Genomic DNA, 144,179 nt, shown 5'->3' on the forward strand with positions numbered 1-144,179 from the left:
TGAGTTGTTTATTGTTTTTGGTGGAACATTTATATTCAAAGAAAATGTTTGCCTACCACGCTGCACCTTGGTCATCATTTAACGACGGACGTAACAGAAGATCCCACCACCAACGGACCAAGCAGCGTGGTCAGGAGGACTGGACCTGGGAGGAAATCCTGGAGGGAGCAGGACCCTGGACAAGGGCCAGGGAGTATCGCCGTCCGAAGGAGGAGATAGAGGCAGCGAAAGCGGAACGGCGACGATACGAGGAGATAGCTCAATGAAGCAAGCACGAGAGGCAGCCCCCAAACAATTGGGGGGGGGAACAGGGGGAGATTGGCTGAGTCAGGGTTCAGACCTGAGCCAACTCCCCGTGCTTACCGTGGGGAGCGAGTGACCGGTCAAGCACCGTGTTATCCGGTTCTGCGCACCATGCCTTCAGTGTGCATCCACAGCCCGGTGCGCTCTGTGCAAGCTCCCCGCAGTTACCGTGCTAGAGTGGGCATTCAGCCAGGACGGATTGTGCCGGCTCAGCGACTCCTGGCCTCCGGTGCGTCTCTTCGGTCCAGGATATCCTGCGCCAGCTCTACGCACGGTATCCCCAGTTCGCAAGCACAACCCAGTGCGGCCTGTTCCAGCTCCCCGCACTTGCCATGCTACAGGGGGGATTCAGCCAGGACGCGTTGTGCCAGCTCTACGCTCCAGACCTCCAGTGCGCCTCCACGGCCCAGCATATCCTGCGCCGGCTCTACGCATTATGCCTCCAGTGCGCCTTCATAGCCCAGTGCGTCCCGTGCCAGCTCTCCACACTCACTGAGCTAAAGTGGGTATCCAGCAAGGACGTGTTGTGGCAGCTCCCCGCACCAGGCTTCCAGTACGTCTCCTCAGTCCGGTGAGACCTGTTCCGGCTCCACGTACGAAGCTTCCAGTGATGACCCATGGCACGAAGCCTCCAGTGAAGATCCATGGCCCGGAGCCTGTAGTGGTAATACGTGGCACGAAGCATCTAGTGATGATCCGAGGCCCGGAGCCTGTAGCGACGATCCACGGTAAGGAGTCTGCAGCGACGGTCCCCGGTCCGGAGCCTGCAGCGACGGTCCCCAGTCCGGAGCCTGTAGCGACGGTCCCCAGTCCGGAGCCTGCAGCGACGGTCCCCAGTCCGGAGCCTGCAGCGACGGTCCCCAGTCCGGAGCCTCCAGCGACGGTCCCCAGTCCGGAGGCTCCAGCGACGGTCCCCAGTCCGGAGGCTCCAGCGACGGTCCCCAGTCCGGAGCCTCCAGCGACGGTCCGCAGGGGGTTCCCAGTCCGGAGCCTCCGGCGTCGATCTGCAGTCCGGAGCCTTCAGAGGTGGTTCCCAGTTCAGAGCCTCCGGCGATGATCCACGGTCCGGTTCCTCCGGCAACGATTCACGGTCCGGAGTCTCCGGCGACGATCCATGGTCCGGTTCCACAGAAGCGGAGGGATCAGCGTAGGGAGCAGGGGCTACGTCCCGAACCGGAGCCGCCACCGAGGGTAGATGCCCACCCGGACCCTCCCCTATAGGTTCAGGTTTGCTGCCGGGAGTCCGCACCTTTGGGGGGGGGGGGGGGGGTGGTACTCCTAGCTTTACGTTCATTAAGTTGTTTATTGTGTTTGGTGGAACATTTAAATTAAAAGAGAATGTACGCCTACAACGCTGCACCTTGGTCATCATTTAACGTCGGACGTAACAATCTGTATATGCTCTACAGACTATCAGTAACATTTCAACTAACTACAGTATCTATTAACCTTAACCCTTATTCTAACCCTAAACTTAACCTTTAACCTAGCCCTAACCCTAAACTTAACTCTTATAATATCGCTAACCGTAGCAAGCAGTTGCTTATCAACAGATAGTTTGTTGATGGTGTGACCATCGATAGAGCATCTACAGATGGACTATCCAAACAAAGTGTGACCGATATGTTTTCTCATTGAGTGGCTTGTTTAAGGAGTTGATATGCAACGAGCAAAATCTATTCATTCAACAAAGTGAACATCTCACACAACTTGGTTCTCTACTATATCTCCCTGGTCCAACCCTCCACCGGCAGGTAGATAGAAGAACCTCCCGAGAATGCCATGCGGTCCGGAGAAATTAAAGGAAAACCAGAGGGAAGGTTTTAAGTTTCAGACCCTTAGAAGATCTCAATTGAAAGAAGCAAAAACAGAGCTCTCAAACCCTTCATATCCATTCAGACTAAAAAGTATTAAGATTCAAATAGGTTGTACCGTGTCTAGTTTCGTACAATATGCCACTCAAACATCTTGTTGATTCCACAACATCTTTATTGAATTTGTCATAGAGATGACTAATAGTAATAATAACATCCTGTAGTGTACGTACAGGGTACAGTATGTTTCAAGTTTCAAGTACAGTGAAATGCCTTTCTTACAAGCTCTAAACCCAACAATGCAGTAATCAATATCAATGTAGTACTAAAAATAACACAAGGTAAAACAAAAACAAGAAATACAAAAAAAGCCAATAGAAAGTAAGAAGCTACGTATATACAGGGTCAGCTCCAATGCCATATTTGCAATGTGCAGGGATACTGGATGAAGGATACTGGATTAAGTACTGTATGTGCACTTAATACTGAGTGGGCAATCTGATTGTGTACCTCGCCTCCTCCCCTGTGATAACATCAAATCACATCAGGTCTTTACCTCACTAATAATCTGCTAAAGTGTTTGGAGATCATCCTATGGCCTCCTATTGATTGATCTTTAGCAGAGGCTCTATCTGTATTAGGACGTTGAGGTATGAAGCTGCAGGCTCATGTCGGATCAATACCTTACAGACAACTCTTCTCCACTATAAAGGCACTCAAATTATATGACTCAAATTGACACACAGCATTAGCACTATGACCTCATAATTTATTAGTGTAAACAAACAGATCTGGCATGTGTCTTCCCTTGGGGAGGCCTATTAGTTCTATTGGGGCTCCTGAGTGGCGCAGCCATCTAAGGCACTGCATCTCAGTGCTTGAGGCGTCACTACAGACACCCTGGTTTGATTCCAGGCTGTATCACAACTGCCTGTGATTGGGAGTCCCATAGGGTGGCGCACAATTGGCCCAGCGTCGTCCGGGCTTGCCGGTGTAGGCCGTCATTGTAAATAAGATTTTGTTCTCTACTGACTTGCCAAGTTAAATAAAGGTACAAAATATATACAGTGGGGCAAAAAAGTATTTAGTCAGCCACCAATTGTGCAAGTTCTCCCACTTAAAAAGTTGAGAGAGGCCTGTAATTTTCATCATAGGTACACTTCAACTATGACAGACAAAATGAGAAAAAAAAATCCAGAAAATCACATTGTAGGATTTTTAATGAATTTATTTGCAAATTATGGTGGAGAACGAGGCTCTGTTTCAGGGCCTGCCTATTCAACTGGCTTTTATTTATCGATATGTATGCACTTCATACGCCTTCCACTAGATGTCAACAGGCAGTGGAAGGTTGAATGGGGTGTCTAGCTTGATCTGAGGCCGAATAAGAGCTTTTGGAGTGGCAGGTCTGGTATTTTGTTTGTTTTCAACGGCGCGCGGGGAACCTCGACATTGTCTTCTGAAGAGCGTTCGGTATACACGGCGAATTGCTCCGGCTCTGATTTTATTTGATACATATGAGAAAAACATCATAAAGTAGGATTTGTCAACCGAGTTTGATCAGTTTATTCAACGTTTATTGGGAATTTTGGAATTTTTTCGTTCCATGCGTCAAGAGATGATGGACACGTGAGCTCGACATGGCTAGCCAAAGTTGCTAATTCGACAGAAGAAAAGGACATTCTAAAACCAAACAACAATTTATTCTGGACCTAGGACTCCTTGCACAACATTCTGATGGAAGAACAGCAAAAGTAAGACAACATTTATGATTTTATTTCGTATTTCTGTGTAATATGTTGACTCCTATTCTCCGCCGTGTTGGTGAGCGCTGTCTCACAATAATGCATGCTGTATGTTGTAGTAAAGTTATTTTAAAAAATCTAACACAGCGGTTGCATTAAGAACCAGTGTATCTTTCATTTGCCATACAACAAGTATTTTTATGTAAAGTTTATGATGAGTTCTTTGGTAAAATTAGGTGAGTGTCCAAAATATCTCCGGACATTCTGGTGAATCGTTGCTACGTATTCACAATGTATTACCACGATTTGCAGCTCTAAATATGCAAATTTTCGAACAAAACATAAATGGATTGTATAACATGATGTTATAAGACTGTCATCTGATGAAGTTGTTCAATGTTAGTGATTAAATGTATCTCTATTTTGTCGGTTTTGTGCAAGCTAGTAAATTGCGTTGCTAATAGAAAGCTAATAGAAATATATATTGTGTTTTCGCTGTAAAACACTTAAAAAATCTGAAATATTGGCTGGATTCACAAGATGTTTATCTTTCATTTGCTGTACACCATGTATTTTTCATAAATGTTTTATGATGAGTATTTAAGTATTTCACGTTGCTCTCTGTAATTATTCTGGCTGCTTTGGTGCTATTTGTGATGGTGGCTGCAATGTAAAACCAGGATTTGTAGCTATAAATATGCACATTTTCGAACAAAACATACATTTATTGTATAACATGATGTTATAAGACTGTCATCTGATGAACTTGTTCAAGGTTAGTGATTAATTTTATCTCTATTTGTGGGTTTTGTGAAGGCTACCTATGCGGTGGAAACATGGTGAAAATATGCCGTTGTGTGTTTGGCTATTGTGGTTAGCTAATATAAATACATATTGTGTTTTCGCTGTAAAACATTTTAAAAATCGGAAATGATGGCTGGATTCACAAGATGTTTATCTTTCATTTGCTGTATTGGACTTGTGATTTCATGAAATTATATGATATCCCTGTCCCGTTAGGCTAGGCTATGCTAGTCAGCTTTTTTGATGAGGATGCTCCCGGATCCGGGATGGGTATGAAGTAAAGTTAAAGAGCATTTAAAATAAACTCTTCATCTGGTTCTCTGGACCACATACTGTACATGTACATTTGTAGGCTCTTAATTTGATCACCTTGTTGCAGGAAAACTTTCCTGCAATGCAGGACTTTTTAAACTAAACTTTTAAACCGTAGTGTATTCGAGGTTTAAAAGGCTTCTGACGTTTGTAATTTTTACTTTGAAATGTATTTCCATACACCATATTCACCAATTGTTCACGTTTTTTCATCAGAAATTATTACTTATGGGTACTTTCGTGTGTGTAAAATATTTCTGTTCTCTGATTTTTTATTCATAGAATTTAGATGTGTTTGAATTTTTTACATTTTTTTGCAAAACGCAATATGTTCATTGTTTAGCTGGAATGGAATATTCGTATCCTGTATATTTGACTGTCATATGTGGTTGTCTCACCTAGCTATCTTAATATGAATGCCCTACTGTACTGTAAGTCACTCTGGATAAGAGTATCTGCTAAATTACAAAAATGTACATGTACATATTTTACAAACAGATGTCATACTACTGTATTGAATTATTTGTAAAAAAAAATAAAAAAAAAATATTGATTTAACAAAGATATAATTTGTACAGTTCTTTATAAAAAATGTAGTTATTTGTAACATTTGACTGTGTAAAACCAAGCAGTACTACTAATTTCTCTGAGAGTAAGGCGGATATATAACATTTAGCAAAAAAACTGGATTATTTGTCTATCTAGTGATCGATTTTAAACAAATACATGTCTCTCATTGAACAACCCCATGCCATGATTATATGGTGAGAAAAACCACACCAATTTCTTTCATAATTTCTTTAAACAATTAAAGCTCATTTACCAAAATTTAAAAAAATTCTAATATTGCATTTTGGAATTAAACTTTTCAATTTTAGGTTTGATTTTCCCTTACAAAAAATGTATCAACCCCTACAAAAATGTCCGTAAATTATAATCCACATTTCCTGTTGCTGCAGGATTGTTTTCCTGCTCTAGCAAACTGGCTCAAATTAAAGCCCCCGTGCAGTCTTAGTAATATATATTTTTTTCATCAATGTATTCCTAATAAATCACTATGTGTGTTTATTTAATGAAAATAACTCCAAAATGTATTTTGTATCATTTATTTCCCTGAGCCTCTTTTAATAACCCTTTATTTCCCAAGCCTACTTTGACCCCTGATCGTGTAGATGTTAGGAAACAAATGTGAAGATATTTACATACATAGCCCTGATTGGCTTATAGTCTCAGTCAGTATTAAATAGGCTGGCAGGGCCGTGACACTCTGTGGGGTTAAGGTAATGATTAAGGTTAAGGTTAGGGTCAGAAGTTAGGGTTATGGGGTTAGGGGAAGGCTAGTTAACATGCTAATAAAAATTGTAGCTGCAAAGTTGCTAATTAGCTAAAATGCTAAAGTTGTCTGTGATGTGATTCAAACACACGACCTTTGGATTGCTAGACGTTTGCATTATACACAATTATATTATACCCCAAACCGCCCTCCCCGACCAACATCCCTCCTTTCATTTTTGGTTTAATTAACCTTCTGTCTTAACTACGGACCCCCCATCCCGGATCCGGGATCATTCTCATCAGAAACGCTGACTAGAATAGCCTAGCCTAGCGCCACAGGGATATCATATAATATAATTTCATGAAATCACAAGTCCAATACAGCAAATGAAAGATAAACATCTTGTGAATCCAGCCAAAATGTCAGATTTTTAAAATGTTTTACAGCGAAAACACAACATATATTTATGTTAGCTCACGACCATATCCCAACAAACACAGCCATTTTTTCACCGCAAAGATAGCTTTCACAAAACCCACAAATAGAGATAAAATTAATCACTAACCTTTGAACAACTTCATCAGATGACAGTCTTATGACATCATGTTATACGATACATTTATGTTTTGTTCGAAAATGTGCATATTTATAGCCAGAAATCGTGGTTTTACACTGGCGCCATGTTCAGAAATGGCTCCAAAACAGCCAGAATAATTACAGAGAGCAACGTGAAATACAGAAATACTCATCATAAAACTTTGATGAAAAATACATGTTGTACACAAAATTAAAGATAAACATCTTGTGAATCCAGCCAACATGTCAGATTTTTAAATGTTTTACAGCGAAAACACAACATATATTTATGTTAGCTCACGACCATATCCCAACAAACACAGCCATTTTTTCACCGCAAAGATAGCTTTCACAAAACCCACAAATAGAGATACAATTTATCACTAACCTTTGAACAACTTCATCAGATGACAGTCTTATGACATCATGTTATACAATACATTTATGTTTTGTTCAAAAATGTGCATATTTATAGCCAGAAATCGTGGTTTTACATTGGCGCCATGTTCCGAAATGGCTCCAAAATAGCGAAAGTAATTACAGATAGCAACGTAAAATACAGAAATACTCATCATACACTTTGATGAAAGATACATGTTGTACATATAATTAAAGATACACTGGTTCTTAATGCAACCGCTGTGTTAGATTTAAAAAATAACTTTAGTAAAAAGCACAGCATGCAATTATCTGAGACAGCGCTCAGCCATTCTCCGCCATGTTGGAGTCAACAGAATCAACAGAAATACGAAATAACATCATAAATATTCCCTTACCTTTGATGAACTTTCATCAGAATGCAGTGCCAGGAATCCTAGTTCCACAATAAATCGTTGTTTTGTTTTAGAATGTCCATTTCTTCTGTAGAATTAGCAACTTTGGCTAGCATGTGTAGCTCACGTGTCCATACAGATTTGACGCAATGAACGAAAACTTCAAAAAGTGATAATAAAAGTCGAATAAACTGGTCAAACTCAGTTGAGAATCAATCTTCAGGATGTTTTTCTCATATATATCCAATAACGTCCCAGACGGAGAATTTCTTAATGTCTATCTAACGCAGTGCAGAAATAGACATGACATTCCCAATGTGCGCGGCCAAGTACTGGCAATCTGCCTGACCACGCACTCCAAAGACTCTCATTCGGTCCCACATCAGGCTAGACACTTCATTCCACGTTCTACTGCCTGTTGACATCTAGTGGAAGGCGTATGAAGTGCATACAGATCCATAAATACAAGGCAATTGAATAGGCGATGCCTTTCACAGAGACCCATTTCAGAATTTTCACTTCCTGTTTCGAAGTTTGCCTGCCATATGAGTTCTGTTTTACTCACAGATATAATTCAAACAGTTTTAGAAACTTCAGAGTGTTTTCTATCCAATAGTAATAATAATATGCATATCATATGATCTAGGACAGAGTATGAGGCCGTTTAATTTGGGCACAAATTCATCCAAAAGTGAAAATGTCGCCCCCTAGTTCTAATCATACCAAACATTACATCTCATACTATTTGAGTGTCACCAATTTATGTTTACGTTGTTACGTCTAGTCTTTGAGGCCAGGCTGCTATGTACCCTGGAGATTGAAATGTAATAAGCTCCATGCAGTAAATGCCTTAACTGAAACGTATCACACAGTTTGTACAATAGACAAGGGACACTTAATTGCCCATACATCACTTCATTACTTTGCATTATATTTTCATGTTTTTCTGTATGAGGTATCAATGTCAGCTATAGCAGACTATAGTATGTTTAAGCATGTAAGGTTGTCACTTTGGAAGCTGAAGCTGCTGTCACAGGGCAGTCTATTTAATCCTAATATTACATATTATGAGTGTCAATTATGAATATGACACAGTCTGTTGGAAGTGAAGAGTCTTGAAGACATGATGCAAGACAAAGTTAAAAGGGTAATATATTTATTATTTCTGAGCATTGCATTATTGCAAGTCATCACCAGTCCAACTCATTGGTAGCTAAAGATATTTGATTTCTAGAAAGTTTAGCAGCTAAAGTTCTCTTGTTTTGGTGTTGTTGCTTACTCAGAATTGGAATTAAAACATGTGTGGGATTTAATGTAAACATGACAATGATCATACACACATGGAGACACCAAACTGATAGTCCACAGGAGTCCATCACCCCCCCAACACCACCAACACCCACATAGCCCTGGTCTCAATGTCACTGAATGTCATTTTCCAAACATTTTCTCTACTGTCAAGTATCTTGCATCTCTCCAAGTGTGCAGTGTTGACAGAGTTCAATATTCATATGAACTTGATATAATAGGCCCCCGTCTGTCGGAGCTCCCTGGACAGCCACTGCTGACCTTTGCACTGCATCTTATTACAGACAGAGACTAGCTTCCTGGCTCCGGCTCATGTCAGCTCTGCATCACCCAGCAGACACCTTACAGGTATTTATAGACAGAAAGGTCGACCAATAATATTACCTCCATAAACAACAAGGTCTAAGAGTGGTGGAGGAATGCAATGGTTCTGGACCCCTCAGCATTTTCCAGCATTCCATCTCCAGATTGCAGCTAATTAATTCTGAAGGTCAGGTGTGCCACTGTACCAGTGAGAGTGCCCTTGGTCTGTATAGAGGTTGAATATGTAGCCAGCAATGCTACTTACTGATTTTCAAAATAGTAGTTCAGATAGAACTGCCAGTCAAGTCTAACTTGTTATTTAACCAACATAAGTCTTTTTTTCACCTACATTTTGGAAATATTCAACATATCCACAGTCGACTTTGTATTGTAAGCTATGTCCAGTACTGTACAGTATGTCTAGTGAAGAACTATTACTGTTCTCCTTAAAGAGAATCGTTTTGAATGTAGACCAGTACCTCTGACCCTGGTAAATCACAGCCACAGAAAACATTTGTATTGGTCAGGGACAAAGGATAGCTATTGAAGAACACAGAGCAAGGATAGCTGTTGAAAAGCACTGCACCTACTCAAGATCTGCCAGGCTGTTTCAATAAGAATTTTACTCTACACACATTAGTTTGGCTGCATTGAGACAAAAGAGGATCTCAGAATTTGCTTTGTATTTTTTTTTATAAACGCAAAATGTTGTACTGTACACTACACCCATCAACATGAATGTAGGCCTAGATTCAATCAGATCAAGCGTTAACAGGCGATAGCAGACATAGCTGATGTTTTGGCAGTGTCAGAGGTGGAACTGTTTTGGAGCCATCAAATTGCATCATTGTCACAAAGCCACACCCGCCCCACTCCCATTAGAAGTTTGGAACAAGAAAATGTAGGCTATATAGAAATCATGAAACTAAATGATGATGGTTTCTATCATCCTAATGGAGGTGTAGATTACATCTCACATTCCAGTGTTCCAACTTGTAAACAAGGCTGTATGGGATTTCTGTTAATGCTACTCCATGCAGCCAGTGGCAATGTCCGCTTTAGGTAGAATGCCGGGAGCTGTGGATTTGACAGCTCTAACACAGTTCCACCTCCTCCGCCAAAACAATTGCTATGCGGATGTTGGCTTAAGCGGATCTGCTTGAATACAGCCCAAAATATGTCTTTGATAAATACACGTTTTTGTTGTTGCTCCAGCTGCACTTCAGTAATTAGAACTCAGTGATGCATGTTGTTTTGCCATAGTTGGTTTTAGGAGGGGTTGTGAAATAAAGTTACAATTAACCAACCTGGTGTACTAGGAAAGATTATCTTCGACAGTAATCATCCACGAGATAAGCAGATATCAGACTATTCTCTTGATGATATGAAGTCAATTTCTTTGGAACTAAGAGTTCTCCCATTTCATTAGTAGATTTACTTCATGCATGGTGCTTTTCACAGGACGTCTCCCATTAAATGGAAGTTTCCCCTGACATTTCCTTGTTAATTGATGCTATACTCCAAAGACGGAAATCTACCCATTTGATACTGCAGCTCGTTTGTGGTTTATTATCTGTAATGTACTTTGTTCCGTTTTGAACACTGTTTATTACCTCAAGGTTGTGCTCTGTGCAGGAGAAGGAGGTCTCCCACATACCGGTTTTCTTATTTCATTTCTGGGTGATGTGAATGAAGATGTCATTTGACACTTTTTGTATGAAGTCGATAGTCTACCGCTGTGGGTTCTGATAGGAAGGGGAAGTACATTTCAATGGTGAAAACATGAGCTTTGCCAGGACAACAAAGGGCAGACAACAGAGAACAACACGTTTAGTCTGCTCATCCATCATAGAAATTTGGACAGTCTGCCAGCAACCACTCAACTTCATCATTATCTGTCTGGGCTGGGCTCAAACTTGGCTGAAAAGGAAAGTCCAACAATGCACAAAAAAAGCATTGTTTTGGCTTTCCAATCAGTGTAATATTTATACAGTTAGATTAGAATGAATTAGTAGTTCTAAAAGATAAAACATGTTCCGATTTTAACAGCATTGATGCAACACATTTTAGCCTGCAATTTGAACTGTCAGGCAGCTGTGACAAGATGTTGGACTGCCTGTGCACCCATTCTATCTTCATCTCTACTGAACTCTGGGTAGCACTTTATAATAAATCCACGTAATAAAGCATTTACAATAGATTATTAAATAGTTTATTCTAAAATGTTTCATCATTAGGCCCACATTTGTATATGTTAGTAACCTAGTTATTCACACATTTCAAAAACTTTTAATTTGTAATAATAATTAATAAGATCATGCATAAGATGTTTAATATAGCTCCTTATAAACCATTTACTAATCATTAGTTTAGTATTTTTCCATGGCCTCATCTAAAGAGTGGGCTATTTATACTTTACATATACTTCATCAATGTTTTGAGCAACCAGTATAATTTCTCACAAAAAGACGGACATGCCATTGGTAGACATTCCAGCAGTACCTGATGCTCCTTAAGGTCTCAAAAATGCCTGTAGAACATATCAAGGGTTAAATAATAAGCACATAATATAGAGGATGTCCATAACAGTCACACTGTTGTAATACAGTATGAAAGTGGTATTTCCTGTTGTCTCAATTTGTAGGCTAAAAATGGGCTTCAAATATGCATTGTCAAAGTCATAAAAACATGGTCATATAAAATGTATACATGTTTGCGGTTTTCAATGCATTTGACGGCCAGTCAAGAAGAAGCATGAAGCCGAAAAAGTGAACGCAGTATCATTAGAACTACACACGTGAACTACAACTCCCACCAGCTGTATACTGTATGTCTCACTTTCGACACCTTGCTGGTCTACAAAAAATAAGATTTTTTTTTGCATTTTTTGTCAGGCCCTGACCTTTGAAAGCTTTTTTATGTCTCTATTTGGTTTGGTCAGGGTGTGATTTGGGGTGGGCATTCTATGTTCTTTATTTCTATGATTTGTGATTCTATGTTTTGGCCGGGTATGGTTCTCAATCAGGGACAGCTGTCTATCGTTGTCTCTGATTGGGAATCATACTTAGGCAGCCTGTTTTGCAACTTTAGGTTGTGGGATGTTGTTTTTGTTAGCTTTTTGTTAGATGTTAGACGTTTTTGTTAGACGTTACGATCGTTGTTCTTTTGTTGTTTTGTTTGGTGTTCGGTTCTTTTCATAAAGAAGCATGAACATGTACCACGCTGCACCTTGGTCTTCTTCCGACGAGCGTTACATTTTTTTAAAGTACTGGCTTTAAATACTGAACAAAAAATATAAACGCAACATGTAAATTGTTGGTCCCATGTTTCATGAGCTGAAATAAAATATCCCAGAAATGTTCCATACGCACAAAAGGTTATTTCTCCTAAATTGATTTACATCCCTAATAGTGAGCATTTCTCCGTTGCCAAAATAATCCATCCACCTGACAGTGGTGGCATTTCAAGAAGCTGATTAAACAGCAAGATCATTACACATTGTGCTGTGGACAATAAAAGGCGACTCTAAAATGTGAAGTTTTGTCACACAGCACAATGCTACAGATGTCTCAAGTTTTGAGGGAGCAGTCAGCATGCCTTTGGCAGGAAATTCCACAGCTGTTGCCAGAGAATTTAGTAGAAATTTCTCTACACTCTACACTACACTCCAATGCCGTTTTAGAGAATTTGGCAGTACATCCAACTGTCCTCACAACCGCAGGACACGTGCATGGTGTCATGTGGGCAAGTGGATTGCTGATGTCAACATTGTGAACAGAGTGCCCCATGGTGCTGGTGGGGTTATGTTATGGGCAGGCATAAGCTACAGACAATGAACAGAATTGCATTTTATCGATGGCAATTTGAATGCACAGAGATACTGTGACAAGATCCTGAGGCCCATTGTTGTGCCATTCATCCGCCGCCATCGCCTCATGTTTCAGCATGATAATGCCCATGTCGCAAGGATCTGTACACAATTCCTAGAAGCTGAAAATGGCCTGCATACTCCATGGCCTGCATACTCACCCATTGAGCATGTTTGGGATGCTCTGGATCGACGTGTACAACAGCATGTTCCAGTTCCCACCAATATCCATCAACTTCGCACAGCCATTGAAGAGGAGTGGGACGACATTCCACAGGCCACAATCAACAGCATGATCATTTCTATGGGAAGGAGATATATCGCGATTCTCGAGGCAAATGGTGGTCACACCAGATAGTGACTGGTTTTCTGATCCACACCCCTACCTTTTCTTTTAACATCCTGTGTTGTGTGATTATTGTTTTAGCATTGATATGTTCTAATCACCCGGGCAACCGAGTGCCGCAGCGGTCTAAGGCCCTGCATCTCAGTGCTAGAGGTGTAACTACAGACCCTGGTTAGATTCCAGGCTGTATCACAACCGGCCGGGATTGGGAGTCCCATAGGGCGGCGCACAATTGGCCCAGCGTTGTCCCGGTTAAGGGTTTGGCCGGGTTAGGCCGTCATTGTAAATAAGAATTTGTTCTTAACTGACTTGCCTAGTTAAATAAAGGTTAAATAAATAAATAATCTAGTCTATTTTAAAACCTTAAGGAGCATCAGGTACTGCTGCAATGTCTACCAATGGAATGTCCATCTTTTTGAAAGAAATTACACTGGTCACTCAAAACATTTATAAAGTATTTATTATAAATTATAAATAGCCCACACTTTAGATGAGGCAATGCAAAAAGATTTAACTAATGATTAGTGAGTGCCATGGTTTAACTTAATTTGAACTTACTGTAGTGCCTTCAGAAAGTATTAACACCGCTTTACTTTTTCCAAATGTTGTTTTTACAGCCTGAATTTAAAATTGATCAAATTGACATTTTGTCACTGATCTACACACAATACCCCATAATGTCAAAGTGGAATTTTGCCATAATGTCAAAGTGGAATTTTGCTGAACTGTCTTCAGACAATAAATATTCAACCCTTTTGTTATGGCAAGCCTAAATACGTCCAGGAGTAAAATTGTGCTTAACTTCTCTTGGGTAGGGGGCAGCTATTGGTAGATGTGTACGTTTGTTTTTTTAAAGCAGACCCTGAAAATCCCTTTGAGCTTTGGATGATGTATCAATAAACCCAGTCAATAGAAAGATACAGACGTCTTTCCTAACTCAGTTGCCGGAGAGGAGGGAAACTTCTCAGACATTTCACCATGAGGCCAATGCTGATCTTAAAACAGTTACAGAATTGAATGGTTGTGATATGAGTAAACTGAGGATGGATCAACAACATTGTAGTTACTCCACAATACTAACCTAAATGACAGAGTGAAAAGAAGGAAGCCTGTACAGAATAAAAAATATTCCAAAACATGCATCCTGTTTTTCTTTAACCCAGTTCTAATTTGCAAAATAGCTTAGCTGTACGGAAACTCTTTAGTTCAATGAATAGGTTATAATAACATGACACTGTGTCAGACCGTTGGTGTATACTGTAGTCAGTTTCCCTAGCAACAGAAAACACTTACTGCATTTGAATCTGCTTTCATAAACCTACAGGATGCCTTCAGTGCTTGAGTGTTCAGTGTCTAAATATCTTGTGTCCTTCTGTTTCCTAAATTACACCCACACACGCATTTATGTGAGAGCTTAGACTATTACCGAAGAGTATCGCAAGACAGTTTATTAATCTGTACAGTTTGATTTCCTGTGCCCTGAGAGTCAACTCTAGTTACCTCTGGGCACATTGGCACCAAAAACTGGGTGATAACACCAATGACACCTGCATTCAGAGCAGTGGCCTTGATGGGTCTCCATGGAAACGTGTTTCCATGACAACTTAAAAAACTTGTTGCGCTCGAAGAGTTTAGACAAACCATATTACTACCTGGCAAAAGTGTGGGTTTACTGCTCAAATGCCAAAATAATGTCCCAAAGGAATTTGATCCAGAATTGAAGCCCACGTGCAGTATTTGTAATTGGATGTTTAAATCATCACTGTATGTCTAATAAATCACTGTGTGTGTTGATTTAATGAAAATAACTCAAAAATAAAATATATTTAAAAAAATGTATTTCCCTGAGCCTCCTTTTGCCCTTGAATTGCCCAGTCTGATCATGTGAGCATTAGGAACAAATGTGAATATATTTACATACACAGCCCTGATTGGCTGAGATGATGGTCTAGAGCAGTGGTTCCCAACTTTTTATAGTCCCGTACCCCTTCAAACATTCAACCTCCAGCTGTACCCCCTCTAGCACCAGGGTCAGCGCACTCTCACAGCGCACTCTGTTTTTTGCCATCATTGTAAGCCTGCCAAACACACACTCTACGAAACATTTATTAAACATATGAATGACTATGTTTTTGTCACAACCCAGTTCGTGGGAAGTGGCAAAGAGTTCTTAAAGGACCAGGGCACAAATAAAAATATAATAATAATCAATAATTTTGCTCTTTATTTAGCCATCTTACATTAAAAATTGTTAATCGAAAATTGTGAATAACTCACCACAGGTTAATAAGAATGGTGTGCTTGAAAGGATGCACATAACTCTGCAATGCAGGGTTGTATTGGAGAGAGTCTCAGTCTTAAATACTTTTCCACACACAGTCTGTATGTGCCTGTATTTAGTTTTCATGCTAGTGAGGGCCGAGAATATACTCTCACATAGCTACGTGGTTGCAAAGGGCATCAGTGTATTAACAGCGTGATTTGCCAAGGCACGATACTCTGAGCACAGCCAAATCCCAAAATCTGGCAGTGGCTTCTGATTAATTTTCACAGAACCGCTTGTTGCAATTTCGATGAGGCTCTCTTGTTCAGATATCGGTAAGTGGACTGGAGGCAGGGGATAACGAATCCAGTTTTTTGTGTCATCCGTTTGGGGAAAGTACCTGTGTAATTGCGCACCCAGCTCACTCGGGTGCTTTTCTATATCACATTTGACATTGTCCGTAAGCTTGAGTTCATTTGCACACAAAAAATCATACAATTATGGAAAGACGTTGTTGTCCTTGTTAATGCAGACAGAGAAGAGCTCCAACTTCTTAATCCTATCCTCAATTTTGTCCTACACATTGAATATAGTTGCGGAGAGTCCCTGTAATCCTAGATTCAGATCATTTAGGCGAGAAAAAACATCACCCAGATAGGCCAGTCCTGTGAGAAACTCGTCATCATGCAAGCGGTCAAACAAGTGAAAATGATGGTCAGTAAAGAAAACTTTAAGCTCATCTCTCAATTAAAAAAACATGTCAATACTTTGCCCCTTGATAACCAGCGCACTTCTGTATGTTGTAAAAGCGTTACATGGCCGCTGCCCATATTATTGCATAGTGCAGAAAATACATGAGAGTTCAGGGGCCTTGCTTTAACAAAGTTAACCATTTTCACTGTTGTGTTCAAAACGTCTTTCAAGCTGTCAGGCCTTCCTTTGACAGCAAGAGTCTCTCGGTGGATGCTGCAGTGTACCCAAGTGGCGTCGGGAGCAACTGCTTGCACGCGCATTACCACTCCACTATGTCTCACTGTCATGGCTTTTGCGTCATCAGTACAGATACCAACACATCTTGACAACCAAAGTCCATTTGATGTCACAAAGCTGTCCAGTACTTTAAAAATATCCTCTTCTGTTGTCCTGGTTTCCAGTGGTTTGCAGAAGAGGATGTCTTTCTTAATTGACCCCCCATAAACATAACGGACATAAACCAGGAGCTGTCCTTGGCCCACCACTTCTGTTGACTCATCCAGCTGTAACGCATAGAATTCACTGGCTTGTATGCAAAGCAGTAATTGTTTCAAAACATCTCCTGCCATGTCACTGATGCGTCGTGAAACAGTGTTGTTTGATGAAGGCATTGTCTGTATATTTTTTGGGGCCTTTCCCCCCAGCATTGTCCTAGCCATATCCGTGGCAGCAGGAAGAATTAAGTCCTCCACAATAGTATGGGGCTTGCCTGTCCTAGCCACTCGGTAGCGCACCATATAAAATGCTTCTAGAGCTTCTTATTAATGGTATCTGTTGCTTTTATGCATGTCTTACTACATAAACTCGTCTTAATTCTCGCTCTAAAAAGTCCCGTGGCTTATTTTTCAAATTGGCATGTTTTGTTTCTAAATGTCTGCGCAAGAGTGAAGGTTTCATCGAGTTGTGAGACAGTACTTCTGCACATATAACACACTTCTCCCAATATAAGTGAACCCCAAATCAATGTAGTTCTAATCATATTTGCGCCTCTTCGATGGTCCAACGTCCCTGTCTATTGTTCGGTGCTTCCCCGGGTAAGGGGGCAGTAGCTCTTCGGCTGCATCAGATTCACAACTGTCAGTGCCCATGCTAGCTGGGCCAACAACAAATGTAGAATTACTGATGCTAGTATTGGATGTGCTCGTGGAAGCAGAACAACTTGTGTCGTCGACAGGTGCAGGTGTGGTACTGCTGGCAGTAGGTATGTGTCTCTTTGGACGCGGGTCTTACTTTTTTTAACCATTTATCCATTTTCATGCAAACGGAATGAGCAGCAGCTACATTTGGCTACATGTGGACCGTTAGTGGAATTAATTAATAATAATAATTAATAATTATTTGACTAGGCTACCTGTATTTGACATTTTGTTGATATTTCACTGAACACTAGATGGTTTATTTTATTTTTGGCAGTGAAACAAGGCTACTCAGGCGAGAGAAAAAAAAACAAATGTATAGCCCCGTTGGAAAATATAACTGGACTGTTTGAAAATATGAAGAAAAATTGTTTAAAAAAAAAACGAAATACATTTTATTTTTTTATTTTTATGTGAATCACATTTTTATTAGGCATACCCCCTACCGCATTGCGCGTACCCCTGGGGTTTGGGAATACCTGGTCTAGAGCACACCCCCTTACCCAGATGAACAGTCGTTGGTATATTATAATCAGATCACATTGTGATGTCATGATGTGGGCCAAAAGTTCCATCCCACCTGAACATGCTGAAAATCAATAAAAAAAATTCAAGGGAGTGGCTGAGGTTCCAGATTTTCTGGAACCCGACTTGCAGTGGCTTTTGATACGGAGATTTCTACACAAGTGCAGGATTTTTTTTTACGTAGCTGCTAACCACTCTGCTGACATGGAGGGGGAAACTAGTTCCAACTATGCATTCCATGCCTCAAGCACAATTTCATGTTCTTTTTTCATGTTCTTTTTTCATGTTGTAGCCTAGATAAAAGACATGATCGACATGTTCATACAAACTTTGTTTTATGGTGTAACAGTATATTTAGGCAAACATATCAAAGACACATACAGGTAGTCAAAATAGCTATTATTTTCTCATCATTGCAAACATGGCTAGTTCTTATTTCAGCAACTGTCTCTATGATGTGGCAGCATAACTATGAAGATTATCATCACAAATAGTAGGCAGTCTAAAGCGATAGTTAACAGATAACTTAAGGAATAATAGTGCGCCGGGCGATGCAAAACTCACTCACCCATTGTCCGGATACACATGCCTGAGCTGCCTAGAAAATGAGGCTTCCCAGAGGTGGAACAGCTAGGTAACATACTTGTGCGGTACTTGTATGATCATTGAGTGGTTAAAATGCAGATCGTTTTTTGCACCAATGCAAAACTCAAATGCAGTTACATATTTTTTTAAGGAACCCTGGCTATTGGCTACGATATGGCAGCAACTATAAAGATTAGCCTACATCGTCACACAAAACGCTGATTGTTTTTGCTCCAGTGCAATGTGTTGGGACTGCATCCTGCTTGTGCAACTGCAATATCCGTTACAACTGACAGAGGAGGTTGTACAACCTTCAATAAATATTTTTGTGAACGTTCATTCAAATTGCTGCAAGGTTTTTTATTTCAGCTGTTCAGAAATATGAGGCGGAGACATAGGCTACATCATCATGGTTCAGAACAGGGTGAGTAAAGAGAGAAATGTAAAGGGAGGTGACGTGTGAGCAGTAGCTACACAGTGTGCATAAAATAACACATGCACAGAATGTGATCCGGATCCTTAGCTTTGAGAAAGAGGTTTCCGTAGGGACGGGGTGGGGGAGAAAACTCTGTATTCGTTGCCAAGGCCTTTTTCAAACAGCTCCTACACAAAAAGGGCGTTATTCAAATTTTCACAATTTCAGTGTTATTTTGACTTCATAGTGTTTGCTCTGTTCCTTTTCTATTTTTATTAACACCTTGCACTTTCACTTTTTGTATTACTTTGAGCATAAAGAGGGCACTGGGCAATGGGATGGAAGCCCTGCCTCCTGTGGAGCCCTGAGCTCAGGCTGTGTGACAGACTCTCCTGTCCTTGGTTAGGGTTAGGGTCAAGGTTGAGCCAGGGGTGGACATGAAGCTAGGGTTAAGGTTGTGGCTATGGTTAGGGTTGAGCTGGAGTGTAGACATGAACCCAGGGTTAAGGTTAGTGATCTTCACCTCTGGTCAGCATTTGAGCACCCCTTTTTTTCCAGTGCTCCTACCTCCCTTCCTTCTCCTCCACTCCTCTCCTCTCAACACTCCTTACATCACGTTCTCTACACAGCACTGTGTGCTTCTCATGAGTATCTTCTTGCTGAGATTTTCCATCTCTGGGAAGAAAAATTAAGAGACACAAAACAGCAGAGTAAAAACTTATCTGAAGGGTTCATGCAGAGCATCCCCACAGTTGTTTTATTTTGTCTTCTAACTGTTGAAACTCTGTAACTGTGTTTGTTGTGTATAGATCAACAACCTTGGTCTGAGGTACGTTACTCACTCTTGTAATTCACATTTTGTATATTGTCTTTACAGAAGAGCTATTTTCTGAGATACTGTATGTCCTCATGTCAATCATTCCCATGTTTGAGAGCATTGTCCAATCTTTACCATTAGGTCAGGACCATGGAGAGTACTCTATCAGCTTTTGGGCAATGACCTACAAAGCAAATGTATTTACAACCATTACAAGTATACAAGTTGTCCAAATGTTGTTCCTGTACACACTTATGTCTCATAATTGTATTGGAAAATTCAATTTCTTTACCAAATGTAGTTTGCGTCCCTAACTCAACTGAGAGATAGAATTTACAATGATAATTAAAACTCATTGTCATTGCAGTCTATAATTCAGCTGGTATTTCAAATAAAGAACTTAAAGGGATTTGGAGGAGAAATGTCCAAGCTATTACCTTTAAAGCATTACTTTTAAGCGTGAGCTTTGTTAAAGGATTACATTAATTGCCTGTGAATGTTGAGAAATCAGTAAACAGAATTCCATTATAAATGCATTGTGTGCTAGTGGCTAGTCTATTATACCTAGGAAAGTTATAAGTAGACCTCATTGAATTGTTTCCTAAATACAAACCTCTGAGTGCCCAAAATGCGTCCTTCAAGTCAATGAGGGTACGTTTGAGACAAACAGCTGTGGAAGTTGCAGAATGAAAAAAACTGTTTGAGGACCAACATAAGTGATTCATACAGATGTAGAATCTTAATTTGACCTAAACTGTCACAGCAAAATCGTCCTGCTGCAACAGGATTTGAACGTTTAGTTCATAATGTTGCTTGATCGGTGGTTAGGCTACTAGCTCTCCAAAAATAGGCTACATGAAAAGTGCAATACTTGTCTTAGAGTGGGTTTTCAGTGAATTTATGTAAATCACAAAGCTCATCTGCATTTCCTGCAGTGCAGGGAAATTCTCAGCAACAAAAGAGTGACCAAATTAAAGATCCTACATCTTTAGATCATCAGAATAATGGTAGCACCCATTTCCCTCCATACAGATGTAAGATCTTACAGTTTTTTCCAACTGCTTACACACGTTTTCAAAACTGTCTCCTTTTTTCAAAACTCTACACACAATTCCCAAAACTGCACACACAAAATGCAAAATGCCTCACATCTCCTTCAAAATGTAACACTGCATTCAAAATGCCATAAACACATGTCAGAATGAAGCATTTGCATCAAATGGCAAACACTGCTTTCATAATAGTACATTTTTGGATATACCATGTAAACACTGTTGTTCTAAATCTAAAGCTCTTTCATAGGCTTATATCTACATTTCAATACCATGTTCTACAGTGAAAGTAATCTGCTGAGAGGGGTAACAAGTACACTGTAAACACCAATGCAATGTAGAAACAGAAAATATTTATTAGGCCAAACATTACTGTTGTATACAGTAGCATACAACAAAACCATAAACATATGTAAACCAAAAGTATATTCTTTAGAATACAGTAAAGAACACAATTGTGTGTGTGGGGTCCCGGGGGGGCAGTCCAGGAATTGGTAGGAGGGGGGGCAGTCACCAGTGCTAAGCTACGCTTCATCTCTTCTCCGGCCTGGGTCTGGCCACAATACTTCGTCCACATCACAAGATACGTTTTCTCTTGCCAAACATCAAGGGAAGTATCTCCTAGCATGGCGTATCCAACCTTGGACAGAGGCAACCTCTATGTCCCCACATGCGTCTTCCATTGCCTGGAGAAGCGGCATGCGGGCATAGGGTTGGGGATCATACACTTTCCAGCGCCAGGCTGAGAAGAATTCCTCTATGGGATTTAGAAAAGGTGAATATGGGGGTAGGTACAAAACTACAAATTGTGGATGGGTGGCAAACCAGTTTTGGACCAGAACAGCCCGGTGAAAACTAACATTGTCCCATAAAACCACAAACCTAGCAGGATCCTGATCTGGATCAGGGACAAGCATTGTGTAAATTGCATCCAGAAAAGTGAGCATATGGCCGGTGTTGTACGGACCCAGTGTGGCATTGTGATGGAGGACCCCGTTTTGAGTGATGGCAGCACACAGTTATATTACCCCCACGCTGTCCAGGGACTTTGGTAATTGCCCTCTGTCCTATTACATTTCTTCCGCGGCGCCTGGTTTTGGTGAGGTTGAAGCCAACCTCATCCACATGAATAAATTCATGGCGAATTACATGGGCATCCAGCTCCAATACTCTCTGTAACAGACAAAAGGATATACAGATGAGTAAATATGGTATGTCTGAAGTACTGGAAGTAGTGTTGCATACATACCTCTACAAAGTCATGTCGCATATTCTTGACTCTGTCAGAGTTTCTCTCAAATGGCACCTTGTAAAGTTGTTTCATCATCACTCGGTGCCGTTGGAGGATGCGTTGTATGGTCGACAGGCTTACAGCATTGATGTTGTTAAATATGGTGTCATTATTCAAGATATGCTCTCTTATCTCTCGAATCCTAATTGCATTGTTGGCCAAAACCATATCTATAATTGCAGTCTCTTGTACATCTGTAAACAAGCGTCCTTGTCCTCCATGATGTCTTTGCCTTTCCACTCTGTACAGAATTCAAACACAGTATGTGTTCAGCATAGGAACTGTAAACAATGTACAAAAAAATGTAGTACAGCATGATAATCAACCTCATTCATTCAATGCAGTGCAGTAAATGGATGGCTTAGAGTTACAAATGTTTATGCAATACTCTGCAGTCATACGTATTTTACAGTACATTACTGTAATGCTAAAATAGTCATTAGATAGTTGCATACCTGTTCTCATTTCTGAAGGTTCGAATTATGGACACCACTGTAAATCGACTCAAGGTCTCTCATGGTCAAACCGTGGTTGATCACATGATCAACAAGTGTTGCCCTAATCTCATCAGAGATGGCTCTCCTTCCTTCTCTTCTTTGCCCTCGTCCTCTTCTTCCTCTTCCTCTCCCTCCTACTCCTCTTGCTCTCTGTCCATTGTTGGCATCCATTGTTCAAAACAGGTAATCTGACCTTTGACCTATTTATAGGCCTATACTACAGTAAAGCAGTGATTGGTTAGTGATCAGTTAAGCTATTAGTGTTTGCACATGTGAGGAGTGTGTGTGTGTGTGTGTGTGTGTGTGTGTGTGTGTGTGTGTGTGTGTGTGTGTGTGACCTGGTGAATAAGTGTAGCATTTTGATTGGTTGTGTTTGGAAAAGGAAAGCAAGTCACTTCCTGTTAAATCTTTGTGTTTTAGGTAGAGAATTGTGTGTAGTGTTTTGAAAAAAGTGTTTTATGCAATTGACAACTGAGTCAAAGGCTGAGAAATAGCTTATGGTTTTGGATATTTGGTGTGTAGTTTTGCACTTTGAGTGAGAGGTTTCAAAAATCGTGTGACATGAAAAGATTTTGTGTGTAAGCAGTTGGAAAAAACTGTAATTTTTTTCTACAGCAGGAAAATATTCATGCAGAAACAGGAAATGTGAATTATTATGTGGATCAAGTTACAAGTTTTATTAGTCGTATGTACAGGATACGAATGATACATATCGTCCAATTAAATGCTTACTTGCAGGTTCCATCTTGGCAATGCAACAACAATGAAAAATAAAAGATAAGAATACAAACATAAATCAGATGGCTCAGTAGAATAGAATAAACATTTTAGCATAAGTATAATACATAAAGACACAATTATTTTGTCCAATATTTACACATATAAATAAGTGGGGGACAAGGGGCTAGTGAATAAATTGAGCAGTATAATAAGAGTCTGGTAGCAGCAGTTCTGATGCGTGTGTAGCATGAATGTATGTGTGTGTGTGTGTGTGTCTGTCTGTCTGTCTGTCTGTCTGTCTGTCTGTCTGTCTGTCTGTGTCTGTCTGTCTGTCTGTCTGTCTGTCTGTCTGTCTGTCTGTCTGTCTGTCTGTCTGTCTGTCTGTCTGTCTGTCTGTCTGTCTGTCTGTCTGTCTGTCTGTCTGTCTGTCTGTCTGTCTGTCTGTGTGTGTGTGTGTGTGTGTGTGTGTGTGTGTGTGTGTGTGTGTGTGTGTGTGTGTGTGTGTGTGTGTGTGTGTGTGTGTGTGTGTGTGTGTGTGTGTCTGTGTCTATGTGTGCTAAGGTACAGAGAGTCAGAGCAGTTGGTCAGTCTAGTTCAAGTGTTCAGCAGTCTGATGGCTTGTAAATAGAAACTGTCTCTGAGCCTGTTGGTATCAGACCTCATGCTCCGATACCGTCTGCCCAACGTTAAGGGAGAGAACAGCTCGTGGCTGGAGTGTGTGAGGTCTTTGATCATGTTCCGTGCCAGGCACCGTTTCAAGTAGATGTCCTGGATGGGTGGGAACACGGTCCCAGTGATGTACAGGGCCGTCTTCACCACCCGCTGGAGGGCCTTGCAGTCATGGACAGAGCAATACCCTCATCCAGCCGTGATGCAACTGGTCAGGACGATCTCGAAGGTGCAACGGTAGGTAGTATTTGGAGAGGTTCCAAGTGGCATGTCGAATTTCTTCAGCCGCTTTAGTAAGTAGAGATGCTGTTGTGCCCTCTTGACAAGAGTGGTGGTGTTGTTGGTCCATGTCAAGTCATTGGTGATGTGAACTCCAAGGAACTTAAAACTTGTGACTCTCTCTACTGCAGTCCCGTTGATATGGATCGGGCATGTTCCCTCCTCTGCTTCCTGAAGTCAACAATCAACTCCTTTGTTTTGCTGACGTTGAGGGAGAGATTGTTGTCATGACACAACAATGCCAGTTCACTTACCTCCTCCCTATAGGCTGACTCATCATTGTTGGTTATCAGGCCTACAACTGTGGTGTCGTCAGCAAACTTAATGATGAAGGTGGTGTTGTGCAAAGCCACTCAGTCGTGGGTTAACAGGGAGTACCTGTGTTAAGACTCAGCGTGGAGGAGGTGTTGTTGCCAATCCTCACAGCCTGTGGTCTGCCCGTCAGGAAGTCAAGGATCCAGTTGAAAGGGTAGTGTCCAGACCCAGGGCTCTGGTCTCTGAGTAATGGAAATGACATCTTCCGTGAATCTGTTGGAGTGGTAGGCAAATTGGAGTGGGTCCAGTGTGCCTGACCAGTGTGCCCTTGATGTGGGCGGTGACCTGCATCTCGAAGCACTTCATGATTACCGAGGTGAGTACAACAGAGCAATAGTCATTTGGGCATGTCACGTCAACTTGTTTTTCTAAGGCACTGGGACGATGGTGGTCTCCCTACAACAGGTGGGGACTACAGCCTGGGACAGGGACAGGTTCAAGAAGTCCGAGAAGATTATAATTAGTGGCCATTTTTGTAGGGGTTACTACATTTATCGTAAGGGAAAATTCAGTCTGAAATTTCAAAGTGGAAATTACAAACTTCAGAAGCCTTTTTACCTCAAATACACTACAAGTTTTAAAATAACCATGTTGCAGAAAGTTATTCTGCAACAGGGTGATCAAATTAAGATCCTACGTCTGTATGTGTTGAGCAGACTCTGATAGTCTGTGTAATGGAGCAGTGCTTCTGGAGAGAGACTAACAAAGTGAAATAATGAGGACATTTGTTTTCTTCTGCAGGAAAATCCAGAGCGACTGATTAAATATTGACTTGTGATTCTCTTAGTTCTCTTTTCGTCTGCCAGATGCATAATTAATATCAGCTAAATTAACTCTGATGCTGTTACATTATGTTTTCTGTTATTTATTTATTTATTTGTTGGTTTGTATTGCAGCTGTGTAATTGTATGGAAAAGCAAATGCCTAGAAATTTAGAGGGTAACCTAGTTGTTGTGAAGTGCATTGTTCATCTATGTAGCATACAGTTCAGAAGGCTATATTCAACTGAATCTGTTTCTATTGTTATCCTTTAGTAGTTCGCTGCTTGCTGCAGTGTCTTTGTCTGGTGAACTGCTGTATTATTGCAGGCTTGAAAGAAACTGTGTAAATGTTCATTGAACTGCTCAATCTTTTTTTGCAATCTTGAAAGGAACTGTAGAGATGGTCACAGTGATTATTTTTCTTCACATTAGAACTGGAAGTGTGTCATGCCAGTCCCCCTCTAGTCAGTAAAGTAGTACTCCAGTCTCCTTTTCACCTCATCAAGCACATAGATTCACTTAACAAAAGGCACATCTCAATAGGTGGCCCAGGCAAGTAATGACATACAGTAGCACAAGTGGGGGGGTGGGCCTTTCCTCTTTTGTTCTCTATTGTTCCTCTATTGTTCCTCAAGCAAGGGGGAGGCCGATGACATCACAGATTCCCATCAGACCAACTCCTTGAATGCCGTACTCCTTGAAGTCTGCAGTTGTCTAAAAACACGTTTGCTCCCCCTAAATTGTTCAATCCCTTAGTGTGTGTACTTCACTGTATTTATACTTGGAATATCGCTTTTCAACAGTAAAAGTTTTAAAACATTGCTGGAGGACATCTTTAATAGGCAACATACAGCTACTTAGCCTCAGATTTGTAGCACAGCCCCTTGAGCACATACTGTAATGGATGGTTGGTGTAAAACCTTTGCGGGAACACAATAGAGCTGATGATAAGGATCCTGTTCAGAAACCGTTTTGGCTGGTGTTATTCTGGGTTCCAGGGATAAAGCCAATCAGTTCCATTGTCAGTCAGTCCTTACGGCTGATGATCATCCATGTGAAAATAAGATGCAGGTAGCCTAGCGGTTAAGAGCATTGTAAGTGAAAGGTCGCTGTATTGAATCCCTGAGCTGTCAAGGTGGAATATAATCTGCCCTTCTGCTCTTGAGCAAGGCAGTTAACCCCCAACAACAGCTGCTCCATAGGTGCTTTGGACCTTGATTAAGGCAGCCCCCTGCACCTCTCTTATTCAGAGGGGTTGGGTTAAATGTAGAAGACATACAGTATTTCAGTTGAATGCATTCAGTTGTGTAATTGACTAGGTATCCCCATCCCTGTGTTACCAGTCCTCTGCAGCCCTCAGAGGTGAAAGAGAATGGTTTTCCATAAACATCGAAGCATCTCTGGGGCAGTGAAACTGTATTACTGAGTGGTGAGTAATACAGTAAGTCCTCTATTATCCCACAATAGAGAGTAGTGAGTAGAACAGTAATTCCTCTATTATGCTACGATGCATACTGTTTGTAAAATCATCCAAATCACTTTTAAAAAACAGTCTCTCTTGGGCTGCATTTACACAAGCAGCTCAATTCTGATATTTTTTCCAATTACTTTTGACCAATTATGTCAGATGTTTTTCAGAGCTGATGTGATTGGTCAAAAGACCAATTAGTGGAAAAAAAACATTGGAATTGGGCTGCCTGTCAAAAGCAGCCTCAGTGGCACAATTAACAAGATTTCCTAGCTTAACCTTTTGGTATGGGTTAGAGGCACTGTTCAGTGTTTGCCTGATAAATGTTTTAAATAAATGCAATCAGAATATAAAGCATTTGTTAGTCAACTATTTATGTTTTAGACTTAATTGCTGTTAGTTAAATAGGAGAAGTTAGAGGGTTGTGCAACCAGAGGGTGTGCCCTACCCTTAGCGAATTGTGGACATTTGAAGACTGGTAATTACCATGAATTCACTACAAAGCGTTGTTTTTCTGCATTTCTAAATTATGTTTATCGGAATATTAAGTTCATCTATCTACACATTTAGATAAACACTGCATGACATTAAAACGCATTGTTATAATGCACGGCTAGTTAACATAAGAAAAGTAACACACTGCACAACACTGACCATATGATTCTTAATCATTTTTATGAGAAGCTAAATCTTTCAGCTGAGAACAAAGTGTTTAACATATTATTGCAGAAAGATTGTCTCTGCCCATAATAGATGAGAGGAAAAGGGATTGCTTTTCAATAGGGATGGTGTTATTTATTGAGATTGTCTTGTCAGTGCGTTGGTGTCATAGGGTGGAAAGTGGGTGGAAAGTTCTGCCAGACAAATATTTGACCCAATTTATTACTCAGTTGGAGTCCTTGCCATCTTTGGGGAGAAATTTAATTAAAAAACGTTTTTTGTTTTTTTTCTCCTGCATTAGTTGCTATGTGATAATGTTTATCGAATGAAGAAATTAAATGTATTTTGTTATATGAAATACATTTTGCTGCCTTTTATCTTTCAGTAATGGCCAGATCATTGCTGAAAAACACCCTGATGCATAAATACTTCCACTGATAACTGTGGCCAATCCATCATTAAGTCCTTTGGTGTCCAAAAATTAATTAAGGGGATGCATGTGAGTGATTTATGGTTGCTGTGACAGTTAGGCTTATTATGCTTTTTTCCAGAGCTCATTCCATTGGAGGTAACTTTGTGCACTGGGAACATGTTACTGAAAGTCAACTCTTAAGCTAAACGTGTCATTTATTTCAGCTTTTGACACTGACTTATGTTACTGTTTAATGATCAAACCTGGGTCCTTGCTCATATGACCTTCCTGCAATAGGACACCAACCTCGACGAGATCATTGATAGCTGTACACCTGCTTGCACACCTACATTAGTGAACAACACACAAACCCTAATGATTGTTACATTGCAATCATTCATCTTCTAGTGGTTTCTCTGCAAATGAATGATGATTAACATGTGTATAATAGATTCCCACCCAATTATCTCTCACTCCAGCTTTCAGCTTTAAGGCCACGACTCTCCATCACTCTGACATTTACTACTTCATCCACTCTGGTCCTTCCGTCCATTAATAACCCTCTGCTTGACTTGGTGCCCAAAAAACACATTGGCTAAAGCACACATGGAAGACTGAAGCAGTAATCAGTTGTAACCCTTCATACCTAAAATAACAATGTACTAGGGAATTCTCTCCCTTTATAATGTTTTGCTTTTTATGTGGACTTTACAGACTGTCATGTAAGCTTATCTTGAGCCAATGTAACTGGTATTAAAAGTTGAGTGCCTACAACATTTTTATGATGGACTTCTTGGTTTTGGGATCTCTGAGGATTCATATTCACAGCTGAACAGCGACAAAGGAAATTCTGTAATATCAGTGCCTGACTGTAGACATTTGTTCCCCTGAAGATCTCCAGACTATTATTAGTCACTTGATTTAGGGAGCAACCAGATTTTTGGACAAACCATACATTATTATTGTACACTTACAGATACAATGTTATCATATAGCACATACTATCTTCTTTCCTGGGGTGGTGTTTTAATCTAAAAAGTAATTTCAGTGATTCAGCCACTGACTGAAGCCTCTGATTTGAATAGGACGATTTGCTCGCTCAATATAGTCCTGTGTGATAATTGTGCGGGTTTGTAGCCTATGGATCTATTCTCCTTGCATTGCAGACCTGGCTGTGCCCCATGCATGGTGGGGTGTCAGGCTCCATCCTGCCAAACGCTGGCACTAACAAGTCAGCCTCTGGCCAGGTTGAGGGAGGGGAGGGTAGGCCTGTTCCCCCTGGGCAGTGTGTACTCACTAACCACACAGCCTCTTCAACTCTAGAGCAACACAGAGCAGCTCAGGGAGGAAAATAAGCCTGGTGGGGGAGGCATGGTATGAGACAGATATCTCTGGCAGACACACAGTGCTGCCGAGCTGGCTGAGAATGAGGCCTTTACCAAGGCCCTGGAGTGCATTGTCAGACAATTTTCTACCACCATCAAGTCAGGTCTGATTGAGGTCCTCGCGGAACAAATGAAGAGTCCTGGCCGTGTGGTGTCAGGACAACAACCTCTCCCTCAACGTAATCAAGACAAAGGAGATGATTGTGGACTACAGGAAAAAGAGGACCGAGCACGCCCCCATTTTCATCAATGGGGCTGTAGTTGAGAGCTTCAAGTTCCTTGGTGTCCACATCACCAACAAACTAACATGGTCCAAGCACACCGAGACAGTCATAAAGAGGGCACGACAAAACCTATTCCCATCAGGAGACTGAAAAGATTTGGCATGGGTCCTCAGATCCTCAAAAGGTTCTACAGCTGCATCATCGAGAGCATCCTGACGGGTTGTATCACTGCCTGGTATGGCAACTGCTCGGCTTCCGACCGCAAGGCACTACAGAGGGTAGTGCGTACGGCCCAGTACATTACTGGGGCCAAGCTTCCTGCCATCTAGGACCTCTATACCAGGTGATGTCAGAGGAAGGCCCTAACAATTGTCAAAGACTCCAGCCATCCTAGTCATAGACTGTTCTCTCTGCTACCGCATGGCAAGCGGTACCGGAGCGCCAAGTCTAGGTCCAAAAGGCTTCTAAACAGCTTCTACCCCCAAGCCATAAGACTGCTGAACATCTAATCAAATGGCTACCCAGACTATTTGCGTCCCCCCCTCTCTTTTATACCGCTGCTAATCTCTGTTGTTATCTATGCATAGTCACTTTAATAACTCTATCTACATGTACATATTACCTCTGTACCGGTACCCCCCTGTATATAGTCTCGCTATTGTTATTTTACTGCTGCTCTTTAATTACTTGTAACTTGTATTTCTTATTCATATTTTTATTTATTAAAAAAAATGTTAACTGCATTGTTGGTTAGGGGCTCGTAAGTAAGCATTTCACTGTAAGGTCTACACCTGTTGTATTCGGCGCATGTGACTAATACCATTTGATTTGATTTGATTTCTATCCTGAAGTATCCAAAAGAAGCCGGAAGTCTCCGGAATATACATTCTTACAAGTCCCTTGCTGTACTTTATAGAACACATACAGTATGAACTCAATCTGTAGAGGGTTCTTTTGGTGGACAGATCAGCAGGGGTCGATGTCTTTACCACTCCATCAATGTCATCATAGTCTACAGCTTCATATCACAAGGGGACCTTTGGTAACCTGAAAACAAAGCCTCAGACTTTTTTTGTTCTCTTGAATAGGCTGGATGACTGGAGAGGCCTGACTCTGAGACAGGTTAAAGTCTTTGCGTTATTAATAGAAAAAAGGTCTGACCTTAGCTCTGGGAAGAAATTTACACTGTGCACTGGTTTCTATACACCAGAGCAAACATCACATGAACTATTTAAACTATTCAAACATTTAGTGAACAGACTTATTGTTTTCTTCCTAGATAGGCAGTTACCTTAAGTAATTCTACACTGTGGAATTGAAAATGCCTGCTGGAGGAAAGTGCTGCCCCTAATTTCAGAATGTTAATGGAATCCTTAACTTTCTATTTGTATTGAGTTTTGATTGGAATTGTCTCAATGTGCCTCTCTTATTTTTGGTTTAATTTAGTATGGTTATTCAAAACACACAAGATGGCACTGCCTTTTTTGTATTGATTCTAGCTATTTGAGTTATCATCAATTCTACCTTCACCCTAATTAGGCTTCTCAACTCATTCTTGTTTACAACAAATCTTGTGTACCCTAATCTCTGCTGTTGATTTAAAAAACTAACACAAAACAAGAAGAGAGAAACTGGAAAAACAACCAACATAACAATTACAGTATGTACAAGGTAAGCGTATTTGTCCTAACTTCTGTTAATTTTCTACCACCTGCTGAGTGTGCAATTCTCCTCCAAAATGGACATCAAGACAGGGTCAGTCATGTACGCAGTATGTGATCAATGTTTTCATAATTCCTTCTGATTGGGGAGGTAGGTATCCTAGCAGTTGAGCACTGGACCAGTAACCAAAACGTCGCTGGTTCAAATCCCCAAGCTGACTAGGTGAAAAATCGGTCAATGTGCCCTTTAGCAATGCACTTAACCCTGGTCACTCTGGATAAGAGTGTCTGCTGAATGACTCAAATGTAAATTCACAAAAAGCTTTCAAGACAAGAGCAGGCAAGGTACACAACAGTAATGGTGTGTGGGTAAAATCACTGGGGGAAAAAATCAATGACTCACCCTACTTGGAGAGAAACGGCTCCTTTCTTTCATGTTGATGAAACGGTCTACCATTCTGTCATACAGTACACACTTTTATTTTTTGTTGTCCTAGGCTACCTGGCTAAAATGCTTGCACGCTAGCTTAACTTCCATTCATGGACAACGTTAGCTAGTTAACAGTAGCCTTCTACATCTAGCTACATATTGAACTTCCATCGTCTCAGGCCAGGGACACAATGTATGAATTAATGGTTGGATCAGAATCGCTGTTATATTCATTGGCCAGTACAGAGAATTAAGGAAAACCACAAGTCAAATCCCTATCTTCATCCATGGCTAATTTAGGAAAGGGACAATTTTAGCTACCAGAGGACAACAACACAACAAAATGCAACAATTCAAGTTTTTCTGTCAATGATGTATGCTCTCAATGGGATTTGATAGGAGTGATGCCATAATCCAAGCTGGCTTCCCTCAACACTTTTTTTTGGTGCGCCAGGTCCATTCACAGTTGCTTAGCTCAATGCTGATTGACACATTTTTAATACTTTTTTTTATCAAGGGAGGCTAAATGCTCGCTGGCTTCCCTTGCCTTCAATGCTACGGGCGGCAACAATGTCATACTCGTTTAGACCAGACAGCATCAGATAGATGGCCTACAAGTATATGTTTCGCTCGCTCCGATGCTTTCTCCTGTGAGATACATTCAGCCTCTTGCTAATTGAAGGAAAAATGTGAAACACAGAGACGAAAAATACATTATTTTACGTATTTTTCTTTTTTTCTTGGTCAATTGTTTGGGGAAGCCTGGCTTCCCTTGGCATCCATGAATACAAGCTACTTGTACACAATGACAGACAACTCTTGTCTCTAATGAGATTATCCTTGATTGGTTGTAACTAATATGGACAACGATATTCACCAATAGCAGTTGATTAGCATATGTTGTCATTCGTCATAGCAGCAGGAGTTGAAGTGGGAATAGGGGTTGTAGCACTGAAGCAGGTGCAAGTTTATTAGTGGAGGCTGTGTTGTTGAGTGCCTGTGGTAGTGTTGACGTTAGAATTTGACTGGTGTTATATCTGGAACACACATGACTCCCCCCTGTTCTCTATGAGCTCAGGGTACATCACGCCAGAGGCTGTATCTGTGGCATAGCAACACAAATTTAGGCTAGTGTGCACGTGTTCTTTTTTTGCTTTTTGCTGCCGAAAAAGGCCTATTATGAGTGTACTATTAGCGTGACTGGCGCAAGCAGGGCCACAGGAGACCATGGCCGTCACACGTATCCACAGGCCATGTAAATAACAGATGGGCCCAGTAAACGCAGGCCTGCCTGCTGACAGGAGAGGTTCCGGCCCTGCAGGAACCACCGCACCAACACAGTACACTCACAGAGAGCTGGAGGAACCAGCTCAACAACATAGTACAGTCCCAGAGAGAGGGATCAATTCATTAACATACTACCACAACACACAAATAGAGGCATGCTTTCAGCAGCTCTACAAACACATAGCGCTGAGTGGAACCTTGTTTAATCAGTTTTCTATGTCTTGCTCCGCTTGCTTGGTTATAATAGGCCTTTTTCTCTTAGTCTCTCCTTATTTCTGATCACTTACCATGGACTTAAAAAGAGCTGCTTCAATTATAAATTTTTCTCAAAGATAATAATAATTTACTTCCTCAGAAATGTATAGGGATAGGATTGAGCTTATTCCAGATATCGAAGAGGCATTCTCCTATTTTCAGGCTATGTTTTCTGCTATCTGTGACAAACACGCCCCTCTCAAAAAGTGCAGGGTAAAAGGTAGAGACAATCCCTGGTTTACAGGGGAATTATCTTACTTGATCCATAAACAAAATACACAATGGGCCAAAAGGGTCATTCTCAGGCTGAATGGCAGTTATTCAGGGCACTGAGAAATAAGTGTGCCTTGTTAATACAGAAATGCAAATCTAGCTTCTATTACGAATCTACCAAAGCAAACCTCAATGATTATGGAAAACCATTAAATCCATGAATGCTAACATGAACTCCTCTGGTCTTATGCTGAAATTGACCTCAAATTCAATGGATGTGACTGACAAGAATAAACTGCTTGACATGTTTAATGAGCATTTTGCTAAAGCTGGCTAAAACTCCCTCCTAACATCTCAAATGAGGCTGTGCATGAAACTACCGCATGCCGGCCGATGGTTGATCTATTTCATTTTACCAAGATTGAGCTTTCAGAAGTTGTAAAGGAACTCAAATCTATTGATATTAAGAAAGCAGCAGGCCCGGATGAATTAAAACCATAAAAAATAAAAAATGGTGCAGAGATCATTGCTGACCCTCTCACTCACATATTACATCTTTCATTGGTGAGTAATACTATTACAAAAGTCTGGAAAGCAGCCTATGTCACGCCTTTACATAAAGGTGGAGATCTGTCCCAGTTGGATAACTATCGTCCCATATTTAAACTGTGCACTGGCAAAAGTTTTGGAATATCTTGTCAACTCACAATTGAAAGACTTTCTTTGTAATAACTCTGTTTTATCTCAATTCTAATCGGGTTTGAGAGCCAAGCATAGTACAATTACTGCTGTAAGTAAGGTTGTAGGTGATATTCTAGACGCCCAGGACAAGAAAAATCACTGTTTCACTTTTTATTGACTTATCGAAGGCCTTCTACACTGATGACCATGCCCTGCTGTTGAATAGACTAAAAAATGTTCGTTTAAGTGTTGATGCATTGGATTGATTACAAAACTACCTTTCTGACAGAACACAGTGTGTAGCTCAGGAGGGTATGAAATCGGAGTTTCGAAGGTTTACAAAAGGAGTTCCCCAGGGCTCAATTTTAGGTCCGATCCTTTTTACACTGTATATAAATGATATAGGGAAGACTGTTGACTCTGCAAATCTCCATCTGTATGTTGAGGACACAATTATATATTCTAGCGCATCTAATATTGAGAAGGCTTTTCAGGACTTACAGTTGGCCTTTGATGTTATTCAAAGGCAGCTTTTCCAATTGAAACTTGTGCTTAATGAAAGGAACACAAAGTTTATGGTTTTCTCTTCCCTGAAAGAAAACAGATGGTGTCACTTGCAGATTTTAACTATAACAGGCCAGTAAATTGAAAGGGTCACCTCCTATAAGTATCTTGGTATTTGGTTAGATGAAAAGTTGAATTTTAAACACCACATTGATAACTTGACCAAGAAACTGAAGTTGAAATTGGGTTACTATTTCAGGAACAAATCTTGCTGTTCAATGTTAGTCAGAAAATATCTTGTTCAATGCACGTTTTTATCAGTGTTGGATTATGGTGATATTGTCTATATGCACGCCTCAGCAAGTACCATGAAAACTCTGGACACAGTGTATCAGTTTTCTACTTCCGGCGCCGACAGAGATGGCCGCCTCGCTTCGCGTTCCTAGGAAACTATGCAGTATTTTGTTTTTTTATGTGTTATTTCTTACATTGGTACCCCAGGTAATCTTAGGTTTCGGGAGGAACTACTGAATATAAGAGCAACGTCAACTCACCATCATTACAACCAGGAATATGACTCTCCCGAAGCGGATCCTGTGTTTTGCCTTCCACCCAGTACAATGGATCTGATCCCAGCCGGCGACCCTAAACAACGACGCCGTAAAAGGGGCAAATGAAGCGGTCTTCTGGTCAGGCTTCGGAGACGGGCACATCGCTCTCCACTCCCTAGCATACTACTCGCCAATGTCCAGTCTCTTGACAACAAGGTTGATGAAATCCGAGCAAGGGTAACATTCCAGAGAGACATCAGAGACTGTAACGTTCTTTGCTTCACAGAAACATGGCTCATTCGAGAGACGCTAACGGAGTCGGTGCAGCCAGCTGGTTTCTTCACGCATCGCGCCGACAGAAACAAACATCTTTCTGGTAAGAAGAGGGGCGGGGGTGTATGCCTTATGATTAACGAGACGTGGTGTGATCATAACAACATACAGGAACTCAAGTCATTCTGTTCACCTGATTTCGAATTCCTCACAATCAAATGTTGACCGCATTATCTACCAAGGGAATTCTCTTCGATTATAATCACAGCCGTATATATTCCACCCCAAGCAGACACATCGATAGCCCTGAACGAACTTTATCTCACTCTTTGTAAACTGAAAACCACACACCCTGAGGCTGCATTCATCGTAGCTGGGGATTTTAACAAGGCTAATCTGAAAACAAAACTCCCTAAATTCTATTAGCATATCGATTGTGCTACCAGGGCTGGTAAAACCTTGGATCATTGTTATACTAACTTCCGCGAAGCATATAAGGCCCTCCCCCGCCCTCCTTTCGGAAAAGCTGACCACGACTCCATTTTGTTGCTTCCAGCCTACAAACAGAAACTAAAACAGCAAGCTCCCGCGCTCAGGTCTGTTCAACGCTGGTCCGACCAATCTGACTCCACGCTTCAAGACTACTTCGATCACGTGGATTGGGATATGTTACGCATTGCGTCCAACAACAACATTGACAAATACGCTGATTCGGTGAGCGAGTTCATTAGAAAGTGCATTGACGATGTCGACCCACAGCAACGATTAAAACATTCCCAAACCAGAAACCGTGGATTGATGGCAGCATTCGCGTGAAACTGAATTCGCGTGGAACTAAAAGCAGCGCGAACTGCTTTTAACCAGGGCAAGGTGACCGGAAACATGACGAATACAAACAGTGTAGCTATTCCCTCCGCAAGGCAATCAAACAAGCTAAGTGCCAGTATAGAGACAAAGTAGAGTCGCAATTCAACAGCTCAGACATAAGAGGTATGTGGCAGGGTCTACAGTCAATCACGGATTACAAAAAGAAAACCAGCCCCGTTGCGGACCAGGATGTCTTGCTCCCAGACAGACTAAATAACGTTTTTGCTCGCTTTGAGGACAATACAGTGCCACTGACACAGCCCGCTACCAAAACCTGCGGGCTCTCCTTCACTGCAGCCGAGGTGAGTAAAACATTTAAACGTGTTAACCCTCGCAAGGCTGCAGGCCCAGACGGCATTCCCAGCCGCGTCCTCAGAGCATGCGCAGACCAGCTGGCTGGTGTGTTTAAGGACATATTCAATCAATCCTTATCCCAGTCTGCTGTTCCCACATGCTTCAAGAGGGCCACCATTGTTCCGGTTCCCAAGAAAGCTAAGGTAACTGAGCTAAACGACTACCGCCCCGTAGCACTCACTTCCGTCATCATGAAGTGCTTTGAGAGACTAGTCAAGGACCATATCACCTCCACCCTACCTGACACCCTAGACCCACTCCAATTTGCTTACCGACCCAATAGGTCCACAGACGACGCAATCGCAACCACACTGCCCTAACCCATCTAGACAAGAGGAATACCTATGTGAGAATGTTGTTCATCGACTACAGCTCAGCATTTAACACCATAGTACCCTCCAAACTCGTCATCAAGCTCGAGACCATGGGTCTCGACCCCGCCCTGTGCAACTGGGTCCTGGACTTCCTGACGGGCCGCCCCCAGGTGGTGAGGGTAGGTAACAACATCTCCACCCCGCTGATCCTCAACACTGGGGCCCCACAAGGGTGCGTTCTGAGCCCTCTCCTGTACTCCCTGTTCACCCACGACTGCGTGGCCATGCACGCCTCCAACTCAATCATCAAGTTTGCGGACGACACTACAGTGGTAGGCTTGATTACCAACAACGACGAGACGGCCTAGAGGGAGGAGGTGAGGGCCCTCGGAGTGTGGTGGAATCATGTAGTTATCAAAAAAAGTGTTAAACAAACTAAATATATTTTAGATTTTAGATTCTTCAATATAGCCACCCTTTGTCTTGATGTCAGCTTTGCACACTCTTGGCATTCTCTCAACCAGCTTCACCTGGAATGCTTTTCCAACAGTCTTGAAGGAGTTCCCACATATGCTGAGCACTTGTTGTCTGCTTTTCCTTCACTCTGCGGTCCAATTCATCCCAAACCATCTGATGCAGCACTCTCCTTCTTGGTCAAATAGCCCTTACACAGCCAGGAGGTATGTTGGATCGTTGTCCTGTTGAAAAACAAATGATAGTCCCACTAAGCGCAAACCAGATGGGATGATGAGGTAGCCATGCTGGTTAAGTGTGCCTTGAATTCTAAATAAATCATTAACAGTGTCACCAGCAAAGCACCCGCACAACATCACTCCTCCTCCTCCATGCTTCATGGTGGGAACCACACATGCAGAGATAATCCGTTCCAAAAATCTAAAATTTGGACAGACCAAAGGACAGATTTCCACCGGTCTAATATCCATTGCTCGTGTTTCTTGGCCCAAGCAAGTCTCTTCTTATTGGTGTCCTTTAGTAGTGGTTTCTTTTCATCAATTCGACCATGAAGACCTGATTCATGCAGTCTCCTCTGAACAGTTGATGTTGAGATGTGTCTGTTACTTGAACTCTGTGAAGCATTTATTTGGGCTCCAATTTGAGGTGCAGTTAAATCTAATGAACTTATCCTCTGCAGCAGAGGTAACTCTGGCTCTTCCTTTCCTGTGGTGGTCCTCATGAGAGCCAGTTTCATCATAGCGCTAGATGGTTTTTGCGACTGCACTGAAAGAAACTTTTGAAATGTTCCGCATTGACTGACCGTCATGTCTTAACCCTTGTGTAGTCTTAACATTCTGTATACTCCCCTTGTCCTAAAGGTAAAAAATGACCCGCTTTCATTAAACCCCTAAAATAAAGCAGCTTAATTGAATTTTAAACCCTAAATCTACTTTGCATGAAGAAACAACCTGTTATTCTTACAAACATTGTGAATATCTGGGTTTTCCCTCTTCACAATGCAGAAAGACTGCATTTAATCAGTGGACACCACTCGTTTTTATTACAACACACCTGTCATAATAGTTTTCTTTAGTAGAGTAGACGTTTATTATTATTATTATTACTATTGCTAAAGTTACTGCATAGGTGTAAACATAACATTTTTAGCAAGCGATAGTACTTGTATGGCCTACAAAAATATGTAGAAATTAGTTTTGAATGCATTTTATTGAAGGGAAACAATAACAGTCTAGAACTTTTTTGGCAACGTAGTGATATATTCTTTTATACTGTACAATGAGGAATTCAACTACAAATACAGGTCTTCTCTCATGTTTTACCCATTTCCCCCACCCACAATGTGTATAAACAACAACACTAAATAAGAATAAAATAAGATAATAGATACAAAACAAAAACGTGAAGAACATAAATCAATCAACTCTAATTAGTACATGTAGGACAGTATGCAAGTGTGTGTGCATGGACTTTGCAGATGTATTTCTCACATGTGCAGCACATAGTACTTGTTCTACAGTCCTTCTTTTGGGGCAGAATTGGCATCTCCTCCTCTTGCCTACCCTAGCTGCAGCCTCAGGCGGATCTCCTCCTCTTTCACAAGCGCTGCAGAGCCTGCTGTGCGAGGGAGGCGCTCCTTTCTTTGATTATGTGGGGTTACAAGTGCCTTTCCCAGCTGCTCCAGTAACACCCTCCTCTTGTTCTGATTATCAGGCATCCAGGTAGGGTTGATCTTGTTCCATATCACGAAAGCATTGTATGAGGACACATCAATTATGTTATTAAGGAAGATGACCAGGGGCCAGTGGGCAGTCATCCTCCTGCAGCTGTAAGCTCCAATCACCTTGTCCAGGTTGTCCGCACCTCCTTTGTTGTGGTTGTAGTCCAGGATGATGGCTGGCGTCCTGTTCTCACGATCACTGATCTCAGCTGTCTTGTGCAGTGTGCTCAGGTGGACCACATTCTTGTTCCTCTTTGGGAGGTAAGAAACTAGAGTGGTGGTGGGGGTGAAGGCAAACTTTGATAAGAAGGCATCTCTCCCCCTTGTGCGAGGAGTGCAGGGTGAGGTCAGGCTTGTTCTTTCGAACTGTGCCAACCATGGTGATCTTCCTCTTCAGGAGCTGCTGGCTGAGTTCAATCAGTATCACACATAATCTACATTTCTCATTGTGTGTGTGTGTGTGTGTGTGTGTGTGTGTGTGTGTGTGTGTGTGTGTGTGTGTGTGTGTGTGTGTGTGTGTGTGTGTGTGTGTGTGTGTGTGTGTGTGTGTGTGTGTGTGTGTGTGTGTGTGTGTGTGTGTGTGTGTGTGTGTGTGTGTGTGTGTGTGTGTGTGTGTGTGTGTGTGTGTGTGCGTGCGCGTGCGCGTGCGTGTATGTGTCTTTGTGGTTTTTGTTGTGTGTAAATTATTTTAGAACTGCCAGGTCAAAAATGACCCTATGACAATATTTGTACACTGGTGGTGGACAGCTTTCATGGAAATATGAACTAAGGCGATGTTTCACTTTTTGTTATGTTGGAGTCACTCAAATTTCAAGTTGAAAAAATATAATTTAGGGTGTTTTCTCTGCTGTTAAACATAGTGGGCTGTCATTTCTTTTTGCTTATTTGAGCAGTTCCTGCCATAATATGGACTTGGTCTTTTACCAAATAGGGCTATCTTCTGTATACCATCCCTACCTTGTCACAACACAACTGATTGGCTCAAACCCATTAAGAAGGAAAGAAATTCCACAAATTCACTTAACATGGTACACCTGTTAATTGAAATGCATTCCAGGTGACTACCTCATGAAGCTGGTTGAGAGAATGCCAAGAGTTTGCAAAGCTGTCATCAAGGCAAAGGGTGGCTACTTTGAAGAATCTAAATTATAAAGTATATTTTGATTTGTTTAACACATTTTTGGTTACTATATGATTCCATGTGTGTTATTTCATAGTTTTGATGTCTTCACTATTATTCTACAATGCAGAAAATAGTAAAAATTAAGAAAAACCCTTGAATGAGTAGGTGTGTCCAAACATTTGAACTGATACTGTATATATCTATCCATAAAGTGTGTGTCCCTGTTATGTATCGTTTTACTCATATTTTTTTGAATGTACACATCAGTGTGTGTGTGGCTACTTGTGTGACTCAGTGGAGTGAGTGCAATCAAAAGGAAGCGATCAAATCAGCAATTAATGCCGACAGAAATTAATGCCGTCCAACGATTATTTCTCCCTGATGCATTGGAGCATGGAGGCATTCTGTGTGTGTGTGTGCATGATTGGCATCTTAATCGTTTTGTGGCCCAATGCTACCTGACCAATCCGGAGTGCTTTCCTTCTGCTCCTTTGACGGGTAGGGATGAGAGCAGCGATGTTCCAGCAGACGGTCACGCTACAGCTCCGCTAAAGTTACCAGCTTATCCCAGGAGGACTGGGAGAGGGAGGACAAGGGGAGAGGGGTGTGTGCGTGAGTGCGAGGCGAGGTGCATGAGGTACCGTTACTGTGCATGCCCACAGAAATGCCAGAGCCCCAGGGATCATTAAATATGCTCAGATAGGAGGTGGACATGAAGCAGATGCTCCCAGTGTGAAAGACCAGCAGCAATCATAACAGCGCGCACCACCATAGGCTCTGGCTGAATTGGAGAAGAAAACAGATCGTAATCGTATCACGACAGTGTGCGACTCTGGTGGCTCATTTCTGGTGTGTATTGGCATGGTGACTAAGAAGAAGCCTAAGCAGTTGGTGAGGCCAAAACCATAGCACTCATGGAAATCACAGAGGCAGTTCAGTGTATTTAATCTGCTGTATCTCAAAGTGAATATCTCATTTGTAGGCTAATCTTCAAACGTCTTAAAATCGTGACTGACACGGTAATTCAACTGTGGAAGGATGGATTTGTGTGTATTTAGTATTTATGATAAATAAGTCAATAAAACATCAGCCTCTACCAGTTGATGTTTTGCACAATTATTGCAAATCCTACTGATTAAGAGTATCAAAATATCATTATTAAGATTGCCACATCAGATTAGCATTATATAGCAGTATAAGCCTTAAAGACTGATTGTATCACTGAACCAGTAAGACGCTGTAGCCAGTAGGATCTTAATTGACGTAGGTAATCATATGAGAACATTTTTAAGGTCAGAGAATATGCCTGGTACAGTAGATATTCTTGGAGATTTTAATTGATTCTCTTCAAAAGTTTCAAAAAGTGAAAAATGTTTCCTGCTGTCCCTGGGATATTTGTACATGTTTTGCAACACAAAGTTAAATCTGCCAATGTGTCAGTGTGTCAGTGTCCCAAAGCTGACATTGGATATCCCAGCATATTGTCAAACCCATTTGAGCTTGATTATGCTCCTGTCATTCCGTACCCAGCATGGTTTTATCTCCTCAGCCCTTCATTGTCTTCTCTGTCATTATAGTCCCAGAAATTGAAAGATGAAGGTTCTATATCTACATGAAGTTCTCTGTGTGTTGAATTAGAACTATCCTGCTAACTGCCGAGCTATCACTAGACTAACTCCTACAGTATGTACTATCACTAGACTAACTCCTACAGTATGTACTATCACTAGACTAACTCCTACAGTATGTACTATCACTAGACTAACTCCTACAGTATGTACTATCATGTGCGATTGCGTTGACATTATACCTAGTTCTAGGGTGTTTATTTGGCCAAATACTATATATTTTTGTTTTACTGTAGATCTACTATCAAGTAGTTGAAAGTGACCAACTACTTGATAGTAGATCTATGAACCATTCATCTCTCCATTATGAGACTATAATGACAGAGAAGACAATGAAGGGCTGAGTTGAGTATGGGGGCTCTAGAATATAGAGTAGAGGATAGTGAAAGAGGAGCATGGCAGCCGTCACAGCGGTGAGCAGGACCTGAAATGACTTGACAGCACGAGCTGCAGCACCAGCTCTCTGGGCCGAGAGGGGGTTCTCCCAGCCCTTTGCCTCTCCACAGTCATCTGCTCTGGGCACCGATCCAGAGCATGCCTCCCTGCCAGCTGAGAAGAAGTGGGTGAGGCTAATGGAGGAGGGGGAAGGGGTGATGTGGGGGGCTGGAGGAGGGGACTATCCTCAGTGTAAAAGAACTATCATCAGTGTACAAAGTAAAACACCAAATAATGCATGCAGAGCAGAATTAGACCAATACCTGCTAATTATCAAAATCCAGAAAAGAGTCGTTCAATTCTACAACCAACAAAAAAGGAAGTGATTCCCAAACCTTCCATAACAAAGCCATGACATACAGAGAAATTAACCTGGAGAAGAGCCCCCTAAGCAAGCTGGTCGTGGTGCTCTGTTCACAAACATGCCACAGGACAGCAACACAATTAGACCCAACCAAATCCTGAGAAAACAAAACTCAACAAAGCCCCTTAAATTGAATTTAAATTTAAATTGAATTTAAATTTAAGTTGTATTGAAATTGAATTGGAGGTGGAGATGTGTGGGGGGCTGGAGAAGGAAGGGGAGGGGTGATGGTGGAGGTGCGAGGGGGGCTGGAAGAGGAAGGTTATGACGGTGCCAGTGCAATGAGTGGATCTTGCTCGGGTGTTCAAAAGCGCATATCAGATGAGAGCCTAATGCTTCTTATGTAGTTCTTTATCAGTTTTAGTTTAGGAAACGATCTCTCCGCAGAAGCGACAGTTACAGGGATGGTAAAAACAGCTTGATTGCCGTAGCAACATAAGGGAAACATAAGGGAGTGGTCCTTCAAATACGACAGTTCTGCAACATCTTTATTTGAGCCTTTTGCATTCTCCTTAGTTGCCGGCCTTAACAAGTTACAGAAAGAAATTAACTGTATAGGAACCTCTGGGGACAAGTCATCTGGTTACTGGACAGCCAATCAAATGGCAAATGCAAATACATTAGCATCTTTAGTGGACAACAGTTCTTGAGGGCTTGAACAAGAAAGGTGGTTTGCAATTTCATTCATAGGCTACTGGTGAACCGGTGTTTGAGTTGTGTGACTGCAATATCAAGAGTCCCTTATCTCTGGTATAATTTGGCATGCATCATTCAAGACTAAGTTAAAAATGTGTGTAACGCATAATGCACAATGTCTCCAGAAAGACTGTCTGGGTTAGCAATACTCAGTATAGAAAAGAGTCGACCTACAGGTCGTGGTGAAAACATATATATGCATTATTTGGCATTAATATACGGGTTATATGCACAATAACTTTTTATCCAAGTTGGGAGAGAGCGCGAGGACGGCTCAATCCGCAATCTGTTTGAATTACCAACTTTAATTCTGATTTGGCATGCATCATTCAAGACTACGTTTAAATTGTGTGCAGCACATAATACACAATGTCTCAGGAAATAATGTCTAGGTTGGCAATACTCAGTATAGAAAACAGTCGGGCACGCAACCTGGACCTACTTGGACCTACTAGTTTTACGCACAACAACTTTCTATCCAAGCTGGGAGAGAGAACGAGGAAGGCTCAGTCATGCAAGTTCAGCTACAATCTGCAATGTTTGAATTTCCAACTTTAATTACTGAACAAATCATGACATTAGTGCCACCATACAGCAGTATAAACATGGCAGCATTGCTACACCGTTTATAGCTTTGTGAAATTTGTATTTGAATTTATTATGGATCCCCAAGCAGCTACTCTTCCTGGGGTCCTGCAAAATATAGGCAGTTTATACAATTTTAAAACATTACAATTCATTCACTGATTTCGCAACACACTGTGTGCCCTCAGGCCCCTACTCTACCACTACCGCATATCTACAGTACTAAATCCATGTTATCGTGTGTGTGTGTGTGTGTGTGTGTGTGTGTGTGTGTGTGTGTGTGTGTGTGTGTGTGTGTGTGTGTGTGTGTGTGTGTGTGTGTGTGTGTGTGTGTGTGTGTGTGTGTGTGTGTGTGTGTGTGTGTGTGTGTGCACGTGTCTGTGCCTATGGTTGTGTTGCTTCACAGTCCCCGCTGTTCCATAAGGTGTTTTTTATACGTTAAAAATGTTAGGCTTAACATGAGAGAATTATCACCAAATAGGCCTACCAATAAACATGTATCCATTAGTTAAAGCAAGGCTATACCTACCCTGGCACCGCAGAAAGTCTATAACCGATTCAATAGGCATGCAGCCGCATAGTCACAATTTCAGCACACTGGACAGCGATCGGTAGTCTATAGGCCTACTTTGTGAGTGGCTGTCTGGCTGACACATTCAATATTTATTTATCTATTTTGTGTGGGGGGGGACTACGACCTTGCAGGGTCCAGAGAAACTTCCTTACACCAGTGGGTAGGAATGGTCTTCAGTACTGACTCTGAATCCTGCCTTTGATCCACAAGACTCAGCGGGAGTTTTTGAGCGAAAACTGAACTCCAGTGTACTAGGGAACTTCTCCATTTGGTAGACGGGTGGAGAGGATTGTGTAATAATTGTACAATCTATTTGCATGTGTTTGTGGGTGTGCACGTGAGTGTGTGCGTGCATGTGTATGCATATGTTTGAAGATTAATTATCATCCAATTTTATGGTAGAGCTTCAAGTCAAACTTATATGTCATATGAGGCCTTCTGGACATTAAATAAATCCTTTCTTAAAGCATTGATTAAATATACAAGTTATGGTCTATTTTCTATCAGAAATGAATCTTTCAACAGTAGAAATTAGGATAGCACATGTCCACTTTGCAGATTACCTGGGATATGGTTTGGGGACTGAGTTATTTCAGACAGTACATTTAAAGGAAAATATAACTGACTTCTTTGAAATTGTGAGAAAGGACTTGTTTTTAAACAAACAAGTGAAAGGACAACCATCTGTCATTGTGATAGCCTACTACAGTATCCAATTTCCCCCAAAAAATGTAAGGGTAGTTGCTACAACTTGATTCCAAGGTTAAAAATAGTATTAAGAACATTTCAGATCAGGGGAACGAGTTACTTGAATCAATTGCTCTTAATGTCCTTTCCCTTTACTAGAGGATGTTGATGCCTTTTTGTTCCATTTCCACTTTCTCATTCAGAGCATCACAATGATCTCCCAGCAGGTCCCAGTAAAATCATTTCAGTTATCGAACCATTCTGAATGGCTGTATTCTGAATGGCTGACAGCCATGAGCACATCATCAACACAGAGCATCTTTCTCCCTCTTCTTCTTCTTCTTCTTCTTCAACCGCTGGTGCAGCCAGGTTGCTTTTCTCTCCTTTTAATCTTGTCAATGAATGACCACAGGAAGTGGCAATGCAGACACTATCTAGCAGTCCATGGCTGCCAGATCTGATTTTCCATCTGATCATGAAGAATAACCTGCATCATCGAAGGAGAGCCAGTATCATGGGCCTCATCAGCACTTGAGCACGGGCTGCTAATATAAATCCAGATTCATGCATGCTTGAGTAGGCTCTCTCACATTCAAAATCATTGGTAATGATGAAGGCATCGAATGAAAGATATTCTTGATACTTTTCAAACCCAGTGAGGTTTGTCTTCATATAACATTTACTGTATCGGTATGAAATAACAGAATACAGTATCTTATGCAAAAATTGCATACCCAATGCTCCTGTACATCATACAGTGTGCAAGGCTTGACAATCCTATTTCTCTTACATAGAGAAGTATATGATAGTCTGTATTCTGGTAATATCTTTTGATTCTAAAACTGTTTATATAGACACGTTAGAGAACTTTACAGAAGTTAGACTGCTTGGATCAGAATGTCTTTGTAGAGAGTTGATGAAAAAAGCTGAGCGAGATAGTCAACTCATAGTATGTTGTTTTACAGTATCTGTCAGCAGCCTCTCCCGACAGCTTTGAACCTGTACACACTGTCATGTACAGTATCTGTTTTGGAAGAATATGTGATGCATACTAATACAGTAGAATCACTTGGGGTAGGTATGAGTTTCACAACTCCCTCAGTAATACCACAGTAACACACTAAGATGTGAGACATACTGCACGTTTCTTCTCACTTCTCCCTCTTTATGGTTAGCCTTGTGGATGCATGGAGCTACCTGAGGGCGTGTGAAATAATGGTGACACTGCGACAGCATGTGAAGTGTGGGGCTTGTGTATGACGGATAGCATAGATTGTTAGACGCCAGAGAGAAGATCTTGTTATTGCATCGGTAGCAATCTCTTTCTCTCTTGAGCTCTGAGTGTGGGAGGAGAAACTCAAAGGCGCAATGATTGGCAAGAAGCAGGAAATCAAGATATGATTTTGTTTGTGCATCACTCAACACTACTCAACTCGACCTGCTTTGTTGCTTCCTGCCAGCACATTGGGAAACGTCTAGCAACAGAGACCTCTTTGAGAGTTAGTCTCATGTCTTTCTTTCGAATGTCATTGATATTATCATTATACACACACAAAGTAAACCTCTTGCTGTGATAAAGTGAGAGGGTACTGCTAAGAGGCTGCATGGGTGGATTAGACTACAAATGACAATAGTCGTTTAAATGACAGAAATCTATTTCACTCTTCTCTCTCTGTCCCTATAATGAAAAACATCCGTCTATCTCATGTCATTACACCCATCTGTCTGTGTAACCTGATTATGCCTGCTAAAGTATGAGCATTAGTACAGTCATGTAATGTAAGTAATTTGCCTTCTAATTCACTGATCAATGATGTGATTACCCCTGAGTGAAATTATGTAGCTGTCAGCTGGCCTGTAGTTTCATGTGTTTTTTTCTCCTTTGTCATACAACAGCTGTGTGTACCTTGCAGCCAATGAGACAAGTATGTAGAGAGGTTGTCCTATGTAGGCTATTTTGAGTAGCCTATGTGTAATGGTAGGTTCAGTTGGTGATATGGATTTTCTCTATTGAATAAATGCCAACTGCTCCGAATGTTATTTTGTAATTTAGTTTGACAATATTGCAACTAGACTTAGTTGGCATTCGTTCAACCAGAATTGTTGATTGTCATGTGGAGCTGCTGTGAACAACAGCACCAGCCTTGTCCAATCCAGGCAACCACTTCAATATCACATCTGAATTTCTGGCTACGAGTGGTGGTAGCTCAATGGGTTAGTGAGGTAGGGGGATATTTCTATTTTGTAGTTACCTAGTATTCTCAAAACTTAGCCATGACTGCAAGCTGTGTGGTACATTGATTTGAACGCTCAATTCCTGGTTGCAGTTTCCACAAAAGTTTAAAAAATTGTTAATACATCTCAGCAGGAAAATTGAATTAGATCTTATACTCTTCTTCTCCCTCCCTCCTGATTGAGAACCCTACCCGGCCAAAACATAGAAATACAAATAATAGAATATAGAATACCCACCCCAACTCACACCCTGACCAAATCAAAATAGAGATAAACAGGATCTCTAAGGCCAGGGCGTGACACTACCATGAAACAGACAAGAATAATCATGAATTTTGAAGACACACCTAGACATTCAATATGTTGGTTTTCAACAATTAGTGATTGAATGAAAACAGTAAACTCCTCAGATATGTTGTAGAGTCATAGCGTATTAATTTAATGGGTCTGAGGCAAAAGACTGCATACAAATGTGAGAATTATCTTCGTAGATATTTTGAGTGAACTCTTAGTGGTTGTATTTAGTGGTGATAAAGGAAAATTAATTAGACCAGAGTTTAATGGAACAGGTTACATCTGAGTTGGACATTTGCTTGCCTTATGTTAATAAAAATGTCTATATTCTGCTTTTTCCAACCTACCCATTAGAGAAATACCAGGGACTGCAGTCGTATTACTTTGTTACTAATTACCTAAATCAGTATTTGCTTTCTGACAAGCTATTGCATCACTTTGGAAAATACAAAATTATTTTAACCTTGAAAGTTTTAGAAATGCCCTGAAAACGTTCAGTTTAAGAGTAATGTTTGTGTTGCAGTGTTGTGATGTCAAAGATAACTCTTTACACCTAGGCAGGAACGGCTTTATTCAACAAATCCTGTAGGAGAGATTCAACAAGGTTGTCATGTACACATTCACCGGCGAGTTTATTAGGTACACCACCCCCAGTTCACAAAAATGGATCGCTCCTACAGACAGTGAGTCACGTGGCCATGGCTTGCTATATAAAGCAGGCAGACAGGCATTGAGGCATTCAGTTACTGTTTGGCTGAACGTTAGAATGGGCAAAACGAGCGACCTAAGCAACTTTGAGCGTCGCATGATCATGGGTGCCAGGCGCACGGATCCAGTATCACAGAAACAGCAGCCCTCCCGGGCTTTTCACGCACGACAGGCTCTAGGGTTTACCGAGAATGGTGCGACAAACAAAAAACATCAAGTCAGCGGCAGTCCTGTGGGTGAAAACAGCTTGTTGATGAGAGACTTCGAAGGAGAATGGCAAGAAGTGGCACCAGTGGGCACACGATCACAAACACTGGACAGTTGAGGAGTGGAAAAACATCACCTGGTCCGACGAATCATGCTGCTTCATGCTGACAGCAGAGTCAGGATTTGACGTAAGCAGTATGAGCCCATGGACACATCCTGACTGCTGTCAACAAAACAGGCTGGTGGTAGTGGTGTACTGGTGTTGGGAATGTTTTCCTGGCACACATTAGGTCCCTTGATATCAATTGAGCAATGATTGAACGCCACAGCGTATCTGAATATTGTTGTTGACCAAACCCAATAGAACATCTTTGGGATGAGATGGAATGGGCCGTTCTCAGCATGAACGCACCGCAATCAAATCTGCAGCAACTACGTGATGCCATCCCTGTGGAACATTTCCGATACCTTGTAGAATCCATGCCCCGAAGAATCCAGTCTGTTCTGGAGGCAAAGGGGGATCCGACCCAGTACTAGATGGGTGTACCTACTTAACTGTGTATGTGGCCTGTAGACATTGTGGCAATACAGTACTGCAAGGTCAGTTACCCCCCACCCACATCAAGGTTCACTGGGTCTTTTGTTCCTGAAGTCCTTTGATCATGCAATGTGCTCAGATGCTGTTGTCCTTGGTCCTGAACTCCAAACCAAAATATGCACTCTGTGGTTCTGGAATTCACATTCACTTATTCTAAACCAACACAAGAGCTTTCCTTAGTGCTGAAATTCACATACATTCAAACTTGAAGGAGAGAAGGTGAAAAGGATGAAAATTAGAAGAAACTGAATAGGCCAAGGCATACATTAGAGAGACATTTGTGATAGTTTATTAAAATCATTACATTTTTTCTTAGTGATACCGACAACAGTGTGTAAAAACCCAAGTTAGTTCGTTTGGTAATACATGTCAATATGAAATATTAATAAGGTTATGGGGTAGTGCTCCTTACACAGGCTCTGTGGTCAGAATGATCCCTGGTGTACTGCTGTAGAGACAGGGAGGAAACCGCAATGGTCATGTGATTACAGATGTCCAAGTGGCTGCACTCAGCTGCCAATCCTGCACACTAACACTTCAGAGAGCTGCCATGTAATGGTAACCTGTTTCCTGCTTTCACCGTTTGTGATTAACTATGAAAACATACTATATGACTGTATGAAAGTGGTGGGGCAGAAAAGGTGCTGTTCAGAGCTAGTGTTGCCCCAAAAGACTGTTGTCAACCTCTGCGTAATGGGATGTTGCTACACTCTTTGAAAAAAAGGTGCTATCTAGAAGTTAAAAGGGTTATTCGGCTTTCCCTATAGGAGAACCCTTTGAATAACCCTTTTCTGTTCTGTCAACATTCCTTAAGGGTTCCATGTAGAACCCTTTCCATAGAGGGGAAAGCCGAAAAAACCTTTTGGAACCCTTTTTTAAAAGAGTGTAGCAGCTAACTGGCAGCTGACTTCAGATTGGGGAGAGCTGAGGTATCGACTTTAGGCATGCAGGGTTGGTATATGAAATTAATGTAACCTAGTTTGTGTAAATTAGATTAGGAGGTCAAAGGAATTTCAGGTAAAGATATTGCATTGGCCTCCCATACCGGAGCCCTATACCACCAACCTGGTCTCATAGACTAGACGTAACAAAGTAAATTAAATCCGGTACACCCAAATTAGTATGATATGTTACGTTTGGTATGCTTACATATGACAGATGGTTATTTAAAGCAAAAACGAAAGTAGAATGTCTAACAACCCAAAGGTTGCGAGTTCGAATCGCCTCACGGACAACTTAATAATTATAGCCAATTAGCATATTTTCAACTACTTGCAACTTTTTAGCTACTTTGCAACTACTTAGCATGTTTGCTAACGCTTCCCCTAACCTTAAGCCTTTTAACTAACCCTTCCCAAAACCCTTTAACCTAACTCCTAAACTTAAACCTAACCTTAACCCTAACCCATAGCCTTGCTAACATTAGTACCTAGCTAGAATTCGTAACATGTCATATGTTTAGCAAATTCGTAACATATTGTACATTTGCAAATTCGTAACAACTTAGCCAACTAGCTAGAATTTGTAACATATCATATGTTTTGCAAATTTGTAACATATTGTACGTTCGGCAAATACGTAACATATAATGAAAATTGTAAATCGTAATATAGCATACGAAATGGTTTACATTCAGAATAATACGAAATGCTCTGAGACCAGGTTGGGACCACAGAAGCTGCAAATTTTGTATAGTGGAAAATGGGAGCATGATATCAAGAAAATACGGTATGTGGTATAGTATTGTTACATACCAGAATGACACCTAGAACTAAAAAGTTCAAAGTAGCTTGATGCTTGGTAAGCATGTCACCTTTTAGACACCAAATGGAAAACAAATTGTAAAACAATTCTGCACAGTCAAATTCTATTATCTGAAGCCGCTTTCAGGATTTTAGGGGGAGACTTGCTTTGATTCTGTTTCAGAGGGAGCCGATGATTTGCGGCTGACGGTATTTGCTTTACTTTGTGTTTGATTTGAATTCTTAATGCATTTCCCCATTTTTGTCTCTTTGAAATGAAGTCTGATGCATTTCTTGATCTTTCTCTCTCTTTCTCTCTCTCTCCCTCTCGCTCTTGTTTATCCTGTAGCAGAATGGCGTGGGTGTGGAGGGAACCATGCATTCCCGCTCAGCTCACCTTTAATGGCTGATCCTCTTCTCTCCACTGTCTCCTTCCTTCCTGCCCTCACTGATCACTGTCTCCTCTGTAGGCTCCATTACCTCCCACTTTGTGTCAACATAAAGCAAACCTACCCCACATTACACATTACACCACCTCACTACGGACAATTTCCACCTTAGACCAATTTATTTTATTATACCATTGTTGGATCGAAGCTAGCATAAAGCAGGATTCTATTAGAGAATCACTCACAGACAGGTAGCAATCTCTTAATTGTAGCTGTGGGTTGAGGTTTGATTTGATTAATTAGGGAAATTACAGCTTGCTTACCAAAGTTTTCAGAACTTGTGGGAGGTCTTTCATCAGGTCAGAGAGGCCCTCTTTATAATGCAGTTGTCACGTTCCTGACCTATTTATGTTAGTTTGTTGTATGTGTTAGTTGGTCAGGACGTGAGTTTGGGTGGGCATTCTATGTTGTCTGTTTCTATGTTGGTTTAAGGGTTGCCTGGTATGGCTCTCAATTAGAGGCAGGTGTTTGGCGTTCCTCTAATTGAGAGTCATATTTAGGTAGGTTGTTTCACAGTGTTCGTTGTGGGTGGTTGTCTCCTGTGTCTGTATGTATGTTCGTGCCACACGGGACTGTAGCGTTTGTTTGTAGTCGTGTACCTGTTCGTGCGTTCTTCATGTTGTATGTAAGTTCCATGTTCAGGTCTGTCTACGTCGTGTTTGTTATTTTGTAATTTTCAAGTGTTTTCGTGTTCGTTTCGTAATTCAATAAATATCAGTTATGTCATCATACCTCGCTGCACATTGGTCTTCAGATCCCTCTCTCCTCTCCTCGTCCGAGGAGGAGGAGGAATTAGAGAATCGTTACAGAACCACCCACCAAATTACCAGAACCAAGCAGCGGGGAAAAGGGCAGCGACAGCAACCGCAGAGATCCCAGGATTCATGGACATGGGAGGAGATCTTGAACGGAGAAGGACCCTGGGCACAGGCTGGGGAGTATCGCCGCCCCAAAGCTGAGCTGGAGAAAGCGAAAGCTGAACGGCGGCGATATGAGGAGGCAGCACGGCAGCGGGACAGGTACGAGAGGCAACCCCAGAATTTTTTTTTGGGGGGGCTAGAGAGGAGTGTGGCTAAGCCAGGTAGCAGACCTGAGCGCACTCCTCGTGCTTATTATAAGCAACGCGTCACTGGTCAGGCACCGTGTTATGCGGTTAAGCGCACGGTGTCGCCAGTGCGTGCCCATAGCCCGGTGCGCTATAGAGCAGCCCCCCGAAAGTGTCATGTGAGTGTGGGCATCCAGCCGGGGCGTATTGTGCCTGCTCAGCGAGTCTGGTCTCCGGTACGCAGTTTCGGTCCAGGGTATCCTGCGCCGGCTCTGCGTGCTGTGTCTCCGGAGCGCTGGGAGGGTGCAGTGCGTCCTATGCCTACGCTCCGCTCGTACCGGGCAAATGTGGTAGTGGAGCCTAAGAGAGAAGTGCGCGTAGTAGGCACTAGATCTCCAGTGCTCATCCACAGCCCGGTTCAACCTGTGCCTGCACTCTGGAGGGTACGGGCTGGTGTAGTATTCCAGCCTGGGGGAGTGGTGCCAAGGCTGCGCACCAGAGCTCCAGTACTCCCCCACAGCCCGGTCCTTCAGGTGCCTCTTAACATCAAGCCTCCTGTAGGTCTCTCCAGCCTGGTGGGTCCTGTGGCAGCCCCACGCACCAGGCTGTCTCTCCGTCTCCTCCCTACAGGTGTGCCCATCTGCCCAGCGGCGCCTGAACTGCCCGTCTGCCCAGCGGCGCCTGAACTGCCCGTCTGCCCAGCGGCGCCTGAACTGCCCGTCTGCCCAGCGGCGCTTGAGCTGCCCGTCTGCCCAGCGGCGCCTGAACTGCCAGTCTGCCCAACGGCGCCTGAACTGCCCGTCTGCCATGAGCCTGCAAAGCCGCCCGTCTGCCATGAGCCTGCAAAGCCGCCCGTCTGCCATGAGCCTACAGAGCCGTCCGCCAGACAGGAGCCGCTAGAGCCGTCCGCCAGACAGGAGCGGCCAGAGCCTTCCGCCAGACCGGATCAGCCAGAGCCTTCCGCCAGACCGGATCAGCCAGAGCCTTCCGCCAGACCGGATCAGCCAGAGCCTTCCGCCAGACCGGATCAGCCAGAGCCTTCCGCCAGACCGGACCTGCCGGAGTCCCTCAGCCAGGACCTGCCGGAGTCCCTCAGCCAGGACCTGCCGGAGTCCCTCAGCCAGGACCTGCCGGAGTCCCTCAGCCAGGACCTGCCGGAGTCCCTCAGCCCGGACCTGCCGGAGTCCCTCAGCCCGGACCTGCCGGAGTCCCTCAGCCCGGACCTGCCGGAGTCCCTCAGCCCGGACCTGCCGGAGTCCCTCAGCCCGGAGCTGCTGCCCCTTATCCCGGAGCTGCTGCCCCTTATCCCGATGCTGCCCCTTCATCTAGGTGGGTTTAGTTGGAGGGTGGTCATTGGGAGGGGGATACAGAAGCGGGGAGTGACTATGGTGGTGTGGGGACAGCGTCCGGAGCCTGAGCCACCACCGTGGTCAGATGCCCACCCAGACCCTCCCCTAGACTTTGTGCTGGTGCGCCCGGAGTTCGCACCTTAAGGGGGGGGTTATGTCACGTTCCTGACCTATTTATGTTAGTTTGTTGTATGTGTTAGTTGGTCAGGACGTGAGTTTGGGTGGGCATTCTATGTTGTCTGTTTCTATGTTGGTTTAAGGGTTGCCTGGTATGGCTCTCAATTAGAGGCAGGTGTTTGGCGTTCCTCTAATTGAGAGTCATATTTAGGTAGGTTGTTTCACAGTGTTCGTTGTGGGTGGTTGTCTCCTGTGTCTGTATGTATGTTCGTGCCACACGGGACTGTAGCGTTTGTTTGTAGTCGTGTACCTGTTCGTGCGTTCTTCATGTTGTATGTAAGTTCCATGTTCAGGTCTGTCTACGTCGTGTTTGTTATTTTGTAATTTTCAAGTGTTTTCGTGTTCGTTTCGTAATTCAATAAATATCAGTTATGTCATCATACCTCGCTGCACATTGGTCTTCAGATCCCTCTCTCCTCTCCTCGTCCGAGGAGGAGGAGGAATTAGAGAATCGTTACAGCAGTGTCTGTGATCCTGGATCTGTGATCAATAAGGACATCCTCAGCCTGTCCATAGATTTGGCTCCTCAAATGACATGAATATCAATGCCCAATGGGACCCAGTCAGCACTCAATAGCTCGACCTCAGCTGTCATTTTCAGCGCTCCGGTCAATCAGAAGTGGCCCCTTTGTCTGTGGGATGTAATATATAATTAATGGATGAACACCGCAGAGCTAATAGATACAGATTATAATTTACAGTGCATTTTACACTCAATTAAAACTTTGCTCACTCATAAACACTTACTTATATTATGGTCTGCTGCCAAACTGGGCACATCATATTCCTCTCTCTCTAACCAGTGGTGAATTACTATGTGCATCTATTTAACTCCTTTCAGTATTGTGCATGATCACACATATACCTCTCAAGAAACAATTATTCTTGTCCTTGGCTGCGGTTAAAAGACACATCTTCCTCCACTTACCCTCGCCTTATGATCTTGGGGCAATCCCTGTCATAATCTTGGAGGGCAGTCCAAATGATTAGCCAAGCAAGGGAAGTTTGCAACGTAAGCCCCTCAGCCCTCGGTTTTAGTCGGCTTTGCGAGTGTGCAATTATGTTCACTCCGGGACCTGAAACTCCCCATAATTCAATTTGCAACGATTACATACATCCGCTAAGAAAAGTCTGCGAAAACTCAAAAACAACATCAATGGAGAAGTCAACATACAAGTGTAAGGAAAAAATGAATGCAAATAAGTTAGAAAAGTAAATATGTTTTTGTTTGGTTATCTTTTGGAAATTGTAGAAATAAAACATTTTCCTTCTTCAGATGTTCCAGCTAGGCAGGCTAACATTAATTAGCTAATTAATTTACTAGCTATCATACAGTAGGCGTCTATTAATAATTATATATTTCATATAAGTAGAAATGCACTCTTAATAAATGACTGTAGCGCATATAAAGCACCCAGAAGCTACCGGTGGCTGAAAACACAATCATCGCAGGATGAACGAGTGACGAATTTCCGACCAAGGGTGGTCCATTTAAAAATCATTCCTTCCTCCCTCCTCCCCTTGCCCTGCAAATGCATACTCATCAGAAGTGTACACTTCATTTGAGGGCTGAGGGGATAGGGTGTGTCTTTTAAGTGTTTGGACTGCAACCCTTGTCTCCCAGGGAGGCATACCCTCGGATTTCTCTGGTCCTGCCAGGCCCTTCTGAGTGTGTGTGAAAAAAGACCGGTTGCTTCCCTGAGGGGAGGCAATCTCCCTGTGGTGTAGTTTGAAAGATATGCACTTCAAAAAGGAGAGATTTACACAACAAAGGAAGGAATAAGAGGCTGTAGTACACATACTATTTTTCTTCCAAAGGGAAGGGGTTCTCACTTGCAAATTGAATCAATTAGATAACAGAAATTCAAAACCATTTGGCCTTCCTTTTTTCATTTCCAAGATGTAGTGTGTGTGTGTGTGTGTGTGTGTGTGTGTGTGTGTGTGTGTGTGTGTGTGTGTGTGTGTGTGTGTGTGTGTGTGTGTGTGTGTGTGTGTGTGTGTGTGTTTGCGTGTGCATGCGTGTCTTCTGTGTATTTGTTATTATTAGCCCTCACTTTCTGATGCAATTTCTACTGCTGTTTTCTTCCCACCCTGTTCTCCAAAAATATGCAAATCTACAACGCAGAGTAAGACATTTTCTAGCACAGCAGAGTAAGACATTTTCTAGCACAGCAGGCAATGTCAGAAAAAAACCTTCACCCCCTTGCCCTCCGTTTGTCAGCTTTTAAAGACGATATCAATGGAAGTAGATTTAATTAGCAGCACATAAGGGACAGGAGCAGCGTGAGATCACATGGTCACCCTACTAATTACCTGCTTGATACAAGGGGGTGAGAGAAACGTATGGCTGCCGGCTGCGCAGGAACAGGTTCAGTCAAATCCTATTAACTGTATGCAGAGAATCTGGGTTATAATGGCTCAGCCCAATGATGCCCCTGACATCCCGACACAGACAGAGTAGTGGGGCTCCAGCAGCAGGATGAAGAGCTCAGACCTGAAATCTGATGAAATATTTACTCTCAGGGTGTCTCTCAGAAAGACAAGAACAACTTATATCAACCTGATCCTTAAGCGGATTAGAGGCCAGCAGACTGTTAAAGGTCTGTGGCTCTCTGGCATAGTCACCTCTGAGATTACATTGAAATGGATTCAGGATGCTCTCATCCATGAACTCTCTGTTCTCCAGCTCCCTCCCTTTGGCAGGAAGTTGGAGGGTAGCGAGGTGAATAGGAAATTGACATTTTGGACTATTACTGTTCATGGAAGCTGAGCAGATATTCTTGTAAGAAAATTTGTTACAGCTGTGGGAATCCAAAGTAATTAAATAATGATTCCTGGCAGTTCACGCTTTTTACATATCTGACCAAGTTTATCTTATCTTATTGAAAATAATTGTGTGAACATTTCCTCTCAGTAACGCATTGGTATTTCCATCCTGGAGGAAAAAGGCAATGTTTTAAGCTCTCATGAGATTGCACTATCCCCCTAAAAAGTATTTCTCTCTCTCCCTCTCTCTCTCCCCCCAAACAAAACAAAGTGTGTGGTTGTAGGACAGAGAGTCTCCTAATAATGGCCCAGGCCTAGGATAAATAATGCAAAACCAATGTATAAAGCTGTTAAAAGGGTACTGTGGTATGGACCATTTATTGAAGAGAGCCCCTGCTTTTCTCCAAGAAACCAGTCCAAGCGTGAAGAGTAAAGCAAATCCCACCCAACCCCTTGAACATCTTTCAGCTTTTTGATTTTGCAGCGTGTTTTATGCTATTTTCTTATTGACACTGAACCAAAATATATGGGGGCAGAGGAGGAGGGGACGATGAGGAAATAGATAGACTTGGACAGGGAACCAGGATATTTGAAGAAGGATCCTGTGGGCTGTTCTGATTCTGATTGCTGGTGTTTGGCTTTAGAATGATATGAGCTTATGAACAGACCAGAGAGAGACTGACAGAGAGAGAAAGAGAGAGAGAGAAGAAATAAAGTTTGATGAGCTTACTGCGGTCTAAATCAAATAAAATCTAAATCAAGTCAACATTTATTGGTTGCGTACAAAGATTTGCAGATGTTATCGCAGGTGCAGCAAAATGCTTGTGTTTTCTAGCTCCAACAGTGCAGTAATATCTAGCAATACATAACAATCCAGTGAAGCAATTGGGAGAAAATGACACAAGGGTAGAGAAACGACAGTAGAGAACAAGGCGTGGAGGAAGTAACCTAGGAGGCATGATGCATTAAAATCCTCCTAGGTAACACAAATAACTCTGAGCCTTACATTACAAGCCCTCTACCCTTTCCTTCGCTCCACGTGTCTTCTGTCCTGACCTTATATTCCCTCAGTCAACCCGTCCTTCCTAAAAAAAATACAATTATGTCACTCCTGCATCTGAGCAGGGTCACACCCCTGCTGATTTTTTGTCATTCAGTTTCAGAGGCAGACATCCTGCTGCGCCTTTGTCTCCTCTGTGGCTTTGTAGTCCTGAAATGAACACTCAACACTGCACTGCACCATGATACATGCATCCTAGCTTGGAAACATGGTCAGTCCAACAGCCAGGGTCTACTGAGAAAATAGAGTGAGAAAAATAAAAATCCACAGACAACCACCCTCTGGTTGTATTACTGTGGGCTATCCAGCTGTCTGGTGGTGTGGACAAAACAATACATTACATTACAATACACCATAAGTTCACCTACAGAATGACTATGTTACTCATTGTAAAATAATACAACATTTCCTCTTTATCTTGGCAGAGTCCTTTATGTTTTATCTGTCAGGTTAGGGATTGACCTGAATTGATTTGAATGTGTGACTGCTGCAGAGATACATGATAACATTAGCATTTAAGCAGTTCAGTAAGGACTGTGGGCAATTAGCTTAGAAAGTCCTCATGTTCATATCGCAAAGGCAAAAGATGCATTCTGTGGTGCAGTTTGACACATTTATACCCCACACAGTATCAGTCAGTCAAAGCAGAACATTTGAAAATGTATCAAACTGTAGGGTCTGGGATGTTTCAGCCCTGAGTAAACAACATATATGAGGTGTGGGTCTGTAACAAAGCTAACATTCTCAACTAGGACTATAGAATTGAAGATGTGAATTATGACTCTTTGGAGAGGAAGACACCTGAGAGAAAACCATCACCATAATCGTCTCCACGTGTATTACATTTTACTTCTGCCATGTCACACTAAATCAGACATACCTGATAAGATGTTATTACATGTTATGTGTAACGCATTCATTATTAACAATGATGATAGGTGTAATAGAATACAGTATATACGCTAGCAACATAGGTGTTTGATATACACCACTTGATGTTTATTTACTAGGATATGTGGTGTAATAATTTACATTAAACCCACCACTTAAGCTGTAAAATGAGTAGGACTTCAACTATCAAAGCTCATCTAAATGCTCCAAACAACAATTTTGAAAGACAACATAAAATCAAGATCAAATGGAGTGTTCTATCTATACACTTACGAAAAACGATTGCAGTCAGCGTGCAGTATAACTGCAGTATGTTGCAAATACTGTGTCCAAAATATCACAGTCGACTGCAGCTACTGCACTTTTACTGCAGTTTCAAAGCTGCAATCTTTTTTGTGAGGGTAAGACCAATGTTCCCTCTGGTGATGGTTCTATCAGTAGCCGGGAGACTGCCGGCTCCCCCAGGACTGCCACACAGAAGAAATAATAGCCCACAGGGAGAAGCACTAGATTGAACTTCACTCAACTATCAAGAGCAGTGGTCACCAACCGATTGACTGGTCGATCTCCAAAGCATTCCTAGTGGATTGCCAACATTTCTGTAAAAAAAACAATGACAAAGCCTTGTGTCCCTATTTTTATTTTATTTGTCGTGCTGTTGGCAGTAGGTGCTCCTGATTCAGCTGCCTTGCGCACCGGATAAGCGTACAAACTCTGCCTTCCCGGCGGGCCTGGAAAGCAAATCAAGTGCACTATAAACCTACCACAGGCCAATCGGATGGCTCAGATTACTGTGTCTGAAGTAATGTAGCAGGCATAAAATAAAGATACACCAATGTTGATATTGTGAGATTTCAAAACGTTTAAAACCATGACTAAGAGCTGCTGGTTTTATGAGAGAGTTCATGTTTCAGTTCTTACTCAGCCCTGTCAACACTTTGTATTCAACACTTTGTATTCAACACTTTGTATTCAACACTTTGTATTCAACACTTTGTATTCAACACTTTGTATTCAACACTTTGTACTCAACACTTTGTATTCAACACTTTGTACTCAACACTTTGTATTCAACACTTTGTATTCAACACTTTGTACTCAACACTTTGAATTCAACACTTTGTACTCAACACTTTGTATTCAACACTTTGTATTCAACACTTTGTATTCAACACTTTGTACTCAACACTTTGTATTCAACACTTTGTATTCAACACTTTGTATTCAACACTTTGTACTCAACACTTTGTATTCAACACTTTGTACTCAACACTTTCTATTCAACACTTTGTATTCAACACTTTGTATTCAACACTTTGTATTCAACACTTTATACTCAACACTTTGTATTCAACACTTTGTATTCAACACTTTGTACTCAACACTTTTATAAGCCATAAAATGCGTGTTCTTTCACTTATCCACTCAGCGCTACAACAAGCACTGCAGCAGTAATGAATGACTACAACAAGCACTGCAGCAGTAATGAATGACTACAACAAGCACTGCAGCAGTAATGAATGACTACAACAAGCAGTGCAGCAGTAATGAATGACTACAACAAGCACTGCAGCAGTAATGAATGACTACAACAAGCAGTGCAGCAGTAATGAATGACTACAACAAGCAGTGCAGCAGTAATGAATGACTACAACAAGCACTGCAGCAGTAATGAATGACTACAACAAGCACTGCAGCAGTAATGAATGACTACAACAAGCACTGCAGCAGTAATAAATGACTACAACAAGCAGTGCAGCAGTAATGAATGAGTAGGAAAGTGTATCTATAGGCTTGCGTTGTTGTTATTATTAGCGGCTTGGGTCTTTTTTAATATCAAGGAATATTTCACTTGCTCTATTCATAGGAGTAGCAACATGAATTTGTGCATGAGGCAGAAATAATGAGGCGGGACTCGCGTTGGAAGACGATGTCCCTTTTTGGGTCAGTGTCAGTGGAGGAAAGGGAGAGCGGAGGGAGGTTGAGAGGCGGACCGTCAGTCTGCTGCTCTCTCCCTCTGCTGAGCCTGACCATCAGATGCAGGTACCATCAGCCCAGTAAAACAAAAATATAATTATTTAAATGTATGCTCACTCGGCTGTGCCTCAAAAGTAACACAACAACGGATCCATTTCCGGTGTGATCATATAGCCTACCTCAAAATGTTTTATATCATTTTTTTTTAAATGGCTCGAACAACAATGCATTGGCAGGGCAATTCAAGCGAAGACAATATGCAGTGATAATTTATTGGGCCTATAGCTTACTGCACAAACCTCACTACTACAGTGCTGTTATTAATGGTTAAAGTTGCATAGGCTTACGTTTAAAAAAAAAAAGCCAAGCGGTAGATTTTGGCATTCATTTTGACTCAAAGGGATCTTGACTCAGAAAAGGTTGGTGACCACTGTTCTAGAGTTTCCCCTGTTAACACTATCAAAGTTTCCCTTTACTGTGGCAATTGTGATCTAATCAACGCAATATTAGCCACTTTCAATGCAACATCCGGACACAAAACAAATTATGCAAGAGATTTTGTTGTAGGCAGAATGCATCGGAGTAGGATTCTATTGCATTTACACCAGTGGAGGCTGCTGAGGGGAGAACGGCTCATAATAATGGCTGGAATGGAGAAAATGGAATGGCATCAAAGAACTGGAACGTGTGTTTGATGTATTTGATATCATTCCACTTATTCCGCTTCAGTCATTACCACGAGCCCGTTCTCCCCAATTAAGGTGCCACCAACCTCCTGTGATTGACACACATTACTCAGTCTGTACTCTATACAGACCGGTGTGGCATAAACAATCAGAGCTGCAGTAGGCCTATAGGCAAATAGACCATTGCCTTATATGGATCTGTGCCATTTACTTTGAACTTGACTGTGTTTACAGCATGAACGGTCCGTGAGTAGATGCTCTTGTTTTGAGATCAAAGCGAGAGCTGTGTGTAGCCACGTCTGCACGTTTTATTTTTATCCTTTGCTAGTTAGTTAGTTATTAGCCCAGTTATAGATAATTTGTAGTGAGCAATTGCTTCCTACAAGAGCACAAAACGTTTACATTTCTTGACAGTCAGGTAAAGAGCTTTCTTTTATCTTAAAGAGGCAATGTTGTATTCTGAGACAGGATTGAATAACATAAGTAACCAATAGGCAGAGGGTAGCTTAATTTGTCTGATTCTCTGTAATAATGGTATGGGAATAATAATGCATTTTATTTTGTAAATTGTTTTCTTGCATCAAACAACACAACATTTTCAGTCACCTACTTGTCTGAAGGACAAGTGGATAAACAGGTTAATGTCAAGCCCTGCATGTTTTCTTTTTCAAAGGTCTCATGGAATGTAAGCCTACATTGAACACCACACATTGGCTGCTACTGTAGGCTGACTGATAGAACAGCTATTTCCATGTTAAAATGTTATGGGATGCATTTTCTCCATAGTTTTTGATAGTAGACCGTTCTGGCAGGCCTACATTATGATCAAATAGCCACAGTAGTCTACTTGGCCACTGTTAAAACTGTAACTTAAGCGGATACAGCCTCAGTGTTCACAGTAAATGCGCGCTGGAAGTTGCACAGAATTTTCACAACATTCAAGTTTACTCTCAGAAGACTTGCAATTTGCTCAATGCCCCCAAAATTGAAGGAACATTGTCTAAGAGTTTTTCATGTTTAAGATTGTTGCGTTTAATTTTCTCACATTAATCAAAGATGGTGGGAATTAAATGGGACTCAGCCTGTCAAAATCATGTTTCAACTGCACATCTTTTCAAGTGGTGATGATGAAATGAGCTTAGAATCGGAGGAAAACTATATATTTTTATTCTCCATAGTTTCATGTTCCATTGTACAGTATCTCTTCCTCTTCTGAGGGCACCTGCTTGACATGTCACCTGTCAATCTCCGATATGGTCCTTTATTCTTCCTTTAACTCCAACATTAAAGAGTACAATTCTTAATGGCTTTCCATTATAACTAAATATGGAAGGGCTTAAGAAGACAATGGTCTTTGTTGTGCGGATGAATCACCTGCCAATATCAGGATTTTACTCTCTCTTTCCCCCAAGTCTCTAAGTCCAGAACAGAATAGAAAAATCCACATTTAGTGGATTTTTTTTAATCACATTTGGATTAGTTTGTTGACTATTATCTCAAATAGGCCTACGTAACTCACCACAAATGGTGAACGAAGCACATTTTCCTCAACTAATTGATCTTCACAAACTGACTTACAAGTTAAACGGAGAAATGCCTCGAGTCACTATCCGACTAATGATCAGTTGAATGAAGCTTCGATAAGGTTTAAATGTAGAAGCAATTATGCAAAGAATCACACAAAATCCCCAAAAACAAACTGTCTGGGATCGATGGCCCTACTATTCCCCCATCTGAGTAGCCTGATAGGCCTGATAGCCAAACAGCCTGATAGCCAAACAGATTTTCTCAATTCTCAGAGTGATGAAGTGCATGATCCTCTAAGGAGAGAGACCATTTCAGCAGGCGCTTCGGTGACCACACAAGATCAATAACGATAATGTGTTAGTACCACCTAAATAAAATGTTTAGGTAAAAAAAAACATACACATTTCAGCTCAATTCTTACTTTGTAACCAGACGCTACTGTATGTGCTACTATCTTATTTCTTTTCTGAATGAGGATGTGAATCATACATGAAAATAAAAGTTTTGGTATTTCACAGAGAGCGACAATGGAGTATACTGTAGCAGCTCTTTGGGAATGCCCAAGAGCTCACAAGTCATTATGTTTCTGACAGTAAAAGGGAAGGGTTACCTTTCCATTCCATACAACTGACATTATCCTTATGGGAGCTCCATGACATCCTGACTGGAATTCACAATGAGACATCAATGCAATCCAATAACCTCAGCAACTTTACAAAAAGGGGATTGATTTATGGAAAGGCATTCCCTGCAGCTTCTCCTCCCACTGGGACAGCAGATCTACATAAAAACTGTGATTAGAGAGAGCAGGAGGAAGAAATAATCTAACTATGAGGAGGATAGACTGGAACCGAAGCAAATTTAGTGAGTTAATTTGGTCTCCGTCAAAATAGTTGTGCTACAAATGTAGAGTATAATTCTATTAGTTGGGTGCCAAGGTAATAAGAGCAGGAAATATGTAATATGGATGAACTCCTTTGAAAATCAGGAATCCTTAAGGCAATTTGGTTAGTACTGAACTGGAAACCTGTTCCCCAAGAGAAATAGCTGGCTCCAGAATGATTCAACTGTTATTAATACTGTATATCAGGGTATATGATGATGCGGTTTCTGTTGTTGTTGTTTTTGTTCTTGTTGTTGTTGCTTTACTGTTGTTGCTGTTGCAGCAGCTTTACTGTTTTTGTTGCTGCAGCTTGACTGTTGTTGTTGTTGTTGTAGCTTTACTGTTGTTGTTGCTGCAGCTTTACCGTTGTTGCTGTTGTTGTTGCTGCAGCTTTACTGTTATTTATGTTGCTGCAGCTTTACTGTTGTTGTTGTTGTTGTATCTTTACTGTTGTTGTTGCTGCAGCTTTACCGTTGTTGCTGTTGTTGTTGCTGCAGCTTTACTGTTATTTATGTTGCTGCAGCTTTACTGTTGCTGTTGCTGCAGCTTTACTGATGTTGTTGCTGCAGCTTTACCATTATTGCTGTTGTTGTTGCTGCAGCTTTACTGTTGCTGTTGCTGCAGCTTTACCGTTGTTGTTGTTGCTGCAGCTTTACTGTTGTTGTTGCTGCAGCTTTACTGTTGCTGTTGCTCCAGCTTTACTATTATTGCTATTATTGTCCCTGCAACTCTACTGTTGTTGCTGCAGCTTTACCGTTGTTGCCGTTGTTGTTGCTGCAGCTTTACTGTTGTTGCTGTTGTTGTTGCTGCAGCTTTACCATTGTTGCTGTTGTTGTTGCTGCAGCTTTACTGTTGTTATTTCTGCAGCTTTACTGTTATTTATGTTGCTACAGCTTTACTGCTGTTGTTGATGGTGACGATTATTTAATTTAAAATGTTTTATTCAGGATATCACACTGACATCACAGAATGGTAACGATCGTCCTGGAAAGAAGGAGACCAAAACGCAGCGTGGTAAGTGTTCATTGTAATTTAATAAATAACCTGAACACTGAAACAACAAAAACAACAAAGAGAGAACGAAACGAAACAGTTCTGTCTGGTGCAACAACACAAAACAGAAAACAACTACCCACAACACACAGGTGGAAAAAGGCTACCTAAGTATGGTTCTCAATCAGAGACAACGATAGACAGCTGCCTCTGATTGAGAACCACACCCGGCCAAACACACAGAAAAATAAAACATAGAACACCAAACATAGAATACCCACCCCAACTCACCCTGACCAAACCAAAATAGAGACATAAAAAGGATCTCTAAGGTCAGGGCGTGACAAGAATCTATTTTTCAAATAAGACAATGATGATGATATTTACATCTTTACATCTAAATATGACTGAAATATGACTATGCATATTCCAACCTTGAAAGGGTTTTAAGGGCATCAGAGGCACTTTAGGCACTTTAGCCACTCTGTGGCAGCAGGGTTTAAGAGACTCCTGGCCTGCCCCCCCCCCCCCCCCCCACACACACACACACACACACACACACACTCTCTCATTCTCTCTCTTTCTCCTTTCATGTGGTTTACGTGACAGGCCATTACAGTCACCCTGTCTCTGGAGTCACACACACATGCTCAGTATTCCAGCCAATGTTCAACAATTCTTGAAAGCATCAGGAGCCAGAGAAAACCACAGAGATAGGACTGAGGTGCCCAAGCATCGACCGGTTGAAGAACAGAGAACCAGCAGCCAGCAGTCACAGACAGAGAGACAGAGAGACAGACAGACTACTACTGTTCTGAGCCACTGCACGCAACACAATCAACCATCTCCTCAACACAGCACACCCTGTGCACACTTTAACATGTATTCCCTTTACATATGATGTAAAGTTGACATCCAGTTCCCACAGTGATATACAGTAAGTGCTTAAAACACATTACACACATACATAATTGAGACATTTTCTATTATATAATTCACATTCGTAGATGTGTAGTTAAATATTTTTATTTCACCAGATATTTTAACAGGCATAACTTTTTGGGGGGCTGGCTATCCTATGTTACAGAAAAATCTCCTACCCCCCTTCTTTTCTCACGTGTGAATGCAAAAGCCAGCGAGCACTAAAAATCTAATCAAATCAAATCCAATTTTATTTGTCACATACACATGGTTAGTAGATGTTAATGCGAGTGTAGCGAAATGCTTGTGCTTCTAGTTCCGACAATGCAGTAATAACCAACAAGTAATCTAACCTAACAATTCCACAACTACTACCTTATACACACAAGTGTAAAGGGATAAAGAATATGTACATAAAGATATATGAATGAGGGATGGTACAGAACGGCATAGGCAAGATGCAGTAGATGGTATAGAGTACAGTATATACATATGAGATGAGTAATGTAGGGTATGCAAACATAAAGTGGCATAGTTTAAAGTGGCTAGTGATACATGTATTACATAAAGATGGCAAGATGCAGTAGATGATATAGAGTACAGTATATACATATACATATGAGATGAGTAATGTAGGGTATGTAAACATTATATTAAGTGGCATTGTTTAATGAAAGCACTGTAGTGTTATTTTATATGAGATTCATGCACCTGGGACGGTACGGTGCCATTAAATGCACAGTGGGTGCATTTACTTACAGACACAGGCTATACTGTCCGCAATTATGGAATTCCTCACATATTCCAAACCAGGACCCTCCATTCAATAACTGAGAGCAAAATGTGGAATATAAACATTGAGACCATTATATCTCCTTTATAATGAGTCTAGATTGTAGCACCATGTCAATATGTCTACAACAGGAAACTACTGATAATGACTTCTGAGGAGCATGTTTACAACAGCAGTTTTGTTTTCCTAAGGTTAGCCATTAGCTCTGTTGAAGGTCACTGAATAAGTATCCTCTCAGGGTTTCTTTCATTTACTCTCGCAGCTCCTCTGAACCTTTTTACTGATTCATGGAAACATCAATGTTCATCGCAGCACCGAGAGAGTACATGTGATGCAGGAACACTTGTTTGTCTCAAGTTGTAATGTTCATTCACCCATCACTGTGGAACCAAATCCTTTAAAAATAGTTACAGCACTGAGAAGTTGAAAGCAGAGAGCTAAGCCATCAACTGTAAAAGTGTTACTGTTTTAGACAGGTCTAAAGTGCATTGATCTACAGTATATCTAATCAAACTCAAAAGTACAATATAAAATACTAATATAATGCAATAGACATAGCAGAGTTTCAAGGTTGTAAATTCTTGCTTTTGTGTCTTTTCTGGACATGATTTGTGTACTCTGTTTATAGGTTCAGGGGGTGAAGGCAATTCCACAAAGTCAACTGGAGGCATACAGTATATTAAAATTGCATGAACGTTTGAATTGAAGTGTTTTGATAACACAGAGCAAGAAATCACAACATTGAATTCAAACATATGGTATAGCAACAAATTCTAGGTCTTGAATGGAAGATTAATCGTGCAATATTGATAATTTTTCACTTCCACTTTCAACCCCAAAAATAAGCATTACAGCTACTGCATGCTCGTTGAATGATAAGTGTTAAACTCAATGTGATGGCAATGAAATGTCCCAACAACTGTGATTTGGTTGTTCTGTCATGAATGGTTCCTTTTAACAGCTAACAGCAGTTATCTACCTCATCCCTAGTCCACAACTGAAAACTAGTTCACAGTTCAATGTACTAAAATTGAAAAAACGTATTCAGTGGGTTAAAGAAGGAGCCTGGCAATGCTTTGGTACCTGTGCACTTTTGGTTGTATCTTTCAGAAAAATACTGTGGATGAAAGTTCATGGTGGCAAGAGCTTAAAACTTCATCGGGATAGGGGGCAGTGTTTCCACTTTGAACAAATTGCGTGCCCAAACAAAATTTCCTCCTACTCTGTTCCAGAAGGTAATACATGCATATTATTATTACTATTGTATAGAAAACACTCTGAAATTTCTAAAACTGTTTGAATTAATTGTGTAAGTATAACAGAACTAATTTGGCAGACAAAAACCTGAGAAGAGGTCAAAACAGGAAATGAGAACTCGATTTTCAAAACAGTGTCAAATGATACCCCTTCTAGATATGACTGAACAAAGACTTCCTAGGGCTTCCACTAGATGTCGCAGTCTTTAGATTTTAGTCTTATGATTCTACTATAAAGGAGGGGCTCATAGGAGCTGTTTTAGTGAGTGGTCGTCAGAAATCTCAGTCTGGTTTTGTGCGCGAGGGAGAGAGAGTGCTCTCGTTCCAATGCTCTTTCTTCAGACAATGAAATTCTCCGGTTGGATCCTTATTGATGATTAATGTAAAACACATACTAAAACATCATTTGACCTGTTTCTACGACATGTAACGGAACTTTTTGAGTTTTTGTCTGGAGGGATTTCTCGTGCGTCATGAAAATGGATTCCTGGGCTGAACATGCTAACAAATGGCTAAATGATCGGCTTTATGGAACTTTTCAGTCATTTATTGTCGATCTGGGAATCCTGGGAGTGCCTTCTGATGAAGTTATTCGAAGGTAAGTGCATATTTATAGTGTTTTTGTAGCTTTTGTTGACGCCAAAATGGCGACTATTTCTTTGGTTGGATTGTGCTCTAAACGCCGTTTTCAGATTAATCTTTTTCCGTAAAGTTTATTTTGAAATCTGACACAGCGATTGCATAGAGGATAAGTTTATCTTTAATTATGTGAATAACACTTGCATCTTTTATCAATGTTTATTATGAGTATTTCTGCAAAATCACCAGATGTTTTGAAATCAAAACATTACTGCACGTAACGCGCCAATGTAAACTGAGATTTTTTTTATATACAGTGGGGAGAACAAGTATTTGATACACTGCCGATTTTGCAGGTTTTCCTACTTACAAAGCATGTAGAGGTCTGTAATTTTTATCATAGGTACACTTCAACTGTGAGAGACGGAATCTAAAACAAAAATCCAGAAAATCACATTGTATGATTTTTAAGTAATTCATTTGCATTTTATTGCATGACATAAGTATTTGATCACCTACCAACCAGTAAGAATTCCGACTCTCACAGACCTGTTAGTTTTTCTTTAAGAAGCCCTCCTGTTCTCCACTCATTACCTGTATTAACTGCACCTGTTTGAACTCGTTACCTGTATAAAAGACACCTGTCCACACACTCAATCAAACAGACTCCAACCTCTCCACAATGGCCAAGACCGGGGAGCTGTGTAAGGACATCTGGGATAAAATTGTAGACCTGCACAAGGCTGGGATGGGCTACAGGACAATATGCAAGCAGCTTGATGAGAAGGCAACAACTGTTGGCGCAATTATTAGAAAATGGAAGAAGTTCAAGATGACGGTCAATCACCCTCGGTCTGGGGCTCCATGCAAGATCTCACCTCCATGGGGCATCAATGATCATGAGGAAGGTGAGGGATCAGCCCAGAACTACACGGCAGGACCTGGTCAATGACCTGAAGAGAGCTGGGACCACAGTCTCAAAGAAAACCATTAGTAACACACTACGCCGTCATGGATTAAAATCCTGCAGCGCACGCAAGGTCCCCCTGCTCAAGCCAGCGCATGTCCAGGCCCGTCTGAAGTTTGCCAATGACCATCTGGATGATCCAGAGGAGGAATGGGAGAAGGTCATGTGGTCTGAGACAAAAATAGAGCTTTTTGGTCTAAACTCCACTCGCCGTGTTTGGAGGAAGAAGAAGGATGAGTACAACCCCAAGAACACCATCCCAACCGTGAAGCATGGAGGTGGGAACATCATTCTTTGGGGATGCTTTTCTGCAAAGGGGACAGGACGACTGCACAGTATTGAGGGGAGGATGGATGGGGCCATGTATCGCAAGATCTTGGCCAACAACCTCCTTCCCTCAGTAAGAGCATTGAAGATGGGTCGTGGCTGGGTCTTCCAGCATGACAACGACCCGAAACACACAGCCAGGGCAACTAAGGAGTGGCTCCGTAAGAAGCATCTCAAGGTCCTGGAGTGGCCTAGCCAGTCTCCAGACCTGAACCCAATAGAAAATCTTTGGAGGGAGCTGAAAGTCCGTATTGCCCAGCGACAGCCCCAAAACCTGAAGGATCTGGAGAAGGTCTGTATGGAGGAGTGGGCCAAAATCCCTGCTGCAGTGTGTGCAAACCTGGTCAAGAACTACAGGAAACGTATGATCTCTGTAATTGCAAACAAAGGTTTCTGTACCAAATATGAAGTTCTGCTTTTCTGATGTATCAAATACTTATGTCATGCAATAAAATGCAAATGAATTACTTAAAAATCATACAATTTTAAAAAATCATACAATTTTAGATTCCGTCTCTCACAGTTGAAGTGTACCTATGATAAAAATTACAGACTTCTACATGCTTTGTAAGTAGGAAAACCTGCAAAATCGGCAGTGTATCAAATACTTGTTCTCCCCACTGTATATATATGCACATTATCGAACAAAACATCAATGTATTGTGTAACATGATGTTATATGACTCATCTGATGAAGAATTTCAAAGGTTAGTGATTAATTCTATCTCTATTTGGGGGTTTTGTGAAAGCTACCTGTGCTGTGAAAGAAATGTCTGTGCTTTTTTGGATTTGGTGGTGCGCAAACATAAATATATGTGGTGTTTTCGCTGTAAAACATTAAAAAAATCGGACATGTTGGCTGGATTCACAAGATATTTATCTTTCATTTGCTGTATTGGACTTGTTAATGTGTGAAAGTTAAATATTTCTAAAAAATATTTTTGAATTTCGCCTTTTCAGTGGAATGTGGGGGGGTTCCGCTAGGGCTAGACAGGTTAAAAATGATGTCCTCTGCTTTAAGAAGTTCTCTTTGCCTTTCATAGAGGTGATTACCTTGATATTTAAACCCAATACACTTCCCGGACTGTTATATAACAGTTTTGAAGATAAGTCAAGAAGTAGGCTCGCACCTCCATTAGAACTGTATATAGCGTTTTTTCTCCAAGTTATTATTCCTGGTTAAAATTATTCACTTGAGGCCTTGTGAATAGATGTCACGATCGTCTGTAGAATAAACGGACTAAGGCGCAGCGTGCGTAGAGTTCCACATGTTTAATAAATGAAACTCACCAAAACAATACAGAACAAAACGAACGTGAAGCTATGCAGTGCTCACAAGCAACAATACATTAACATAGACAAGATCCCACAAAAACCCAGTGGGAAAAGGCTGCCTAAATATGATCCCCAATCAAAGACAACAATAGCTGTAGCTGCCTCTGATTGGTAACCATACCAGGCCAACATAGAAATAAAAAAACTAGAGTACCCACCCTAGTCACACCCTGACCTAACCAAAATAGAGAATAAAAAGGCTCTCTAAAGTCAGGGCGTGACAATAGATAGCACAGTATGTTCTGAAGAGCATAGCCATCTAAAAAGCAGAGACAGTACAGGTGCATCTAAGCTGGGACCGAGAGACTGAAAAACAACTTCTAGCTCCAGTTCATCAGACTGTTAAACAGTCACCATTACACTCTCAGGAAAAAAAATTGTTATCTAGAACCTAAAAGGGTTCTTCGGCTGTCCCCGTAGGAGAACCCTCTGAAAAACCCTTTTGGGTTTCAGGTAGAACCATTTTGGTTCCAGGTAGAACCCTTTTAGGTTCCATGTACAACAGAGGGTTTTAAAGGGAAGCCACAAGGGTTCTACCTGGAACCAAAAAGTGTTCTCCTAAGCAGACATCCGATGAACCCTTTTAGAACCCTTTTTCCTAAGAGCGTAGCCGGCCTCTGCCCAGTACCCTGCCCTGAACTTTAGTCACTGTTAATAGCCGACTACCACCCATTACTCAACCCTGCACCTCAGAAGTGTGCTCTTCATGGATGAATTCTGGTTTCAACTGTACCGGGCAGATGGCAGACAGCGTGTATGGAGTCGTGTGGGTGAGCGGTTTGCTAAAGTCAACGTTGTGAACATGGTGGTGGTGGGGTTATTGTATGGACAGGCATAAGCTATGGACAATGAACACAATTGGATTTTATCGATGGCAATTTGAATGCACAGAGCTACTGTGACAAGATCCTGAGGCCCATTGTTGTGCCATTCATCTGCTGCCATCACCTCGTTTCAGTTTGATAATGCACGGCCCCATGTCGCAAGAATCTGTACACAATTCCTGGAATCTGGAAATGTCCCAGTTCTTCCATGGCCTGCAAACTCACCTGACATGTCAACCATTGAGCATGTTTGGGATGCTCTGGATCGACTTCTACAACAGCGTGTTCCAGTTCCCGCCAATATTCAGCAACTTTGCACAGCCATTGAAGAGGAGTGGGACAACATTCCACAGGCCACAATCAACAGCCTGATCAACTCTATGCAAAGGAGATGTGTCACGCTCCATGAGGCAAATGTTGGTCACATCAGATACTGACTGGTTTTCTGATCCACACCACTACCTTTTTTTAAAGGTATCTGTGACCAACAGACGCATATCTGTATTCCTAGTCATGTGAAATCCATAGATTAGGGCCTAATGTCTGGAAGTGTGACGTCGGTGTCTTTGACGTGGCTGGATTTATTTTTGTAGTCCGTGAATTCCTCTAGACCCTGTCACATTTATGGGTCTATGTAGCCTATACTTACTGTATTTATGTTGTAATACAGTCATCTCGGTTTTCAATGAATCATCGTTTTATCCTTCGCTTGTTAGTAACAATGTAATGAGTGCGTGCTGGTGGCAGGGAAGTCAGGCGCAGGAGAGTAAACTTGGTATAAACGGAGCAGTTTAATAAATGTTTAAAAAAACTCACAGCTTGTACATTTAATGATGCTCCTACGAAGGTTCAAACGATGAACTTAGCCATAAGATGCTTTTGGGAAACAGGGCCCTGGCCTTCTACTCCTCCTCCCCATTCACTCCATTTTCCAAGCAGGAATCCACCTTCCCTCCCATCCCCTTTGCTTCCCCTCCCCAACCCTCTGTATGGGTTTTATATTTTCCAAATAAAATGTATACAGCACAACAATTCAATTCAAACTGTGCGAGACAGAACATACACTGCCTTTTAGAATGGTTAGTAATAAAGGAGTGAAACATGTATTGAACAATTGAGCATGTTGCCTTTTCATCCCCAGACATGACTCTGTTCCACATTGTGTGTTTTTTGAACACTATAACAATTTCTATTGTGTCTCCCGAATGGTCTTTGTCTTGATCAAAGTATCTGGGTTTCTCTGTCTCTCTGTGAACTACAATATGCTTACCATTTGCCACCCTGCAGCTGACCTTCATCTTCTCTCCCATTATCTTTCAATAATGAATAAACTACATTGAACAACAATATAAACGCAACATGCAACAATTTCTACGTTTTTACTGAGTTACAGTTCATATAAGGAAATCAGTCAATTGAAATAAATACAAACTAAACACCTTCTTTGCCCGTTTTGAGGATAATACAGTGCCACCGTCGTGGCCTGCTAACAAGGACTGCGCTGCCCCCCCCCCCCCCCTCTCCTTCTCCGTGGTTGACGTGAGTAAAACATTTAAACGTGTTAACCCTCGCAAGGCTGCTGGCCCAGACGGCATCCCTAGCCGTGTCCTCAAAGCATGCGCAGACCAGCTGGCGGGTGTGTTTATGGACATACTCAATCGCTTGCTATCCCAGTCTGCTGTCCCCACAAGCTTCAAGATGGCTACCATTGTTCCTGTACCCAAAAAGGCAAAGATAACTGAAATAAATGACTGTAGCACTCACTTCTGTCATCATGAAGTGCTTTGAGAGACTAGTCAAGGATCATACCACCTCCACCTTACCGGCCACCCAAGACCCACTTCAGTTTGCATACCGCCCCAACAGTTCCACAGACGATGCAATCGCCATCACACTGCACACTGCCCTATCCCATCTGGACAAAAGGAATACCTATGTAAGACAAAACAAAGGAGATGATCGTGGACTTCAGGAAATAGCAGAGGGAGCACCCCCTATCCAAATCGAAGCAACAGCAGTGGAGAAGGTGGAAAGTTTTAAGTTCCTCGGCGTACACATCACGGACAAACTGAAATGGTCCACTCAGACAGACAGTGTGGCGAAGAAGGCCCAACAATGCCTCTTCAACCTGAGGAGGCTGAAGAAATGTGGCGTGTCACCCAAAACCCTGACAAACTTTTACAGATGCACAATCGAGAGCATCCTGTCGGGCTGTATCACAGCCTGGTACGGCAACTGCACCGCCCTCAACGGCAAGGCTCCAGAGGGTGGTGCGGTCTGCACAACGCATCACCGGGGTCAAACTACCTGCCCTCCATGACACCTACAGCACCCGATGTCACAGGAAGGCCAAAAGATCATCAAGGACATCAACCACCCGAGCCACTGCCTGTTCACACCGCTACCATCCAGAAGGCGAGGTCAGTACAGGTGCATTAAAGCTGGGACCAAGAGACTGAAAAACAGCTTCCATCTCAAGGCCATCAGACTGCTGAACAGCAATCACTAACTCAGAGAGACTGCTGACTACGTTGAAACCCAATCACTGGCCACTTTAATAAATGGATCACTAGTCACTTTATACAATGCACTCTAAATAATGCCACTTTAATGTTTACATTACTCATATCACATGTACAGTTGAAGTTGGAAGTTTACATACACCTTAGCCAAATACATTTAAACTTCGTTTTTCACAATTCCTGACATTTAATCAGAGTAAAAATTCCGTCATAGGTCAGTAAGGATCACCACTTTATTTTAAGAATGTCAGAATAATAGTTCATCACATTCCCAAGGGGGTCAGAAGTTTACATACACTCAATTAGTATTTGGTAGCATTGCCTTTAAATTGTTTAACTTGGGTCAAACATTTCGGGTAGCCTTGCACAAGCTTCCCACAATAAGTTGGGTGAATTTTGGCCCATTCCTCCTGACAGAGCTGGTGTAACTGAGTCAGGTTGGTAGGCCTCCTTGCTTGCACACGCTTTTTCAGTTCTGCACACACATTTTCTATAGGATTGAGGTCAGGGCGTTGTGATGGCCACTCCAATACTTTGACTTTGTTGTCCTTAAGCCATTTTGCCACAACTTTGGAAGTATGCTTGGGGTCATTGTCCATTTGGAAGACCCATTTGCGACCAAGCTTTAACTTCCTGACTGATGTCTTGAGATGTTGCTTCAATATATCCACATAATTTTCCTACCTCTTGATGCCATCTATTTTGTGAAGCGCACCAGTCCCTTCTGCAGCAAAGCACCCCCACAACATGATGCTGCCACCCCCGTGCTTCACGGTTGGGATGGTGTTCTTCGGCTTGTAAGCATCCCCCTTTTTCCTCCAAACATAATGATGGTCATTATGGCCAAACAGTTCTATTTTTGTTTCATCAGACCAGAGAACATTTCTCCAAAAAGTACAATCTTTGTCCCCATGTGCAGTTGCAAACTGTAGTCTGGCTTTTTTATGGCGGTTTTGGAGCAGTGGCTTCTTCCTTGCTGAGCGGCATTTCAGGTTATGTCGATATAGGACTCGTTTTACTGTGGATATAGATAATTTTGTACCTGTTTCCTCCAGCATCTTCACAGGGTCCTTTGCTGTTGTTCAAGGATTGATTTTCACTTTGTCTAGGAGACAGAACGCGTCTCCTTCCTGAGCGGTATGACGGCTGTGTGGTCCCATGGTGTTTATACTTGTGTTCTATTGTTTGTACAGGTGAATGTGGTACCTTCAGGCGTTTGGAAATTGCTCCCAAGGATGAACCAGACTTGTGGAGGTCTACAATTTTGTTTCTGAGGTCTTGGCTGATTTCTTTTGATTTTCACATGATGTCAAGCAAAGAGGCACTGAGTTTGAAGGTAGGCCTTGAAATACATCCATAGTTACACCTCCAATTGACTCAAATTGTCACGTTCCTGACCTGTTTTCCTTTGTCTTGTATTTATTTTTGTTGGTCAGGGCGTGAGTTGGGTGGGTTTGTCTATGGTTGATTTTCTATGTTGGGATTTTGTGTTCGGCCTGGTATGATTCTCAATCAGAGGCAGCTGTCAATCGTTGTCCCTGATTGAGAATCATACTTAGGCAGCCTGGGTTTCATTTGTGTTTTGTGGGTGTTTGTTCTTGTGTCAGTGTTTGTGCCACACAGGACTGTTTCGGTTTTGTCACGTTTGTTGGTTGTTTTGTATTTTGAAGTGTTTTGTTGACTTTCATTAAATAATGAACACTAACCACTCTGCGTTTTGGTCCTCTCCTTCTGTCAGCGAGGATAGCCGTTACACAAATGATGTTAATTAGCCTATCAGAAGCTTCTACAGCCATGACATCATTTTCTGGAATTTTCCAAGCTGTTTAAAGGCAGAGTCAACTTAGTGTATGTTAACTTGTGACCCACTGGAATTGTGATACAGTGAATTATACATTAAATAATCTGTCTGTAAACAATTATTGGAAAAATGAATTGTGTCATGTACACGGTAGATGTCCTAATCGACTTGTCAAAACTATAGTTTGTTAACAAGAAATTTGTGGAGTGGTTGAAAAACGAGTTTTAATGATTCCAATCTAAGTATATGTAAACTTCCGACTTCAACTGTATATACTGTATTTTATACCATCTATTGCACCTTGCCTATGACACTCGGCCATCGTTCATCCATATAATTGCATGTATATATTCTCATTCACCCCTTTAGATTTGTACGTATTAGGTAGTTGTTAGGGAATTGCTAGATTACTTGTTAGATATTACTGCACTGTCGGAACTAGAAGCACAAGCATTTCGCTACACTCACATTAACATTTGCTAACCATGTGTATGTGACAAATAAAATTTGATTTGATTTATATTTCAATGATATTAAAGGTAGACTCAGCAATATGACGTAGAAGCAGAAAGTAAACAGCATAGTGGGTCAAATCTGCAACAACTAAGTGTAACGTCTGCTTCCAACTCACACTCTCAAACACGTAGATCCCCTGAACGCATCTCACTTTCCAGCTCACACTCTCAAACACATAGATCCCCTGAACGCAGCTCACTCTCCAGATCCCAATCACCTGAATTCTGATCACCTGTTCACACACCTGTATGTCATTTACACACACTATTTAGTTCAGTTCTTTGTACCCCATCATTGTGAGGTATTGTTTGTTTTGGTACACATTTCTATTCGGAGAGCTGGTTTTTCTGTATTAGTCCTCCTGTGTATCATAGTTTTGGCCATCCTCACTAACGATGCCATTTTGCCTGTTCTCTGCCTGTACTTTTGCCTCAGATTTCCTGTCATCAACCTCTTGCATGATCTCCCGGACTACGTTACTAGCCTTTTCCCTGCCTGTACTGTTGCCTATTTGGACCCCCTGTGTATGACCTTCTGCCTGCCCCTGGACCCAGCTGCCTGCCTCATCCTGTGGTCCTTTACAAATAAACACCTGCTGCGCCCTGCGCTTGAAACCAGCTCTCTATCTCCCATCATATTCATTACACTAAGAGCGTTGACGGGCAAAGCTCAACTTCTCCGCTGTAACAGCCCTGGCTACCACAAGCGGAACTGTGCACATGCGCAGATACTGTGTGTGACTGAGTGAAAGCAATGTCTTGCATCTCACCCATCTCAATATCTGTGGTGCTGCTCGTGGTAACTTCATTTAGCTGAATATACCTTTAAAATACATTTCATGTTAATTCAATTGAGTTCTTTTTTGGTATTTGTGCACTACTGTCTGTAATTTTTGCCTCAATATATTTCATGATGTGTAGCCTAACGTGTGAAATAATGTGTCAAATCTTGATTTAGTGCATTATTATAGGTTAAGCATTATAATAAGTCACCACAATATTTGTAGCCATATTCGTGACAATATCTCACAAAGAGCTGAGCCGTTATCAGTATTGTGGCATAATTCCAATCTTAAAGTATGATTTGAAAGGGAGAACACTGATCCATGATCAGCGCTGCCTTTCTATTGATCATATAATAATCTACACAGAATCTTAAAAGGCATTGATCACTTGCACCATGTACTTTATTGTAATCTCAACTGTAATCCAGGTCATTTGGTTGTGCTATTAGATGAAGCAGAGTGATAACACAATAAGTTGTTGTATAAATAAACAAAATCGTATTCCCATTTGAACTTTGTTGTCCTTTTAAATGGTTGAAAGCACAGTGATAACACATTGGGAATCAACAAACTGGCTGCCTTTTAAAGTGTGTGAAAATAGGTTGGAATCCCATTGATCAAAGTACAGTATCTACCAAATATTACAGAATCCTCCACGTTGAAATTACATGGTTTTCCCAGCGGGATGTTACATCTTCAGCTGTTGTAGGAAAGATGCAGCATTAAAACAGTGATAAGCTTAAATTCAATCACTATTGGGAAACTGGGTCCAGAACAGTCCCAACACCTTTCATCCTGACCTCCCTCCCAGGGGCCGCAGCAGTGCGCACCGTCAGGAATGTGGGATTCTGTCCACCCTTCTCTCTGTTTTGTCTCTTATAACCAGCTGGAGTCCCTGACTGAGCCTGGATACCCCCTTTTTTCGCTGCAATTCCGGTTAGTGGGGGGAAAAACAGAGAGTAATTTAATTTCTAGCTCGATTGGTTTTGTGATGCTCTGCTCACATTTGTCTGTGTCTGTTCAGATGTAGGATCTTAGTTTGATCACTATTTTGTCCATGAGATTTTTCCTGAACAGCAGGAAATGCAAACTGTATTCAAGATTTAAAAAGGCTTATAAAGTTTGTAATTTCCACCTTAAAATGTCAAGACTTGATTTGCCCTAACAAAAATTGTATCAACCACTACAAAACATTATTGTTCACATTTCCTGTCGCCGCAGGATTATTCTCCTGCTGTAGCAAACTGCCTCAAATTAAGATCCTACATCTGTATGTAATGAGTTAACAGCATGCCATATGCTGGCTGGGTGTTGTAGGATGTTGTTTGACTTGCTCTATTGAATTCATATCAGTTTTTCATGATTCAATTGCATAGTTCAATGAATTGAGGAAAGGTAACTTAAAGGGCCAAATTCAATTTACAATTTTATTGTAATTTTTATTTCCTGATTAAGGAAATCATTGTGCACTTCTGTGGACTCTGCTTTGTATGCTTGGCTGATAAGCTCATCATAAGCTCCTTATTGGTCTGTGACGATGGAAACAACCTATCACTTTACAATCACTAAAGAGTAATGGCCTGATCAAACGGATGTCCTTGTTTTCATTTTCTGTATGATGTCTATTTAACAGTCCCTTTAGTCCCATAGTCCCTTTGTATCATACACCAATTAGGCATAATTTCAAGAGCCTTTGTGCTAGATTTTATCTCTTAATTATCCCATGTTCAAATAACTCAATTAGTCATATCTATCCTCGAATAGCACAGTAAATCCTGATGCATTGCATTCACAATTTATATGGGCAAATTTGTCTCCCTCAGATTCTTACCTTAATTTGAGCCCAATACTTTACCAAAAGCCTACTGTTTGCCTCTCGGAAGACATCAGGTGATTGAACAGAGTCAATATTTCCAAAGGTTACTCCACATTCCTCAGCTCACTCAGTCCTAGGATGTGGACTAGGATTCTGTCAAAATATAAAGGATTTATTGCCAGTAACAAATGCTCTGCCTAACAACTGAGTAGAATGCCATTTCAAACTAATTAGATGGAAAGACAAGGCCAGCTTGTCAAAGGCTTATATTAACTGTTGCAACAAACAAACTCGCAGGCCAGGGCATGGGAACAAAGAATATATTTTCCCAGTAAATACTATTAGATTTTTCTTTAGTGTAGATTAAATTGCCAAACTACATTGTCTATATCAACCAATTTGAAAAATACTCATTTAGTCTCAGTTTTTCATAACCTGTTAATAATAATGTAACTGTGCACTGTTCTATGACTACAACGTTATTAGAGAACATTCACCATCGCAAATATTCAGCTTATATGTTCTCAATTAGGAGAATGTTTGATTTGTGGGATTTGTGTATTGATTTGTATTGATTTGTGGGACATCATGGACTGAGATTCCTATGTGAGAAAATATTAGTTACTAATGTGTCATGTGTCAACTATCCTGCTTTGATGCTTTAAACATGCTTCTAGCCCTGCTGGTGTCCCCCATGACTGATAGGTATTCTCCATTCCTCAAACAAGGCAGTTCACACCGAGGACATGTTGCAGTTCACACCGAGGACAACTGGGACTCCTTCCTCCTAGCAGAACCTTGGAAGAAGAAACACTACACCTTTCTTAGCTGCCTACAATACCTACAAGGGTGTCTGCAGGTTGTTATAAATACCTGCCCAAGTGATTCTCCAGTCCATAGAGAAAGTCTTCAACACAATCCCAAGCTGCTTAATAAGACTCTGAGTATACAGGACCCGTCTCCAAAATCTAATGGGGCTACTGGAATCCATATAAAGCACGCCGCATATAATATAACCGGAAGGCTGCTGCATCTGAAATGCTTTAAAAGATGGCCAAGAATAGACTGTACATTTCGGAAGATACTGGATGGACATCTAGAACATGCAGTAAGGTGTCGGGGGAATCAGATTAGACCAACATTGATTGGACAATGATTATGAAAGATAATAGATAGATTGAATGGATATGCAGACCTTAATATATGATTATCACAAGACATGCTTCCACATTGTTTTGGGCATGTGGAGTTCTGAATGCATACAACATTATTTGTATTTCTTTCATTCAGCTAGTGTTTCTAACTTGCATGATTCAGTAGGTAAAACTTAATTTAGAACACAAGTTTCCCTACTCCACAGACAAACAAGCCGTTTCAAAGGCAAAATGCTAGCCCTGAGTCTCAGTGGAACTGAGTGGAACTGAGCCGGTACCGAGAGGCTGCACATCTCACCTCAACCGTACAGACTGTATTCACTCTGTCTGCTCAGATGAAGTAAATAACCACTAAACTGTCTGGCTGGGTAGAAAATTAACTGTATTCTTGCTTCAGCATTATTTCTTGTTATAGTCAGTATCGAAATATAATTACAGTGGAACACCCACACAGTCTGACATTTTATTGTTACCTAACCCACCATTACGATGTGCCCTTTGCAGCCTTGGAAAAAACAACAGCAAAACACCACCTTTGAAATAAAGGCAGTAAATAATTGAAGTCACTATATCTGCACATTTCCACTAAATCTCTAGCAGCACCTAGAGGTCAGTGAGGCATTACATCACCTGCGTCACGCTGCCTTGGACCAGACATGTGAAATACATGCGGTGTGTGTTAACAATCAAGATTTGTCTCGGACTATGTGAGGTCAAGCACCCTTTATAATTGGCCTCTAACAAAATGGTGTAGAGAGAGAGCGTATCCATGTAAAGGGCGCAACCAGGAAATGGTACAGTTATATTCTTTAGGCTACAGTGGAGGCTCCTCAGAGGAAGGGGAGGACCATCCTCCTCAGTGAATTTCTAAAACATTTAAAGTTATCCTTTTTAGATACAACTACACTAAATATATTCCGGAGGACCTCCTCCAACCTATCAGAGATCTTGCAGCATGAACTGACATGTTGTCCATCCAATCAATGAGAGTGAATCTTCAGAGAATGAATCTAGTACTGAAAGTATAAGCTACAGCTAGCTAGCACTGCAGTACATAAAATGTGGTGAGTTGTTGACTCAAAGAGAGAGAAAGACAATAGTTGAACAGTTTTGAACACATTTAATTTCTGAGAGAGAGAGAGAGAGAGAGATTGAGAGAGATATTTGGTTGTATTTTTTAAACTTTTACCTTGCTAGCAAATGCAGCTAGCTAGTTTAGCCTACTCAAACACCTGGCTCAAACAGAGAGTGATGCAATGTCAGCTAACTGGCTATGGCTATCCAACACCGGAACTCTTCCAAGTCAATGTAAGCTTTTGGTATTATTAATTTATTGCCACAGAGGCCTGCCAGTGTAAATGCTAAACTGCTGTATGATTGTAGCAGGTTTACTAACACTTTAGTTCTAGAATTTCTAGTTGACTATGTAGGCTATGTGTAGCGGTTAGCGGTCATGATATGAAGGTTTGGCTTAGTACGTTTTTTTGCCTGGTCACAGACAGCTTATGTGTTGTGTCCATAAGTCCATAAGCAAATGGAAAAGGTGAGAAGAGGAGAGCACGTAGATAGTTGCGAGAAGGAATTATATATCAAATCAAATCAAATTGTATTTGTCACATGCGCCGAATACAACAGGTGTAGGTAGACCTGACAGTGAAATGCTTACTTACAAGCCCTTAACCAACAATGCAGTTTTAAGAAAATACCTAAAAAAAAGTAAGAGATAAGAATAACAAATAATTAAAGAGCAGCAGTAAATAACAATAGCGGGGCTATATACAGGGGGTACCGGTACAGAGTCAATGTGCGGGGGCACTGGTGTCGAGGTAATTGAGGAAATATGTACATGCAGGTAGAGTTATTAAAGTGACTATGCATAGATAATAACAGAGAGCAGCAGTGTAGAAGAAGGGGGGGGAAAATGCAAAAAGTTTGGGTAGCCATTTGATTAGATGTTCAGGAGTCTTATGGCTTGGCGGTAGAAGCTGTTAAGAAGCCTCTTGGACCCAGACTTGGCGCTCCAGTACCGCTTGCCATGCGGTAGCAGAGAGAACAATCTATGACTAGGATGGCTGGAGTCTTTGACAATTTTTGTGTTGTTACCTACCCTTACCACCTGGGGTCGGCACTTCAGGAAGTCCAGGATCCAGTTTCAGAGGAAGGTGTTTAGTCCCAGGGTCCTTAGCTTAGTGATGAGCTTTGAGGGCACTATGGTGTTGAACGCTGAGCTGTAGTCAATGAAGAGCATTCTCACATAGGTGTTCCTTTTGTCCAGATGTGAAAGGGCAGTGTGGAGTGCATTAGAGATTGCATCATCTGTGGATCTGTTTGGGTGGTATCTAAATTGGAGTAGGTCTAGGGTTTCTGGGATAATGGTGTTGATGTGAGCCATGACCAGTCTTTCAAAGCATTTCATGGCTACAGACGTGAGTGCTACACGTCGGTAGTCATTTAGACAGGTTACCTTAGTGTTCTTGGGCACAGGGACTATGGTGGTCTTCTTGAAACATGTTGGTATTACAGACTCAGTCAGGGAGAGGTTGAAAATATCAGTGAAGACACTTGCCAGTTGGTCAGCGCATGCTCAGAGTACACATCCTGGTAATCCGTTTGGCCCTGCGGCCTTGTGAATGTTGACCTGTTTAAAGGTCTTACTCACATCGGCTGCAGAGAGCGTGATCACACAGTCGTCCGGAACAGCTGATGCTCTCATGCATGTTTCAGTGTTACTTGCCTCGAAGCGAGCACAGAAGTTATTTAGCTCGTCTGGTAGGCTCATGTCCCTGGGCAGCTCTCAGCTGTGCTTCCGTTTGTAGTCTGTAATAGTTTGCAAGCCCTGCCACGCCTAGCTGGCTCAGCGGTCTCAAATGGAGGCCGCTATTGAACGTTTCCAGCATTGCAGGAGCTGTGTTAATTTTGTTTTGTTAACAGACAATGTGGGCCCTGCTGACTTTCAATGTAGCAACTGCTTGCTTGCGTAGGACTACAGGAGCAAAGTAGCTACTCTTAGCAAGCAAGTAGCAAACCTACATAAGCTACTGGGAAACCCACGCCCAACTACTTTACATTTTTCTTCCACCCCAGTAGCCGGACGCTGCTCTGGTCTGGTGGAATTTTCACTGCCGTGTCGGCTCTCCACAGCCGACTGGCCGGTGCTAGGCAGGGTTCCATGCCAGAAGGGGTCTCCCCTTCCCTGGAGAACAGAGCTGTTATCGACCCAACCAACCAGTCATGGAGGTACGTCACTCACCATGAAAGTCGGAGAAGGCATCCTCTGGCAACGCGGTTCTCCATGGAGATGTTGAGCCCGGAATTGACACAGACCAGAAACAACTTTACCGCCCTGGATCCAGAGGTTCCGGGGCTTTCGTCCTTGGTAGCTTCCCAATCAAGATCGGATCCAGAGGTACCTGCGTCTTTGTCCTCGGTTCTGTCTCCCTCTCCGGTGGCTTCTACCTCGGGTTCAGGTCTTCGGACCTCCCAGCCTCACCAGACCGTGAGGCTGCCTGAGAGACCGGCCCATTCAACATCACCAGCTGTCATCATTGGCAGCTCTATGGTGAGAAACATCTCAGTCTCCAAGGCAAAAACCCTGTGCTACCCAGGAGCAAGAGTACAGGACATAACAAGGCTGCTTCCGACTGTTCTACCACAGATGCTGGGAGCTGACACTGTCGTAGTCCACGTGGGGTCAAATGACATCAGGAGGGCTAGTTCGGAACATTTGAAAATTGATTTTAAAGAACTGACTTTAGCATTAAAAGACTGCAAAAAACGGCCAATAATTTCAGGTCCAGTACCATCGTTGGGCCGCAGGTGTGAAAGAATCAGGAGACTGCTGGCATTACACATTTGGCTAAAAGACTACTGTAGCTCTGCTGGAGTCATATTTATTGATAACTTTGTCACCTTCTGGAAACAGAAGATACTCTACTGGAATGACAGAGTCCATCCAAATCATCTTGGCTCTGGAAAAAATTGTGTTTGACCAGATACAATGCTATTTCACAGTAAACAAATTGACAACAAAATTGCAGCATGCTGTAAGTACAGCACTTACACAAATGACTGATGATTGGCTGAGAAAAGTTTATGATAAAATTATTGTGGGGGCTGTCTTGTTAGACTGCAGTGCAGCTTTTGACATTATCGATCATAGTCTGCTGCTGTAAAAACGTATGTGTTATTGCTTTACACCCCCTGCTATAATGTGGATAAAGAGTTACTTGTCTAAGAGAACACAGAGGGTGTTCTTTAATGGAAGCCTCTCAAATATAATCCAGTCAGAATCAGGAATTCCCCAGGGTAACTGTTTAGGCACCTTGCTTTTTTCAATTTTTACTAACGACAAGCCACTGACTTTGAGTAAAGCCAGAGTGTCTATGTATGCAGATGACTCAACACTATACATGTCTGCTACTACAGCGACTGAAATTACTGCAACACTCAACAAAGAGCTGCAGTTAGTTTCTGAGTGGGTGGCAAGGAATAAGTTAGCCCTAAATATTTCTAAAACTAAAAGCATTGTATTTGGAACGAAACACTCACTAAACCCTAAACCTCAACTAAATCTTGTAATAAATAATGTGTAAATTTGATCAAGTTGAGATCACTATACTGCCTGGAGTAACCCTAGATTGTAAACTGTCATGGTCAAAACATATTGATGCAGTAGTAGCTAATATGGGGAGATGTTTGTCTATAATAAAGTGATGCTCTGCCTTCTTAACAACATTATCAACAAGGCAGGTCCTACAGGCCCTAGTTTTGTTGCACCTTGACTACTGTTCAGTCGTGTGGTCAGGTGCCACAAAAAAGGACTTAGGAAAATTGCAATTGGCTCAGAACAGGGCAGCATGGCTGTTCCTTGGATGTACACAGAGAGCTAATATTAATAATATGCATGTCAATCTCTCCTGGCTGAAAGTGGAGGAGAGATTGATTTTATCACTACTTTTATTTATGAGAGGTATTGACATGTTGAATGCACCGAGCTGTCTGTCTAAGCTACTGGCACACAGCTCAGACATCCTTGCATACCCCACAAGACATGCCACATGAGGCCTCTTCACAGTCCCCAAGTCCAGAACAGACTATGGGAGGCACACAGTACTACATAGAGCCATGACTACATGGAACTCTATACCACATCAAGTAACTGACACAAGCAGTAAAATTTGATTGAAAAAAAAACAGATTAAAAAAACACCTTATGGAACAGCGGGGACTGTGAAGCAACACAAATATTGGCACAGAAACATGCATACACACACACACACACACACACACACACACACACACACACACACACACACACACACACACACACACACACACACACACACACACACACACACACACACACACACACACACACACACACACACACACACACACACACACACACACACACACACACACACACACACACACACACACACACACACACACAAACACAAACACACACGGTATACATACACGGTATACATACACATGGATTTAGTACTGTAGATATGTGGTAATGGTGGAGTAGGGGCCTGAGGACACACAATGTGTTGTGAAATCTGTGAATGTATTGTAATGTTTTTAAAATTGTATAAACTGCCTTAATTTTAGCTGGACCCCAGTAATGGGGATCCATAATAAATACAAATGCAAATACATCCGACGAGCGTCGGAGCCGGTGTACTACGATTTGATACAACGAGCAAAGTGATCATGGTGTTTTTATGTGGCTGCAATGAAAGTGAAAGTGCAATGAAAGTGATCAGGGGTGTATTCATTTCGCCGATTATGTTGAAAAACGTTTCTTTAATGGAAGCAAATGGATCATAACAGGGATAAACATACCTGAAACTCTTATTTGCAACTGATGGACTAATGATTACACCCTAGATCAGCTAGATGCAGGCAAGAGTGTGCAAGGCGGTTTTGAATGTGTCACTCTCTGTCACATTGATTACTCAAAATTCTCTCGACCTGTGCACCTACGTTGTAAACTTTCATTCATAGGCTAGGTTGTAGCAACCTCATGATGGGTATAGGGAAAATGTGCATGTTATGTAGTAGCCTAAACCTATCACTGTTACATTGAGCTGGGTGAATGGAATATGAATGACAGTCATCCAATATGCTGTAATAGAAGTAAGGCCATGCTCATAAAAAACGGCACTGACCGCAACTGCTAGGCTACCAACATCTCTCGCGAACTCTGCAAAACTGTGTGTGTGTGTGTGCAGCTGCCGCTTTCCTGGCTGCACCTCTACAACCTCTGCCTGGCTGTCCTCCTCCATCTAAACCGATGAAGGACCCAATTTCTTTTCAGCTTCCATGAACCCTCTTTCTGTTCGACCTCCTGAATCTTTTACAGTCCCTGAATTATCCATGTTGATTTTTATGTTGCCAGTGTTATTCTGGTCGGTGTTATTATACTATTTCTGAATGGGTGTGCTGTTGTCTGCTCATTGAGGGGACATTATTGATGGTGAGGATGAACACAAAATACAGGGGGGACTTTCCTAATGTGACCCATTCAAAATGGATGAGCATTTTTGCCACTGTCATCCTCAATTTTACTCCCGGAATGTAGTTTATTCATCATCATCAAGCATTGTGTCATGGCATACATTATTCAATTACTGTACTGTACGAGGAAAAGTATGAAAATGTATGCACTCACTACTGTAAGTCACTCTAGATAAGAGTGTCTGCTAATTGACTAAAATGTAAATGTAAAATGTATTTAGATTAATCTTCTCTGAAGCAACTAAAACATGACAACTTTATTCTAGTATTTAGATCAGGGTATTTTGTTTTAAGCATCTTAATTTATAATTTTACTGCAGTTGGCTAAATCAGGGTCACACAGAGTATTTCTTGGTAGTCTTAAACAAATCTACTTTGAAACAAAAGTATACACCTCACACACATGGTTATGGGCTTAAAAAAGAAGACACCTCTACCATGTCAGATGTACAGTATAGTTGAAATGTGTTACATTTTGAGTTTGCATCACCATATTTTACACTTTATATACATCACAGAATAATTAAATATAACAGTTGACATAGAAATACTGGATTTTCTGCGGCTTTTCAAAAATAATGTTTATTAATTATTAAAAATATTAGGTAGGTAATTTGACTGAAGGAAAGGGCTACACAGATGAATGGACTAGAAAGTGGATCGACTGATCATAATGCCATGGAAATTATAGAATCTTGCTGATATTGTATTAAGACCAAACTTGAGTAACACTGAAATGGATATAAACAGTAACATTACTGCTAGAAGTAGGCTTACTGTATATCGACAGAAAGCACCAAACCTTGGTTCTAAACTGGGACCCTGACTAGACCACCGTGGTTATAAGACAACACAACACAAGGTCACAGACCAACATTATTCCCTCACTGAAACCCAGAGGTGAAGCCACGGCAGGGCCTGGCTCACCAATCAGTTTGGCTTAAAATATATTTAAATAAAGATATATATTTTTTAAATGAAACAAATTAATTTGATTTGTTGTTTGTATTGTCATCTGACTAATCAGAAGTGTTGAAAAATGCGGTGCGACGTTCCTGGGATCTAATTGGCTATATCACAATCAAATGGTAGCTAGCTAGTCACAAGTTATGGCGAAACAAAGTTCACTCATGCGCTTTTTCTAAAAGCCACAGATGGAGGATAAAGACACAACACCTACTCCACTACCTCCATCGGCCGAGCCCAATCTGGTCAGAGTCGTCGTCAGCCCATAAGGAAACTAGCATATCATGTTGAGACATTAACTTTGGAGTTCCTTAACGGAGTTACTCCATCATATGGTCTGTGTTTTTGTTTTCTGCTTGGATATTAAACCTGATAGGTAAAATCGCAGTTGGAGTAAAACAAAAACCAAAAAAACACATAAATCAAATCCATTACCTGTTTGCTGTTTTTTTTGTCCGCCTGTTTTTCCCACATGGGTCTTCCTCTGTGTTTGCAGAGGTACTGGGTAATTTATCCCTCACCGGGTTCCTATTCCTCCAAGCGGGTCACGACATAGCTCTCCCAGTGCGTTGGACCCCTGCTCCGTGGCCTTGTTGGCTTGGCTGAGCTTATGGCTTCCCTTTGTGACAGGTGTGATGGTGTCAACCGTCACCGCCATAGGGATGTGCCTGGGGGACCCATGCGCCCAGGGCACCAGAAGAGAGACAGGCCCCGGCAGGTCCCCTGACACACCCGTCCCCGGCCTCGGCCGCTTCTCCTGGTCTCAAAGGGCAAAGTGAGAGGAGTGTGTGGAGTCCACAATGGTGCTGTCCTCAATGCTCGAGGGATACTGACTCCAATTCCGGTACCGGTCTCCATTCTTCAGGGGCTTTCGTGTGACCATGGTGGCCGACCCCCAGAAGAAAACCCTGCGGCTGGAGATTTCCTCACTCCTGGACAAGGGTGTCGTCCACTGGATTGAGACAGCAGAATGGCTAGGTGGGTTCTACTCCCCTTATTTTGTGGTCCCAAAAAGAGATGGAGGGTTTCTACCGATTCTGGACCTCCTCAACCTCAATGGGTACTTGAAGGTACTGAGGTTCCACATGCTGACCCCAGCCCACGTGTTGCAGGCCGTGTCCAGGGACCAGTGGTTTGTGATGCTGGACCTGATGGATGCATACTTCCATGTTCCTGTTCACACAGCTCATTGGCAGGGAGGGCTTACGAATGCATGGTTCTTCCCTTCAGCCTCTCCTTGGCACCCCGCACTTTCACAAAGTGCATGGACGCTGTCCTGGCACTTCTCACATTCCGAGGATTGTTGATCTTCAATTACCTGGACGATTGGCTGATTGTGCGCCGACCAGGACCCAGGTCCTGTTAGACAGAGATGTGCTCCTGACCCACAACGGTGGGCTGGGCATTACTGTAAACAACAGGAGTCATCTGACGCCTACCCAGAGGGTGGCCTTCATTGGCATGGAACTGGACTCAGTCCTCATGAGAGCACACCTGCCCACCAGAAGGGTTCAGGCGATCTTATCTTGCCTCGACTACTAACCTGCCAACGCCTGTTTGGCTTGCTGATGGCGGCCTCGTTGTTGATTCCCCTGGGCCTGCTCCATCTCCGGCCTCTTCAACGGTGGTTCAACTCCCACCAGCTGCACCCAAAGCGTCACCGTCACCGCTAGCTGCAGGTGACCTCACAGTGCCTCAGGGCATTGTTGAGGTGGCGCTGTCACTCCTTTCTCTCAGATGGGGTGGAGATGTTGAGGATGTGCCGCCGAGAGCTGGTCAGCACAGACGCCTCCCAGATCGGCTGGGGGGGTGTGACCAAGGGCAGGTTGGCCAGCCGCTGTTGGCAACACCTTGGAGTGGCAGGCACATCAATACACTACTTCTCCGAGCTGTACTGCTGGCCCTGCAGTCTTTCCTTCCACATCTGAAGATAGGCCATGTCGTGGTGAGAATGGACAACACCACTGTGGTGGTTTACATCAACCATCAGGGTGGACTGAGGTCCCACCGCCTCCAAATTATGGCATGGGAGCTCCTTCTCTGGGCTGAAGGATGTCTAGCGTCTCTACGCGCAGCGCACGTACCTGGCATCATAAATGTGGCAGTGGATATGCTCTCGAAGGAGGGCCCGCCACCTTGGGACTGGAGCCTACATCCCCAGGTGGTGCAGCACCTGTGGGACAAGTTCGGGAGGGTGCAGGTGGACCTGTTTGCCTCCTTGGATAATGCACACTGCCCCCTGTGGTACCCCATGTCGGAGCCACCAGGGCCTCTGGGCTTGGATGCTCTGGCACACGATTGGCCAAGGCTGGAGCTTACGCATTCCCCCCTTTTCCCCTGATCCAGGCTGTGCTGGACAGGACCAGGATGGCAGAGCATCGTCTGCTACTGGTGGCACCATACTGGCCCAGACGACCCTGGTTCAGCCTTCTCCTGTCCCTATTGTCTGGGACACCTTGGCAACTTCCCCTGAGACCGGACCTGCTGTCTCAGGTCGGGGGAACTCTGTGGCATCTGAGGCTGCACCGCCTCAGTCTGTGGGCTTGGCCACTGAACGGCACCAATGGTCCAGGTTAGGACTACAGGAGGGTGTAATGAACAGAGCGCAAGGGCACTGGTTACAACCACAGCATACCAGTTGCGCTGGCGGTTGTTCTGCTTTTGGTGCACTGGTATTGAGGTTGTGCCCGAGTCATGTGGGGTGCAGTATGTTCTCCAATACCTGCAGTCTCGCTTGGATGAGGGCTTGGCAGCCTCTACACTGAGGGTATTTGGCCGCTTTATCTGCCTGCGATGCAGGATGGATGAACAGGCCAGTGGGGCACCATCCCTTGGTCTCCAGGTTTATGAAGGGAGTTCATCGCCTGAGTCCAGCTAGGACCCGCTCAATGGCGAGCTGGGATCTGGATGTGGTCTTGGCAGCTTTGGCAAAGCCGCCTTTCAAACAGTTGGAGTCTGCCTCCCTGAAACACCTCTCTAGGAAGGTGGTTTTCTTGGTAGCAATTACTTCCATGAAGAGGGTGGGTGAGCTCCATGCTCTTTCGGTAAGTTCTGAGTGCTACCGGATGGACCCTGGGGGGAGGAGTATATCTCTCTGCCCCAACCTTCATCCCTCCCGAAGGTTCTGTCAGACGGCCATAGCGGGGGGGTCTGGGCCCTGTGAGGGCACTGGCTGCCTATGTGGAGTGGACACGGTCAGTGAGAACAACAGACCAGCTCTTTGTCTCACTGGATCGTGGACACGATTACGGCGGCATACCTTCTGGCTTGCAGGTCAGTGCTGGGATCTGTGGTGGCACATTCAACACGAGGTGTGGCTGCGTCCTGGGATCTACTGAGAGGAGTGCCCCTCGCTGATATCTGTGCTGCGGCCAGCTGGGCTTTCTCTTGCACCTTTGCTAGGTACTATTGGGTAAATGTGGTAACTCCTAAACAAACAAATCTTAATGAAATAAACTAAAGTAAAATAATCTAATCAAATTACACAACAATAACGAGGCTATATGCAGGGGGTACCGGTACGAATCAATGTGTGGGAGTACAGGTTAGTCAAGGTAATTTGTAAAGTTACTATACATAGATAATAAACAGTGAGTAGCAGCAGCAGTGTAAAAACAGAGGGGGGGGTCAATGTAAATAGTCATTGTGGCCATTTCTTTTATTTTTCAGCAGTCTTATGGCTTGGGGCTAGAAGCTGTTACAGAGCCTTTTGGTCCTTGACTTAGCATTCCAGTACCGCTTCCCGAGCAGTAGCAGAGAGAACAGTCTATGATTTGTGAGTAGAGTCTTTTTTGGGGGCCTTTCTCTGCCTAGTATATAGGTCCTGGATGTCAGGAAGCTTGGCCCCAGTGATGTACTGGGCCGTACGCACTACCCTCTGTAGCGCCTTACAGTCAGATGCCGAGCAGTTTCCATACCAGGTGCTGATTCAACCGGTCAGGATGCTCTCGATGGTGCAGTTGTAGAACCTTTTGAGAATCTGGGGACTCATGCCAAATCTTTTCAGTCTCCTGAGGGTGAAAAGGTGTTGTCATGCCCTCTTCACAACTGTCTTGGTGTGTTTGGACCATGATTGTTATGCTGATGAATGAGGACCCAAAAGCGACGTAATAGTAACAGAGTCTTTATTCCAGTATTAAACAAATAATGATTCTCCTGGATATAATCAATGGTAATCCAAAACAGGAAACTGAAATCCTCTCGTCAATAGAGAGGAACGCCTGGAGACGCGACCACAGACTGCAGGTCGCTTCGGGAAGGCACTGGCCGTAGCTGACATTGACACCTGCTCACACGCAGCATCTGAAGAAGGCAAAGAACACGACAGGGCGAAACAAGGACACAGGAACAGCAAACATCAAACAAGAATCCGACAAGGACAGGAGCGGAAAACAGAGGGAGAAATAGGGACTCTAATCAGAGGGCAAAATAGGGGACAGGTGTGAAAGAGTAAATGAGGTCGTAGGGAGAATGAGAAACAGCTGGGAGCATGAACGGAACGATAGAGAGAGAGAAAGAGAAAGAACCTAATAAGACCAGCAGAGGGAAGCACAGGGACAAGACATGATAATCAATGACAAAACATGACAGTACCCCCCCACTCACCAAGCGCCTCCTGGCGCACTCGAGGAGGAACCCTGGCGGCGACGAAGGAAATCATCAATCAACGAACGGTCCAGCACGTCCCGAGAAGGAACCCAACTCCTCTCCTCAGGACCGTACCCCTCCCAATCCACTAAGTACTGGTGACCACGTCCCTGAGAACGCATGTCCATGATCCTCCGTTCCTTGTAAATAGGAGCGCCCTCGACAAGGACGGGAGGGGGGGAGGGAAGACGAACGGGGGCGCGAAGAAAAGGCTTGACACAAGAGACATGGAAGACAGGGTGGACGCGACGAAGATGTCGCGGAAGAAGCAGTCGCACAGCGACAGGATTAACGACCTGAGAGACACGGAACGGACCAATGAACCGCGGAGTCCACTTGCGAGAAGCTGTCGTAAGGGAAAGGTTACGAGTGGAAAGCCACACTCTCTGACCGCGACAATACCTAGGACTCTTAATCCTACGTTTATTGGCGGCTCTCACAGTCCTCCCCGCAGACGAAGGCAGATCGGTAATAAAGTCTAAGGCGATCTGAGACCATGGTCGAGAAGGAATGGGAAGCGGTCTAAGACGACCGGCAGGAGGAGAGTTACCTGACTTAGTCTGCGCGCAGTCCGAACAAGCAGCCACGAAACGGCGCGTGTCCCGCTCCTGAGTAGGCCACCAAAACCGCTGGCGAATAGAAGCAAGCGTACCCCGAACACCGGGGTGACCAGCTAACTTGGCAGAATGAGCCCACTGAAGAACAGCCAGACGAATAGAGACAGGAGCGAACAGAAGGTTACTAGGACAAGCGCGCGGCGACGCAGTGTGAGTGAGTGCTTGCTTTACCTGTCTCTCAATTTCACAGACAGTCAACCCGACAACACGCCCTTCAGGGAGAATCCCCTCGGGTTCCGATGACGACAATCGATGAGAAAAGTAAGCGCAAGGATGGACCTTATCGTCAGACTGGAAGCGCTGGGACAGAATGGCTCCCACGCCCACCTCTGAAGCGTCAACCTCGACAATGAATTGTTTAGTGACGTCAGGAGTAACAAGGATAGGGGCGGATGTAAAACGCTTCTTGAGGAGATCAAAAGCTCCCTGGGCGGTACCAGACCACTTAAAACAAGACTTGACAGAAGTCAGAGCTGTGAGAGGGGCAGCCACTTGACCGAAATAACGAATGAAACGCCGATAGAAATTAGCGAAACCGAGAAAGCGCTGTAACTCGACACGTGACTTAGGAACAGGCCAATCGCTGACATCCTGGACCTTAGCGGGATCCATCTGAATGCCTTCAGCAGACAGATAATCATCGAGAGCCTTACGTTCGGGAGCCGACAGAGAGAATAATCTACCCCGAAGAGAAGTGGTCCCCGGATGGAGATCAACACAACAATCATACGACCGGTGAGGAGGAAGAGAGTTGGCTCTGGACCGACTGAAGACCGTGCGTAGATCATGATATTCCTCCGGCACTCCTGTCTCATCACCAGGCTCCTCCTGAGTAGAGGGGACAGAAGAAACAGGAGGGATAGCAGACATTAAACACTTCACATGACAAGAAACGTTCCAGGAAAGGATAGAATTACTAGCCCAATTAATAGAAGGATTATGACATACTAGCCAGGGATAACCCAAAACAACAGGTGTAACAGGTGAACAAAAAATCAAAAAAGAAATGGTCTCACTGTGGTTACCAGATACAGTGAGGGTTAAAGGTAGTGTCTCATATCTGATACTGGGGAGAGGACTACCATCTAAGGCGAACATGGGTGTGATCCTCCCTAACTCTCTGAGAGGAATGTCATGTTTCCGAGCCCATGCTTCGTCCATAAAACAACCCTCAGCCCCAGAGTCTATCAAGGCACTGCAGGAAGCAGCCGACCCGGTCCAGCGTAGATGGACCGACAAGGTAGTACAGGATCTTGATGGAGAGACCTGAGTAGTAGCGCTCACCCGTAGCCCTCCGCTTACTGATGAGCTCTGGCCTTTAACTGGACATGACATGACAAAATGTCCAGCAGAACCGCAATAGAAGCAAAGGCGGTTGGTGATTCTCCGTTCCCTCTCCTTAGTCGAGATGTGAACACCTCCCAGCTGCATGGGCTCAGTCTCTGAACCGATGGAAGGAGATGGTCGAGATGCGGAGAAGGGAAACCCCGTTAACGCGAGCTCTCTTCCACGAGCTCGGTGACGAAGATCTACCCGTCGTTCTATGCGGATGGCGAGTGCAATCAAAGAGTCCACGCTGGAAGGAACCTCCCGGGAGAGAATCTCATCCTTAACCTCAGCGTGGAGTCCCTCCAGAAAACGGGCGAGCAACGCCGGCTCGTTCCAGTCACTGGATGCAGCAAGAGTACGAAACTCTATAGAGTAATCCGTTATGGATCGATCACCTTGACATAGGGAAGCCAGACCCCTGGAAGCCTCCTTCCCAAAAACTGAACGATCAAAGACCCGTATCATCTCCTCCTTAAAGTTCTGATAAACGTCAGAACACTCAGCCCTTGCCTCCCAGATAGCTGTGCCCCACTCCCGAGCCCGCCCAGTAAGGAGTGATATGACGTAAGCGATCCGAGCTCTCTCTCCAGAGTATGTGTTGGGCTGGAGAGAGAACACAATATCACACTGGGTGAGAAAGGAGCGACACTCAGTGGGCTGTCCAGAGTAACATGGTGGATTATTAACCCTGGGTTCCGGAGACTCGGAAGACCAGGAAGTAGCTTGTGGTACGAGACGAAGACTCTGAAACTGTCCTGAGAGATCGGAGACCTGAGCGGCCAGGGTCTCAACGGCATGACGAGCAGCAGACAATTCCTGCTCGTGTCTGCCGAGCATTGCTCCCTGGAACTTGACGGTAGTGTTGAGAGAATCCATAGTCGCTGGGTCCATTCTTGGTCGGATTCTTCTGTTATGCTGATGAATGAGGACCCAAAAGCGACGTAATAGTAACAGAGTCTTTATTCCAGTATTAAACAAATAATGATTCTCCTGGATATAATCAATGGTAATCCAAAACAGGAAACTGAAATCCTCTCGTCAATAGAGAGGAACGCCTGGAGACGCGACCACAGACTGCAGGTCGCTTCGGGAAGGCACTGGCCGTAGCTGACATTGACACCTGCTCACACGCAGCATCTGAAGAAGGCAAAGAACACGACAGGGCGAAACAAGGACACAGGAACAGCAAACATCAAACAAGAATCCGACAAGGACAGGAGCGGAAAACAGAGGGAGAAATAGGGACTCTAATCAGAGGGCAAAATAGGGGACAGGTGTGAAAGAGTAAATGAGGTCGTAGGGAGAATGAGAAACAGCTGGGAGCATGAACGGAACGATAGAGAGAGAGAAAGAGAAAGAACCTAATAAGACCAGCAGAGGGAAGCACAGGGACAAGACATGATAATCAATGACAAAACATGACAATGATAGTTCGTTGGTGATGTGGACACCAAGGAACTTGAAACTCTCGACCTACTCCAATTCATTCCCACTGAGGTTAATGGGGGCCTATTTGGCCCTCCTTTTCCTATAGTCCACGATCAGATCCTTTGTCTTGCTCACATTGAGGGAGAGGTTGGTTTAAGAAGTTAAGAAGAAAAACGTGTTAAGTAAAGAATAGATAAGTAAAACATTTTATTAAACAGCTGCAGTAAAATAACAATAGCGAGGCTGTATACAGGGGGTACCAGTACAGACTCAATGTGCGTCTGCACCGGTTAGTCGAGGTAATATGTACATGTAGGTAGAGTTAAGGTGACCATACATAAATAACAATGCCAGGTCTCTGACCTCTTCCCTATAGGCTGGCTCATTGTTGTCGGTGATCAGATCTACCACTGTTGTGTCGTCAGCAAACTTAATGATTGTGTTGGAGTCGTGCTTGGCCACGCAGTTTTGGGTGAACAGGGAATACAGCAGGGGACTAAGCACACACCCCAGAGGGGCCCCAGTGTTGAGGATCAGCGTGGCAGATGTGTTGTTGCCTGCCCTTACCACCTGGGGGGGGGGGGGCGGCCCGTCAGGAAGTCCAGGATCCAGTTGCAGTGGGAGGTGTTTAGTCCCAGGGTCCTTTGCTTAGTAATGAGCTTTGTGGCACTATGGTGTTGAACGCTGAGCTGTGGTCAATGAACAGCATTCTCACATAGGTGTTCCTTTTGTCCAGGTGGGAAAGGGCAGTGTGGAGTGCGATTGAGATTGTGTCATCTGTGGATCTGTTGAGGCGGTATGCGAATTGGAGTGAGTTTATGAATTCTGGCATGATGGTGTTGATGTGAGCCATGACCAGCCTTTCAACGCATTTAATGGCTACCGACGTGAGTGCTACGGGGCGGTAGTTATTTAGGCAGGTTACCTTCGCTTCCTTGGGCACAGGGACTATGGTGGTCTGCTTGAAACATGTAGGTATTACAGACTCGGTCAGGGAGAGGTTGAAAATGTCAGTGAAGACACTTTCCAGTAGGTCTGCGCATGCTTTGAGTACCCGTCCTGGTAATCCGTCTGGCCCAGCGGTTTTGTGAATGTTGACCCATTCAAAAGGTCATTCTCACATTGGCTACAGCGAGCGTGATCACACAGTCGTCCGGAACAGCTGGTGCTCTCAGCTTCAGTGTTGCTTGCCTCGACGCACGGATAAAAGGCATTTAGATAGTCTGGTAGGCTCACGTCACTGGGCAGCTCGCGGCTTGGTTTCCCTTTGTAGTCCATAATATTTTTCAAGCCCTGCCACATCCGACGAGGGTCAGAGCCAGTGTAGTAGGATTCAATCTTAGTTCTGTATTGACGCTTTGCCTGTTTGATGGTTCGTTTGATGGTTCGTTTGATGGTTCGTCTGAGGGTAGAGCGAGATTTCTTATAAGCGTCCGGATTAGTGTCCCGCTCCTTGAAAGCGGCAGCTCTAGCCTTTAGCTCGGTACGGATGTTGCCTGTAATCCATGGCTTCTGGATGGGAAATGTGCATACGGTCACTGTGGGGTTGGTGTTGTTGATGCACTTACTGATGAAGCCGGTGACTGAGGTGGTATACAGATCATTGCCATTGGATGAATCCCGGAACATATTTCAGTCTGTGCTAGCAAAACAGACCTATGGCGTAGCATCCGCGTAATCTGACCAGTTCTGTATTGAGCGAGTCACTGGTACTTCTTGCTTTAGTTTTTGCTTGTAAGCAGGAATCAGGAGGATAGAATTATGGTCACATTTGCCAATTGGAGGGCGAGGGAGAGCTTTATGTGTGTCTCTGTTTGTGGAGTAAAGGTGGTCTAGAGATTTAAGTTTGCCTGCATTAAAGTCCCTGACCACTAGGAGCGTTGCTTCAGGATGAGCATTTTCTTGTTTGCTTATGGCCTTATACAGCTCGTTGAGTGCAGTTTTAGTGCCAGCATCAGTTTGTGGTGGTAAATAGACGGCTACGAATAATATAGATGAGAACTCTCTTGGCAGATAGTGTGGTCTATAGCTTATCATGAGGTTGTCTACCTCAGGCGAGCAATACCTTGAGACTTCTTTAATATTAGACATCACTCACCAGCAGTTATTGACAAATAGACACACATCCCCGCCCCCTGTAGCTGCTCTGCCCTGTCGATGCACGGAGAAGCCAGCCAACTCTATATTATCCGTGTCGTCGTTCAGCCACGTCTCGGTGAAACATAAGATATTACAGTTTTTAATGTCCCGTTGGTAGGATAGTCTTAATCGTAGATCAACCAGTTTGTTTTCCAATGATTGCACATTGGCAATCATTGGCAATCACATAATACGGAGGGTAGTGGTGGTTTACCTGCTCGTCGGCAAATTCTTACTAGGTACCCCGCCCTCCTCCCCCTTTTCCTATGTCGTTTCTTTACGCTGATGATGGGATTGGGCCTTGTCTTGACAAAGCAGTATATCCTTCGCGTCGGACTCATTAAATTAAAAATCTTTGTCCAGTTCCAGGTGAGTACTCACTGTTCTGATGCCCAGAAGCTCTTTTTGGACATAAGAGATGGTAGCAGCAACATGATGTACAAAATGAGTTAGAAACGATGCGGGGGAAAAAATAGTACAGTTGGTTAGGAGCCCGTAAAAAGGCAGCCATCCCCTCTGACACCATTATCACCAGTTCAAATAACGCTCTAAGAAGGCTATTTAATTAAAAACATACATTCTGTTCTGAGCGTCAACAAAACTCTATCCTCTATCTTGTTACGTGTGCTCAGGTGTGTTGGCCACACCCACTAATTGGCCACAGTGGATCTTAAAGCTTGTTTCCTTTGAAATGGGGTCTGTTTGAATAGACAAAAAAACAGCTTTGAATGAGTCAAAAACATGGCATGCTAGCTCCAGCCTGGTGGCGCAGTGGGCTAAATCAATGGCTAGAGAACAGAAGATCATAAGTTAAAACCTCACTGATGCTATGCCACAGAATAAAAGCTATGTGTTTGAATGATTAATGTCTAAACAAATACATTTCCACGTGTCCTATCTGTGCTTGGAGTTCAAAACAGTTAACCTAAGTTAAGTGTTATTAAAAGTCTTACTGAAACAAACATTCAGTTTAAGTTAAGGAAGTTATCCATAAACCTCCAGATGACCTATCATTTCCGTTCTGAAATCATTAAAAAAAACTCCCAGTAAAACTTTCAGTAAACCATATTAAAACACTCAGAATCTCCCTGCAACCTAAAAATATACGTTCCCAGAACAGGTGAAATGTTCACTTCCGTTCTCAGAACGTTGATTTTTTTTCCCTTTTTACCAGTTAGGAAACGTATGGTTTTGTTGGCAGAACCAATGGGCAACCAAAACATATATTCCCACAACTTCCAAGGAACCAAATGTGCTAGCTGGGATATGTATTGTACTTTTTTTTATTTTTTATCCTGAGCTGAATTTAAACCATAGCTGTTGATGACTTCCAAATGCTATATAGGTCTAAATAGCATCATTGATAATATATAATTGCATGGTTACATTTGATTTGCTCTGTTGAACCTACCTTGTGGAATGGCTTCGATAGCAACAGTGAATCTATTCAAGTGGAGATTTCTCAATGTTCATTCTCACGATAACTCATGGTTATAGTCAGTGACAAATATCACATTTAAGCAGGCCTGGGTTTGGTTAAAGCCCTGGATGGGAGCCTGAAGGGATAGCTGTAGATAGATTAACTCTCCAGCAGGAGATGCTGTTCAGCCTATTGTTTTTCTTATAGTGGATATTACATTGAAGATCTGATTTTGTGTCAAAGGTACAAATTCAACATATTTTATACAAGGTTAGTCCATGTTGATAATTGGTTACCATGATGACATAATCCTGTGGTTGAAATTTGACCCTCAAAACAACAAAATCCTATGTATTTTCCATGTCACAATATGATAACAAATGAAGTTGAAACAACGTTGATTAACCAGTTTGTGCCCAGTGGGATAGCTCATGTTCCTGCAGCCCCCCACATGACACAGTATTATTGCGACCCCCTGAGTCTGTGTGGCTGGGACAGATGTGCTGCAGTGCTCTGAATGCAGAACAACATGGATCAAAGAGAGCCTAGTACATCTGATAACATGAAAAACAACACCCACACAATCAATACCCTGAACCTTCTTCATGTCACGAATAAGCAATGACATCAACATACTGTGCACACCTCATGTTATAAGGATTATTGAATGAATGAGAGCTTGATTTCTATACCTGACTTAAAGCTGGATTTCTTTGATCTGTTTCTTTCTAATGGGGAGGAGGGGTAATTAAACATTTGTATATCTTACCCCCACTCTGCTCCACCACCTGGCATCAGTGATTAGGAAACACCACCTCACTCTGCTTGCTATTCCACTCACAAACACTTATATTTGAACTTTCACTCTGGATAAACAAACCCCCAGCGCCCGTTCTCATTTTATAATTCACGGCTAGCGATAATGATGCTCTTCAGTTAACTGCTGCCTCTCTCTCCTCTTTCTCTCTCCTTTACACTCTCCCCTCTCATTATTAATCTCCCCTCTATCTCTCTCTCTCTCCCTTCCTCTCTCCCCCCATCCTATATCTGTCCCTATCTCTCTCTCTCCTTTCATCTCTCTCTCCCCCCATTCTATATCTGTCCCTATCTCTCTCCATTCCCTCTTTCCTTTCTCCTCTTCCTATCTTGTGACAGTTCTAGCCAACAGCAACCTTTCCAGTGAATCCTCTCCCTTTTAACACTGCAAGCCCAGGCTGGACTTTCACAGCTTGAAAAACATGAGTGTGATTCAAGGGGTTTCATATTTGTCACCTCACTCTTCTACTGAGCCATGGTTTTCCCCAGTTCCCCAGGGCTAGTTAGAATGAGAGAATAGAGGACCTTCTTCAGTTGTTTCTAGGCAGCAGAGCCGCAGGTTCTGTGATGTTGGCCTGGCCATGAAATCTATCTGAAAGAAGAACCAGAGGATGTCTGAAGGGAAGTGGACGGTGTTTAAGACCTAACACTGTCTTTGATCTACATTTCCTTAATGAGCATGTTACAGTACCAGTCCAAAATGTGTACATACCTACTCATTCAAGGGTTTTTCTTTATTTGTACTATTTTCTAATTGTAGAATAATAGTGTAGACATCAAAACTATGAAATAACACATATGGAATCATGTAGTAAGCAAAAAAGTGTTCAACAAATCAAAATATATTTTATATGATATTCTTCAAAGTATCCACCCTTTGCCTTGATAACAGCTTTGCACACTCTTGGCATTCTTTCAACCAGCTTCATTAAGGTAGTCACCTGGAAAGTATTTCAATTAACAAGTGTGCCTTGTTATACGTTAATTTGTGCGTTTGAGCCAATCAATTGTGTTGTGACAAGGTAGGGGTGGTATACAGAATATAGCCCTCATTCATAAAAGACCAAGTCCATATTATGGCAAGAACAGCTCAAATAAGCAAAGAGAAACGACAGTCCATCATTACTTTAAGACATGAAGGTCAGTCAATACGGAACATTTCAAGAACTTTGAAAGTTTCTTCAAGTGCAGTCGCAAAAACCATCAAGCGCTATGATGAAACTGGCTCTCATGAGGACTGCCACAGGAAAGGAAGACCCAGAGTTACCTCTGCAGCAGAGGATAAGTTCTGAGTTACCAGCCTCAGAAATTGCAGCCCAAATAAATGCTTCAGAGTTCCAACCGCTGTGTCTTTGTGAGACGCAGAGTGTGGTAACGCATGATCTCCACATGCGTGGTTCCCACCATGAAGCATGGAGGAAGTGTGATGGTGTGGGGGGGCTTTGCTGGTGACACTGTCAGTGATTTATTTAGAATTCAAGAAACATTTAACCAGCATGGCTACCAAAGCATTCTGCAGCTACATGCCATCCCATCTGGTTTGCGTTTAGAGGGACTATCATTTGTTTTTCAACAGTACAATGAACCAACACACCTCCACGCTGTGTAAGGGCTATTTGACAAAGAAGGAGAGTGATGTAGTGCTGCATCAGATGACCTGGCCTCCACAATCACCCGACCTCAACCCAATTGAGATGGTTCGGGATGAGTTGGACCGCAGAGTCAAGGAAAAGCAGGCAACAAGTGCTCAGCATATATGGGAACTCCTTCAAGACTGTTTGAAACGCATTCCAGATTAAGCTGGTTGAGAGAATGCGAAGAGTGTGCAAAGCTGTCATCAATGCAAAGGGTGGCTACTTATATATTTGGATATTTGGATTTGTTCAACACATTTTTGGTTACAAAATTATTTCATGTGTGTTAATTCGTTGTTTTGATGTCTTCACTATTATTGTACAATATAGAAAATAGTAAAAATAAAGAAAAACCCTTGAATGAGTAGGTTGGTCCAAAGTTTTGACTGGTACTGTACGTGGGTGGCAATGTCAGCTTTTGTCTGAAGGCCATCATTGGTAAAAAAGTATAAAAAACATTATACTGTATAGCAGCAGTGGTTGCGCTTATGCAACTTGCGACACTCTTGTTGTTTGGTCATAAATGATTTATAGAGAGAGATAATGAAAGAGTGTTCTCACCTTCAATCTTATGGAAGATGTCCATAGCTCTCTAAATAGCACCCCCTCAGAGTGTGGGTGGGAATTGATTAACTTCAACACCTGACATCTCAATGGATACCAGGTCTGGCGAAGGGACATACAGATGTAGGATCTTAATTTGACCAGTATTGACGTAGAAAGATAATCCTGCAGCAACAGTATTTGAACATTTAGTCCATAATATTGCTTGATCGGTGGTTAGGCTATTAGCTGGGCTACATGAAAGTAGGCTACATGAAAAGTGCAATACTGTTAAATTAACCGTGTGTTAGTGCGGGGTTTTAAGTGAATTTAAATCACAAAGCACAACTAAAAAGGTATCAAATTAACATCCCACATCTACACCTAATGCAGAAAAAATGTGTGTGTCAATCTTATTTCAAACGCAAAACGAAATCCTTTCTAAACCACCAACCTGTAACGTGTTTGACAAAAACGCCTCTGCCCATTGTGAACTTGTGACATCACAAGTGGTCCAGCATGAGAAAACATGTCCTTTCTAGGAAGGGCAGAAGCCCTTAAGGAACAGCTACTCTGAATTCAGCATAACCTGGAGAAGTGTGGCTTCCTAGAAAGCTCTGTCAACTAAATTACACTTTCTGTACCCTCTGTAACATCTTTAGGCACTTCAGAGAAAAACATTTAGTGAGGCTTGGGCTGTCAAAGGCTACATCCAAAACACCAAGTAGATAAGACGCACAATTTAATTGTATTTATTTATTTAACTAGGCAAGTCAGTTAAGAACAAATTCTTATTTACAATGACGGCCTACCAAAAGGCAAAAGACCTCCTGCGGGGTGTCACGGTTGTTGAAAGAACTGGACCAAGGTGCAGCATGGTGAGCGTACATTTTCTTTTATTTAATAAAAATGACGCCAAACAAAACAATAAACACTATAAAAACAAACCGTGAAGCTAAAGGCTATGTGCCCTAAACAAAGTCAACTTCCCACAAAGACAGGTGGAAAAAAGGGCTACCTAAGTATGGTTCTCAATCAGAGACAACGATAGACAGCTGCCTCTGATTGAGAACCACACCCGGCCAAACACAAAGAAATAGAAAACATAGAAATAAAGAAACTAGAATGCCCACCCTCGTCACACCCTGGCCTAACCAAAATAGAGAATAAAAGCCTCTCTACGGCCAGGGCGTGACAGTACCCCCCCCCCCCCCCCAAGGGTGCGGACTCCGGCCGCAAAACCTGACTCTAAAGGGGAGGGTCCGGGTGGGCTTCCTTTACGGCGGCAGCTCTGGTGCGGGACGTAGACCCCCCTCCGCCTCTAGCTCCCCCCACTTTGGTGGCGCCACTGGTGCGGGGACCCTCGCCGCCGACCCCGGACTGGGGACCCTCGCCGCCGACCCCGGACTGGGCACCCTCGTTGTGGGCCCCGGACTGGGCACCCTCGTTGCGGGCCCCGGACTGGGCACCCTCGCTGCGGGCCCCGGACTGGGCACCCTCGCTGCGGGCCCCGGACTGGGCACCCTCGCTGCGGGCCCCGGACTGGGCACCCTCGCTGCGGGCCCCGGACTGAGCACCCTCGCTGGGGGCTCCGGGCTGGAGGCCGTCACTGGAGGCTCCGGACTGGAGGCCATCCCTGGAGGCTCCGGAATGGAGGCCATCGCTGGAGGCTCCGGACTGGAGGCCGTCGCTGGAGGCTCCGGACTGGAGACCTTTGTTCCATGACTCCTCACTGGAGGCTTCGTGCCATGGATCATCACTGGAGTCTTCGTGCCATGGATCATCACTGGCGGCTTCTTGCCATGGATCATCACTGGAGGCTTCGTGCCATGGATCAACACTAGAGGCTTCTTGCCATGGATCATCACTGGAGGCTTCGTGCCATGGATCATCACTGGAGGCTTCTTGCCATGGATCATCACTGGAGGCTTCGTACCATGGATCAACACTAGAGGCTTCTTGCCATGAATCATCACTGGAGGCTTCGTGCCATGGATCATCACTGGAGGCTTCTTGCCATGGATCATCACTGGAGGCTTCGTGCCATGGATCATCACTGGAGGCTTCTTGCCATGGATCATCACTGGAGGCTTCTTGCCATGGATCATCACTGGAGGCTTCTTGCCATGGATCATCACTGGAGGCTTTGTGCCATGGATCATCACTGGAGGGAGAGACGTATGGGCAGTCTGGTACGTTGAGCTGCCACAGGGCTCACCAGGCTGGGGAGACATACGGGAGGATTAGTTCTAGGCACAGGCACAGGACTCCCCAGGCTGGAGAGACATACAGGAGGCTCTGTCCTTCTGGGGACAGGCACAGGATACACTGGGCCGCGGAGGCGCACTGGAAGTCTTGAGCGTAGAGCCTGCACAACCCGTCCTGGCTGGATGGTTATTTTCGCCCTGCAGATGCGGGGAGCAGGCACAGAACGCACTGGGCTGTGCAGACGCACCGGAGACACAGTGCGCAGAGCCGGCGCAGGACATCCCGGGCCGTAGAGACGTACTGGCGGCAAGATGCGCTGAGCCGGCATCCTCCGACCTGACTGGATGCCCACTCTAGCCCGGCCAATTCGGGGAGCTGGAAGGTAGCGCACCGGGCTGTGCACGCGCACTGGATACACCGTTCGCTCCACCGCATAACACGGTGCCTGACCAGTACGACGCTCGCCACGGTAAGCACGGGGAGTTGGCTCAGGTCTCCAACCTGACTCAGCCACACTTCCCGTGTGCCCCCCCCAGAAAAAATTGGGAGCTGCCTCTCGGGCTTCCTTGCCTGAGATGTTGGAACATTGCTGCGGGGACTTGCTTCCATTCAGCCACAGAATCATCTAGAATGTCATCGTATGCTGTAGTGCTGAGATTTTCCTTCACTGGAAATAAGGGGCCTAGCCCGAACCATGAAAAACAGCCCCAGACCATTATTCCGCCTCCACCAAACTTGACAGTTGGCACTATGCTTTGGGGCAGGTAGCGTTCTCCTGGCATCCGCTTTGGGGCAGGTAGCGTTCTCCTGGCATCCGCCAAACCCAGATTAGTCCGTCGAACTGCCAGATGGTGAAGCATGATTCATCACTCCTGAGAGCTGCAGAGTCCATTGTCAGCGAGCTTTACACCCCTCCAGCCAACACTTTGCATTGCGCATGGTGATCTTAGGCTTACATTTACATTTACATTTAAGTCATTTAGCAGACGCTCTTATCCAGAGCGACTTACAAATTGGAAAGTTCATACATATTCATCCTGGTCCCCCCGTGGGGAATGAACCCACAACCCTGGCGTTGCAAGCGCCATGCTCTACCAACTGAGCCACACAGGGCTTGTGTGCAGCTGCTCAGATATGGAAACCCATTTGATGACGCTACCGACTAAACACTTCTTGTTCTTATGTTGCTTCCAGAGGCATTTTGGAACTCGTAGTGAGTGTTGTAACCGAGGACAGACGATTTTTACGTGCTACGCGCTTCAGCACTTGGCAGTCACATTCTGTGAGCTTGTGTGGCCCACCAGAAATTTGAGTAACTGACTTGTTGGAAAGGTGGCATCCTATGACGATGCCATGTTGAAAGTCACTTAGCTCTTCAAAAAGGCCATTCTACTACCAATGTTTGTCTATGGAGATTACATTGTGGTTCGGGTTGGAGCGAGTAGTCGCATTCCGCATTCCGCTTCGCTCCACAGGTAGTATTACCATTTCATTTTCATTTTCATTACAGTACAACGGTTTGATTTGTTTGATCTTAGCTAGCTACATAGCCGTCTTTGTATCAAAGATAATTGTGTAGTTATTGAGGTTCGCTAGCCAGCTATTTTCGTCCTAACGTAACGTAACGTAGTCAACACTGCTAGCTAGCCAGCTAGCCAGCTAGCCACCGAATAGCAGCACTGTAGAAACGATTACATTACAACGGAACGACTTGATTAGTGTAGTGTTAGCTAGCTACATAGTTGTCTTTGCTATCTTTGTATCTAAGATAATTGTGTAGTTTAGAGTAGTTTAGAGTAATTATCGGTTAGCTAGCCAGCTATTTTCGTCCGCCGCGCTGCCGTTCTCCTACCTAGTCAACACTGCTAGCTAACACTGCTAGCTAGCCAACTTCTACCGAATAGCAGCACTGTAGAAACTTACATTACAACTTACATTACAACGGAACGACTTGATTAGCGTAGTGTTAGCTAGCTACATAGTTGTCTTTGCTGTCCTTGTATCCAAGATAATTGTGTAGTTTTGAGAAATTGTCGAGGTTACCTAGCCAGTTAGAGGTTACCTAGCCAGCTACACTTTCAAACAAAGTCAACAACGCAGCCACTGCTAGCCAGCCTACTTCACCGCCAGCAGTACTATATCATTTTAGTCAATAAGATTTAATTTTTTTTGCAACGTAAGCTTAACTTTCTGAACATTCGAGACGTGTAGTCCACTTGTCATTCTAATCTCCTTTGCATTAGCGTAGCCTCTTCTGTAGCCTGTCAACTATGTGTCTGTCTATCCCTCTTCTCTCCTCTCTGCACAGACCATACAAACGCTTCACACCGCGTGGCCGCCGCTACTCTAACCTGGTGGTCCCAGCGCGCACGACCCACGTGGAGTTCCAGGTCTCCGGCAGCCTCTGGAACTGCCGATCTGCGGCCAACAAGGCAGAGTTCATCTCAGCCTATGCGTCCCTCCAGTCCCTCGACTTCTTGGCACTGACGGAAACATGGATTACCACTGATAACACTGCTACTCCTACTGCTCTCTCCTCGTCTGCCCACGTGTTCTCGCACACCCCGAGAGCTTCTGGTCAGCGGGGTGGTGGCACTGGGATCCTCATCTCTCCCAAGTGGACATTCTCTCTTTCTCCCCTGACCCATCTGTCTATCGCCTCCTTTGAATTCCATGCTGTCACAGTTACCAGCCCTTTGAAGCTTAACATCCTTATCATTTATCGCCCTCCAGGTTCCCTTGGAGAGTTCATCAATGAGCTTGACGCCCTGATAAGTTCCTTTCCTGAGGATGGCTCACCTCTCACAGTTCTGGGTGACTTTAACCTCCCCACGTCTACCTTTGACTCATTCCTCTCTGCCTCCTTCTTTCCACTCCTCTCCTCTTTTGACCTCACCCTCTCACCTTCCCCCCTACTCACAAGGCAGGCAATACGCTTGACCTCATCTTTACTAGATGCTGTTCTTCCACTAATCTCATTGCAACTCCCCTCCAAGTCTCCGACCACTACCTTGTATCCTTTTCCCTCTCGCTCTCATCCAACACTTCCCACACTGCCCCTACTCGGATAGTATCGCGCCGTCCCAACCTTCGCTCTCTCTCCCCCGCTACTCTCTCCTCTTCCATCCTATCATCTCTTCCCTCTGCTCAAACCTTCTCCAACCTATCTCCTGATTCTGCCTCCTCAACCCTCCTCTCCTCCCTTTCTGCATCCTTTGACTCTCTATGTCCCCTATCCTCCAGGCCGGCTCGGTCCTCCCCTCCTGCTCCGTGGCTCGAGGACTCACTGCGAGCTCACAGAACAGGGCTCCGGGCAGCCGAGCGGAAATGGAGGAAAACTCGCCTCCCTGCGGACCTGGCATCCTTTCACTCCCTCCTCTCTACATTCTCCTCTTCTGTCTCTGCTGCTAAAGCCACTTTCTACCACTCTAAATTCCAAGCATCTGCCTCTAACCCTAGGAAGCTCTTTGCCACCTTCTCCTCCCTCCTGAATCCTCCTCCCCCTCCTCCCCCCTCCTCCCTCTCTGCGGATGACTTCGTCAACCATTTTGAAAAGAAGGTCGACGACATCCGATCCTCGTTTGCTAAGTCAAACGACACCGCTGGTTCTGCTCACACTGCCCTACCCTGTGCTTTGACCTCTTTCTCCCCTCTCTCTCCAGATGAAATCTCGCGTCTTGTGATGGCCGGCCGCCCAACAACCTGCCCGCTTGACCCTATCCCCTCCTCTCTTCTCCAGACCATTTTCCGGAGACCTTCTCCCTTACCTCACCTCGCTCATCAACTCATCCTTGACCGCTGGCTACGTCCCTTCCGTCTTCAAGAGAGCGAGAGTTGCACCCCTTCTGAAAAAACCTACACTCGATCCCTCCGATGTCAACAACTACAGACCAGTATCCCTTCTTTCTTTTCTCTCCAAAACTCTTGAACGTGCCATCCTTGGCCAGCTCTCCTGCTATCTCTCTCAGAATGACCTTCTTGATCCAAATCAGTCAGGTTTCAAGACTAGTCATTCAACTGAGACTGCTCTTCTCTGTGTCACGGAGGCGCTCCGCACTGCTAAAGCTAACTCTCTCTCCTCTGCTCTCATCCTTCTAGACCTATCGGCTGCCTTTGATACTGTGAACCATCAGATCCTCCTCTCCACCCTCTCCGAGCTGGGCATCTCCGGCGCGGCCCACGCTTGGATTGCGTCCTACCTGACAGGTCGCTCCTACCAGGTGGCGTGGCGAGAATCTGTCTCCGCACCACGTGCTCTCACCACTGGTTTCCCCCAGGGCTCTGTTCTAGGCCCTCTCCTATTCTCGCTATACACCAAGTCACTTGGCTCTGTCATATCCTCACATGGTCTCTCCTATCATTGCTATGCAGACGACACACAATTAATCTTCTCCTTTCCCCCCTCTGAAAACCAGGTGGCGAATCGCATCTCTGCATGTCTGGCAGACATATCAGTGTGGATGACGGATCACCACCTCAAGCTGAACCTCGGCAAGACGGAGCTGCTCTTCCTCCCGGGGAAGGACTGCCCGTTCCATGATCTCGCCATCACGGTTGACAACTCCATTGTGTCCTCCTCCCAGAGTGCTAAGAACCTTGGCGTGATCCTGGACAACACCCTGTCGTTCTCAACTCACATCAAGGCGGTGACCCGTTCCTGTAGGTTCATGCTCTACAACATTCGCAGAGTACGACCCTGCCTCACACAGGAAGCGGCGCAGGTCCTAATCCAGGCACTTGTCATCTCCCGTCTGGATTACTGCAACTCGCTGTTGGCTGGGCTCCCTGCCTGTGCTATTAAACCCCTACAACTCATCCAGAACGCCGCAGCCCGTCTGGTGTTCAACCTTCCCAAGTTCTCTCACGTCACCCCGCTCCTCCGCTCTCTCCACTGGCTTCCAGTTGAAGCTCGCATCCGCTACAAGACCATGGTGCTTGCCTACGGAGCTGTGAGGGGAACGGCACCTCCGTACCTTCAGGCTCTGATCAGGCCCTACACCCAAACAAGGGCACTGCGTTCATCCACCTCTGGCCTGCTCGCCTCCCTACCTCTGAGGAAGTACAGTTCCCGCTCAGCCCAGTCAAAACTGTTCGCTGCTCTGGCACCCCAATGGTGGAACAAACTCCCTCACGACGCCAGGTCAGCGGAGTCAATCACCACCTTCCGGAGACACCTGAAACCCCACCTCTTTAAGGAATACCTAGGATAGGATAAAGTAATCCTTCTAACCCCCCCCTCCCCCTTAAAAGAGTTAGATGCACTATTGTAAAGTGGTTGTTCCACTGGATATCATAAGGTGAATGCACCAATTTGTAAGTCGCTCTGGATAAGAGCGTCTGCTAAATGACTTAAATGTAAAATGTAAATGTAATGGCTGTGTGCTCGAAGGGGAGACTCTCGAACACGGTGTTCTCCTGACAAGTGTTAGGACACTCGTCTGAAATTGGTACCGTCGATGTGCCAACTTCTGTTTGGTAGCGTCCGAACCGTTTGGGCTACTAACTAATGGCAAAGGGGAGATTCTCACGAACACAATGGTGTTCTCCATTTGTTCTATGGCCCACACAAGTGTCAAGGGACACGTCTGAAGGTAACCAGTACCGGTTTAAAAAAATGAATGGAAGTATGAAGGTAGTTTTGTTCCTACCCTAAGAAAGGGTAGTAATGAAGAAAGAAAAAAGTGGGTGATCAGGAATATGAACCGTTGAGACTTCCGGTGGCCTTTTGGCAAGATGCACGTGTAGTTCTGAGTACCGTCTCAAAAGTCCAAAATCCGTCATAAATTCCTGACAACTGGCCTCTGAACCTTCAAAATGCTTAATAACATGGCCCTACGTGACCGTGGACACTCAACTAAGGCACAGGGAAGCCTAAAAACATCCCAAACAAAGAAAGACACTGAGCCAACTAAGACCAGCGAGGATACATCCAACTCCGCCATATTGAAGGCTCTGAATCAACAACAAACTTTGATGCAGGCAATGGTCAAACAAGCAGTTAAGGAATCCCTATTTAAATTAAATCACTTAAGGAAGCCTCCAACATGTCTGTCTTAACCCTCAAATGACATTGCCAGCCAATCGGTCACATGCAAGTACCTGGAGCGGCGCTGTGATGAGATGCAGGTTGGTGCCAGGGCTGATACAGACGACATAGCCACCTGCCGGGATGCAGTGAAGCAACTGTGGGAGAAAATTACGTAGCTTGAAGACAGCGAGAGGAGACTGAACATACGTCTGGTGGGCCTGGTAGAAACCGCAGAGGGTTCTGACCCAAAAGGTTTTCTTCAGGAGAATCTACCAAAATGGATACCGTTGCTACAAGGAAGATTGAAATTCAACGGGCACACCGGATCTACAGTGGCAATAATAACCGTGGCCGTACTCGCACCCTCATATTCTGCCTGTTAAGATATGAGGACCGAGTGGATATTCTGTGGGGAACCAGAGCCCTCGAGAACCTACCGAGACACGGGAGATCCAATCTGGCATTCTACTCAGACTACAGCAACGAAACCACACTGAAGAGGAAATCCGTTGACCACGTCAAACAACAGATGACAGCAAGAGGACTTCGCCTGTTCCTGATATACCCAGCTATCCTGAAGATCAGGAAAAATGGATCACTGCAAGAATTCCATACTGTGGAGGAAGCAGGCCTTGAAGCTGAGGACAACTGCAAGTGAAGGAGCCCAGTCATCGCCCCCCATTCCTCCAGATTCTCCCCACTGCAGACGGAAGAAACAGACAACTACGGCCCTCCTCCTTCCTTGGATACCCGATCGCATGAAGGCCCATCTTAACTAGTAAGATGGACACAACTAATGCTAAGCTAACAAGCTAACTTCACCCATGTTTATTTGTTATTCAGCAACATAATGTAGTTAATTTGGTTAATTCGGTTAGCATTCTGGTTATATGACTAACAGGCAGCTGGCTGGCACGTGGCTAGCTAGCTGATTGGCTGGCTGGTTAGGTTAGCTGGCTGGATAAGTATTTGGGTCAGGCTGCAAACGTTAGCTGGCTAAAATATTTAGCAATCAGTAAAGCAGTCCTGGGGTAGGGTAAACATCATGGGGATTAACATACAGAGCGCTCAGCTTGGTATGAACGTGTTCTGTGAAAAGTAATGTTGCCACCTATTCATGTCATGTTGGATAAAAACAAGAGGCTGACATAATGGGACTGGACTTGAGACCTGCGTTGCTGTTTGGGAGCCTCCTGAATTTGAGTTCCTACTAGCCAAAGAGAGCAGTTGAAGCTATAGACTTCCTCTCTGGTGGGTGGTTACTGTTTTTGTTTTGATTATTGTTAAAACCCAGCTGTCAGAGTTTGTTCACAAATATGTATAATGGTGCACAAATATTTTTTCCTGTGTTTTTATTAAATTTATTGTATATTTTGTCATACACTTATCCATACGTTCTATATGACAAAGGTTTTAAATGAAACGTGCTTTGAATTCCGCTATCAAGCGTACCAAATGTCTAGAATACATAAAATGCAAAAAGGTTGATATCACCCGAATTCAAGAGACCCACCTTAAACCACCTAAAACAGATACTATAAATGTGTTGCTCACTCCTCAGCGACTAACAAAACGAAAGGTGTTTTAATACTATTTAATAGAAAACGATGTGTCCAGGTGGATGGTTCTGATAATGATGATGCAGGACGCTTTGCATTTGTAACTACGTTTATAAATCACACTAAGTTTCACCTCAATCTACTGTCCAAACATACCTGATTCTAATTTCCTTAGTTCTATCTCGAAAAGACTATAAGATCTTTCAGAATACCAACTTGTTGTGGGAGGAGATTTTAAACAAGTATGTAATTCTCAGTTAGATAGGTCTCATGTTTCGTCGCATTCTCAAACTGATTAGGCCTCTGGTGATCTCATCTCATTTGCTGCAGAGCTTAAAAGAAATTTGACTGTCAAAGACTGACTATACTTTCTTTTCCTCAAGACATAACACATTTTCACGGATAGACTACATATTTGTATCTCCCTATATAAATAGGTGTGTTCACACAACCGAGCTGCTCCCCATAGTCGTTTCTGACCATGGAGCTGTCCTGTATATTATCTTGCTTGACAGCTCCAAGCAGAAAGGTGCCAGAAGATGGTGCTTTAACACAACATTGCTGCAGAATAAGGCTTTTTGTACACAACTTTCAGCAAAGTTGAAAGAATTGTTATTGTTTAATACAGATACCGTGACTTTGGGAGGTGACTAAATGTTTTTTGAGGGGAAACTGTACCTCGTTTTCCTCACATCTTAATTCAACTCGCAGAAAAAAGTAGTAGACCTGGAAAAACAGATCACTCTTTTTGAAAATGAGCAGAAACAAAAATGTACAGAGCAAAAGGGGAAGATTTTAACAGCATTAAAACACAAGTTTAACACTTTACTACAATCTAAAGCAGAATTTATAATGCATCGCACAAGAGTAACATACTATTCTGAAGGGGAGAAAGATAGTAGACTTTTGGCTGCCAGGCTTAAGCAAAATGAGGCCCGTTCTTGTATCAATACAATTCAAACACCATCTAGTAAGATATCACATGACCCGGCAGAAATTAATGATATGTTTAGGCAGTTTTATTCTCAATTATATACGACAGAGGCAGACCCTGATCATAGTAAAATGACACATTTCTCATAATTGACCTTCCCAAACTCGACAGAGAGCAATCAGGATTCCTTGACTCCCAACTTACTCTTGAAGAACTCAGGAGTGCATTAACATCTATGAAAAGAGGCAAATCACCAGGACTTGATGGTATCCCTCCTGAGCTGTTTCTTGAAATATGGGATACTGTCAGGCCACTAATTCTTGGTTCTATCAATCACGCATTAAACCATGGAGAATTCCATAGAGACAAACAAGGATGTCCATTATCACCAACGCTCTTTGCACTGTGTTAAGAGAATTTTGTTCTCAGTGTTCATAATACCCAATTGAATTAATTACTCAGCCTGAAACCCAGAATTTGTAAGAAACTGGTTGAAATGATTCAGACGGAGGCCCAGCCACAATAGTCAGAACATGTATTTACGAGAGCGCTCTGCTTATCATTTCCTGTACATTGGTTTATATACCTCACATTTTGTCATAACTGTCCCTCCTCCTCTAATACAATGACAACATAGTTCACAAGTCTTCTCCTTCTCATACATTGCCTGCCACCTGTTATACAATCTACTACAAGCCCAAGGTTTCTCCCCTCCCTGGGTGGGGAGACTTCCTTCCCTGTTATCAGTTCCACAGTGGTCACAAGTTGTCTGCCACAGTTCCTTGCCTGCTAACAGTCCCTCTTTCTTATGGACAAACATTATTTATCATTATACAGAGACAGGGTAGAATTCTGTTAGTTATAGTTCTACGTTAAATGTATACATCATTTAGTCATTATTCATAAAATTCATAACAACTGTCTTTGGAGCCCCTTGCTCAATCGATTAGATTAGACCCACTTATTTCACCCATAAAAATGAAAGGTACTCAGCATAAAGTGTCACTCTATGCTGATGACTTGTTTTATTTCTCAGACATTTCAATTTCCCTTCCACAGATTCTGAAATTATTTACTATTTTTGGTTCATTCTCTGGATATAAAATAAACTGGGAAAAATCTACACTGGTGCCCCTTAATAGCCCTGCAAAATTGCTTACTTTGCCTGCTGCATCTCCGGTGCAGTGGCATGAGGCAGACTTGATTTATTTGGGCATATGCATACCCACCAAATTTTCTCAAGTTTGCAGAAGGAACTATGTCAAACTAAAAGTGGAGATCACCTCTGATTTGCAAAGATGGTCCTCTCTTAAAATCTCATTAAAAGGAAGGATTGCTATAGTAAAAATGTATGTACTCGGTCGAGTGAATTTTATTTTCTCTATGCTGCCTATACCTCCTCCGCCAAAATACTTTGAGGAATTAAAGTCAATGACCTCAAAGTTTATTTGGAATGATAAAAAGCCACTCATTCGATTTGATACTCTCACACGGTTAAAGGGAACAGGAGGTCTGTCTCTTCCAGATTACAAATTATATTACTGGTCTTTCCAAATAAAATCCTTGAGAATGGTCCGATGATTCTATTGCAGCTTCTTGGAGAGGCATAGAGGAAGCACTTGTTTGCACCGCATAGACTTACAGATCTATTTCAAAACAGCATTCAACAAATGTGGTTTGATCATTTCGAACTCACTACAAGTATGGTACAATGCTGAGAAACATGTAGGCAACACTAAGAAGTTCTGTGAATCTTCTCCTATATGGCATAACCATAACCTGCTGACAAACAATAAGCCTTTTGTGTACCCATTGTGGATGGATAAGGGATACCTTATGAGACATGTATAATGATAAGGGGCTAATACCTTCCCAGGACCTCAAACAAATGTATTCACTTCCAGGATTGTCATGGTTTCTTTACCTACAGTTAAGATCTTTGTTAAAATGTTATGGTGTACCATTATTTTTGAGAATAATATTGAATATTTTGTATTCTACACTTTACTTCCTTTCTGTAAATGTCATTGTGCTCTCAAAATAATGACTCCTGACAGTATGTAAATAGTTATAATGTATGTTCGTGTCGTCAGGTTGGCAAGTATTTGTAACGTGATCCTGCCTCGTGAAATAATAAAAAATGTTGATCACAAAAAAAGGTTATTATAAAATGTTGTCAAATTCCTTAAATATGCTGAGAATGTTACAAAGCCAAGCAGCTATCCTGCACCCTTCCCAGAACATTTTGGGAATGTTGTATGCAAAATAACCATAGGACAACCACGCTCTCACTAAGAAACATATGGTTCTCAGAACGTTATGTGCTAGCTGGGATAGATTTCAAGCTTTGGTTGATTTCAAATGGAATCTACAGTGCAAGTTAATAATAAATATTTTGGACTCACATCTTCACAATTACTATAATAATCTGCACAGAATCTTAAATGGCATTGATCACTTGCACCATGTACTTTATTGTAATCTCAACTGCAATCCAGGTCATTTGGTTGTGCTATTAGATGAAGCACAGTGATAAGACATTAAGTTATTGTATAAATAAATAAATAAACAAACAGAATATCTGACATCGTATTTCCATTTGAACTTTGTTGTGCATTTAAATGGTTGATCACATCTTTACTAATGCTGCAGAAATTTGCTTGAAAGCAGTATCCAGATCCATCGGATGTAGTGATCACAATATAGTAGCCATATCTAGGAAAACCAAAGTTCCAGTGGGTTAACTGCCTTGTTCAGGGGCAAAACAACATATTTTTACCTTGTCAGCAAATTTTGAGAAAAAAATGCGAACTCAGATGGCTCATTCATCACACAACTTTAATGATTTTTTCATTGGCAAGATTAGCAAACTTGGGCATGACATGCCAGCAACAAATGCTAACACTACACATCCGAGTATATCTGACCAAATTATGAAAGACAAGCATTGTAATTTTGAATTCCATAAAGTGAGTATAGAAGAGGTGAAAAAATTATTGTTGTCTGTGTCATGACGTTGGCCTGGGGGTAGGTTTATGACAGTCATAAATACCTCTTCCCCCCTTTTTCCTCTCTATACCCTACTGATGTGACATTTGAAAACCCTTTGGTTAACATAGAGATTCTGGGAACATCAGAAGGTGGGGGGAAATGAACTATATCCTGGTAATCCGACCAATTGAACATATGCGGTGGTACTTAATGAATATGATGTCAGTTCGGTTGTCATCTGAGACATTCTCATCAATAATAGGAGGACATAAACTCTACAGTGGAAAGTCTGCACATTGTAGTTTTCAGATTCACATGGAATTGTTGTTCAATTTAAATGTTTGAATATAAAATTATTGGTAAAGAGATTAAATGTAATTTTAGCTTCCAAATGAGAGATTTGGGTTTTCATAAGGTTAGGGCTCTGCTCAATCAGTGGCCCGCCCCTGTGAAGAAACATGGGTTACAAAACGTTTCAAACACGCCCTCCTCTCCCTTCCTATATAAAGCCTTGACGACAATATAACCTCCCGTTACGAGGATGTGAGGACGACGGTCCATACGTTAAAAGGACTAACCTGTCAACTACAGAACTAAGCCAACCTCAGCGTGAGCTTTGGTTGCGAATGATATGAACTTTGAATTCTTATTCACTACAGAAGTGATACCTCCTAGCCGTTGAGTTAGCAACAGCAGCTGCAAACGTGGGCTAGGAAAGAACAGACAGAGTATCCCGTCTACCACACAACGATGTTACTACAACGTATCCAATTTACCAGCAGAGACATTCTTCAAAGGACGAAGGACTCGGTTGGGCAACACGGCCTTCCATCTACCACCAACCTACCGAAGCGCAGCTCAGAGTAAATATTTATTGCATTTTCCTTTTCCAAATGGGCGGTAATTTAGAATGCATAAGATACTGTATTTACGATAGCATGGCTGGTACCTTTGTTCCTCAAGTCTTCCCGCTCTTTCACTCAAACCCAGACCCCTTTTCTTTTGTGTAACCAGCTGTCATATCTGTTCTGTCCGCTAGGGACGTTTTCCTTTATGACGTAATTTGTAATCAAGGTATGATTCATTCTGTGTATATGTAATTCTGTGTGATTAGTTAGGTATTTAGTAAATGCATAATTAAACCCAATTTTGTATTGCTGATTCAACTTGTTAGCCAGGGTTCGTGAAGATAACCAAGAATTTACAACTTTCAGATGAGACTGAATTAAGGTGACGATTAATATTGACTGCTATTGATGTAAAATATTACTAGGTCTTTAAGAGTTTATTCGGAAGATAACAGCTCTATAAATATTATTTCGTGGTGCCCCGACTCTCTAGTTAATTACATTTACATGATTAGCTCAATCAGGTAATATTAATTACAGAGAAACGATTTTATAGAATAGCATGTCATATCACTTAATCCGGCATAGCCAAAGACATGACATCTGTCAACAATGACAAGCCACCGGGGTCTGACAATTTGGATGGAAAATTACTGAGGATAACAGCGGATGAAATTGCCCCTCCTATTTGCCATATTTTCAATTTAACATCTTCGGGATCGGTCTCCCTTCCACAGGACGGTTGAGCTAACATAGACTAATGTGATTAGCATTTGGTTGTAAGTATCAAGAAATTTCCCAGGAAACAGACATATCTGATATTGGCAGAAAGCTTAAATTCTTGTTAATCTAACTGCACTGTCCAATTTACGGTAGCTATTACAGTGAAATAATACCATGCTATTGTTTGAGGAGAGTGCACAATTTTGAACATGAAAAGTTATTAATAAACAAATTAGGCACATTTGGGCAGTCTTGATACAAAAGTTTGAACATAAATGCAATGGTTCATTGGATCAGTCTACAACTTTGCACATACACTGATCCCATCTAGTGGCCAAAATCAAAATTGCACCTGGGCTGGAATAATACATTATGGCCTTTCTCTTGCATTTCAAAGATTAAGGTACAAAAAAATACAAAAGAGCGGTTGGTTTTGTCTTTGGATTATTTTATACCAGATCTATTGTGTTATATTCTACTACATTCCTTTCACATTTCCATAAACTTCAAAGTGTATCCTTTCAAATGGTACCAAGAATATGCATATCCTTACTTCAGGGCCTGAGCTACAGGCAGTTAGATTCGGGTATGTCATTTTAGGAAAAAATAGGGGAAAAAGGGGCTAATCCTTAAGAGGTTTTAAGCCTACTAGAAAGTGTGTGCCCCCAGGCCTGGAGGGAAGCAAAAGTCATTCCGCTTCCTAAGAACAGTAAAGCCCCCTTTACTGGCTCAGATAGCCGACCAATCAGACTTTTACCAACCCTTAGTAAACTTTTGGAAAAAAATTGTTCTTGGCCTGATACAATGCTATTTTACAGTAAACAAATTGAAAACAGACTTTCAATAGACTTATAGGGAAGGACATTCCAACAAGCACAGCATTTACACAAATGACGGAAGATTGATTGAGAGAAATTGATGATAAAAAGATTGTGAGAGCTGTTTTGTTAGACTTCAGAGTGGCTTTTGACATTATCGATCATAGTCTGCTGCTGGAAAAACGTATGTGTTATGGCTTTACAACCTTTGTTATATTGTGGATAATGAGATACCTGTCTAACATAACACAGAGGGTGTTCTTTAATGAAGTCTCTTCAACATAATCCAGGTAGAATCAGGAACTCCCCAGGGCAGCTATCTAGGCCCCTTACTTTTTTCAATCTTTACTAACGACATGCCTGGCTAAAGCCAGTGTGAGTAAAGCTAGTGTGTCTATGTACGCGGATGACTCAACACTATACACGTCAGCTACTACAGCGACTGAAATGACTAGTTTCAGAGTGGGTGGCAAGGAATAAGTTAGTCCTATATACATCACAACACCCCCCTATCTGAGATATCTACTGCAGCCGTCATCCTTCACATACAACATCCGTTCTGCCAGTCACATTCTGTTAAAGGTCCCCAAAGCACACACATCCTTGGATCACTCGTCTTTTCAGTTCGCTGCGACTGGAACGAGCTGCAACAAACGCTCAAACTGGACAGTTTTATGTTTCAGGTGCTGTTTCAAAAACTCAATCATGGACACTTACTGACAGTTGTGGCTGCTTTGCGTGATGTACTGTTGTCTCTACCTTCTTGCCCTCTGTTGTCTGTGCCCAATAATGTTTGTGCCCTGTTTTATGCTGCTACCATGTTGTGCTGCTGCCATGTTGTGTTGCTACCATGTTGTTGTCATGTTGTTTTGCTACCATGCTGTGTTGTCATGTGTTGTTGTCATGTGTTGCTGCCATGTTGTCTTTGGTCTCTCTTTATGTAGTGTAGTGTTGTCCTATTTTTTTTTTATCCCAGACCCCGCCCCCGCAGGAGGCCTTTTGCCTTTTGGTAGGCCTTCATTTAAATAAGAATTTGTTCTTAACTGACTTGCCTAGTTAAATAAAGAAAAATAAAATAAATGCCCCACAAGACATGTCATAAGAGGTCTCTTCACAGTCCCCAAATCCAGAACAGACTATGGGGGGCGCACAGTACTACATAGAGCCATGATTACATGGAACTCTATTCCACATCAAGTAACTGATGCAAGCAGTACAATTTGATTTAAAAAAACAGATAAAAATACAACTTATGGAACAGCGGGGACTGTGAATCAACACAAATATAGGCACTGACACATGCATACACACTATGCACACACGTACACATGGATCTTGTATTGTAGATATGTGGTAGTTGTGGACTAGGGTCAGTGTGTTGTGAAATCTGTGAATGTATTGTAATGTTTTTAAAATTGTATAACTGCCTTAATTTTGCGGTACCCCAGGAAGAGTAGGTGCTGCCTTGACAGTAGCTAATGGGGATCCATAATAAATACAAAGTGCAGTGATAATACATTTAAGTGACAACTAAACCAAAAATCAGACATTTATTTTCCATTAGGAATTTGTTGTGCTTTTAGATGGTTGAAACCATAATGATAACACATTGGGAATTCAACAAACTTTTGGCTTTCTTTTTGAGTGGGTGAAAATAGGTTAGAATCTCATTGAGAAACGTATCTACCAAATATTACCCAATTCTCCAAGTAGAAATAACGTGGTCTGCCCAGCGGGATGTTACATCTTCAGCCGTTGTAGGAAAGATGCATTGTTAAAACACTCGTAAGCCTAAATTCAATCGCTATTAGGATACCGCGGCCAGAACAGTCCTAGCACCTTTCATCCTGACCTCCCTCCCAGGTTGTCAGTTATGTGCCCAAATTATTGTTAGACAACAGAAAAATGTAGAAAAATGTAGATGACAAAATGTAAATATTCATGGCAAAAATAAACATAGATTTGAATAGATTTGTCTTAATTATTGTCTAAACACAAATGATTGCCAATCTCTTTCAGCGGTCTGAAGAGGAGCCTCTGGTTATGTAATGTGTAGGAAATACAAGAGCAATGAGCGAGAGCAGCTCTTCCATGGTAACAATACTGAATTACCCCCAAACCACATTAGCACAGATTTCCCTCTAATGACATCTGATAAGAGGATGATGGCAGCCCTGGAAGTTCTCAGAAACCTGGTCCACGGTAGCTTTTATAGAAATGCCTCCTGGTGGCCTATAGAATGAGGTCCTGCCATTCGATGGAGTTTAACTAGACAGCCTGTGGTGTTAGAAGACTGCCGAGAATGGTTCTCCCACAGAGAGAAAAAGGCATTGGCAATGTTTTCCATAATCCAGCAATGTTCTTTCTTACAAGTTAATACTTCCTTCATATATCTCAGTGGGGATCGGTCCAAGATGTTCTATTCATGTACTTTCTTTTTTTGTTAATTGAACGAGTGACAGCATACAGTATTCTTCACAGAGTTCGGTGAGAAAAATCTGGCGTAAGGAGATGTTACATTTTATAAGGCATCAACAAACAGCATTCTGCCCACCTGGGATTCAAACTGGCAACAGATTTAATCTTCTCCATGGTAAACCAGATGGCTGTGTTGGCAAACATGAGAAAGTTAAAGGAAATATTTTGGTATTTGTTTCATTAGTCCAATGTTGATACAGTCCCAAAATGTTTTGCATGTCAGCAATCAAGTTTTCAAGATATAGAACTTTCAAAATACAGAAAGTGTCACAGTATGATGCGTTTTAAATACTGTGACATTTTCTGTATTTTGAAAGTTCTACAGTATATTGTAATGAGGGTGTTACTACAGTTTTGGGTTTCATGTTGGCCAGATTATGTTCGGATGTATTGTGTAATATCCGGTTGTTATAGTTTTTTATTAAAGCACTATATCTATAAAAGCGGGAAAAAACCCAAAGTGCAAAATAATAAAGTACTCAGGAAATAGTAGGAGAGATTCCTCTCAGGAAAACAAGCAACATTTGCAATGACCGACAAAGACAAATGGCAGAGGGAGTATATATATATATATATACAGTGACAGAGTGGGGATTGGAACCAGGTGTGTGTAATGATGATGAGACAAGTCCGGGGTTGATGAGTGAAGGGTGTTTGCCAGCAGCAGGTTCGGCAGCAGCTGGATGGCCGGCGACGCCGTATGCCTGAGCTGGACAGGAGGGGGAGCCAAAGTGAAGGTTGGTGTGACAGTACCCCCCCCCCCCCCCCCCCCCTTCGGGGTGCCGCCGACCTTGGGGATGACCCCGAAGACGCCTGTGGATGTCCCGAATTAGAGAACGGTCCAGGAAGTCCCGTGCCGGGAACCAGCACCACTCTTCAGGACCGTACCCCTCCAAGTCGACCAGGTACTGGAGAGGCCACCCACGACGTCGTTAGTCCAACAGGCTGTGGACGGAGTACGCTGGGGCCCCCTCGATGTCCAAGGGAGGGGGATGTGCATCGTGGGATCCAGCACTTGCCAAGGGACCGGCTGCCACCGGCTTGAGGAGAGATGCATGAAATGAGGGTGAGATATGGTAATTGACTTGGAGCTGTAATCTGTACGTCACCTAATTGACTCTCCTCAGGACTTTGAACGGTCCCACAAACAACGGACTCAGCTTCTGGCAGGGCAGGCAGAGGGGCAGGTCCTTCGTAGAAAGCCAGACCCTGTCACCGGTGTGAAAGACCAGGGCCACACTGCGGTGACGATCGGCCTCTGACTTCTGCCGGAGGACGACACGCTGGAGACGGGTGTGCACTGTGTTCTATACTTCTTCGGCGCACCGGAACCAATCGTCCACCGCAGGAGCCTCGATTTGACTCCGGTGTCAGATGCCAGGGCTGGCTGATATCCTAGAACAAACTGAAAGGGTGTGAGGTTAGTGGAGGAGTAACGGAGGGAGTTTTGGGCATATTCTGCCCAAGGCAGAAACGTAGCCCACTACCCCGGCCGGTCCTGACAGTAACTACAAAGGTACCTACCCAGTTCCTGATTTACCCTTTCCACCTGCCCATTTGATTGGAGACAGTACCCGGAGGTGAGGCTGACCGTGATCCTCAGTCGTTCCATGAAGGCCTTCCAGACACGGGAAGGGAACTGAGGACAATGGTCAGACACGATGTCCTCCGGGTCCCGTAGTGCCGGAAGACATGAGAGAAGAGAGCCTCCGCGGTCTGCATGGCAGTTGGGCGACCAGGCAGAGGAATCAATCGACAGGCTTTGGAAAACCGGTCCACAACAACTAGGATGGTGGTGTGCCCCTCCGATGGGGGAAGGTCTGTGACAAAAGTCCATGGAGAGATGGGACCAGGGTCATTGTGGAACCGGCAGCGGGTGGAGTTTGCTATAGGGGAGATGTCTCTGTGTCTTGCTCTGTGCGCAGGTGGAACAGGAAGAGAGGTAAACTCGGACATCCTGGGCCAAGGTGGGCCACCAGTACTTGGCAAAGAGACAGTCAATAGTACGGGCTATATTGGACACAGGTGCTGTACCGGACACAAGTGCTGTGTGTGCCCAGGCGAAAAGAAAGTCCTGCACATCAAAGGGCATGTAGGTACGCCCCTCGGGACAGGGTAATAATGGGTGTCACTTTCTCCCTCCGATCCACTGTGCGATGCACCCTGGACAACGCATCGGCCTTGACGTTCTTAGATCCTGGCCAGAAGGAGAGGGTAAAGTCAAACCTGGCGAAGAATAAGGTCCACCTTACCTGCCGCAGGTTCAGCCTCTTCACTGCTCGAATATATTCTAGATTCTAGTGGTCCGTCCAAACAAGGAATGGGTGTTGAGCACCCTCCAGCCAGTGCCGCCGTGTTTTCTGCACCTGCTTGACGACCAGCAACTCACAATCCCTCAGGTTGTAATTCCACTCTGCGGGAGACAGCTTCCGTGAGTAGAAGGCGAAAGGATGGAGTTTAGGCGGTGATCCAGTTGGGAGAGAACAGCCCCAACTCCAACCTCGGAGGCGTCCACCTCCACGATGAAGGGCAGAGATGGGTCAGGGTGAGCCAGGACAGGTGTGTTTCGTAAAATGTTCCTTGAGCGCACGGAAGGATTTGTTGGCCTCCTCAGTCGAGCTTAGCTGTCGAGGACCTCCCATCAGGAGGGAGGTGAAAGGGGCCACCAGTGTGCTAATGAAGCACCTGAAATAGTTGGCAAAACCAAGGAAGCTCTGCATCGCCTTGATGTTGGATAGAACAGGCCACGACCGTTCTGCACTGACCCTCTGCTCTTCCATCTCCACTCCTGCGGTGGATATCCGATAGCCCAGGAAGGTGACCGCCTGCTGGAAGAAAAGGCACTTCTTTGCCTCGTACCCTATCAGCCTCTCCAAAACGGACCTGACATGAGAGACATGTTTCTTGCGTGTAATGGAGTACACCAAGATGTCATCTATGTACACCACTACACAGCGACCCAACATGTCTCTAAACACCTTGTTAATGAAAGCTTGAAACACAGGATTTGTCAGGCCGTATGGCATTACCCTGTATTCGTAGTGCCCGGTGCTGGTGCTGAAGACGGTCTTCCATTCATCCCCCTCTCTGATGTGCACCAGGTTGTAGGCATTGCGTAAATCCAATTTGGGAAAGTACTGAACACCATGCATATGTTCGATCACAGTGGGTATGAGAGGCAGGGGATAACTGAATTTCAACAGTTGCCTTGTTCAGTGTGCTGTAATCGATACAGGGGCAGAGACCTCCGTCCTTCTTCACGAAAAATAAGTTGGAGGAGGCCGGAGAGGTGGATGGACGGAGGAATCCTTGGGCCAGCACCTCCTGGACGTAGGCCTCCATGGCTTTGGTCTTTGCATGCGAGAGAGGGTAGATGTGCCCCCGCGGGAGGGTACAACCAGGCAGTAGGTCGATAGTGCATTCCCATGGGCGATGAGGGGGCAGGCACATGGCACGGGTCTTCAAAAAGCCACCTGTAGGTCCCAGTACTCCTCCGGGATAGGGATGTGGGCGGCTTGGTCCGGACTTTCCACTGAGGTGGCACAGATTGACACAGAGACACCTCCCCTGACACTGCGACCAACCCAACAACCTCCTCTCTGTCCACGATATACTGGGGTTATGCAACTGTAACCAGGGGAACCCTAAAACTACGGGGTGTGCAGGAGAGTCTAAGATGAGGAAAGGGATGTGTTCATGGTGGTTGTGAGCAACTGTGAGGGAAATGGGACTCGTGATCTGTCACACCAGTCCTGTTCCTAGGCGACGGTTTTTTGAAATGCTTAGAAACAATATGGGTTTTAAAGTCTTTTTAGATTTTTAGTTTAGTCTTTCTTACTCTTGTATGTGTTTTGTTTTTACAAATGTATAATGTTTATTAAAGCAAATTTCAATTTACAAAACAAAATTACGTTTTCGTCTTTTGAGATTCTAGTCATGAAATCTATGCAGCCTACTCGATCACTTTTTATAGCTACTGTTTACAGGCCTCCTGGGCCATATACAGCGTTCCTCACTGAGTTCCCTGAATTCCTATCGGACCTTGTAGTCATAGCAGATAATATTCAAATTTTTGGTGATTTTGATATTCACATGGAAAAGTCCACAGACCCACTCCAAAAGGCTTTCGGAGCCATCATCGACTCAGTGGGTTTTGTCCAACATGTCTCTGGATCAACTCACTGTCACAGTCATACTCTGGACCTAGTTTTGTCCCATGGAATAAATGTTGTGGATCTTAATGTTTTTCCTCATAATCCTGGACTATCGGACCACCATTTTATTATGTTTGCAATCGCAACAAATAATCTGCTCTGACCCAAACCAAGGAGCATCAAAAGTCGTGCTATAAGTTCTCAGGCAACCCAAAGATTCCTTGTTGCCCTTCCAGACTCCCTCTTTCTACGCAAGGACATCAGAGGACATAAATCAGTTAACTGAGGAACTCAATTTAACCTTGCGCAATACCCTAGATGCAGTTGCACCCCTAAAAACTAAAAACATTTGTCATAAGAAACTAGCTCCCTGGTATACAGAAAATACCCGAGCTCTGAAGCAAATTTCCAGAAAATTGGAATGGAAATGGCGCCACACCAAACTGGAGGTCTTCCGACTGGCTTGGAAAGACAGTACTGTGCAGTATCAAAGAGCCCTCACTGCTGCTCGATCATCCTATTTTTCCAACTTAATTGAGGAAAATAAGAACAATCCTAAATGTATTTTTGATACTGTCGCAAAGCTAACTAAAAAGCAGCAATCCCCAAGAGAGGATGGCTTTCACTTCAGCAGTAATAAATTCATGAACTTCTTTGAGGAAAAGATCATGATAATTAGAAAGCAAATTACGGACTCCTCTTTAAATCTGCGTATTCCTCCAAAGCTCAGTTGTCCTGAGTCTGCACAACTCTGCCAGGACCTAGGTTCAAGAGAGACACTCCAGTGTTTTAGTACTATATCTCTTGACAAAATGATGAAAATAATCATGGCCTCTAAACCTTCAAGCTGCATACTGGACCCTATTCCAACTAAACTACTGAAAGAGCTGTTTCCTGTGCCTGGCCCTCCTATGTTGAACATAATAAACTTCTCTCTATCCACCGGATGTGTACCAAACTCACTAAAAGTGGCAGTAATAAAGCCTCTCTTGAAAAAGCCAAACCTTGACCCAGAAAATATAAAAAACTATCGGCCTATATCGAATCTTTCATTCCTCTCAAAAAAAATTGAAAAAGCTGTTGCACAGCAACTCACTGCCTTCCTGAAGACAAACAATGTATACGAAATGCTTCAGTCTGGTTTTAGACCCCATCGTAGCACTGAGACTGCACTTGTGAAGGTGGTAAATGACCTTTTAATGGCATCAGACCGAGGCTCTGCATCTGTCCTCGTGCTCCTAGACCTTAGTGCTGCTTTTGATACCATCGATCACCACATTCTTTTGGAGAGATTGGAAACCCAAATATGTCTAAACAGACAAGTTCTGGCCTTGTTTAGATCTTATCTGTCGGAAAGATATCAGTTTGTCTCTGTGAATGGTTTGTCCACTGACAAATCAACTGTACATTTCGGTGTTCCTCAAGGTTCCGTTTTAGGACCACTATTGTTTTCACTATATATTTTACCTCTTGGGGATGTCATTCGAAAACATAATGTTAACTTTCACTGCTATGTGGATGACACACAGCTGTACATTTCAATGAAACATGGTGAAGCCCCAAAATTGCCCTCACTAGAAGCCTGTGTTTCAGACATAAGGAAGTGGATGGCTGCAAACTTTCTACTTTTAAACTCGGACAAAACAGAGATGCTTGTTCTAGGTCCCAAGAAACAAAGAGATCTTCTGTTGAATCTGATAATTAATCTTGATGGTTGTACAGTCGTGTCAAATAAAACTGTGAAGGACCTCGGCGTTACTCTGGACCCTGATCTCTCTTTTAACGAACATATCAAGACTGTTTAAAGGACAGCTTTTTTCCATCTACGTAACATTGCAAAAATCAGAAACTTTCTGTCCAAAAATGATTCAGAAAAAATTAATCCATGCTTTTGTTCCTTCTAGATTAGACTACTGCAATGCTCTACTTTCCGGCTACCCGGATAAAGCACTAAATAAACTTCAGTTAGTGCTAAATACGGCTGCTAGAATCCTGACTAGAACCAAAATATTGAATCATATTACTCCAGTGCTAGCCTCCCTACACTGGCTTTCTATTAAGGCAAGGGCTGATTTCAAGGTTTTACTGCTAACCTACAAAGCATTACATGGGCTTGCTCCTACCTATCTTTCCGATTTGGTCTTGCCGTACATACCTATACGTATGCTACGGTCACAAGACGCAGGCCTCCAAATTTTCACTAGAATTTCTAAGCAAACAGCTGGAGGCAGGGCTTTCTCCTATAGAGCTCCATTTTTATGGAATGGTCTGCCTACCCATGTGAGAGACGCAGACTCGGTCTCAACCTTTAAGTCTTTACTGAAGACTCATCTCTTCAGTAGGTCATATGATTGAGTGTAGTCTGGCCCAGGAGTGTGAAGGTAAACGGAAAGGCTCTGGAGCAACGAACCACCCTTGCTGTCTCTGCCTGGCCGGATCCCCTCTCTCCACTGGGATTCTCTGCCTCTAACCCTATTACAGGGGCTAAGTCACAGGCTTACTGGTGCTCTTCCATGCCGTCCCTAGGAGGGGTGCGTCACTTGAGTGGGTTGAGTCACTGACGCGATCTTCCTGTCTGGGTTGGCGCCCCCCCTTGGGTTGTGCCGTGGCGGAGATCTTTGTGGAATATACTCGGCCTTGTCTCAGGATGCTAAAATTCTGGTTGAAGATATCCCTCTAGTGGTGTGGGGGCTGTGCTTTGGCAAAGTGGGTGGGGTTATATCCTGCCTGTTTGGCCCTGTCCGGAGGTATCATCGGGTGGGGCCACAGTGTCTCCTGACCCCTCCTGTCTCAACCTCCAGTATTTATGCTGCAGTAGTTTATGTGTCGGGGGGCTAGGGTCAGTCTGTTATATCTGGAGTACTTCTCCTGTCTTATCCGGTGTCCTGTGTGAATTTAAGTATGCTCTCTCTAATTCTCTCTTTCTCTCTATCTTTCTCTCTCTCGGAGGACCTGAGCCCTAGGACCATGCCTCAGGACTACCTGGCATGATGACTCCTTGCTGTCCCCAGTCCAACTGGCCGTGCTGCTGCTCCAGTTTCAACTGTTCTGCCTGCGGCTATGGAACCCTGACCTGTTCACCGGACGTGCTGCCTGTCCCAGACCTGCTGTTTTCAACTCTCTAGAGACAGCAGGAGCGGTAGAGATACTCTTAATGATCGGCTATGAAAAGCCAACTGACATTTACTCCTGAGATGCTGACTTGTTGCAACCTCGACAACTACTGTGATTATTATTATTTGACCATGCTGGTCATTTATGAACATTTGAACATCTTGGCCATGTTCTGTTATAATCTCCACCCGTCACAGCCAGAAGAGGACTGGCCACCCCTCATAACCTGGTTCCTCTCTAGGTTTCTTCCTAGGTTTTGGCCTTTCTAGGGAGTTTTTCCTAGCCACCGTGCTTCTACACCTGCATTGCTTGCTGTTTGGGGTTTTAGGCTGGGTTTCTGTACAGCACTTTGAGATATCAGCTGATGTAAGAAGGGCTATATTAAAATAATTATTTGATTTGTCTAGGGCATGGACTAGGATAGGGGGTTGTAAAGGGACTAGAGCAGCTATTCCTAAACTGGGGTACGCAATGCTGTCGGGGGTACGCCAAATAAAAATGTGATTCACATTTTTTTAAATTTAAATATAAAAACCTTATATTGGTACATTTTTTGTTCTTCACATTTTCAAACAGTCCATTTATATTTTCCAACGGGGCTATACATTTGTGTGAGTTTTTTTTCTCGCCAGAGTAGACTCGTTTCACTACCATAAATAAAATTAAACCATCTAGTGTTCAGCGAAATAACAACACAATGTCAAATACAGGTAGCCTAGTCAAATAATTAACATCCTGTCAAATTAACCGTTACTCTCTCGCGGGAATTTCACTAACGGTCCGTATGTAGCCAAACGTAGCTGCTGCTCATGTTGGTATATGTACTGATGGCGCAAAAGCCATGACAAGGAGACATAGTGGAGTGGTAAGGCACGTGCAAGCAGTTGCTCCTGACACCACTTGGGTACAACTGAGAGGCTCTTGCTGCCAAGGGAATGCCTGACAGCTTGAAAGACATTTTGGACACTACAGTGAAAATGGTTAACTTTGTTTAAGCAAGGCCCCTGAACTCTTGGGTATTTTCTGCACTATGTAATGATATGGGCAGCGACCATGTAACGCTTTTACAACATACTGCACTGGTTACCAAGGGGCAAAGTATTGACACGATTTTTTGAATTGAGAGACTAGCTTAAAGTTTTCTTTACTGACCATAATTTTCACTTGTCTGACCGCTTGCATGATGACGAGTTTCTCACAGGACTGGCCTATCTGGGTGATGTTTTTTCTCGCCTGAATGATCTGAATCTAGGATTACAGGGACTCTCCGCAACTATATTCGATGTGCGGGACTAAATTGAGGCTATGACTAAGAAGTTTTAGCTCTTCTCTGTCTGCATTAACAAGGACAACACACACGTCTTCCCATCATTGTATGATTTTTTTGTGTGCAAATGAACTCAAGCTTACGGACAATGTCAAATGTGATATAGTGAAGCACCTGAGTGAGTTGGGTGCGCAATTATGCAGATACTTTCCTGAAACGGATGACACAAACAACTGGAGTCATTATCCCTTTCATGCCCTGCCTCCAGTCCACTTACCGATATCTGAACAAGAGAGCCTCATCGAAAAGCTGTAGACCACACTATCTACCCAGAAAGTTTTCATCTGTATTTTTCGTAGCTGTCTACATTCCACCACAGACCGATGCTGGCCCTAAGACCGCACTCAATGAGCTGTATACCGCCATAAGCAAACAGGAAAACGCTCATCCAGAGGCGGCGCTCCTAGCGGCAGGGGACTTTAATGAAGGGAAACTTATATCTGTTTTACATCATTTCTACCAGCATGTTAAATGTGCAACAAGAGGGGAAAAAAACTCTCGACCACCTTTACTCCACACATAGAGACGCGTACAAGGCTCTCCCTCGCCCTCCATTTGGCAAATCTAACCATAATTCTATCCTCCTGATTCCTGCTTACAAGCAAATATTTAATCAGGAAGCACCAGTGACTGGGTCTATAAAAAAGTGGTCAGATGAAGCAGATGCTAAGCTACAGGACTGTTTTGCTAGTACAGCCTGAAATATGTTCTGGGATTCTTCTGATTGCATTGAGCAGTACACCATGTCAGTCACTGGCTTCATCAATAAGTGCATCGATGATGTCGTCCCAACAGTGACCGTACGTACATACCCCAACCAGAAGCCATGGATTACAGGCAACATCCGCACTGAGCTAAAGGGTGTAGCTGCCGTTTTCAAGGAGCGGGACTCTAACCCGGAAGCTTATAAGAAATCCCACTATGCCCTACGACGAACCATCAAACAGGCAAAGCATCAATACAGAACAAAGATCAAATCGTACTACACCGGCTCCGGCGCTCGTTGGATGTGGCAGGGCTTGCAAACTATTACAAACTACAAAGAGAAGTACAGCCGAGAGCTGCCCAGTGACACGAGCCTACCAGATGAGCTAAATTACTTCTATGCATGAGAGCATCAGCTGTTCCGGACGACTGTGTGATCGCGCTCTCTGCAGCCGATGTGAGTAAGACCTTAAAACAGGTCAACATTCACAAGGATGCAGAGCCAGACGGACTACCAGGACGTGTACTCCGAGCATGTGCAGACCAACTGGCAAGTGTCTTCACTGACATTTTCAACCTCTCCCTGTCTGAGTCTGTATACCAACGTGTTTCAAGCAGACCACGATAGTCCCTGTGCCCAAGAACACTAAGGTAACCTGCCTAAATGACTACTGACCCGTAGCACTCACGTCTGTAGCCATGTAGTGCCCAAGCCATGAGACTACTGAACATCTAATCAAATGGCTACCCAGACTATTTGCACCCCGCCTTTACGCTGCTGCTACTCTCTGTTATTATCTATGCATAAGTCACTTTAATAACTCTACTTACATGTATATATTACCTCAATTACCTCGACTAACCGGTGCCCCCGCACATTGACTCTGTACCGTTACCCCCGGTATATAGCCTCGCTATTGTTATTTTACTGCTGCTTTAATTATTTGTTACTTTTCTTTTTTTTCTTTAGGTATTTTTCTTAAAAATGCATTGTTGGTTTGTAAGTAAGCATTTTACTGTAAGGTCTACACCTGTTGTATGCCGCTACTGTGACTATTTTGATTTGATTTGGTAGGCCTGATCAACAATGAGACAGCCTATAGGGAGGAGGTCAGAGACCTGGCATTGTGGTGCCATGTCAACAACCTCTCCCTAAACGGGTGCTAGACAAAGTGGAGTATCGTGGACTACAGGAAAAGGAGGGCCGAACACGCTTCCATTCACATCGATGGGGCTGTAGTGTTTCAAGTTCCTTGGTGTCCACATCACCAACAAACTATTATGGTCCAAACACACCAAGAACGTTGTGAAGAGACCATGCCTTTTCCCCCTCAGGAGTCCCCAGAGTAAATACTTTCTTAACTTCTTTTAGTAAATACTTTCTTAACACTTATTTTTTTTAACTGCATTGTTAGTTAAGGGCTTGTAAGTAAGCATTTCACTGTTGTTTTCAGCTGATGTGACAAATCCATTTTGATTTGATTTTTGGTGTGTTGGCCGTACCCACCAATTTACAACACCTGATATTAATAATAGCTTGTTTCTTTTGAAATGGGGTCTGTTTGAATAGACCAAAATGAACAGCTTTGCATGAGTTTAAAAAAAACATTGCATTCTAGTTCCATCCTGGTGGTGCAGTGGATTAATTCCATGGATAGAGAACAGAATATCATAGGTTTGACTATTTATTGTCGCTTTGCCACAAAAAAAATTATTAATGCGTAAGAAAATTAATTTCCATGTCTCCTATCTGTGATTTATGTTCAAAACAATTAACCTAAGCTAGCAGTGTTATTCAGTAAAAGCTATTAAAAAACTCAAAATTACATATAATTTCTGTTCTCAGAACATTAATAAAACCTCCCAGGAAAACTTTCAGGGAACCATAGTAAAACGTTCTCAGAACCTCCCTGCAACCTAAAAATGAAAGTTCCCAGAACAGGTTAAATGTTCACTTCCATTCTCAGAATGCTTAAAAAAACGTTCAGTTTTACCAATCATGAAACGTATGGCTTAGTTCCCAGAACCAATGGGAAACCAGAACGTACATTCCCACAACTTCCAAGGATCCAGATGTACTAACTGGAAACCTATGTAATTTGCTAGGTTATTGTTATCTTTGCGCTGTTAAAAATAGTATTTTACCGGAATTAAAGTAATCTACCGGAGACACAACTCTCATCTGGCTATACCTCCTGAACAGGGCTAACAATATATTTTATTTTGATATTTCAGGTTCACCATCAGCAAAAATGTTGGTAGTTTTGCTTTAAACAATCAGTGTACATGGTCATTTTTACATATACAGGGTAAAGTTGATCATTTCATAACGAGGACAAAAATCCCTTTTGTGAGGCGCACTGCATAGACGAAGAGGAGAATTGAAGATCTCTCCCTAAAAACTTCCAAACGGTCAAAACCATTCGATTTTGAGATGGGGGTGAAATCCAAGGTATTGCTATATATTAATTGGCTATGTCATAGTTCATTTGTAAACAAAACATTTTGATATATTACTAGCTCAATCACTTAATCTGCAAAAATGACAAGTTAATTAGTGGGTGATGGTAATTTCTGAACTAAATTGGAGGCACAGAAAACATAGGCTACATTGAATTGTATTGCATCGAACCAAATCACATCGACTCGTTCTCTAATCAAACTAAATCGCACTGAATCGTTTGAAACTAAAACTTATCGTAAAAATGATCGTTCCATGTACAGTATGTTATACCCATGTATCATATTCCACGTATCGATTCGTCTTGAAAGGGAAAGATGCTAGTCCCTAGATTGGGGTTTCCAAAGGGCGGCGCACAATTCATTGTAAATAAAAATTTGTTCTTAACTGACTTGCCTAGTTAAATAAGAAATATATTTAAAAAATAGCATGATCTCTTTATTACCACCAATAAAATAGCCCCATAGATACAATACTTATAGGGTTCGATTTAATTTCGTGAACACTCCATCATCAACACAACGCTGTTCATCTGTGGTAAATGTGAGTCTGACCAGTGAACACCCAGCAATAATATACATTTCACTATGGCTTGGCAGATTACAGTTCCTTCAGGTGTTATTTACACACACTTAAAAGGAAATCAACAATATCTGCAAGTGTCGGAATTGAAATGAACTGGTTATGCAGAGGCAAGTCATCAGTGACTCTGTCAGGGAATCTTCTTATCTGTGTCACTCACCCTGCGCACGTTCCCTGTCTCTCTTCTCTGAGCAAAGGATCACAGCCACCCGTCAACAGCTCTGTGTTACCAGCAGCTCTGTGTTACCACCAACTCTGTGTTACCAGCAACTGATACTATTCATATTTACCAAACTGACATAACAAAATGTCACTTGTATGGCGTTTGACATCTGTTGGAAGCAGTAGAACTTCCAATCTTACCAAACAGAAAGAGTTACAGTATATGAATATCAAGGTCCATGGACGTGAAGGAGTATACACAAAAGAATACAGAGATAGATATTGATAGAGATTCTAGAATTAGATATAAATGTGAACTGAATAGATATGACCACTAGAGAATAGAGGGAATAGGTGTGAATGCTGGAATGAGGTGAGATATGAGTGCAAACGAGTGCAAACTGAATAGATACAGATGTAGGATCTTAATTTGAGCCAGTTTGCTACAGCAGGTAAATAATCCTGCAGCAACAGGATATGTGATTTATTGTGTGGATTATTATTAATGGACATTTATTGTTGGGCTTGATAACATTTTCATTAGGTCAAATCAAGTCTGACATTTTAAAGTGGAAATTGCAAACTTTAGAAGCCTTTTTCAAACCTTGTATACACAAGTTTACATTTCCTGCTGTGCAGAAATATTCTCAGCAACAAAATAGTGTTGAAAATAAGATCCTACATCTGTATGAGCACCATTGTTCTGGAATAGATCTGAACCCAGAGATGCAGGAGTGATTTCTGACACTATAATGCAGTGATGAATATTAAAAACAACATCTACAGAGAGTAAACATTGTGGGCTCTCTCACCCACTCAACAGCCTCACCAATTTCGCTCATTTAATCAAATTGTTTTTTATCCGCCTCTCCAGCTTGAGCCACTGAGTTCAGCTTCACAGCTCTTTAAGGAGCATCTATTAACCAAAATAAAAGGAATCCGCGAGTCATGTCATCTAGAGAAAAAATGGGAATAGTAATTTGTTGAAAAGCAGAGAATTAACTAAATTTACTAAAAAAAATGACCCTGATGCATAACGAATGCAGGCATAAAATTAACCTATAGTGACTAATTTGAAACAAATAACTCTTAATAAATGTAAAATGAGTGTGATTATTTGGTTGTCCCCCTTTTAGATTTGATCATCTGTTGCAAATTGTGTGCTGTGTCTAATTGATCGATGTTGGCAATTAAGCAGGTCTTTCTAGGGCTGTCCGTTGATCCATGTCCTCCATTGATTTTCTGCCTGATACAGTTTAATGCAACAACAAAGGAAGATGGCGGAAGGTCAGCCTTTCCTCAGGTAACAGGTTAAGAGCGGAGTACAGTGCATTCGGAAAGTATTCAGAACCCTTGACTTTTTCTAAATTTTGTTACGTTACAGCCTTATTCTAAAATTGATTAAATACTTTCTTCCCTCATCAAGCTACACACAATACCCCATAATGACATAGCGAGAAAAACGGAAATACCTTATTTAGATACGTATTCAGACCCTTTGCTATGAGATTCAAAATGTAGCTCATGTGCATCCTGTTTTCATTGATCATCCTTGAGATGTGTTTCTGTGTTTCTACAACTTGATTGAAGTCCACCTGTGGTAAATTCAATCGATTGGTCTTGATTTGGAAAGGCACACACCTGTCTATATAAGGTCCCACAGTTGACAGTGCATGTCAGAGAAAAAACCAAGCCATGAGGTCGAAGGAGCTGTCCGTAGAGCTCCGATACAGAATTGTGTCAAGACACAGATCTGGGGAAGGGTACCAAAACATTTCTGCAGCGTTGAAGGTACCCAAGAACATAGCGGCCTCTATAATTCTTAAATGGAAGAAGTTTGGAAAAACCAAGACTTCCTAGAGCTGGGTGCCTGGCCAAACTGAGCAATCGGGGGAGCTCTAGAGGTCCTCTGTAGAGATGGGAGAACCTTCCAGAAAGACAACCATCTCTGCAGCACTCCACCAATCAGGCCTTTATGGTAGAGTGGCCAGACAGAAGCCACTTCTCAGGAAAAGGCACATAACAGCCCGATTGGAGTTTGCCAAAAGGCACCTATAGACTCTCAGATCATGAGAAACAAGATTCGCAGGTCTGATGAAACCAAGATTGAACTCTCTGAATGCCAAGCGTCACGTCTGGAGGAAACCTGGCACCATCCCTACGGTGAAGCATGGTGGTGGCAGCATCATGCTGTGGGATGTTTTTCAGCAGAAGGGACTGGGAGACTAGTCAGGATCGAGGGAAAGATGAACAGAGCAAAGTACAGAGAGATCCTTGATGAAAATCTGCTCCAGAGTGCTCACGACCTCAGACTGGGGCGAAGGTTCACCTTCCAACAGGACAATGACCCTAAGCACACAGCCAAGACAACGCAGGAGTGGCTTCAGAACAAGTCTCTGAATGTCCTTGAATGACCCAGCCAGAGCCCAGAGTTGAACCCGACTGAACATCGCTGGAGAGACCTGAAAATAGCTGTGCAGTGACACTCCCTATCCAACAAGACAAAGCTTGAGAGGATCTGCAGAGAAGAATGGGAGAAACTCGACAAATGCAGGTGTATCTAGCTTGTAGCATCATATCCAAGAATACTCAAGGCTGTAATTGCTGCCAAAGGTGCTTCAACAAAGTACTGAGTAAAGGGTCTGAATAACTACAGTACCAGTCAAAGTTTGTACACACCTACTCATTCAAGGGTTTTTCTTTATTTGTGCTATTTTCTACATTGTTGTCACACCAGCCTTAGCTTTGGCTCCCCCTCCTGTCCAGCTCAGACGTTTCCCGCGTCGCTGGCCCTCTAGCTGCTGCCGAACCTACTGCTGGCAAATGCCCTTCACTTATCAACCCCGGACTTGTCTCGTCATCATTACACACACCTGGTTCCAATCCCCACTCTATCACTGTGTCACATAGCTAGGAGTGGTGGGTGTGGAGTCAGGCGCAGAGAGCAGAGGTTTCGGGGGAAAAAAACATATTTATTTCGGTAAGTAAATGGTCACGCCAAAACAAGAGGCGAAAATAATGACTGACCCAAAACAGGACACCAAACAGTCCGGAAAATACAAAACATAACCATCCACAAATAAAACAGAGAACAAGCCCGCACAAAAGCAGGCGGGCATAAAAGGCTTAAATAGCGCTGAAACAACCCCCAAACAAGAAACAGGTGAAACCAATACAGACATAACCAACAGAAAAAGAAAAGGGAATCGGTGGCAGCTAGTAGACCGATGACAACGACCGCCGAGCGCCGCCCGAACAGGAAGAGGAGCCACCTTCGGTAGAAGTCGTGACACACTGTATATATATACTCCCTCTGCCATTAGTTTTTTATTGGTCATTGTAAATGATACTTGTTTTCCTGAGAGGAATCTCTCCTACTATTTCCAGAGTACTTTATATTTTGCACTTTAGGTTCGCCCTTTGCCTTTTTGTTTATGAAGATATATTTTGAGCGTTTGGGTTTCGTCCCGCTTTGTTCTGTGGTGCTTAAATAAATTCAGTAGTTCTAAACCTGCGATTACCTCCTGCCTACTACTCTCTACACCAGTGACAGAATGACCGACCCAAGAAAACAGGAAGCAGCAGGACATCCCGGCCTCTCCGCTGTAGGAGCAAAGCACCGCCACCCACAACTCGTTTCTGGAGCACCTCGGAACTGCCATGGACCAGATGCTCCGTTCCAAGGCGTTCCGGGCCGTACGCCAACTGCATGTTACACAACCACCTTCCCAGCTCCCCGCAGTCATTCCAGCCACCCCAACATCATCTACATCACCCGGTAAGATCAGCAACGTCCAGCTGCCCATCCCGAATCGGTTTGACGGCACCCCAGCTCATTGTAGGGGGTGTCTCCTGCAGTGTGACCTCCACCTGGCCCGTCATGCCGGGATGGCCTCCAAGAAGGACAAGGTGGCTTTGGTGATCTCGGTGCTGACAGGCCGGGCTCTGGAGTGGGCACACGCCGTCTGGGAAAGGGACGGACCAGAAGTGCAGTCCTATGAGCACTTCATCCAACTCTTCCGTGCCATCTTCGACCACCCTACAGAGGACCGAGAGGGAGGTGAGCGTCTCCTCCGTCTACGCCAGGGGTCCAGGATCACGTCGGAGTACGCTCTGGATTTACGGACGGTGGCTGCGTCCACTGCCTGGAACGACCAGGCCGTGTTGATGATTTTCCGCAGCGGGCTACAGGTGGACGTCCAGACCGAGCTGGCCTGTCGAGATGATGACCTCACGCAGGACCAGCTCATCGTCATGGCCATCCGCCTGGATAATCTCCTGCATGCCCGTCGTCACCCATACCGGGGATTCGGGTCTCTCCCAGGAGCCTCCAGCGAGACTGAGCCCATGGAGGTTGGCACGACGCATCTTCCCCCTGTGGAAAGTCAATGCCGCTGTCAACAGGGTCTCTGCTCCTACTGCATGGAGTCGGACCACCCCTGGAACACCTGTCCCAGAAGAAGAACCAGGCGAGGAAGCGACAGGCCGAGGAGCGCTCCTGCACCTTCTCAGGTAGGCGTGGATGTGCCTTGCTCCTCTCTGTCCACCAAGCACGTCCTCCGCCTGTCACCCTCCCTGACTATCCTGGCCCCCCACTGAGTTCTGCCCTAGTGCACTCAGGTGCTGCAGGCAATTTCCTAGACCGGTCAGTGGCCTTATCATTACGCATTCCTCTAGTCCCTTTACAACCCCCTATCCCAGTCCTTGCCCTAGACAACCGTCCCCTAGGATCAGGACTGGTGTGCCAGACCACGATTCCCATTTCCCTCACAGTTACTCACAACCACCATGAACGCAACACTTTCCTCATCTTAGACTCTCCTTAACACCCCATAGTTTTAGGTTTCCCCTGGTTACAGTTGCATAACCCCAGTTTAACGTGGACAGAGCGGAGGTTGTTGGGTTGGTCCCAGGAGTGTCAGGGGAGGTGTCTCTCTGTGTCAATCTGTGCCACAACCGTGGAAAGTCTGGACCAGGCCACCCACGTCCCTATCCCAGAGGAGTATCGGGACCTACAGGTGGCCTTTGTGAAGACTCGTGCCACGTGCCTGCCCCCTCATCTCCCATGGGACTGCACTATCGGCCTACTGCCTGGTTGTACCCTCCTGCGGGGTCACATCTACCCTCTCTCGCATGCAGAGACCGAATCCATGGAGGCCTACGTCCAGGAGGCACTGGCCCAAGGATTCATCCGTCCGTCCACCTCTCTGGCCGCCTACAGCTTCTTTTTCGTGAAGGAGGGAGGTCTCCGCCCCTGTATCGATTACCGGACACTGAATAAGGCAACTGTTAAATTCAGTTTTCCCTTACCTCTCATACCCACTGTGATCGAACAGATGCACAATTCTAAGTACTTTATCAAATTGGATTTACACAGTGCCTAGAACCTGGTGCACATCAGAGAGGGGGATGAATGGAAGACCGCCTTCAGCACCTGGCACTACGAATACAGGGTAATGCCCTACGGCCTGACAAATGCACCCTCTGTGTTTCAAGCCTTCCTTAACAAGGTGTTTAGAGACATGTTGGGTCGCTGTGTAGTGGTGTACATAGATAACATTTTGGTGTACTCCACTACATGCGAGCAACATGTCTCTCATGTCAGGTCCGTTTTGGAGAGGCTGATAGGGTATCACCTGTACGCCAAGGTGGATAAGTGCCTTTTCTTTCAGCAGGCGGTCTCCTTCCTGGGCATCGGATATCCACCGCGGGAGTGGAGATGGAAGAGCAGAGCGTCAGTGCAGAACGGTCGTGGCCCGTTCCATCCAACATCAAGGCGAGCTTCCTTGGTTTTGCCAACTATTTCAGGCGCTTCATTAGGGGTTTCAGGACAGTGGTTGCCCCTCTCACCTCCCTCCTGAAGGTTGGTCCTCGACAGCTGCGCTGGACTGGGGAGGACAACAAAGCCTTCTGTGCTCTAAAGGAACATTTTACAAATGCACCTGTTCTGGCTCACCCTGACCCGTCTCTGCCCTTCATCGTGGAGGTGAACGCCTCAGAGGTTGGCGAAGGGGCTGTTCTCTCCTAACGAACTGGATCGGCACCTAAACTCCATCAATGCGCCTTCTACCCTCTACCCAATTACGACTTGGGCGATCGTGAGTTGTTGGCTGGACGGACCACAGGAACTTGGAGTACATTTGAGCAGCTATTCTTCGCCAGGTTTGACTTTACACTCTTCACTATTATTCTACAATGTAGAAAATAGTAAAAATAAAGAAAAACCCTTGAATAAGTAGGTGTTATAAAACTTTTGACCGGTAGTGTACATTGATGGCAGCCACAATCTATCTGCAATATTAAAGCTGATCCCCCCCCCCCCCCCCACATTTTTTTTTAAATACAAGAGAGTAGTATAGGAAACTGATCACTTCATCATCATGCCTCACACACAATGCCTGACAGTGACAGATGTGTTCAAGTTCATGCTTAATCCAAATTTGAATGTGTATTAACTATTAAGATGTTATGGACACACATGAAATACACTATATGGCCAAAAGTATGTGGACACTTGCTGAAACAGGAAAGGGCTTTCCCCAAACTGTTACCACAGACCGTTGTTCCTCCTCCACCAAACTTTACAGTTGGCACTTTGCATCAGGGCAGGTAGCGTTCTCCTGGCATCCGCCAAACCCAGAATCAGCCGTCGGACGGCCAGGTGGTTAAGCGTAATTCTTCACTCCAGAGAACGCGTTTCCACTTCTCCAGAGTCCAATGGCGGTGATCTTCACACCACTCCAGCCGGGAGGGGAGGGGTGGGAGGGGAGGGAGAGGGGGAGAGCGTGCAAACTGCAGGCTGAATAAACAAAATATACACACCCATGTAGTCATGATTATTACCTTGTCTGTGTTTTGAGCATCTATGAATCCCAGTTTACCACCAAGATATATTTGTATCATGAGACAACTGTAGTGGGCTGGACACTGCATGTTTCCATGGTAACCAGCTCACAAAATGAGTTTGTCTTCTCCCAACTTCCTTGTTGCAATACTATAGATCCCAGGAGATGGAGTCCGATACAGTCTTCTCATTACAGAGGCCAGGGTCTACTTCCCTTCACAACCATTAATAGTATTTTATCAAACTATCCACGTAGGATTATCAGACTGCACCAGTGGGTTTAAGTGGGATGAGTGAGAGGGACCCTCTTTTAGTGGAGTTTCACCATACATGTCATGGCTGCACATTTTTACCACCCCCAATATGAACTTAAGTTTTACAATTTAGTTAAACAAATGTATGTATATGGTTTTATTATGCTATAAACCAGTTAGAAAATTTTTGTCTGAATCAGATTCTGCATGGTGTTTATGGGTCTTCATTATGAAGGTGCTTTACTGCCCTCTAGCAGCCAACAAATACACTACCGTTGCCATACAGCATTTGATATCACCTTGATAACAACCAAGCCACTAACGAAATTGTCCCATAATTGAAATGTATACCTCATTTCCAGCTACAGCTCTATCTGTATCAACAGCTGCAGTGCAATTGGAGATTTATCAGACAGAATGACTTTCAATTACTCTAGTTCAACACTGGCTTAGTTTGTTGCAGACTGCAATATGTGCACAGCTTCTGTCTGCCATTGAGAAGTATCCTCATTAAACAGTTATGTGGGCTTAATCTTCTTTCTCTCATTAGTGGGACAAAATAGTGTATTGCAAACGAACTGAATCTATGCATCATTAACTAGCACTGGAAATTGTAAGGGACCTCACGATACGATATCAGGATAAGTTACCGCCCACAAGGAACGGGATACGGACATGGACAAGAAAGCCCACTACGACCTCTAACGAGAGGAAACATACAAAAGGAAATTATAGGAGGAAGAAGGAATACTACCTATTACACCGGCTTCGACACTCGTTGTATGTGGTAGGGCTTGCAAACGCTAACAAATTTCAAAGAGAAAGCCACGCACGACTTTAACACATCATCAAGTTTGTTGATGACACAACGGTGGTGGGCCTGATCACCGACAGCGATGAGACAGCCTACAGGGAGGAGGTCAGAGACTTAGCAGTGTGTTGCCAGGACAACAACCTCTCCCTCAACGTCAGTAAGACCAAGGAGCTGATCGTGGACTACAGGAGCAATAGGTGAGAGTGCGTCGACATCGACAGAGAACTTCAAGTTCCTTGGCATCCATATCAATAAGGACTAACATGGTCCAGACACACCCGTACAATCGTGAAGAAGGCTTTTCCCCTCAGGAGGCTGAAAATATTTGGCATAAACCCTCGGACAATAAAAAGTTATACACCATCGAGAACATCCTGAGAGGCTGGATCACCGCTCGATATGGCAAATGCACCACCCTCGACCGCAAAGCGCTATAGAGGGTGATGCAGACAGCCCACCATATCACTGAGGCCGAGCTCCCTGCCATCCAGGACCCCTACATGAGGCAGGTCAGAGGCCCAAAAAATTGTCAAAAACTCCCGCCACCCAATCCATAGACTGTTCACTCTGCTACCGTCCGGCAAAAGGTACCGGAGCATTGGCTGTCGGACCAACAGGCTCCGAGGTAGCTTCTACCCCAAGGTATAAGTTAAATAGTTAATTAAATGGTTACCCGGACTATCTGCACTGACCCTGTGCAAACTCACAAGACAAGACTATATATACACACTATATACACTCACACACACACACATACCGACACAACGCAAACACACATACACACGTACACACACTTTTACACTCATCATATGCTGCTGCTACTCTGTTCTTAATTGTAGTCTTATTATGATCTAACCTAACCTAGTCACTTTACTCTGTCTTCATGTACACACTTTACCTCAAATACCTTATTATTATCTAACCTAATGCCTAGTCACTTTACCCTGTCTTCATGTATACACTTTACCTCAAATACCTTATTATTATCTAACCTAATGCCTAGTCACTTTACCCTGTCTTCATGTACACACTTTACCTCAAATACCTTATTATTATCTAACCTAATGCCTAGTCACTTTACCCTGTCTTCATGTACACACTTTACCTCAAATACCTTATTATGATCTATCCTGATGCCTAGTCACTTTACCCTGTCTTCATGTACACACTTTACCTCAAATACCTTATTATTATCTAACCTAATGCCTAATCACTTTACTCTGTCTTCATGTACACTTTACCTCAAATACCTTATTATGATCTATCCTGATGCCTAGTCACTTTACCCTGTCTTCATGTACACACTTTACCTCAAATACCTTATTATGATCTATCCTGATGCCTAGTCACTTTACCCTGTCTTCATGTACACACTTTACCTCAAATACCTCTTACCTCTGCACATTGATCTGGTACTGGTACTCTCTGTATATAGCTTAATTCTTGTGTATTTTATTCCTCTCGTGTTATTACTTTTTACTATTATTTTTTTACTCTGCATCGGTGGGAAAGGCTCGTAAGCAAGCATTTCACGATAATGTATACACCCGTTTTATTCGGCGCATGTGACAAATAAAATTATATTTTGATTTGATACTTAGGTGCTGATACGATATGTATTGCAATTCTCACGATTGAATATGTATTGCGATTTGATATTGTGTTTTTATTGTGATTTGACGTTCCAAGCATATTGCTCACTAAAAGTCTGCTGCAGAGAGAGAGAACATGAGAAAATTTGTACTAAAAGTGCTGAAAACATGTTGGCTCACTATAAAGAAGATGGAGAACAAGCTATAGGATGAAAAAATACCCGTTTTGGTGGAAGCATGACTCATTTAGAAAATAATAATGACCAAAGCACTTGAACCATGCCCTGTTTTAATGAACATCGACTGTCATTACAATTGTGAATGAAGATGTTCACACTAATTTATACGCCTTTATACTGAATAACATACTTTGGCATCTTCATGCAGGCTTCAAGAGTCAAGCTCTGAGAGTAATATGCTGATTTAGAAAAAACGAATATGTACAATTTAGAGATTAATCAGCACATAGCTGTTATGATCCTCTCTTCCACTTATACATCAATGCAATAAGATAGCACTGCATAAGGAGTCAGTCACAAAGTGTATCTTTATTTGCAACCCCAAGTTGTTTAACACCCCTACAGTTGATATCCAAGCCTCCGTGAAAATCGAATTAGCATAATAAAAAATTTGCCATCAAAATACGTCTGTTTAAGCTAGAAATACGTTTTTTTGCAATCCACCGCATCTGCCAATGGCGGCCTTCCACATCTGCGGTGGAAGGTGGCCGAGCTACAGCAGTGTTTGTCAGACCATGAGACATCCCAAAAATTGGTCTTCTCACGAAAACGTCAGTAGCATCCGAACATTTTGGCCTACAAACTAATATGACCACTCTGAAAAAATTTGACTCTCACAAAAACGGTGGTGTTCTCCGTTTTGCTCTATGACCCCCACAAGCGTCATGGCACTCGTCTGAATTCAGTACCGCCGATCTGCCAACTTCTGTCTGTAGCGTCCAAACAGTTTGGGCTACACACGAATATGACCCCTCTATGGAAAGGTG

Source organism: Salvelinus alpinus, chromosome 1 (assembly GCF_045679555.1).
Source record: "Salvelinus alpinus chromosome 1, SLU_Salpinus.1, whole genome shotgun sequence".
Taxonomy (NCBI): Eukaryota; Metazoa; Chordata; class Actinopteri; order Salmoniformes; family Salmonidae; genus Salvelinus; species Salvelinus alpinus.